At 40.7% G+C, this 144,179-nt stretch overlaps 1 protein-coding gene and 1 long non-coding RNA gene across 2 annotated transcripts; one reads left to right on the top strand and one right to left on the bottom strand.

Annotated features, from left to right (window-relative positions):
* Nucleotides 1-2,185: 2,185 nt before the first annotated feature.
* On the top strand, nucleotides 2,186-5,622 carry LOC308618900. The gene is made up of 3 exons (XR_014016099.1): nucleotides 2,186-2,951; nucleotides 4,244-4,306; nucleotides 5,472-5,622. It is a non-coding gene; the product is annotated as an uncharacterized lncRNA (long non-coding RNA).
* Nucleotides 5,623-6,620: 998 nt separating this feature from the next.
* On the bottom strand, nucleotides 6,621-78,639 carry ANXA10 (annexin A10; the record flags this gene model as incomplete). Its single annotated transcript, XM_081237234.1, has 12 exons — nucleotides 6,621-6,689; nucleotides 8,887-9,009; nucleotides 11,545-11,603; nucleotides 12,116-12,211; nucleotides 13,083-13,176; nucleotides 13,264-13,317; nucleotides 20,148-20,227; nucleotides 21,460-21,550; nucleotides 23,182-23,295; nucleotides 36,365-36,459; nucleotides 49,413-49,494; nucleotides 78,622-78,639. 12 exons carry the CDS (start codon nucleotides 78,637-78,639, stop codon nucleotides 6,621-6,623), a joined length of 975 nt encoding a protein of 324 aa, XP_081093360.1.
* Between the last annotated feature and the right edge of the window lie 65,540 nt (nucleotides 78,640-144,179).

Below are 144,179 nucleotides of genomic sequence, written 5' to 3' on the forward strand. Positions count from 1 at the left end.
CAGCATATAGATGGGTCTTGTTTTTGTATCCATTCAGCAAGCCTGTGTCTTTTGGTTGGAGCATTTAATCCATTCACGTTTAAGGTAATTATCGATATGTATGTTCCTATGACCATTTTCTGCATTGTTTTGGGTTTGTTTTTGTAGGTCCTTTTCTTCTCTTGTGTTTCCCACTTAGAGAAGTTCCTTTTGCATTTGTGGTAGAGCTGGTTTGGTGGTGTTGAATTCTCTTAGCTCTTGCTTGTCTGTAAAGCTTTTGATTTTTCCATCGAATCTGAATGAGATCCTTGTCAGGTAGAGTAATGCTGGTTGTAGGTTCTTCCCTTTCATCACTTTAAGTATGTCATTCCACTCCCTTCTGGCTTGTAGAGTTTCTGCTGAGAAATCAGCTGTTAACCTTATGGGAGTTCCCTTGTATGTTATTTGTCATTTTTCCCTAGCTGCTTTCAATAATTTTTCTTTGTCTTTAATTTTTGCCAATTTGATTACTATGTGTTTCGGCATGTTTTTCCTTGGGTTTATTCTGTATAGGACCTGCTGCACTTCCAGGACTTGGGTGGCTCTTTCCTTTCCCATGTTAGGGAAGTTTTTGACTATAATCTCTTCAAATATTTTCTCTGGTCCTTTCTCTCTCTCTTCTTCTTTGGGACCCCTATAATGTGAATGTTTTTGCATTTAATGTTTTCCCAGAGGTCTCTTAGGCTGTCTTCATTTCCCTTCATTCTTTTTTCTTTATTCTGTTCCACAGCAGTGAATTCCACCATTCTGTCTTCCAGGTCACTTATCCGTTCTTCTGCCTCAGTTATTCTGCTATTGATTCCTTCTAGTGTAGTTTTCATTTCAGTTATTGTATTGTTCATCTCTGTTTGTTTGTTCTTTAATTCTTCTAGGTCTTTGTTAAACATTTCTTGCATCTTCTTGATCTTTGCCTCCATTCTTTTTCCGAGGTCCTGGATCATCTTCACTATCATTATTCTGAATTCTTTTTCCTGGAAGGTTTCCTATCTCCACTTCATTTAGTTGTTTTTCTGAGGTTTTATCTTGTTCCTTCATCTGGTACATAGCCCTCTGCCTTTTCATCTTGTCTATCTTTCTGTGAATGTGGTTTTTGTTCCACAGGCTGCAGGATTGTAGTTCTTCTTGCTTCTGCTGTCTGCCCTCTGGTGGATGAGGCTATCTAAGAGGGTTGAGCGAGTTTCCTGATATCTTAGATTAATTTTTAAACGTATTTTCTGCCAAACTGTAGATGGCTACTGATGACCCAGTTTCAGTATTGAATAGCTGCCATTTAGACTCTAGTTATTTTTGGAAAATCACTCTCTTCAGAATGCAGCAATTCAGTGAGCACTGAGTTTTCCATGTGCCAGGCATACCTCCTATATACCAGCCACTCCTCTAAGGACTAGTCTAGAGGCACAGAGGTGAAAAGAGCCTTTGCTGTCAGGGAGCTGGCATTCCAGTGAGGGAGACAATACATGAGGTGAAATTTTCTCAGACAAGTGAATGATGAGCAGGCATCTTCTGTGTGACTGCTGGAGCCACTGGACTTGTTTAGTAGGATTCCCTGCTAGTGTTGGAGGGTCTCCTGCAGAGGCAGGGGGTGGCTGTGGCTCACTGTGGGGACAAGGACAGTGGCAGCAGAGGTTCTGGGAAGTACTCCTTGGCATGAACCCTCCCAGAGTCCCCTTCAACTACTATTTTAGAACTGTCACTTTCTCTCTTCAATTCTGTCAGTGTTTTGCCTCATGTATTTGGGGGATCTGTTATTTGGGGTCTATATGTTCATTGTATCTTCTAGATAAGTGTTATATCTTCTACATGAATCAACCCTTTTATCCACATATAATGTCTTTTTTGTCTCTTGTAACAGTTTGTACTTAAAGTCTATTTTTTTCTGATATTAGTACAGCCACCCCAGCTCTCTTCTATTTACTATTTGCATGGAGTATCTTTCTCTGTTCTTTCACTTTTCAACATCTTTGTATCCAAAATTCATCTCTTATAGACAGTAAAGTGTTGGATTATGTATTTTTTAATTCATTCTGCCAATCTTTTGATTGGAGAACTTAATCCACTTACATTTAAAGTAATTACTGATAAGGAAGGACTTAGTTTTGCCATTTTGATATTTTTTTAAATAAGTCTTATGCTCTTTTTTGTCTCTCAGAGATAGTTTCTGGCAATTTTATCTGTCAATGGGTATACTTTCTAGTTTCTCTTATAGGTCATAAACTTTTTTTGAGCACTATACATTTTGAATACAATAATGTGGTAATTCTGGAATTGTCTCCTTTCTCAGGGTTTATGTTTCTAGGGATCTGCTGTGGCGTTGTTTGGTTTAGTGACTTTTCTAAACTATTTTTATAAAACTCTGTGTATATTTTTCACCATGTATGGCCTCTGAAGTCCTTGTTTCTTTATTTTTTTAATTAAATTTTTTTTTTGTTTATTTATTTTGGCTGTGCTAGGTCTTAGTTGTGGCATGCAGACTTCTTAGTCGTGGCATGCGGACTTCTTAGTTGTGGCATGCATGCGGGATCTAGTTCCCCAACCAGGGATCAAACCCTGGCCCCCTTCATTAGGAGCACAGAGTCTTACCCACTGGACCACCAGGGAAGTCCCTGAAGTCCTTGTTTCCTTAGATTGTATTCAGCTAGTGTTTGGACAGAGATTTTTTTGAACACAAGGGGGAGTGGGAGAGACAGAGAGAGGTAGAAGAGAAAGAAGAAGAAGGAGGAAGAGCAGGAGAAGGAGAAATGGGAAGAAAATGAGAAGAAGGAGGAGAAGGAGAAGAAGAAAAGGAAAGAAAAATCTTCCTTCTGTTCTTTGCAGATTGGCTCTGTGCTGGGATCTCCTGCAACACTGAAGCCTTTTATGACTCACCCTACCCCCAGGTCCTGCCTGCACTCATCCTGGAGACCAGCAGTAATGAAGGCTTGGGGTCTTCTCAGGTATTTTCTAAGTATGTGTCCTGCCCTAGGCATCTGCATGGCTGTCTGAATTCCCCGACGCATGTGGGTTTGTGTAGAGTTTCCTCAGAGGTTTTCGTTACTCAGTTGTTTTGTCTTGTCACCTACAAATTGGCACTTGCCATCTACCTCTGCAAGGATCAAATCCTGACCCGCTGCAGCTGCTGACCGTCAGCACCCCCTGAGAGGAGTTCAGGGTGGAGAGCAGGAATGAGGCAGGTGCTCTGGGCTCTGGGGAAAACGGGCAGAACAGGTCTTCAGATAGTTAGATATTTTCAGGAGCCAATTTTGTGAGCCCAATTCTTGCATCTCCTCGTATCTAGAAAAGCAATAAAATCTTTCTTGGTGATGTCTGCTCCTCGTGACCGGCAGAAACCTTCTGCAAAAAATATGTGCTTGACTGCATGTACTCCCTCTTCGCCAAAATCACATGTGTACTGACCTTGACCCCAGCCGCTTTGGAGCACTTTCTCAGAGCTCTCTGAAATGCTGTCTCCAGGCTCTAGTCCTCATTTTGCCCCAGATAAAGCTTAACTCACAACTCTCACGCTGTGCGTTTTTTTCAGTCGACAGTCTCGACTGTCATCTTTCACCCTCGGCAGCTGCCTTGCTGTCTCCCTCCCTGACTGAGCTGTGAGCTCAGCCAAACAAAGGCAAGCCGCTCACCTGAGTCCTTTCGGCAGCTCCCAGACAGGACAGACAGATGGACAAGGCCGGCTCTGCTCCCTGGGGACTCGGGGACTGGGAAACAAGGCTGACGCTAAGCTGGAAGGAGGGTGGGGAAAGGGTGAACAAAAGTGTCTCGGTGCTTTCCTACTTTTCTAACCTGTTCTTGACTCTGAGTTAAACCTTGGCTTATTTTCCACCCTTCTGGCCGCTTTTGCTTGAGTTTCTGATGTTTCTGTGCAGGGATGGGCCCTCCTGCCTGCTCTGCTGTCTTTGGTGACATCACTCACATTTGGCACTGTTTTAACATGTAAAATAACAACTTTGGTCATAGTAATGGGCTTCTCTATAAGAGCACTAAAAGCCATGCTTTTTTAGCCAAACGATTAGTCTCTTTACTAGTTTGGTCAATTTAGGGCTACATGGAGCAGCGTAAGGCTCTGGCTGCAAAGCACAGGGGTATGTCCTGAGGTATCTCCACGTCTGGCTTTATTTTGTCTCTGGAAGGGCCAGCAATTCAGTGGTACTTTATCTTCTCCTTGGCTGTAGATTGAGAACCCATCAAAACAAAATGTATTCCTACAATGTTACTCTCTTTTTTTCTATAGGTTAAACATGGGCGATGTGTTTAAGTTAATCACAGATTTTGTGCTTGTCACTCAGACCATCAGGTAGAGTAAATGCCCCTGCATGTGAAGTTCCTATAAGCAGCTGAATGTCTTTAAGTACAAAAAACCATGATAATAATTGAAACACTTCATCTCGTACGGGATCTCACTAAGTGAATTATACGATGACAAAGGTGACAACGTTGTGTTGGCATTTAAACAACTAAGTGAAGCATTCGACAGAAAGCTTGGGGGAAAAGAATGACCCTGACCGTGTCCAATTTTCCTGAGTCCTGTGCGCCTAGGAGACAGAGATAGCCAGAACGCCACCCTTTGTGTTTCAGGACATGGGTCGCTGCCCGTTCCTGCGTGACTAAGAGGAGGCTTGCAAACAACCCCTGGTTCCCTGTGACCATCCTCAACACACCCTCCAAATTCTCATGCTTTGTCTCAAAAAGGATTAGCTGAACTGATTTCTCCTGCTGACCAACTGGACAAAATACCTGCTAACTTGACCAAATATTAGTCAGGCTTCTCCCATCTGCCCCACAAGTCCCTGAACTTTAATCCACCCTTAGGCTCCTCCTGAAAGCTGCCCGGAGGGGTCCCCAGATCACCTGTCCCTGCCCCAACCCCAGGTCACTGTGAGGTGCAATCACACCACACACACCCCCATACCCCTCACCTGATCATTTCCAGCCTTGTTTACTAATCCCTATAAATTGAAGATCTTTTTCTGCTGACCTTTGAGACCCCTGCACATCCCACGGTCATAGTGTTTTCCCTTTGCAGTAGGCTTTTCCACTTACTGCAATGGTCTTTTCCAATAAATCTCTTCTTACCTAAGTCCAGATTTGTTTTTGATTCGATTTTCATGCTGCGCTAAAGACGTAAAAGATATTACTTAACTAAGGTATAGATTTCACAATTTATTGAATAGCGTATATAAAGATATCTTAGGGTGGAAAGTTTTTCGTTAGATATCTAAGTTCTCATCAGGAATTCTAACATTTTTCTTCTAAGAGTTTTAGCTTGTGTAATAGCTATGCTAAATGTCTCAAATAATTACTACTTTGCTTGAAATGCTAATGATTTTTTTAAAGGCAGAAATAAAACCCAAGTTAAAATTGTACAACATCATACACTGTAGCAGTGAGCTGAACTCTTAAAAGTAGTTTCAGATGACTAATTATTACACGTTTCTAAATGTCCTGCATTCTTCCCCCAGGCAGACCCCAGGTTCTGAGCACATTCTCCATGTCCCTGAGGCCAGTGGGGACACATCTACAGAGACTAGGCTGTGAGCCATTGAGAGCGCTCCACGTGGAATAAAGCACATCCGCCAGCGTCACTAGTACGTCTAGATTTATTGCCTGCATGTCCACATTTGCCTTGCTCGCCTTCCTCAACTGCTGCTTTCTGTGGCCGCATTTGTGTGTCCTCCCCTGCGTATCCTGGGAGCTTATCCCTCCATCTTGAGCTCACCCATCTCTGTCCCTGCTTTTGCTCTTGGCTAGACAGTGGCGTCAAACTCGATTCTCCCCCCAAATCTGACTCAGTGAGTACTTTTTCTTTGCTGCTCCTAATTTACCAGATCTACAGACACAGAAGGGAACGGCCTTGACCAATGGCACAGATCGTAGTTACTTCCCAGATAGGCTTTGATGCTGATGTTGAGGAGTGAAGACAAACAAGCAGCAGGGACTCTGCTGCCGTTGCCGGGGTGAGTGGCTGGCTAGGCACTAACGCCAAGGACAGCAATAGCCAGAGATGTTGCCTTTACCAGAGGGGTTGTCAAATACACAGCACTCACGCACACACATGCGCACACACATGCCTATTTTTCCATCTAAGTCTCTTACACAGCTAAGCTTGACAAGCATATATCTGGCTGTATTCTGCTGTTTTATACCTTTATTTTCATTTAAAGGGGACTGAGATGTTCACTTTGGCTTTACTGCGTTTGTCCAGAGTCTCGAGTAGGGAAGGGGATGGCCATGCACCCCGTTTCCCTCATCTCCCACAGCATGCTGGGACAGCTGTAAGCAGACCCACTCCTTGTAGGGAATTGACGGTTCACATTAAATAACATATGTCAATGCAATAATGTCTTTTATTATTCTGTTACACACAATCTAACAAATTCCTGATTTAGATATGTGCAAATCCAATCTCATACACTTTTGTCAATAGGTTTTTTTGAATAACCTATTGATAATAATTATTCCTGGAATAATTTTAAAGAGAGAAAAGAGAAAAGAGAGAAATATGATTCTATAGTTTTGTAATAATGCTACTAACAATGCATATTAATCACATAATCTGTATTTTGACGTGTCTCTGAAGATGAGTGCATCCTCCAAATCCTTCTTGTTATTTAGTAATCGTCAGCATCCCCGGCACAGATGGCAAGCAGAGCCTTCTCGTAATGCCCTGAAGCGAAATGCTGAAAAGAAGAAAATGTAATGTATTTGAAATACAATGTCATAGTATTTCTAAAAAGAAGCATAATTCCTCTGAACTATAGAATGAAAGACCATGGGCCGTTAGCATCACAAAAATTATTTATTTTTTTCATCTAAATATTTAATATGCCCTGAGAACTATTCCCTGGAAGTTACTGAAAAATAATACCATGGTTATAATCAATAGAACGAAGTTTATATAAAGTTGATGGAACCCTAATGTGGTTTTCTTTTTTTTTTTTTTTTTTTTTTGCGGTGCTCGGGCCTCTCACTGTTGTGGCCTCTTCCGTTGCGGAGCACAGGCTCCAGATGCGCAGGCTCAGCGGCCATGGCTCACGGGCCCAGCCTCTCTGCGGCATGTGGGATCTTCCCGGACCAGGGCACGAACCTGTGTCCCCTGCATCGGCAGGCGGACTCTCAACCACTGCGCCACCAGGGAAGCCCCCTAATGTGTTTTTATAAGAAGAATAACTTCCAGTAGAATCACATCTTCTCCTCAACTTGAAAGAGGTGTCCTCATTTATTGTTGTAAATCAGTGTAGAGTCTGGAGGGCAGATTGGGCAATATGCCTCAGATGGCTTAAAAATGTTTATAGTCATTAATGCAGAAAGTCTACTTCAAGAAATCTGTCCTAAGGAAATAATGATCAATTATTGATGACACCAAGATTTAGGCTCCAAAATATACACCATAATATTATGTATAATAGTGAAAAAGTAAAAAGCAATAAATAATAATGTGGGGCAGTTTATGTACTTTAGAACTTCTACAGTGGGATCCATGATTTAATAAAAATATTTCTCTAAGTAGTAAAACATTTTTTAAAAGAAAACGTGTACAAAAAAATTTTGTTATTGGTTATCTGTGGTGGAGAATTAGGGCCATTTTAATCCTTTTATCATGCTTCCATAGTTTCTAAGTTTTTCAAAAAAAATGATAGTAATAAATAAAAGGAATTATAAAACTTATCTTTGTTAAAAGTCAACTTTCACATGCATGTTCTCATACACAAAGTTGTGTAATTATAATTCACTGCCTTAAATGCACATAGTAAAGTTGCATTAATCATATGTGAATATTAGTAGATTTTGAGATGGCTGTCGTTAATTGCTGTATAGGTATTAGAAGTAGTTTATTCATTTAGAAAATGAGTTATGACACGCATTTCCCAATGAGAAATGTTTAGCACCACTAAAAGTTTAAGGTTTTGAAGGTGGCTGTAAGGAGAGTTTTATCAAAGACGAAGGAGGAAGATGTCTCTTAAATGCTCCATTAACCCTTCCTCTTGGAAAGCACTTCAGCTCCCTGAGGGCCTACAAGGTCTTCTGGGTTGTGTGATCTCTTGCTCCTTGGGTTGTCAAGTTTCTTCCGTATCTTTCAATAAACTAAAAAGCTATTTTATGCAATTGAAAATTTCAATGGAAACAACGTGGACAAGGTAACAGGATTTAGCTATGTGCAAAATATACATTAAGATACATTCTAGGACCCTGTGCTTGGGGTAATGCTCTGAGGGTGCCATCTTGAAGTTCTTTATACTTTTTTGAATGAGGGGTCAAACGTTTTCATTTTCCATGGGGTGCCCCAAATTACATAGATGGTCCTACATATTCTGATAATTCTTTGCTAGGTTTTATCAAAATCCAGGCTAAAGCTTAGGTGTATCAGAATGAAGAAACTACCGGCCTGTTGACTTCTGAGTCGTTGCTTCTTGGCATGAGCTTCAAGGGCTCATGGGATGGCAATGTGCAGAATTTTGCACCCACGTGATGGGATCTGACTGGCTGCCGTCTCCTATGACAACACAGGAGAGCTGATCTCAGAAAGCTCTTCACAATTTATGGGCTCTTCTTGCAAAACGTTTTCTTCCTGGTGCTGATCATTCTTGGGCATTTAGCTTGCAGATCCTCATCACATGATCGTGGGATGAATAGTTTACATGACAAACCAATGACTTTTGCTTAAAACACATCAAAGAGGAATAAGTTTTGTCACCGAGGTGAAGGGATTTTTCTCACCTGTTGCGCTAAGGCTGCCTGACCTACTAATGTAGATGATCCCAGCCAGAATATTTAACTTTTTAGATTCCACCATGAAGTTACTTAAATTACAGCTCTTGTTTCAGTTTCAAAAAGGATCAAATATGGGTGCAAAGAAATCACGTATAGGAGACTTACTTTGATATCATGGAAGAGGGATTTCCCGTATCTCTCTTTGTATCGTTTCCTTATGGTCATCAGGTCTATTTCACTTCTGGCAATTAGAATCCTGATCACGGTTTTATTATGGAAACCAAAGTCCTAAAAGACACAGCCAAGGGGAGAAAAACAATAAGGAAACAGCACCTTAAAGTCAGTCTCTCTAAAATCGACTCATCCTCTTTTCTGTGGCCGTGTGCTCCTGGTCCTGTATCCCTCAAGCCCTGGCATCCCCACCCACAGGCATCGACTCAGACTCCGCCTCCCCTCTGTGACCCGCCCCCCCGGGCCCCCACATGGTACACACACAGTCAAGTGGTCCATCTACTCTGCTTTTTAAGTGCCCTCTAATCTCTATTTCCAGAGTCATAGCCTTGATGCTGGCCCTCATCACTTCACCTGATTCTGCAATAATCCTCCCTTTTATTTAAAAAATCATTTTTTATTGGAGTGTAGTTGATTTACAATGTTGTGTTAGCTTCTGCTGTACAGCAAAGTGATTCAGTTATACATGTACATATATATATATATATATATATATATATATATATATATATATATATATATATATATCCACTCTTTTTTAGATTCTTTTCCCATATAGCCCATTACAGAGTGTTGAGTAGAGTCCCCTGAGCTATATAGTAGGGCCTTATTAGTTATCCATTTTATACATAGTAGTGTGTATATGTCAGTCCCAATCTCCTAATTTATCCCTCCTCCCCTTACCCCTTGGCAACCATAAGTTTGTTTTCTATGTCTGAGACTCTATAATTCTCCCTTTAAAACCTGGTCAACCTCCCCACTGTCTCCTGAACACTGCATTTTAAGATGCAAATCTGATCATGTGCTCTTTCTAGGTAAAAATTCTTCCTGGGTTGGGATGTGGGTCCCAACTCTGTTAGATGAACGTCAGCGTTTCTAAGACGGCAATTATATTTTTATTTTATCGTCTGCTTATTGTGGAAAACTGTAAATGTAAGAATTCCAGGTACTCAAAATATTTGCTGATTTAACCTCCAATACTGAAAAATACACAGCCATCCCTTTCTGTGTACTAGGTCCGGAGTGAATACCGCTTCACAAAGCAATTTCAACTTGTCTGTTCAAATGGAGTACTGGTGACATCCAGTGGCCAGGAAGCAGCAGCTAATTTTTGATGTCTGAATGTTTTGGGTGTAGACCTACTAACAAACTTTTCCATAATTTGAAGTGATGAAAATGAATGATCCAGCCAACTTCCCATATTTAAGTTGTGTATCATTCGCTTAGAATAAACTGGAGAAAAACAGAGATTTTCTTTGGTGAGAGCTGATGAAGACAGCTTTTGAACAATACTTGACACTGGCAGGAGGCCCTTGTATATGAACACTCTGATTACTGGAATATACACTCCTCTGCTGTACCTGCAAACTGTTCGTGAGTACACATACCTTTCTTTTTGCATTGACACACACAGCAAGGGTAGAGTTTTTATTTATTATTAGGATAATTGGCCCTCACTTTGGGCGTCATTGGAATCAGAATAATGTGATTATTTTCCCAAGGTCATTCACAAGTGAAGCTTCACTCTTTGTTGGAGAAGGAAACGGTTGATGTCATACAATATCCTTGCCCAATACACTTTTAAATATATAGTTAATCAAATCCACCTTTATTCTTGGAAATAGAATCAAAAACAAGCAGAGGACTGTGAGCACTGATCTTCATCCTGTGTTCTGAGGATACATGGGTTCTTGTACCTAATAAAAAATCCTTGTACATCAATAAAAATAACTAAATAAAATATTCTTGATCATTAGCATATTATCCAAGCTTGCTTGCTACCTCTAAGAAGTTGGTGTATAACAATTACTTTGAGGATAAAACACTCCCTTAAAATTATTGTACCACTGAATTTTTTTTAATGATTTTCTTTGAGTTTTCAGGGCTATGACATGTATAGTGATTTGTATGAGACCTTTACATTTTCTAAATATTTTTGTGCACATTGTGGATGAGATATTCATTGTCTCATGCACATAAGTGTTTGTTTCTTTGAAAATGAATGCACCAAAGATGTGCAGTTGATTATCACCCAAAACTAAAAAACATTCTCACTTAATTACAAAAATAGCGTTAGAGTTTATTGTTGTCTAGCTGTCTCATTTTAAGTGTTTTTTTAAATAATACTTTATGTTTAAAAATAACCACTCACGTTTTGTGTTTTTAAAGTTCAGGAATGCAGCCATTTCCTTCTGAGAGTTTGTAATGTTTTGACATTTTCTGCTTGATGCCATATGTTGTGTAATTGCCTGAGCATGAGGGGGTGGTCTTCATATGTGGTAAAAGCATTTGGACCTACCAGTTTCTCCAGATGCTAAGAAATGCTAAAGCACATCTCCCTGGGGGGAGAGGCCCCAAGGAATACTTCTTAGGTACCTCTGTTTGATACAGAAAGCAGAGCATTATCTTTATTTGATGGGTCTCATTTTGGTGTATATTTCTTCACTGGAGCATATTTGCTTTGAAATTAATATATTTGCATACAAATTCAAATATGGGAATCAATATTTAAATAATTGAGGTAAAACTAGTCCTTTGAGAAAGTAGACATGATTTCTGGAGAAATTTTAAAAATACGTGGCTCATACTTACATGGATTGCATTGTATAATCTGTAAGCAAAATAGGCTGGTTTGTCTCGAACACAGAGAACTAGGAAAAACCAGAGAGAAAAGAAGAAAGTTTGGGAGTGACAGTACATATTTTCTTCAAAATTTGGGAAACAATGAGAATGCTTTTTTTTTTTCCAGTTACAATCCTGGAAGACTGATATTTTGTGAGTTCTCTGTGGGATCCCTCATTGTACATTGTATTAAAATGTCAACATTTAGAATAGTGGTAAAACCATAACCTTCTTTACAAGGGAAAGGAAGTTAGTATGTACAAGATGAATTTAAAGGTGTGAGATCCCAATTACCTGAGAATTCAAGGTTTCCTAGTGTGCAAGTTGACAGCTGTTAGGAAGGGTATGGGTTCATGAAAGTTATTAGCTTGCCAGTTTAGTGCTTTGTATCAGTAGCCGATGCATGTTTCCTCTACAGAGTTAACATTCTGTCTAAATAATTAAATTCAGGGGAAAGTGACTCAATCAAGAGCTTGCTCGTGCATCTTTAATTCAATCAGAGCTAATCAGCATTCACTGTGCCAGACACATTGTTACTCACCAATTGCAAGTAGCAGCTCTTGAAAGGATCCATCATAACATTCATTAATGGCATCTACTATGTCTTGCCCAGAAATGGTTTGAAATTCCTGGAAAACTTCAACAAATTGATATAATTCAAAGGAGATTTTATGAATATTATACTTTTAAAATGCAAACATGGATTTGATTGCTTATACACAGTGAAGGTAAATAAAGTATAGGGGTGGGTGTTGGGTTGCAGTAGGCCATCTTTTAAAATTTTTTAATGGACTTTTCTGTGTTATATATAGTAGAAAAAAACCAAAAAAGTATTTTAAAAAATAAGGGAGACGGAAAGTTACAGCAGTTTGGGGAAAGTCGAGCAAAGCACCTGTAGGACCAGTAAGGCAGCTTCACACAAATCACGACTTCAGTAATAATGACCTTGGTTCATTACGGACTGTGTTCACCATATTCTTTTTTTTTTTCTTTTTTTTTTTGCAGTACGCGGGCCTCTCACTGTTGTGGCCTCTCCCGTTGCGGAACACAGGCTCAGTGGCCATGGCTCAGGGGCCCAGCCGCTCCGTGGCATGTGGGATCTTCCCAGACCGGGGCACGAACCCGTGTCCCCTGCATCGGCAGGCGGACTCTCAACCACTGCGCCACCAGGGAAGCCCACCCATATTCTTTTTAAGACAACATATGATGTACCTAACAGGAGATAGGTAATATAGGTGAGTAAGTTCTCCATCAGAAACAGAGGTGGTTTTAAAAAGTTTAGTATTGAAAGGTTATGTGATTCAATTATTGGCAAAATAAAATTCTAGGGGAGCTTCATCCTTAGCAATGTTATTAGATGAGGCACGTCTGTATAAACATAACCCCAAAGAGGTACCTTTGAGATAACTGGCTTTCCTCTCTTTATATATAACACCCCCCTTTCCCAATTACCTACTTCTTTTTATTCTCTAATCAGGGGGTAGCTGTAGAGAACAGAGGGCAGTTACCCAGCCACAGCTGCTGGTAGCTCTTGTTACACAGGATCATTTGCAAAAGTGTTTTGTGCTCCCCTGTCCTCTGCTGGCAGGCCTCCCACAGCACCTGAAACATCACAGGCCGTCAGGTAGCACCGCAGCCCCAGGCTGGCGTGCCCAAGGTCCCACGGTCGCCCCAGGGCTGGCCCGTTACCATGGCGTCCTGGGCAGCCGTGGCAGGGTCCGTGTACCCTTCTTCCCTGGTTCCCTGTGAAGTAAGCACAGGTTTCCCTCTGTAAGTGCTCTGAATTGACAACTTAGTAGGGTAACTGGGACACAAATCTTTGAGCCACGAAACACACTGGAGACGCCTAAGAAAGTTCTATCGTTAGTCGGAGTTAGTCTACATTTCTTGGGTTATGCAATGCAGGTCTTTTTAAAAATGTGGGCACTTTTCATTTTTTCTTTGTAGCCGAGGTAATCTTTCAAGGGAGTTGACAAGTTTTTCGCTTTTCCGTTTCCCTGGGCAGTACCTCTGCCGCCCACCCCTTCAAACAGCGCCCACTGCCTGGCCAGCTGGTAGAGACGGGATTTTAACATCGTCAGAAGGAAAAGGCAGAGAGAAAGCGTGAGTTAGTGCTCAGTCTCTGACTTGTAACATCTCATATAGGCAACAGGAAAATAACCATGAAATCCAGAATGTGTGCAGTGAGAGGATTTTGTAAATTTGTTTCACTCCTGCCTCTTTATCATATGAAGAAAGAACAGACATGGCCAAGCTGCCCTAAGAGAAGTGCTTTCAAACAGGAGGGAAGGAGAGCCCCCTAATGCAGGACCCTCTGGTCCCTGAGGGTTATGAGGGCAGAAAGAGGCAGGAGAGACACGTGATGAGTTAGTTTAGTTAACCTTTCCTCTCCTTTGGGTCCAGATCTGGAGGAAATGCTTTTTCTTGCTTTATTGACTTTGCTGAAAGAACACAGAGTACACTGCCTTCTGCTCCTGTTGTCTTTTCGGACTCTGGAAATGAACTCAGTGACGGAGCAAGATGGGGCAGCCGAGGCCCCAAAGACCCCTTCCTGAATTCATCTCAGTCCCGAAGCAGCACGAATGGGCCCCAAATCTCTCTTCTGCTCCTGATGGAGGAACTTGCCTGCTGGCTGACAAGCCGGCAGCGGAGCCGGACAGGTGCAGTGGTCTATGGCCGCAGCAGGGCAGACCCTTCCAGCAGGCCAGGGCTGTGGGACAGACCGCGCTGGCTGGAACCCTGTGGGGAACACAGCCGGCCACTAGTGGGAGTCTTAGGCTCCAGAGAGAGCAAGGGTGAGGCCAAACCATCATGAAAGGTTACTTGGTTCTGATCCAACTGAGACAGAAAAAGGGATATAAGTTAACCAGCTTAACTGGTCAAGTCTCGTCTTCTCAATGGGATTTGCCCTGAGCAAGCTGTGCAACATCGTAACCTACCCGCCATCCCCTCCCCTGCCCTGCCGTATCCTTCATCACCTAACATGCTGTGAAATGCACCAATTTGTTAGGTTTCTCCTTAGCTGTCTGCGTCCCCCGATAGAATGCAAGCTTCTGAAGACTGGGGTCTTTGTCTCTTTTGATAATTCCCAATTGTCCTTGGCACATTTGAGAAATATTCACTGAGTCAGTACTGAACGAAGGAAGGGAAGTTAAAGAAATACCTTTTAGATGGCAGAATTTAAACACCAGTTAGTAGAAACGGGAAGATTTTCTGGATCGTTGAAGTGTTTTTTGTGATTTCCAATCAAACGATGTAGCTAACTAAACACCTACGCATGCAAAGTCTGTGAGAAATATTCAAGAATTTTCTGCAGTTCTGAAATTTTTGTGAGAGATTTGATTTTTGGACATTTAACTTGAAATGGTGCCCATCTGTTTACTTCTTTGTGCAGTTAATTGCCAAAAGCACTTTAAGCAGACTGGTAGATTAAAAAAATGTGAATCAGTTTAATGTGTGATTTAGCTTTTCCCAGCAAGTGGATTTTGTCATATAAAAAGCCTAAGACAGTAGACTGGTAGGTGATGTAAATGCCAGAGAAACGGCATAAATGACAGTTGGGGTTAGGGACAAAATAAAAATATGAAAGGAAGAAATTAAAGGAATTAAAATCTGGCTGGAAGTATTTGGAGCAAAGTGGCTACAGATGATCCCCAGAGGCCTCAGGGCATGAGTCTGAGGAAGCATCACTTGGAGACTGCTGACAGCCAAGATGAGGACAGTTTCCATTTTTTCTGTCTGTGGAAACATTTATCATCTGCAGGGTGATTTGCACATATGGATTAATTGATCTCTAAGTGACTAACTTTTCATTATTTGACAGATACTTAGATCTCCTGTAAATCTGGTTTAATAAAAGCACAGGAAGTGCTGTGAGTCAGTTCAGTGATTGGCATTAGTTTTCAAGAAGAACGTGTTCTGGTTGAGTGGTTTTCTTATTAGAAACAGCCCTGTTGGAAAATTCTTTATAGATTAAAAGCTCTTTTTTTCCCAGAAAATGTGACAGTAATTTAAACACTTCACGTTTCATGCATACCTTAAAGCTTCCAATTCCCTCAATCTCTATTAATTGACAAAAAAGAGGTGTATCTGAATGTTCATCATGTCAAAAAGATGAAAGCCATGGGTGGTGTTTCCCCTGATTCTGGAAGTGACGCTGCAGAGGGAGGGAGGAGGATGTGATTGTAATTGCTGAAGAAGTTTGGAATATGGGTACTGGGAGGGAATGGAGCAGAATGGGTTCACTTCCTTTGATTTTCAGGGTAGATATCTGGAATCTCAAGAAAGCAAAATGATAAACCCAAGGACACACAGCTGACTTAGAGCCAAGAGCAAAAGATACACAGACATATACCTGGTTGTTTTACACAGAGTATCTATCTATCTGCCTGTCTATCTATTATCTGTCCGTCATCTATCTACCAGTCTGCCTATCTATATCTCTATCTATCTATCTATGTATCTATGTATCTATCATCTATCTATGTATATATGTATGTATGTATCTACCATCTACCATCTATCAAACATCTATCTATAGAGAGAGATGGGGGCAGAGAGAATAAAGATCCCAACTGGAGGGTAGAAGGAACTTGGTCACGTGACAGTGCCCCTCAGTTATTTGGCTGGAACTCATCACCTCTTTTTGTAAGATGTCTAGACAGAGTCTCTGAAATGGTGTACCCCACAGATAGTGGTCAGAAGTGTTGGACTTCTTCAATTCTCTAGTTAACGTTACATCATTTTCACTCTTGGAAATTTACTGATCCAAAGCCTAAACCAGGAGGTCCAAAATGCAGAGCCATTAATGTAGAAGTCAGAAGTCACTGGTCGGACTTCAAAATATTTAAACATCTATGAGAAATTATACATTTTACTAAGCATTACATGGGACTCCTGATCTTGAAATATAAGTTTTTCACTTCCATTTTCAATTAGGAGTTAAGTGCTTTCTTTGAAATATGTATTATCTTATACTCATAAATTGTGTTTTACATTTTAAGGGGAATATACTATGAAACCTTATAAATACATAATATTTAAGTAAACCTCATTAATTTCCCTTGGCTTCTTATAAAATCTAGGTCTTCCTTCACCATAAATTTTTATATTCTATGTTGAAAGGACAATTTTACTGCTCTGAAGAGCTATTTCAAGGTTAAACACACACACACACACTTAAGTTCCAACTCTAGAAATTGAACTTAAGAAGTAATACTTTATCCTGTAAAGTCATAATCCAAATTAGGTGAAACCCAGTGATAAAATAAATTGTCTATTATTTTAAAATATGTGTCTATACAAATAATATTATGTATACAAATACACATTCTCAATTTATACTCTATCAAAAATAAAGCATTGTTTAATTTCAGGGAAAAGGAACTGCAATTGTGCATAAGATAGCTAGCCCTATTACATCAAGGGAAAATATCATTCACTGATTTTTTCCCCTTGTGATTTATTTTTTCTCAAGTTTAGTTTTCAGAACTGTGTGTTTTTTCCTGAAATATAAGAGCTTTGCTTTATAAAAACACACTGCGATCCTGATTCTTGGCTGTCAGTTACTTTTAGGGGGTTTGTAGCATAACCTTTGATGAGGTGCAGAGATTCTGAGAGGTTATTTGAGTACTTGATCATTGGAATTTTACCAGATAGAAGTAGAACTGGAGTTCAATCAGATGGGGTTGGAGGTGGGAGCCATCACATTTAACAGTGGAGGAGGAGGTATGGTGTCTTGAGGCTGTTTTCAGGTTAGTCTCTCACTCAGCAGACGTGAGATGTCAGGCCAGCCACGGAGCCCATCTGAGCTCCCAGGGACAGGGTGCAGCCAGTCAGCTCCCTGGGGAGCTGACTCTGAGATGGAGACCTGCAGGTATCTTGTTATATTTTTTTGCCTTTTTAAAAAAAAATTATTGAAGTGTAGTTGATTTACAATGTTGGGTTAGTTTCAGGTGTATAGCAAAGTGATTCAGTTATACACATACACATATTGAAAAAATACCTGCACCCCTTTGTTCATAGCAGCACTGTTTACAATAGCCAGGACATGGAAGCAACCTAAATGTCCATCAGCAGATGAATGGATAAAGATGTGGTACATATATACAATGGAATACTCCTCAGCCATAAAAAAGAATGAAATAATGCCATTTGCAGCAACATGGATGGACCTAGAGATGATCATACTAAGTGAAGTAAGTCAGACAGAGAAAGAGAAATACCATATAGCACTTATATGTAGAATCTAAAACATGATACAAATGAACTTATTTACAAAACAGATTCTTGTTATTATGGGATGTGCTGGGGATCAACCATGGATGGGAGAGAAAAGAAGCCAAATTTGGAAGGAGAGGCTGGACTGTGATATAGGCCTAGTGGAATGCAAAATAATCCTAATGAAATATTTTTTGTCTTACTAGAGAGCTTATATATTTCTTTAATAAATTGAAATAAATTTCTTTTTGGATACTAAGAAAATAAAAAGGTGTTTGCTATTAAGATGCAACTCATGGATTTATAATAGGACTTTTGGTTTTATTAGGGGCAGTACTAATGCCAACACGAATTTTTGACTGGAAACTGTTGTTTTAATTTACATTATGGAGCATCAGTCCTAGAAAACCAAAAGATGAAGACCCTTCTAAATTGAGAGAATGTTTTAGTTAATCTTACAACGTTGAAAAGTTAGAAAATATTCAATTGACATGTTGCCAATTAAGATTATTTTTAATATTAATAATGATTATTAAAAACTTTTTTCCTATAATGACTCAACTTCTGTCACAAATTTAAATAAGCTTATTTCTACAACACCTTACACAGAAGTCTCAAGTTGGACAATATCTATTCTCTATTGATGTTCTCATCCCAGAGATTAGACTCTTCAGAATAGGACTTGATGAATTGATACAGGCAGTTTTATGAACTATGCAGCCATGCCATACACATCCAAATTAAACCACAGGAAACCAAATTAAACAAGAAAGCAAATGCTTGATTTTGTTTTTACAAATAGAATTTTTACTTTAATTGAAAGGTCAATAGATTTGCTCAGCACTCGGCCATTGTTTTCAGTTGAACAATTTGAAGAAATCCAACCAGCCCTAGGCACCAAGCTCCCCTCCGTCTGGGGCAGCTAATACTTGCTTCCTCTGGAATCTTTCCTTTTGGATTTCTTTATTCCTAATTCAAAACTGACAATAACTTGGGCACAAAAAAAAGAGTAAAAAAATGTAAAATTCTTGTTGCCTGGCAATGCATGGAATTGTTAGTTTGTGTTCTAATCTGGCTGATATATTTATTCATTCTTAAACTATAGAGACTATTATGAAGTAAAGTATAAAGTTTTTAATCACAATAAACACACATTGAAGAAACCACAGCTGTGTTTGATTGGCTGTGTTAATCCACCCCGAATGAGGAAGATAGCAAAATTGCCCAATCAGAAAAGAAGGAAAATGAAGTAGTCACTTAAATTTGCACACTGCCATTGATATTTTAAAGGAAAAAAAAATCATTATCAATAGTCATTTTAATTATTTTCTATATATAGACTAGTTCTAGACAGGGTAGAAAGAATTCTTAATTTTTATCTTTCTTGTGTAAAGTATACAATACTTTAACTTGAGAAATAAAGTTGTTTTTGTAAAAAAAACTTTGTAGAATTTAAAAAAAAAGAACTCTCTCTAGGTAAAAGTTTGAACCTGCAATTTCAGAAAGAAAAATTAGCATATGGCTCTGGGTCTGTTTTCTGGAGTGGTTGGGAGATTTTCTGTGTTTTTTTCCTGACCTGATGTTCCCTTGTTTTCTTTCATTCTATAAGTTCTATAACCTGGGCTGGAGCATCAGGAGTTCCATCCACTGCTCTCCCTGCTAGAAGATGGCTAGTCAACAATCTGAGTGATAACACAGAGAAACCGAAATAGCTTTTCTTGCCTAAATTCAAGCCCCTTGTTTCCTGCTGAATCCTCTCCCGTTTCCTGCATCACTTCATCAAGTACTGAGGGTGTGTCTGATTGATTTGGTCAACACAAACTCAAGGAGAAGATGGAATTACAGAAATAAAGAGATGGTAAGAAGGGAAAACTAGTTTTTATTTTCAGTAATCCAGATTCTCCTAATTTAAAGTCATGAGTGAGGCTCCTGGATCCCCATGTATATTGTACTCTCATCTGGTGGTTCTGACTATTCACCTGTTGGTGTGGTCCTGGGTCCCTGGGGCCTTAGGCCATGTTCTCATTCTACTAATTGTAACTGTAGTATTTTAAACCTGTTAACACCCTTGTAATTTATAATTATTTATGCATTTATTGATAATTATAACCATTTTACTTATAGTAGATTGTTTTGAGAACAGAGATGGTGTCTTATTCATATTTGTTTGTTTCTATATCCAACCCAAGTTTCTATCATAGTGCCTTGAATTTAGCTGGCATTCAGTACTTGTTATTATACAGAATTCACTGTTAAGCTGGGGTAAACTGGAGTTTTCTGTCCTATTTTTTGAAAACGAAACATACCTATTTTTTTTAATAGTGCAAAATGGTGTGAATTTTGGAGTTTCATACCTGGACCAAGTTCACCAGCGTATCTCTGAAGTGTCCCGAGGTCTCTGAGTAAATGTCCTCCTGCAGGTCACGGCTGTATTCTGGGTACGAGAACGCCCACGTTGGAGGGTTGGTTTATTATAGAACCACGTATCACTGTGCTTGCCTAGGTCAGCGCTACTTCCCCCATATGAGTGGAAAGTGAGGAGACATCTAATCTGCTGACATTTCTTTGTCTTTTACCACATTCTACTCACATGAAGCCAATAAACAGTCCACCCAAGTAATTTGACAGCAGTGGTAACATAGGCCCAGGTCGGTTTTCTTAAAAAAAATACTATGTCTATTCCAAAACTGAAAAACAACATTGAGAATCATTTCGCATTCTGCAATCTTTAAAATTCAGAATTCTGCCTTCTCTTTCCTTAGCACACTGCCCAGCCCGGCTCTCCCCAAGTCTTTGTCCTGTCTTGATATTTTCAGTGAAGGGTCTTACTTCACTCCCCTTGGGAAAGTCTTGTTTTTGTTTGAATGCAATAGAGCTGATTGTCTGGGACATTTTCTTGACAGTTCAATGTCACGTAATACATGACGCAATGGAACTTAAGGCATTAAGCCTTTAAAAAAATGTAAAGAGTTAACCTTTCCACTTTTAAGATGCGTAAAAACCTGATTCTGAGGTGGATCGCAGTGATTATGAGGTTTACGTAAATTGAAGTAGTTGCCCATATTTGTAGAATTCGCCGAGTGATCATCGTGCTTTGCTTTGTTCTGTCTTTATACCTGGTCCCTCCTAGGTAAGAGATACGATGCTCCCTGAGCCACTGTGCCAGGTACTTGCTGTCCTAATGTAAACACCCACCTCATAGAAACTAGTAATTATTTTCCTGGAAAGTCCGCTTCACTTGATTGTCTAGGGAATTGTTTCATTTTTAGTACCCTAATCATCGATTCTACTTAGTGAATTAATTAGTCTTGAGTGAGTGATATTTCACATATGAGTGTCTTAGAAAATTCTTTAAAATACATAAACTGGAATTTTTTTTTTTTTTTTTTGGCGGTACGCAGGCCTCTCGCTGCTGTGGCCTCTCCTGTTGCGGAGCACAGGCTCCGGACGCACAGGCTCAGTGGCCATGGCTCACGGGCCCAGCCGCTCCGTGGCATGTGGGATCTTCCCGGACCGGGGCACGAACCCGTGTCCCCTGCCTCAGCAGGCGGACTCCCAAACACTGCGCCACCAGGGAAGCCCTAAACTGGAATATTTTACACATTATTTGAAACATATATAGTTTATATGAGTGTAAAACATATGTACAAATGTGTATTTCCTTACGCAAATAGTAGGCTTCTCGCATCTGGAAAATTTCTCCGTTTGTTCTTGAAGCTAATATATCAATGAGGCAATTCTCATCAGTGCCTGCTCCCTGGAAGGACAGAGCAAGAGAAATATAAAGGCATCTGTGCTGGAAATAACAGTGCACTCTGTGCAGTAAAGGGATCCAGCCTCCCTGGTGTTCTGAGAGGTGGCAGGGGGCAAGGAAGTATGCTTGGGGTAAAGACAGGCCCAGTTCAGTCTGCCTCTGCTACTTACTAGCTGTTTGGTCCCCAAAAGATAATATTATCTAAAACTCTGTTCCTTCATAGTGTGAAACAGCATGGGCATTTCTAAATAATGTGGGAAACGATGTTTAAACAATGCTCATGACACTGATTTTTTTCCTGCTAGAATATCAATTCTTGGGCAAGCTCGAATTTGATCCTGGGTCTCTAATTTTGCAAAGATGTTTCAGAGACGTCTCCCTGCCTCTCCCCGGATGTGGACTTCTGCACCGTTTGCCTAAACATTTGGACTGGGTACTTTCTGTAGTCTCTTTCAGCCATAGGCATAAACTCTTCTCTGATGGTGATTTTAAAGACAACACATCTGTTTCAGAAAGCTTCAGAAATCCTTTCCATTCTGTGAGACATTGATACAATGTAACAGTTTCATCTAAACAGTAACATAGGACTTACTTCATATCATTTTGCAAGAGGTAGGGATTGACATTATGCAACACTCAATACTCTGTAATGGGCTATATGGGAAACGAGTCTAAAAAAACAGATAAGAGTGGAGTGGATGTATGCACATGGATAACTGATTCACTTTGCTGTACACCTGAAACTAACACAACAGTGTAAATCAACTATACTCCAATAAAATTTTTTTAAATATTAAAAAAATCAGTACTTTTGGGATTCATATCTACTCACTGAATTTTAATTGAGTAAATTCCACATATGGAATTGTAAAAAATATTAGTTGAAATTAATATTTTACATAAGGCTTATTCTGATCTACAAATATGATGGCCAAGATCCAGATTCTGTAATTTTTTTCCCTCTCCCTTTTCGAGTCACACATTGTTCCCAGACCAGGCTAATCAGGTCATTGGCAGGCATTGTATTGGAATGATTGTAGCAGGTCTGCAGGTGTTTCATGTCAGCGTTTGGAAAGATGTGAAAAGCCGTTTGTCTCCCATCCCTAGCCAACAAACCTCTGACAAATCTGTAGTTAATTTCTTTACTGTAAGAAAGAATTGTTCTAATTCTTCAGAAGTAACATTTTGCTACATTTGAGCAATAGTTTTTGTAAAGGATTAATTTAGGGTCACAAAAGTATAGATGTCATCTATATTTTGTCTCTGACTCAGTATTACCGCTGACTCATTACTTTATGAGCCCAATTTATACCACAGTGTAAAGAGATTCACATGAATTATAATATTTCCTCTTAATGTGTGAAGATATACTGGGGAGAGACAAATCCAAACAGCCCCAGAAGCTTTCCTTTTGGCAGACTGGCACAGAGCGGGGTTGGTGGGTCTGAGTTTGCACAACAGGAGAATCGACTGATTCTGCTGCTGGGCTCTGGAGGTCCCCCCTTTCCTGACACCCCCCCAGCATTTCTTTCATTTCTTCTTTGAGCAGAAGTTCCCTCCCCTCCCTGATCACACATAGCAGCATCATAGGGCAGGTCCCGCACTATGGAAATACTTTCTCTTCCGACCTCTACCTTCATGGCATGCCAGAGCTCGTGGGCATCGTAGGAGGGTGGTGGGTACATGAGGCCCACCATGACTTCCTTGAAGTGATCGGAAAGCTTCTCCTTCAGCTCACTAACCAGGTCCTGTGGAGGAAAAACAAATACCTTCATTATATCGCTTACCAGTTTTATGAGAGAAATGGGATAATTGCAGAAAGTCTTCTAGTATGATTTCCTTTTCCACGTCACTTCACATAATAACTAGTCTGGTTTTAGTTCACATGTGTGTACATGGATTACATGAGATCGTGGACTTGAGGGTTTGAAAATGACTGATGTGATGACATCTCTGCATGAGACATCATCTGTATGGATATTCTAGTCACGTAAACACAGAAGGATACTCCTTCCCTAATCCCAACCCGACCCCTCTTCTCATCTCATTATGAAAATAAATAAAATTTGAAACCTGAAAGCATTTTAGTTGGGAGTGCTTAGTTTTCTTGTGTGGAATTAATGAAAGAAAGTCCTTAAAGAAAATATGCATTTTATTTTATCATTATAGCAATGTCTTTTAGCAAAGAGTTTCTGGTTATACTATTGCCAAAAAGCTTGTATAAATGAATTAAGTAGTCTTAGAACTTTCTTCAGATAGTCACATGAATATACTTACTGAAAATATTGAAAATTAAATGCTTAGAAGGAAAAATAAGGTGCTGGATTTTTGGCCTTGAAATACAGGTACAAGAGCATGAAATTGATCGTTTTAATGTGACTTTCCTTTCACTCATGTAGAGTGGATGTTTAAAAACATATATGCTCAATTTATTTTTTGTAGGGTTACAAAGATATCTGAAAGATATTTAGAATTTACCATTTCTTGCTAAAATGTAGAGTGTATATTCAGTTTTATGTTGAAATACACAACATTTTAGTTCTGACTTGGTTCAATAATATAATTCAATAAGGCATAATAAATAAGCTTTGTTACAATAAAAACGAAATAGTCATAATTTTCATTTTATTTAGTATAATCGGCAGCACGTTTCCTATACTGTGGGTTTTCTTTTTTAACAAATAAAAGCATCATCCACAAGGTGGTAATTGGTAACAGAGACTCTATTGAATTTTCGCCCAGGTCAGTGCAATTTGTTTAATGAGCAGTTAATAGGTGTCTGGAGTTGTGGCAGGTGCTTGGAGTAGATATAAGACTTATAAGGTCGCTTCCTCATGGAGCTGGTAGTCTAGTTAATTCCCTCATTGTTCACCATCGACTGTTTCTAATCCCTTTACCAAATAGTCCTGACGGTGCTATTAGGAGACAGGTGATAGCAATGGATAAATCTGACATGAACATCTGAGCTTGTGAAGGCTTTGTTCTCATGCTCACACGAGCTCAATACATCTTTTTTGAAGGAAAGATGGCAGTGTATTCAATGGGTGTTTATTTCTACTCTTTCCCAGACATGGTGGTAGGAGCTGGAGAAAAATAACACAGGGTTTCTGTTTTCAAGAGGACCAACATCCCATAAACCCAGACGTAGCGTAAGTAAAAATGTGAGCTAATGCTTTCAAAGGCTCTGATCTTCATTTTTCACTTTATAAGATCCTAAAGCAGTAGTTCAAGAGAGTTCTAAGAATTTAGATAAGATATCAGAATGGCCTTACAGGATCAGAGGACACAAGACACAGTTACACAAGGAAGGACAAGTGGCATGGAGATAAGAGTTCAGATGCCATTTGTGATGGTTAATTTTATGTCAGCTTGGATGGGCCACAGCACCCGAATATTTGGTCAAACATTCTTCTAGATGTTTCTGTGACGGTATTAAAAAAATTTTTTTTAATTGAAGTATAGCTGATTTACAATGTTGTGTTAGTTACTGCTGTGCAGCAAAGTGACTCAGTTATACATGTATATGCATTCTTTTTTCCTGTTTTTTTCCATTATGGTTTATCCCAGGATATTGAATATAGTTCCCTGTGCTCTATAGTAGGACTTGTTGTTTATCCATCATATGTAATAGTTTGCACCTGCTAATCCCAAACTGCCAATCCGTCCCTCCTCCACCCCCCTCCCACTTGGCAACCACAAGTCTGTTCTCTATGTCTGTGTGTCTGTTTCTGTTTAATAGATAATGCCATTTGTGTTGTATTTTAGATTCTACATATAAATGATATCATATGGTGTTTGTCTTTCTCTTTCTGACTCACTTCACTTAGTATGACAATCTCTATCATATCATTTTGCTGCAAATAGCATGATTTCATTCTTTTTTATGGCTGAGCAGTATTCCATTGTATATATGGACCACATCCTGTGAAGGTATTTTTTAGATGATTAGCATTTACATCAGTGGGCTTCGAGTAAAGCAGATTACTCTCCACAATGTGGGTGGGTCTCATTCAGTCAGTGGAAGACTTTGTAAGAAAAGATTGATTTTCCCTCAAGAATTCTACCAGCAGATGGCCTTTGGAACTGAGCGGCTACCTTCTCCCCAGCAAACCCATTCCTCAGCATATATCTGCAGAAAACCATAATTCAAAGATACACCACTATATTTTAAAATTTAGTTGAAATGGATCAGTTCCTTGACAGACACAAATTACCAGAATAAACTCAAGGAGAATTTCAAACTCAGTCAAAATTTCCTTATATTTATTTTGAAAAACTGGATTCACAATTAACCCACACGCTTAATCTCTAGACCCAGGTGAAATCATTTGAAAAAAAATCTATGAAACGTTTAAGGTGGAAGTAAAATCAACTCTACACAAAATCTTGTAGAAAGCAGCAGATGAAAGACTTCTCTATTTTATGTGACTAGTGCTGTCCTAATACCAAAAAAACCCAAAAAACAAAAAACAAAAAATTAAATCCAGCGCAGTGCCTTGAAGGTTTAAATGCAAACAGACCAATGGAATAGACTTTTATGTAGAGAGTAAAGGGTCCTGGCAGCTGATGGAAAGGTAGAAACGTTAGAATTATCATCACTTTTGCGAGCCTTCCTCTGACCCTCGGGGAAGCTGATTATTTCTTTGCCACGGTTGCTCCACTCTCGCACTTATTACACTAGATTTAATGACCATATTATATGCATTTATGTGCCCCCAACGTCTATCAGACATGGACTTTCTCACAAATGTCCCCAAATCCATCATCTCACTCTGGCACAGTGCTGAGTACTCAAATGTGCAGAGTACGTGGTATATAATGTATAAATGAACGTGTGAACAAGTGCGAGAATAAAGGAATAAATGTGGGAGGAGAAAGCCCTGAATTTACTGATTAAACGTAAAAGATAAAGGCAATGGCTTGGGCACTGCAAAGTCTTCCAATTGATCTTCAGTCACTTTTTGGGTCCGTATCCCTCCCAAACATTCATAACAGCATCTTCCCTTACTTCACCTGTGATCGCTTTGGGCGCTGACCCTGAACACCTGTGCGGTTTCCACTGCTGATAGGGATCAGCGCGGCCGCTAGATGGCGCGGGGGAGCTTTGCTTTGGAGCGCCCGTGGGCGTGCGTGCGTCTGTGCGTGCGCGTGCGTGCGTGCGTGCGTGCGTGCGTACATGGCTCTAGCAGACTGCTTTCATAAGGTACCTCGAGGAAGTCAGGGAAGTTTGGTGGAACAGGCAGTGCCAGGCGTCATACCAACCGGTCGTGCCCAGGCCTGGGGGTGGCGTGTGGTTCTGGTCCTGGCCGAGCATCAGCTGTGAGGTGACAGGTAGGTGCCCTTACTTCTGTGTCTGCTTCCCGTCTGTACAGTGAGAATTCTAACAGCACCCACGTCATAGCATTGGCCTTAACAGATTATATTTAACTCAGGTGGAATTCTTTTTTTTTTTTTTTTGCGGTACGCGGGCCTCTCACCGTCGTGGCCTCTCCCGCCGCGGAGCACAGGCTCCGGACGCGCAGGCTCAGCGGCCATGGCTCACAGGCCCAGCCGCTGCGCGGCATGTGGGATCCTCCCGGACCGGGGCACAAACCCGTGTTCCCTGCATTGGCAGGCGGACTCTCAACCACTGCGCCACCAGGGAAGCCCTCAGGTGGAATTCTTAAAATATTTTCTGGGAGGTACGAGGCACTCAAAATGTCTCCCCCCCCCCAAATATTAGGTAATTTGCTGCGGATTAAACATGGCTGATACTAGCTGTTTCCTCTCTCCCCTCTTTCTGTCTCGTTCGCTCTCTGCACCCCAGAAGTTTGCCTTTTACACTGCATTTCTCACACGTTACCAATATCCATTGTCAGTAAATTCTATGGTCTCTAACTTACATCCAGAAACTGACGATTTTGTCCCACTTTTACCGCCGTAACCCTGGCTTCGGCACCGTCATGGCTCCTTACGTCAATGCAGCAGCCTCTGATTTAGTCCCCTTCTGCCCTTACACCTGTCCTCCCCACACACACCTGACTGGAAAACACCTCCTGGAAAAATGCCCGTCAGTTAGTCACTCCCCTGCAGAAACACCCTTTCCCACTCCAAACTCCAGGATGAGTTACAGCTACTTTTGTGCAGCTGAGCTCGGGATAAGCAAACATGCAGGTGTTTTATGCGATGGTCACCAAGGCACACGATGTCCCCTTGGCCAATCTGTGCCCTCACCTCCTGCCCCTCCTCTCCCTGCTCCCGACCCCCCTCCACTCCCTGGGCTTCCGGTGGCTCCTGGCACAGCAGACCTGCCCCCTCAGGGCCATTGCTTTCTCCTCCCTGTAGCTTGAATGTTCCTTCTCTAGCCCAGCACGTGGCTCGCCTGCCATCGTCAGGCCATTTACAATTACAGTAAGTCTACGTACGAACGTTCACGTTGTGAACTTGCAGAGATGCGACTGTGCCCAGAGAAAGGAAAAAGAGAGAGAAGAAGTAACTGAAGAACCGAAGAGGTTCACGCCGCAGGAAACGGCAAGGGGATTTTCTCCGTTTGAGGAGGCGCTGTTAGTTTCTGAAGCACAGAACCCGAACGCAGAACGGTACGTGAAGGTTGCAGCAGCCGATCAGAATGCAATTCCGTGCTACCGTGTCATCTATGACGAGAAAACAAAGAGCTACTACCCAGACATCACTGGGTCGTTCTTTCAAGAGAGTAGATAGAAGTGAATCCAGCAAGGACCCAGAACCTGTGCCTTCAGCGTCAGGCGGGAGTGAAACTGCAGCCTGCCCTCCGTCTCCTGTTGCTGAGGACCCTTCAGCTCTACCATCTCCCACCTCCTCTCCCCCCTCCAGTCAGTAACTCTTCCTGCCTGTTCCCTCGATGCCAGCCCCTGTGTGCCAGCTGTTGTACTGGACTAGTGTACTTTTCAAGGGACTGTACTGTAAGATTAAAAAGCGTTTCTCTATTTTTTGTGTTTCTTTGTTTTGTATGTATTCTTTGTGTGAAGAGTATTAGAAACCTATGACAGTACATACTATATAGCCGACTGTGTCAGTGGGATTCCTAGGCTAACTTTGCTGGACTTATGAACAAATTGGATTTGCGAACGTGCTCTGGGAACGGAACTCGTTCGCATGTGGGGGACTTACTGTGCACTTGGTCCGCCAACACTCCCTGTCCTTCTCACCAGGCTTCATCGTTTCTCCAGAGCAGTAGTCCCTTCTAACAGGACATGTTTTACTAATTTTTCACTGTCTCACCGGGTAAAGACCCTGGCAGGGCTTTTGGTCTGTTTTATTCATGGCAGTTTCCCCAGCCATAGCACGGTACCGGCTACACAGCATTGGTATAAAATAATGAACGAATAAGTCCACTCGTATTTCCTCAGTTGTTTGTTTGGAGGCATTGGCTGCTCAAGGAAAAACAAGCAACAGTCCCCATCTGCACGCACTTTGATTTCACGGAGGGGCTGGAACTCAGGAATTACAGTGCCCTTGCACTGCAAATGGGCAAAGAGTGCTACAGTGGTTTTTCAGGACATCAGAAGAACATTATCACTTTCATTTGCGAAGATACATATTGAATAATATGTTTAAGTAGCTAAACTTTGAAAGTTCAGAGAGGAGCCTTCAAACACATTCTCTAGATAGAGTCTTAAATTCTCTCTGGGAGGGATAGACATAGCTTTGCCAATGCACCCTTTGGAGTGTGCCTTTCCCCAGCTGGACTGCCTCTGCTTTCTTGTTTGCCCTAAAGGGACGCTATGGACCTCACAGCTTGGCCCTGCATTAGGCTAAGGAGTACATGCTGTTCAAACCGAGCTGCTCTGAGCTCCTGGGGGCTGCAGGTGGGCCACGCCGCAGCAGTTCCGACAGCTCCATTTAAACTGAAAGTAGCATGGTGGTTCCTTTTCCTTTCTTCTTTTTGCCTTTATCTAATTGTGTGCACTCAGGGGCAAGACACAGAAGGGTGACTAGCAGTATGTCTGACTATGCTCAGGGGAATAGTGTTACATGCTTTTAGCTTCTATGCCTTTTCTATTATCATAAAAAAATACTTGCTGTTGAAACACTCTGTGATGTAGGCCTGTACAAAGTGTAACTTAGAGGTTGTCTTCATTTTACCCTCACTGATATTCATTGTGGAAATAGGCCTGTACAAAGTGTAACTTAGAGGTTGTCTTCATTTTACCCTCACTGATATTCATTGTGGAAATACTTGGGCAATTTTATAATCTATTATAAAAACACTTGTGCAAGCTGCTTTGTCACTGTGCAGTGGTAAGTAAATTTTTTAAAAAATTATTTATATTGAAGTATAGTTGATTTATGATATTGTGTTAGTTTCAAGTATACAGCAAAGTGATTCAGTTATAGGTTACTACAGGATGTTGAATATAGTTCCCTGTGCTATACAGTAAACCCTTGTTGTCTATCTTATATATTCAGTGTGTATTTGTTAATCCCAAACTCCTAATTTATCCCTTTCCCCCACTCCCTTTCCCCTTTGGTAACCATAAGTTTGTTTTCTATTCTGTGAGTCTGTTTCTATTTTCTATATAGGTTCATTTGTATTATTTTTTAGATTCCACATGTAAGTGATATCATATGACATTTGTCTTTCTCTGTCTGACTTACTTCACTTAGTATGATCATCTCTAGGTCCATCCATGTTGCTGCAAATGACATTATTTCATTCTTTTTTATGGCTGAGTAATATTCCATTGTATATATATACCACATCTTCTTTATCCATTCATCTGTTATTGGACATTTAGGTTATTTCCATGTCCTAGCTATTGTAAACAGTGCTGCAGTGAACATTGGGTGCATGTATCTTTTCAAATTAAAGTTTTCAATCCCAGGAATGGGATTGCAGGATTGTATGGTAACTCTATGTTTAGTATTTTGAGGAACCTCCATACTGTTTTCCATAGTGGCTGCAACAATTTACGTTCCCTTTTCTCCACACTCTCTCCAGCATTTGTTATTTGTAAATTTTTATTGATGGCTATTCTGACTGGTGTGTGGTGATACCTCATTGTGGTTTTTATTTGCATTTCTCTAATAATTAGTGATGTTGAGCATCTTTTCATATACATATTGTCCATGTGTATGTCTTCTTTTGAGAAATGTTTATTTAGGTATTCTGCCTATTTTTTGATTGGGTTTCTTTTTTTTTTGATATTGAGCTCTATGAGCTGTTTGTATATTTTGGAAATTAAGCCCTTGTCTGTTGCATCATTTACAAATATTTTCTCCCAGTCCATAGGTTGTCTTTTTGTTTTGTTTGTGATTTCCTTTGCTGCACAAAAGCTTTTAAGTTTGATTAGGTGCCATTTGTTTATTTTTGCTTTTATTTCTTTGCCTTGGGAGACTGATCTAAGAAAATATTGCTAGGATTTATGTCAGAGAATATTTTGCCTATGTTCTCTTCTAGGAGTTTTATGGTACCATGTCTTATATATAAAGTTTACGCCATTTGGAGTTTATTTTTATGTATGGTGTGAGGGAGTGTTCTAACTTCATTGATTTACATGTGGCTGTCATGTAAATGAGGTATCACCACACACCAGTCAGAATAGCCATCAATAAAAATTTACAAATAACAAATGCTGGAGAGAGTGTGGAGAAAAGGGAACGTAAATTGCGGATTCTATTTCACTTCTAGTATCAGTCTGTTCAATTTATCTGTTTTTTATTGGCTCAATTTTGGCAGGTTGTATGTTTTTAGAAACTTGCCTATTTCTTCTAGGTTGTCCAATTTGTTGGTATATAACTGTTCAAAGTATTTTCTTACAATTTTTTTTTTTGTATTTCTGTGGTATCAGTTGATATTTCTCCTCTTTCATTTCTTTTTTTTTTTTTTTTTTTTGGCAGTATGCAGGCCTCTCACTGTTGTGGCCTCTCCCATTGCAGAGCACAGGCTCTGGACACACAGGCTCAGTGGCCATGGCTCACAGGCCTAGCCGCTCTGCGGCATGTGGGATCTTCCCGGACCGGGGCACAAACCTGTGTCCCCTGCATTGGCAGGTGGACTCTCAAACACTGGGCCACCAGGGAAGCCCTCTCCTCTTTCATTTCTTATTTTGTTTATTTGGGTTCTCTCTCTTTTCTTCTTGGTGAGCCTGACTAGAGGTTTGTTGATTTTTTTTTATCCTTTCAGAAAACCAGGTCTTGGTTTTACTGATTTTTTTTTCTCTTGATTATCTCTATTTATTTCCTCTCTGATCTTTAATATTTCATTCCTTTTGCTAACTTTGGGTTTTGTTTTTTCTTCTTTTTCTAGTTCTTTTAGGTGGTAGGTTAAGTTGTTAATTTAAGATTTTTCTTGTTTCTTGAGGAAGGCCTGTATCACTGTGAACTTCTCTCTTGTAACTGCCTTTGCTGCATCCCATAGATTTTGTAAGGCTGTGTTTTCATTACCATTTGTCTCAAGGTATTTTCTGATTTCCTCTTTGATTTCCTCATTGACCCATCGGTTTTTCAGTAGCATGTTGTTTAGTCTCCATGTGATATCTTCCCCATCTTTCTGTGGTTGATTTCTAGTTTTATGCCGTTGTGGTCAGAAAAGAGGCTTGAAATAATTTCTCTCCTCTTAAATTTTTTGAGGCTTGTTTTGTTCCTAGTATGTGATGTATACTAGAGAATGTGTATTCTGGTATTTTTTTGGATGTAGTGTCCTGTAGATGTCAATTAAGTTAAACTGTTCCATTGTGTCATTTAGGGTCTCTGTTGCTTTATTGATTTTCTGTCTGGAAGATCTGTCCATTGATGTCAGTGGGGTGTTAAAGTCTCCTACTGTATTGTATTTTTGTCAGCTTCTCCCTTCATATCTGTTAGCATTTGTTTTATGTACTTAGGTGTTCCTATATTGGGTGCATATATGTTAATGAGTGGAATATCCTTTTGTATTGATCCTCTTATTGTTATATAGTGTCCTTCTTTGTCTTTCTTTATGGCCTTTGTTTTAAAGTCTATTTTGTCTGACATGAGTATAACTACCGCTGCTTTCTTGTCATTTCCATTTGCATGAAATATCTTTTCCGTCCCCTCACTTGTAATCTCTGTGACTTGTGCCCTAAAGTGAGTCCTTGTAGGCAGCATATTGTAGGTTCTTGTTTTTATCCAATCTGCTACTCCGTGTCTTTTTAACAGAGCATTTAGTCTATAGACATTTAAAGTAATTTTTGATAAGTATGTATTTATTGCCATTTCAAACTTTGTTTTCCAGTTGATTTTGTATTTCTTTTTTGTTCCTTTCTTCTCTTTGTTTTTTCTTTTGCGATTTGATTATTTTCTTTTGTATTATGCTTGAGCTCCTTTCTTTTTGGTTTTTGTGAATCTCTTGTATGTTTTTGATTTGTAATTACCCTGATTTTCAAGTACTTTAACCCTTAACCATATCTACTTGCTTTAGACCGATAGTCATATAAGCTCAAACACGTTCTAAAAGATCTACATTTTCTTACTCGCCTTCCCACATTTTGTAATTTTGACATCCTATTTTTATCTTCATGTTTATTCTTTTGCTGTTAATTGTAGTTACAATCACTTTTACAAAAATTTTTGATTTTTTTAATCTATGTATTGGCCTATTTAAGTGATTTTCAGTCCTTTTATATATTTGCCTTTCCTGTTATGTTTTTCCCTTTCTTATAGATTGTTGTTTCTTTTCTATTTTGAGAAAACCTTGCAATATTTCTTTTAGGATGGATTTAACATTGCTATATTCTTTTAGCTTTTTCTTGTCTGAGAAATTCTTTATCTTTCCTTCTATTCTAAATGATAATCATGCTGGGTAGAGTATCCAAGTTTGCAGATTTTTCCCTTTCAGGACTTTGAATACATATTGCCACTCCCTCTGGCATGCAAACTTTCTGCAGAGAAATCAGCTGATAGCCTTATGGGAGTTCCCTTGTATACGACTCTTTGTTTTTCTTTTGCTGCCTTTAAAATCCTCTTTTTGTCTTTCACTTTTGCCATTTCAATTATGATATTCCTTGGTGTGAATCTTTTTGCATTCATCTTGTTTGGGACCCTCTGTGCTTCCTGTTCCTGGATATCTATTTCCTTCTTTAGGTTTGGGAAGTTTTTAGCCATAATTTCTTCAAATACATTTTCAATCCCCTTTCTTCTTTTTTCTCCTTCTGGGATCCCTATTTAGCATAGGTTGGCACACTTTATCCCATAGACCTCGTATGTTGCTTTTTTTTTTATTTGTCTTTTTGTCTGCTGTTCTGATTGGATGATTTCCATTATTCTATCTTCCAGATCACTTATTTGTTCTTCTGCATTATTTAGTCTGCTATTCATTGCTTTTAGCTCAGTTTTTGTCTCAGCAATTGAGCTGTCTAATTTTGATTGGCTTCTCTTTGTAGTTTCTAGTTGCTTGTTACAGTGATCTGCATTTCTATCGAAATTTTTCTTAATTCCTTTAGCATTTCTATTACCTCCTTTTTGAACTTGGGAGCTGTTAGACAGGAGTCAATTATATAATAATAGGTATTTATGGAACATGCCTAGAATTGTACCTTACTCAGTAGCTAAGAAAATAATTCCCTCTAATCTTGATTATTCACATTAATAAAAATATAAGAATATCAATGATTAACATACAAGAAATCTATAAACTCTCCCGCAGAAAGGGAAGGCTAGCAGAAGACAAACCTTGTCCAGGTGGAAGAAATCATTCTGAACGTGAGCAGTAGGGGAGGTCAAGGAGCCCTCACCAAGGTCACGCAGGGTGACCCGGGGAAGCCAGAGCAGGGAATGAGGGAAAAGGGAAATTTAGGCAATTTGTGAATGTTCTTTTTAACTATTGGATTCTAAAGTGATGTTTTTCTTTTTCTCCTTTTTTTTTTTTTTTAGAGGCAGAGTGGAATTCTATAAATGCAGTGCCTGTTCTGTGTCAGACCCAGGCAGGACTCTGGAGGGAAGGATGGCGGCCAGTAACCCGGTCCCTGATTTCCAGGAGGTGATGGTCGAGGGGTCAGGAGGTAAGTAAAACCGAACACCTGGTGGGGAAGAGGACAGCATGACCACCTGACCTGGGCGCCTGCAGGAGAGGATGGGGCAGCAGCTGGAGAGAATGTGGTGCAATGGTGTCAGGGATGCATGTCTAGGGTGGCCTGCCTGTGCAGGTCCGGGCCCTGGAGTACACGGAGCACCAGGCGGGCCAGGCAGCCCGCTGTCAGTTTGCAGACTGCAGGGCCTGCCTTTGACGCGGTAGATGAAGCAGGAGGTGGTGAGCTGGCTTGAGGTGCGGAGCAGAGAGGGGCTGGGGGACTCGGTGAGCCTGTGGGCAGGTGGGTTGAATTCGGTGCCCAGATGGGTATTTGTGAGGGGAATTGAGATTAACGCTCAGGGATGAAAGCAGGAAAGTGGAGTTTTAGATTTGGACTCTTTCTGGCTTCAATTTGGGGGGTACCCAGGGGAAGGGCTGGGGGGCAGCAGCTCTGGGGGTGAGGGGCATTTCCACATCCATCTGGGTACCACATGGCGAAGGCCCAAATCAGGACAGTGTGAGCCAGGGACACGCGACAAGAAAAGTGACTATGAGACCCGGTAACTGATGTCTGACGGGGCATTTCAGAGCAGAGAGGCCCTATCAGCTCGTCCAAGGGTCCCTAAGTTCCTCGGTGCCCAGGGGCCTCAGCACAGGGGCTCTGGCCACTCTGAGACCTTGGGCGTGTGGCGCGTGCTCTACCCTGGAGGGTCTGTTGTGTGATGTGTTGTAAGCACCTCATTTCTTAATTATTTTAATCTGTTTGGGAGTAATTTTGTAGAGAGTGATAATGCTGTTACCTAAGTTAACCTGATCTATGAAAAGCACAGCTGTATGCAAAGTTTTGGGTTAAAAATTTACTGAAAAATGACCTCTCTTATGGCAGTATGCATATTAAAACAATATTGGATTACTAATGCTGCAACTTGTATAGCTTTTACATTCTCTTTCAAAAGAAAACTAGCACTGGTGTCATAGGAACATAAGAAAAGTAACAGTTTTACCCGGAAAAAAAGCAAAACTGGTTTCCAACTACGGCTTAATTCAGCCAATTTCATGAGTAGTGGTGGCTTTTTGGACTCGTCATTCATTCTAAAGCAGAGGTATACCTTTGTTTTGCGTACTGTAGTTGTTGAGACTGAGGTTTGGAGATTAAGTTTTTAAGGACTAACGTTACAGAAAAAGATTTATGATGGTGTTTCATCGATAAAGCTCAGTTGACAAAGAAATTGCTATTCCAGGTCCTTTTGGCCTGAAGAGTTTTTGTTCTGAGTCTGTGCTTTAAATGCGTAACAAAAGAAAGCTTTAATGGCACTCGCTTTGAAATTGGGTGTGATTACTTTAAAGCACTGTGGGTAGTTTTATTGCCTGAAACTATTTTTAAGTGCCATTCTTTTCTAATGGGCTCTAACTGCACCTGTGGGAAGAAAAGCTAGTGGGGAATTTGCTTGGGTTGAGAGAGGTGGGTGAGGACCTCTGGAGAAATGCAGGAAAAGCTCTTATTTGGGGGCCTTGGATTATCAGCCCCTTGTGCACCTTCCCTAGAGCTTGACGCAGGGGTGTTTTTAGCCTAACTGGACTAACTGGTGGTGTCGGGCTGTCAGAACTTTTACTTCATGAAGCTGAACAATTTTGAGAAAGGGCTGGTGGGATCACAGGCACATTTGATGTGTCTCTTTCCGACATTCTGTGCAACACATTTGGGGCAGAACTGTTTCTGCTGTTTGGTGAAGTCAGAAGCCTTTGTAATCGGAGGCTGAAAAGGGTAACGGTACCAGTTCTGAGCCTTCTCAGGAACTTCCTTGGAAAGGGGTGGGGAAGGAGGGACTCACCCTGCCGAAGGTGCTCAGGTAGGCCTCCGCAATCACCAGCCTCTGGGCGTTGCAGCGCTGGGTCAGGATGTCGATCAGCAGGTCCTTGTCACAGCCTGGAAAAGAGGCGTATTTGGAGAGTCGTGAGACTGCTACCCTGTAGGTAGGAAGAACTCAGTGTCCAGGCATCAAAGCCAGCGTGCAGGCTTGTCCCTGTGATGCTTCCAGCAGGCAGGGAACAGTTCTAACTCAAATGGAAGTCACAGGGAAGCCCCTGACATGGCGAGGTACCTCCTGTCTCTCCTCTTGATGCTACAACTACAGATTTTTCTTCAAAAGGACTCAATAAAAATACAGAGGTGTGGGCTTCCCTGGTGGCGCAGTGGTTGAGAGTCCGCCTGCCGATGCAGGGGACACGGGTTCGTGCCCCGGTCTGGGAAGATCCCACATGCCGCGGAGCGGCTAGGCCCGTGAGCCATGGCTGCTGAGCCTGCGCGTCCGGAGCCTGTGCTCTGCAAGGGGAGAGGCCACAGCAGTGAGAGGCCCGCCTACCGCAAAAAAAAAAAAAAAAAAAAAAAAAAAAAAAAATACAGAGGTGTGAAGAATGTGGTCTTTCTTCCACCACCCCTCCTACCCCACCAACCAAAGGCTTTCCTGAACGCCAAGCTGATTCCTGTTTGAATTGGCCATGTGTCTTTCTTACTGTACGGTTTGATATGACTTACAACAAATGTACATTAAGACAAAAGTAACTGCTGTGGTCCTGATGTCAGCAGGTGAGAGGGTCCCAGTCCTTGTCTTCTTTGGAGAAAGCATTCCACAAAGAGACATTGTAAAGCAGGCACAGAGTTTATTGGAAGCACAGTATGTGCAAAGAGAAAAAAAGAAGCGATTTATTTAGAGCAGAAGCAAAGCACAAATACACATCCAGAGAAGAGTGCAGGAGTCCTGAATGAGGAGAGCTGATTTAAATCACTTCCATGGGACAGGTCTCCCAGGTCTCTGTTCTCCTCTGGCCAATCACCTCCCTTCTTTTCCCACATCTGACCTGTCTCAGGGCCCTCCCGGGATGTGTGCATGTCTTTTTGCCAAGATGGATTCCAGCGCGGAGGCTAACAGGCGATTTGACAACACATATTATGGGGTAGCGCCCCCTCCCTTTTGTGACCCCCTGAGGAGCCTCTCTGTGCATGTGCGCGTGGAGAGGTTTCCCTGACCTCAGGAGATGTCATAGATGTGGTCCTCTCACCTCTTCAGCAGAGCTCAGCTCCTGCCGCTAGCTGTGTCCCCGGAGCGTCAGGGGAAAGCAGACTCCACTTTAGTCCACTTGACAGACCCCAGCTGCTCAGCCCAGGGGTGCATCTGCCTCATACCTCAGTCCAGACCCCAGCAGAAGGAAGAGTCCTGGGGAAGGGGCTGTGAGGGGGGGGCCATGCCCCTGCCCAGGGGTGGGCGGCCCCTCCCCATAGCAGAGGCTCTGCTCCTGGGCTCTGAGGCCCCCGCTTCCTCCTGCACCAACCCATGAGCCTGAAAACACGCCTGAATGCACAGCTGCTTCAGGGAACGTTAGCTGCAGTGTTAGTGGTGGTAGAGTAACCAAGAAGGTGTTAGCATCCTCTCAGCTTGACCAAAACTCAGACAAACTTCTGATTAGAAGCCCTTGACCTCTTTCCTTTCTTCTTTCTTTCTTTCTTTCTTTCTTTCTTTCTTTCTTTCTTTCTTTCTTTCTTTCTTTCTTTCTTTCTTTCTTTCTTTCTTTCTTCTTTCTTTCTTTCTTTCTTCTTTTCTTCCTTCCTTCCTGCTTTCTTTCTTTTTTTCTGAGAGCATTTACTTCAGAAAACTTGGAGTTGTAAATTCTTTCTTTTCCCCTCAAGACATAAATCTTCTCCCAACCACCTGCCAGTTTTAATGTCCAGAAATGCCTTTCTCAAGGACTTGGGATGCATCCCTTTGAAATATAATCGCCAGGAAAGATAGAGCCACTGTCTCCCAGCCTCTGTGGCAGGCAGGACCCTAAGTACCAATGAGCAGTCTCAGAAGTCCTCATGGTGTTGACCAAGGCCCCCACCCCTGTGACCTCTAGAACATCCCAGGGCTCAGACCTCGCCCGCCTTTTGTTTCAGAGGAGCTGAGTTCAGTCTCTCTCCTCTTTCATAAAGGCTTCCCTGCCTGTTGAATTCTGTGTGGTGTACTTTTTCTTTGACAAATTATGGAGATGAGGAGAAAAACGAGTTGAAGTGCTAGGATGTTAAGCAGATCATCTTTCTGGAAGTTAAAGCCATCCTGGATGTGTTCGGATCCTGGGAGGGTGATGAGCTGCATGTGAAAACATCCAGTGAATGAGGGCGAGGGACTGGACGTACACGGATGGCCGTGCCTGGAAGAACCCAGAGCGGGAGCGAGGTGTTTATGCAGGTGAGAGAAATGGTCCGGCAGCTGCAGAATGGAGGGAGGGAGGCAGAGGATCAGCTCCAGAGTCTGGGATTTCGGGTTTGGGAGCAAAGGCAGCCTGTAGAGAAAGGCACAGAGCATCAGGTTCACGGGGCCCAGGTTAAGCGCCGGAGCCAAGGGACATTAGGTGGTTCTGAAGGGATCTGCTGACTGCGTGATGGGCGGTCCAGATGAACGTATTTATAATAATAAGTAGAAGGTTTTTCAATTGGATCCGCTGTTGATTTTGCTATCGTCACACTTTTGTAACTTTTGTGGCCTTCTGGTTTTCGTTGTTGTTCTGTTGGGATTATCCACAACCTACCTCTCTGAATTACTCTCCATTTTTCAAAGTTCATAGCAATTCTGGCTCATTTATCCTTCTAGAGATATTTCAGAGTAATATCATATGGATCTCAAAAATATTATTAAATTTTCAATTAAAATAACTAAACTTAGGAATCAATTTAGAGAAATTGTCTTTCTGTCACTAACATGATGTATCTGTTGAATTAATTATGTGTTTTTCTTTTCTAAAAGACTTAGTAAAGATTTGTAGGGTTTTTGCAAATAACAAGAAACTTGATTTTGTTGAAATTATTCATATTTGCATTTCTATTGATATTTCAAGCTAATTATTTTTGTTTCTTAACACATAATTGCTTAATGAAGTAAATGATGTTGAATTTTTTTTTTTATTTTTTTTTATTTTTTTTTATTTTTTTTAATTAGTTTCTGCTTTATAACAAAGTGAATCAGTCATACATATACATCTGTTCCCACATCCCTTCCCTCATGCATCTCCCTCCCTCCCACCCTCCCCATCCCACCCCTCCAGGCGGTCACAAAGCACTGAGCTGATCTCCCTGTGCTCTGTGGCTGCTTCCCACTATCTATCTACCTTACGTTTGGTAGTGTATATATGTCCATGCCTCTCTTTCGCTTTGTCACAGCTTACCCTTCCCCCTCCCCATATCCTCAAGTCCATTCTTTAGTAGGTCTGTGTCTTTATTCCCGTTTTGCCCCTAGGTCCTTCATGACTTTTTTTTTTTTTTTAATTCCGTATATATGTGTTAGCATACGGTATTTGTCTTTCTCTTTCTGACTTACTTCACTCTGTATGACAGACTCTAGGTCTATCCACCTCATTACAAATAGCTCAGTTTCGTTTCTTTTTATGGCTGAGTAATATTCCATTGTATATATGTGCCACATCTTCTTTATCCATTCATCCGATGATGGACACTTAGGTTGTTTCCAGCTCCGGGCTATTGTGAATAGAGCTGCAATGAACATTTTGGTACATGTCTCTTTTGGAATTATGGTTTTCTCAGGGTATATGCCTAGTAGTGGGATTGCTGGGTCATATGGTAGTTCTATTTTTAGTTTTTTAAGGAACCTCCATACTGTTCTCCATAGTGGCTGTACCAATTCACATTCCCACCAGCAGTGCAAGAGTGTTCCCTTTTTTCCACACCCTCTCCAGCATTTATTGTTTCTAGATTTCTTGATGATGGCCATTCTGACTGGTGTGAGATGATATCTCATTGTAGTTTTGATTTGCATTTCTCTAATGATTAATGATGTTGAGCATTCTTTCATGTGTTTGTTGGCAGTCTGTATATCTTCTTTGGAGAAATGCCTATTTAAGTCTTCTGCCCATTTTTGGATTGGGTTGTTTGTTTTTTTGCTATTGAGCTGCACGAGCTGTTTATAAATTTTGGAGATTAATCCTTTGTCAGTTGCTTCATTTGCAAATATTTTCTCCCATTCTGAGGGTTGTCTTTTGGTCTTGTTTATGGTTTCCTTTGCTGTGCAAAAGCTTTGAAGTTTCATTAGGTCCCATTTGTTTATCTTTGTTTTTATTTCCATTTCTCTAGGAGGTGGGTCCAAAAGGATCTTGCTGTGATTTATGTCATAGAGTGTTCTACCTATGTTTTCCTCTAAGAGTTTGATAGTTTCTGGCCTTACATTTAAGTCTTTAATCCATTTTGAGCTTATTTTTGTGTATGGTGTTAGGGAATGATCTAATCTCAAACTTTTACATGTCCCTGTCCAGTTTTCCCAGCACCACTTATTCAAGAGGCTGTCCTTTCTCCACTGTACATTCCTGCCTCCTTTATCAAAGATAAGTTGGCCATATGTGCGTGGGTTTATCTCTGGGCTTTCTATCCTGATCCACTGATCTATCTTTCTGTTTTTATGCCAGTACCAGACTGTCTTAATTACTGTAGCTTTGTAGTATAGTCTGAAGTCAGGGAGCCTGATTCCTCCAGCTCCGTTTTTCGTTCTCAAGATTGCTTTGGCTATTCGGGGTCTTTTGTTTTTCCAAACAAATTTTGAAATTTTTTGTTCTAGTTCTGTGAAAAATGCCAGTGGTAGTTTGATAGGGATTGCATTGAACCTGTAGATTGCTTTGGGTAGTAGAGTCATTTTCACAATATTGATTCTTCCAATCCAGGAGCATGGTATATCTCTCCATCTATTTGTATCATCTTTAATTTCTTTCATCAGTGTCTTATAATTTTCTGCATACAGGTCTTTTGTCTCCTTAGGTAGGTTTATTCCTAGATATTTTATTCTTTTTGTTGCAATGGTAAATGGGAGTGTTTTCTTGATTTCATTTTCAGATTTTTCATCATTAGTGTACAGGAATGCCAGAGATTTCTGTACATTAATTTTGTATCCTGCTACTTTACCAAATTCATTGATTAGTTCTAGTAGTTTTTCGGTAGCATCTTTAGGATTCTCTATGTATAGTATCATGTCATCTGCAAACAGTGACAGCTTTACTTCTTCTTTTCCAATTTGGATTCCTTTTATTTCCTTTTCTTCTCTGATTGCTGTGGCTAAAACTTCCAAAACTATGTTGAATAAGAGTGGTGAGAGTGGGCAGCCTTGTCTTGTTCCTGATCTTAGTGGAAATGGTTTCAGTTTTTCACCATTGAGGACAATGTTGGCTGTGGGTTTGTCATATATGGCCTTTATGATGTTGAGGAAAGTTCCCTCTATGCCTACTTTCTGCAGGGTTTTTATCATAAATGGGTGTTGAATTTTGTCGAAAGCTTTCTCTGCATCTATTGAGATGATCATATGGTTTTTCTCCTTCAACTTGTTAATATGGTGTATCACATTGATTGATTTGCGTATATTGAAGAATCCTTGCATTCCTGGAATAAACCCCACTTGATCATGGTGTATGATCCTTTTAATGTGCTGTTGGATTCTGTTTGCTAGTATTTTGTTGAGGATTTTTGCATCTATGTTCATCAGTGATATTGGCCTGTAGTTTTCTTTCTTTGTGACATCCTTGCCTGGTTTTGGTATCAAGGTGATGGTGGCCTCGTAGAATGAGTTTGGGAGTGTTCCTTCCTCTGATATTGTTTGGAAGAGTTTGAGAAGGATGGGTGTTAGCTCTTCTCTAAATGTTTGATAGAATTCGCCTGTGAAGCCATCTGGTCCTGGGCTTTTGTTTGATGGAAGATTTTTAATCACAGTTTCAATTTCAGTGCTTGTGATTGGTCTGTTCATATTTTCTATTTCTTCCTGAGTCAGTCTTGGCAGGTTGTGCATTTCTAAGAATTTGTCCATCTCTTCCAGGTTGTCCATTTTATGGGCATAGAGTTGCTTGTAGTAATCTCTCATGATCTTTTGTATTTCTGCAGTGTCAGTTGTTACTTCTCCTTTTTCATTTCTAATTCTATTGATTTGAGTCTTCTCCCTTCTTTTCTTGATGAGTCTGGCTAATGGTTTATCAATTTTGTTTATCTTCTCAAAGAACCAGCTTTTAGTTTTATTGATCTTTGCTATCGTTTCCTTCATTTCTTTTTCATTTATTTCTGATCTGATTTTTATGATTTCTTTCCTTCTGCTAACTTTGGGGTGTTTTTGTTCTTCTTTCTCTAATTGCTTTAGGTGCAAGGTTAGGTTGTTTATTCGAGATGTTTCCTGTTTCTTAAGGTGGGATTGTATTGCTATAAACTTCCCTCTTAGAACTGCTTTTGCTGCATCCCATAGGTTTTGGGTCGTCGTGTCTCCATTGTCATTTGTTTCTAGGTATTTTTTAATTTCCTCTTTGATTTCTTCAGTGATCACTTCGTTATTAAGTAGTGTATTGTTTAGCCTCCATGTGTTTGTATTTTTTACAGCTCTTTTCCTGTAATTGATATCTAGTCTCATAGCATTGTGGTCGGAAAAGATACTTGATACAATTTCAATTTTCTTAAATTTACCAAGGCTTGATTTGTGACCCAAGATATGATCTATCCTGGAGAATGTTCCATGAGCACTTGAGAAAAATGTGTATTCTGTTGTTTTTGGATGGAATGTCCTATAAATATCAATTAAGTCCATCTTGTTTAATGTATCATTTAAAGCTTGTGTTTCCTTATTTATTTTCATTTTGGAAGATCTGTCCATTGGTGAAAGTGGGGTGTTAAAGTCCCCTACTATGATTGTGTTGCTGTCGATTTCTCCTTTTATGGCTGTTAGTATTTGCCTTATGTATTGAGGTGCTCCTATGTTGGGTGCATAAATATTTACAATTGTTATATCTTCTTCTTGGATCGATCCCTTGATCATTATGTAGTGTCCTTCTTTGTCTCTTCTAGTAGTCTTTATTTTAAAGTCTATTTTGTCTGATATGAGAATTGCTACTCCAGCTTTCTTTTGGTTTCCATTTGCATGGAATATCTTTTTCCATCCCCTTACTTTCAGTCTGTATGCATCTCTAGGTCTGAAGTGGGTCTCTTGTAGACAGCATATATATGGGTCTTGTTTTTGTATCCATTCAGCCAATCTGTGTCTTTTGGTGGGAGCATTTAGTCCATTTACATTTAAGGTAATTATCGATATGTATGTTCCTATTCCCATTTTCTTAATTGTTTTGGGTTCGTTATTGTAGTTCTTTTCCTTCTGTTGTGTTTCTTGCCTAGAGAAGTTCCTTTAGCATTTGTTGTAAAGCTGGTTTGGTGGTGCTGAACTCTCTCAGCTTTTGCTTGTCTGTAAAGTTTTTAATTTCTCCATCAAATCTGAATGAGATCCTTGCTGGGTAGAGTAATCTTGGTTGCAGGTTTTTCTCCTTCATCACTTTAATTATGTCCTGCCACTCCCTTCTGGCTTGTAGAGTTTCTGCTGAGAGATCAGCTGTTATCCTGATGGGGATTCCCTTGTGTGTTATTTGTTGTTTTTGCCTTGCTGCTTTTAATATGATTTCTTTGTGTTTAATTTTTGACAGTTTGATTAATATGTGTCTTGGCGTATTTCTCCTTGGATTTATTCTGTATGGGACTCTCTGTGCCTCCTGGACTTGATTAACTATTTCCTTTCCCATATTAGGGAAGTTTTCAACTATAATCTCTTCAAATATTTTCTCAGTCCCTTTCTTTTTCTCTTCTTCTTCTGGAACCCCTATAATTCGAATGTTGGTGCGTTTAATGTTGTCCCAGAGGTCTCTGAGACTGTCCTCTGTTCTTTTCATTCTTTTTTCTTTATTTTGCTCTGCAGCAGTTATTTCCACTATTTTATCTTCCACCTCACTTATCCGTTCTTCTGCCTCAGTTATTCTGCTATTGATCCCATCTAGAGTATTTTTTATTTCATGTATTGTGTTTTTAATCGATGCTTGATTCATCTTTAGTTCTAGGTCCTTGTTAACTGTTTCTTGCATTTTGTCTATTCTATTTCCAAGATTTTGGATCTGGGAAATAGAATCTTGGATCATCTTTACCATCATTATTCTGAATTCTTTTTCAGGTAGACTGCCTATTACCTCTTCATTTGTTAGGTCTGGTGGGTTTTTATCTTGTTCCTTCTCCTGCTGTGTGTTTTTCTGTCTTCTCATTTTGCTTATGTTACTGTGTTTGGGGTCTCCTTTTTGCAGGCTGCCGGTTCGTAGTTCCCGTTGTTTTTGGTGTCTGTCCCCAGTGGCTAAGGTTGGTTTAGTGGGTTGTGTAGGCTTCCTGGTGGAAGGTACTAGTGCCTGTGTTGTGATGGATGAAGCTGGATCTTGTCTTTCTGGTGGGCAGGTCCACGTCTGGTGGTGTGTTTTGGGGTGTCTGCAGACTTTTTATGATTTTAGGCCACCTCTCTGCTAATGGGTGGCGTTGTGTTCCTGTCTTGCTAGTTGTTTGGCATAGGGTGTCCAGCACTGTAGCTTGCTGGTCGTTGAGTGAAGCTGGGTGCTGGTGTTGAGATGGAGATCTCTGGAAGATTTTCGCCGCTTGATATTATGTGGAGCTGGGAGGTCTCTTGTGGACCAGTGTCCTGAAGTTGGCTCTCCCACCTCAGAGGCACAGCACTGACTCCTGGCTCCTCAATTTGGGATGATTTGTTGTCTATTCATGTATTCCACAGATGCAGGGTACATCAAGTTGATTGTGGAGCTTTAATCCGCTGCTTCTGAGGCTGCTGGGAGAGGTTTCCCTTTCTCTTCTTTGTTCTCACAGCTCCTGGGTCTCAGCTTTGGATTTGGCCCCGCCTCTGCGTGTAGGTCACCGGAGGGCGTCTGTTCTTCGCTCAGACAGGACAGGGTTAAAGGAGCAGCCTCTTCGGGGACTCTGGCTCACTCAGGCCGGGCGGGAGGGAGGGGCACGGAGTGCGGGGCGAGCCTGCAGCGGCAGAGTTCGGCGTGACGTTGCACCAGCCCGAGGCGCGCCGTGCGTTCTCCCAGGGAAGCCGCCCCTGGATCCCGGGACCCCGGCAGTGGCGGGCTGCACAGGCTCCCGGAAGGGCGGTGTGGACAGTGACCTGCGCTCGCACACAGGCTTCTTGGCGGCGGCAGCAGCAGCCCCAGCGTCCCACGCCCGTCACTGGGCTCCGCGCTTTCAGTCGTGACTCGCGCCCGTCTGTGGAGCCCCTTTAAGCAGCGCTCTTAATCCCCTCTCCTCGCGCACCAGGAAACCAAGAGGGAAGAAAAAGTCTCTTGCCTCTTCGGCAGCTCCAGAGTTTTCCCTGACTCCCTGCCGGCTAGCTGTGGCACATTAGCCCCCTTCAGGCTGAGTTCTCGCCGCCAGCCCCAGTCCTTTCCCTGCGCTCTGACCGAAGCCCGAGCCTCAGCTTCCAGTGCCGCCCGCCCTGGCGGGCGAGCAGACAAGCCTCTCGGGCGGGTGAGTGCCGCTCGGCACCGATCCTCTGTGCGGGAATCTCTCCGCTTTGCCCTACCCAGGTATGTGGGGAGTTTCTTGCCTTTTGGGAGGTCTGGGGTCTTCTGCCAGCATTCAGTAGGTGTTCTGTAGGAGCTGTTCCACGTGTAGCTGTATTTCTGGTGTATCCGTGGGGAGGAAGGTGATCTCCGCGTCTTACTCTTCCGCCGTCTTACCCGGAAGTGATGTTGAATTTTATGTTGACGTTGTATCCAGAAAAATTATTGAACTCTCATAATTTTTAATAATGCTTTTGCTTGATTACCTTGGATTTTGAGATATATTAATAATGTCCTCTGCAAATTCGGAGAATTTTGATTTGTTTTTTAGAATCATCATATCTATTTCTCTTTCTTGTCCTATTAGGGGCAGGAATTTCTAGATAATTCCTATCCTATGGTTTAACAGAAAAATCTGACATGATGAACCATAGCAGTCTTATAGGTTTTTATGATGTACAATTGATTCTTGTTATTAGTGAAAGGTTTCTACAAAGTCACCATGAGCATGAATTAGTAAATGCTCAATGACTGCTTCTAGGGGAAATAAAGGAAAACTCAGCCGCTAGGAATAGAGGGAAACTCCCTCCACTTCTGTAAAGAAGGTCTACACACACCCTACAGCTCACATCATATTGGTGGTGAGTAAGGCCTGGGACAGGTGAGGAGGCCTAGTCTAAATAGCACCCAGTGTTTCACAAAGATTCATTTTGTCTTGTATGCAGCTTTACCATGAGTTAGGCATATAGGTTAAAAATAGTTCCCCTTGCCCAGGATCTCACAGGCATGATCTGGAAATTATATATGTTAACTGAGATAAAATAAACACAGTTGTTCTAAGAGTGTGTGGGTAGGGAAGTAGCTTGTTGCAGTTAGGACTTGGCAAGTGGACTGCACTGTTAGAGATTGTTACCTGGGAGGCACTGCTTTTCCTTGGTGAATTCTTACACAACTTAAGACAATTTTTGTTAAAACTACTCATTTCCATTTGCGTCAGAGAATATTTTTGCTTTCTGATTTTTCTATGTAAAACACAGTAGCCAAGTCAAACACCAACAAGTGAGACTACATTAAACTCAAAAGCTTCTGAAGAGCAAGGGAAACAATCAACACAGTGAAAAGGCAACCTATAGCATGGGAGAAAATATTTGCAAGCCGTAAACCTGATGAGGAGTTGATACCTGCAATGTATCAGGAACTCACACAACTGAACAGTAAACCAGGTAATAATCTGGTTGAGAAAATGGGCCAAGGACCTGAACAGACATTTGTCCCAGGAAGATGTACAGATGGCCAAGAAGCACACGAAAAGATGCTCCACATCACTAATCATCAGGGAAACGCACATCAAAACCACAGTGAGATATTACACCTGTCAAAATGCTATCATCAAAAAAAACAGATGCTGGAGAGGGAGTGGAGAAAAGGGAGCCCTCCTGCACTGTTGGTGGGGATGTAAACTGGTGCAGCCACTGTGGAGAACGTTACGGAGGTTCCTCAAAAAATTAAAAATAGAGCTGCCATATGATCCAGTAGTTCCACTCCTGGGTATTTATCCACAGGAAATGAAATTGCTATCTTGGAGAGTTATCTCCACCCCCATGCTCATTACAGCATTATTCACAATCGCTGAGACAGGGAAACCACTTAGGTGTCCATCAACAAAGGAATGAGTAAAGAAAATATGATACACACACAGTGGAATATTACTCAGCCACAAAAAGCAGGAAATCCTGCCATTTGTGACACTATGGATGGATCTTGAAGGCATTATGCTGAGTGAAATAAGACAGAGAAATGCAGATACGGTAAGATCTCACATACATGGAATCCAAACTAGCTGAATTCGTAGAAACAACCGGGGGCGGGGGATGGAGGAAAGGGGGAGATGACAGTCAAAGTGCACAGACCTCCAGTTGCAAGAGGAATAAGTCCTGGGGACCTAACATCCGTCATGGTGACTACAGTGAACAGTACTGTATGGCGCACTTGAAAGTGGCTAAGGGAGTAGAGAGTAGGTGTTCTCCCCATAACGATAAGGACAAAAATGGTGATTCTGTGAGAAGGAGGATGTGTAAACTAACCTTATTGTGTTGACCATTTAGCAAAATAGACGTCTATGAAATCATCACATGCTACGCTTTAAACTTACACAATGTTGTCTCAGCAAAGCTGGAAAAAACCCACAGTAGCCAAGGAAAACATTTGCAATTGTCGTTTTTGATTGCCCTTTGCCAGGGGCATCAGGATGCATAGACTTTCACAGCATCTTGAGCTGTGTTCTTGCTCTGTCATACTAGGGCGGAGGTGTGCCATCAAACGCAAAACCCCCTGAAATTCTTCAGCTAAAACACTGACAAGCAAAAACCTACAAGGGTCAAAATGAATCCGAATTCTGACCCTAAAATTGCAATGACAGGAAAATTGAAACTGGCACAAAGAAAATTTTTGAGTGAATAGATTGCTTTGATTTATAGTTTTAAAGCAAAAATTATTCTCCTGAAGAAAAAGTTAATCTATAACTGTTTGTTACTCTGTGTCCAGATTTTTCTTGCCATGATTCATATTTTAAAAGGCATAAGCATTGCGGACTCTTAATGTTGACTTTAGAGCATATTCAAAGTCCTTTTTTGTTTTCCTCCAGGGTCCTGCTAGTGGCGCACACACACACACACACGCACACACACGCACACACACACACACACAGTATAGCTCGTGTAAAGATGACCTTGTCTTCAAAGCTGAGAGCTTGCTTTCTCATGAAAGCCTTGTTATGTTTCATCCAAACGTTTCCTTTCTGTTGTCAGTGTTCATCTCCATGCTCACCAGAAGTCTCCTGAGGACAGGTTGGATGTTTAACAGCTCCATATCATATCTTAAAGATTAAATCTTTTTAAAAAGAACTCAACAATTTCCCACTTCTCTCTACATTTCTTTCCTAAACTCTAGTTCATTGACTGGACATGCACTTACAACCACCTGACCCAGCCTCCCGCCCTGGGAGCTCAGAGGCCAGTCAGCAGGTGACGGGTGTGGGCGGGGACAGGCCTGGTGGAGGTGGGGTCAGAGGCAGGACAGTGCAGAAGCAGGTGCTGGGCTTGGGATGACTGATGAGTTTGGAGGGCAAAGAAGAGTTCAAAGAGGAAGGCTCAATTGAAGGGATTCCTGAAGGAACAGAATTTGAATTCCAAGTAGATGGGAGAAGAATATAGCCTTCCAGGCAGGGGGATTACTGGGCCAGTTTGCAGGGATGTGGAAAAGCAGATCCCCTGGGGAAGCAGCAGGAAGTCTGATTTGGCTGGACATGGAATTCTCAAAGGAAACAGGCTAGAAAACAAACAAGGGCGAAAAAAGGATGTTTATCCCAGATTAAGTTTTTTGGTTTGGAATTTCATTTAGTTGTTAGGCATTTAAGAATCTAAGGCAAAAACATGTCAAGATCAGATCTGCAATTGCGAGAAAATGACCAAGAAAGGTGCTAGAAATCACCAGCCTTACCAAATCCCTGGAGTGCTCCCCCTAGCATTTGGGCGTCCATCATGGGGTTGAAACTGGGAGCTGGGAAGATGGTTCCCTGCACCTGATGGGGAGAGTCAGAGAGAAAGGGATTACACTAATGCACACCAAAGGTTTCAACATTGTTTTAGATAAATAAAAACAAAAGTACATTCTATATGTTTGAATTACTGTAAGACATACACACAGGTCTATTAAACAGATGTGTTAATTGTATGTCAATTGCAGAGATTTAATTGTGTTCCTTATAGTCTATTGGCTTCTCCTGCATTGGCATCTATTGTTCATCTAGGAAACTGAGAAACTAGAACTAATAGTAGAAAAGTGTAAGAATCAAATAAATACATGTCTTCTTAGTTAACAGTAAGCATTTTCTTAGGAATTGGAGACAATTTTATAGAAACTGAAAAGAGATGAATTGTGTGGATTCATCCCATTTAAATGAGTTATAAGTGGCAGTTAACCACCACAGCTTTTTTTTTTTTTTTTAACAATTCAGGGGCCCTGAAATCATATTAGAGGAAATTGACACATTTGAATTTGGATTAGGGATTCATGATGCAGATGGGGCAGAGATTTTTGGCAAAGCCCGCAGCTACAGAGGAAGACATGAACTCCTGATGATTCTCTGTTTAAGTTCTCCCTCGTGCTAGTAATAAAATGGCAGAAGACATAGGTGAGGCTTCCAGTCTCTTATTTGAGAGAGAGCCAGCGGGACTGGGCTCTGTAGGATGGCACTCAGACCACCAACGTGTATTAAGAAGGGGGGCTCTCCCCTGTGTGTCGTGAGTTTGCCCAGACACATTGGGAAAAATGTCTTCCTGTAGAAAACGGGTCTCCAGGCCTTCAGCAGGCAGGTTCACCGAGCTCTTCTCCAGAAGGTGAAGTTTTCCAGGGCCCATCGTCTAACAGCAGAAAATTAATTAATTGATGAGCAAAAGACTGGACCTAACTTCTAGTCCAAGAAATATGCATATACCAGTGCCAAAATATCTATGAAAAGATTTTTGGGGGATTAAGAAAACTGTTCACTTGAGTTAAAACTAAGAATTCAATTCCATTCGTATTCCACTTGACTGATGTTAATAAGCAGGAAGCTGCCTGTTTGAAGTAGACTGGAAACCGTAGAGTAGTTGTAATATGGACATACTTTCGTACGTAGAAGTACAACCAAGTTAGTGAAACATTCTTCTTAAATCCTAGACGGACAGACATATGTAATTAAAATACAAACACAGTTTGCATCTTATGATGCCCGTGCCTGTGTTCACAAACCAATGTCCAATTTGCTTCTAATATTTCAAGCTTATTGGCAATGATCCGGAGACTAAGTTCTCTTGAGTCAACCCTTGATTCTAGAAGGTATTTATTAGGAGACATCATGAATTTTATCTCCTTTATTCACTAGCCAGTCTCATTGGCTGAGATTCTATTAGGAAAATAGACTATGATTCTTCTTATATTTACTAAATTAAGTTAAGAGATCAGATTCTAAAATAAATTTCCTGATTGAGTTCTCCTCACCTCAGTCATTTTGTTTTGAATCTTATAACCCTAGAGAAATTTAAGATTTAAACTTTTGAAAGAAGAGCCATGCCTTTAAATGTAAAATTTCTTTTCTGCTATTCATCACTGCCTTTTACTAAATCCTTTTTGTCTGTGTAGCTTTTTCTGTTTTTTTTTTTTTTTCATTGGAAATATTAAAGGTTTTTTGAGGCATGGGAAAGAGATACTTTAGTTCCCTGTTTCAGGAGTTAGAAGGCTTGTTTGGACAAGTCTGGAGGGGCAGTACATTCAATGCCTGGTGACCTTAGTCTTGCTGTGTGCTCTCAACCAAAGGACTGTTTTAAAGTATAAAAGAGAAAATGTATTTGAAAACAATGGGACATATTGTTAAATATGTGTAAGTTATCTAGGCAATTTCAGCACCGAGTGTGGAAATGTCCATCACAAAACAGAACATTTAATTCCTGGCCGGGCTAGGATCCCCCAATTTTCTACTGGAGTATGTGCTACAAAATGAAACTGTTTACCTTTTGCACAAAAAAACAAATGAAAGATAGAAAAAAAAAAAGAAGCTCTGAAAGTTATACATAAAGTTAGAACTGTCTATAGTGATTTATCAGGCACAATTTGTATGTGAAATAAGAGTCCGCAGTTTTTTTCTTCACAGTTTTTTTAATCCTTATATAGACTACAATGTATTTTTACAGTATAATGCAAAAGTTATTTATTTATTTATTTATTACAGTTCCAATATCCTTTGCCACTTAAAATGATCTCCTTATCAATTGGCCTTAAACGAATACACTAAAAATGTTTTTTTTAAAAAACATTGTGAATGTTCAGTAATTCAGGAAATAGTTTTATAGTATTTGTCATTCATGCCCATTTATATAGCGTATTAAATCATTATATTCATTCATTCATTATGTCAATTATACTTCAGTTAAGCTCAAGTGAGCAACATTATTCCATGTAAGACATGTATTTAGTGTTCCTTTTACTTATTTTCTCATTGGGATGCTGACTTTGTCTTTTAATGGTCATATTTTTCCAGTTTCATTGGGATATAATTGACATGTAACATTGTGCAAGTTTAAGGTGCACAATGTGACTTGATCCACGTGTACACTGTGAAGTGATCCCCACAGTAAGGTGAGGTAACACACCCCTCACCTTGCATGTCCCTTTTTCCTGATGAGGACATTTGAGACCTATGCTCCTAGCAGCTTTCCTGTATATAAGACAGTGTTGAAAACTGCATGTGATAAATTGGGAGATTGGGATTGACATATATACACTAATATGTATAAAATGGATACCTAATAAGAACATGCTATATAAAAAAATAAATAAAATTCAAAAAAAAAAAGAAAAAAAAAGAAAACTGGAGCCACCGTGCTGTACTTGACATCCCAGGACTTGGTCACCTCAAAACCGGGAGTTTGTACCTCTGACCAACATTGTCCCTGACAATCACAGTCCGTCAGGGACCATTTTGACTGAACTGACCAGTTAAGCTATGGAAACAGTTCAGTTACCAGTTTTAACTTTGTCCCCTGAATTAAACAATTATTTGAAAAAATTAATTGATTGATTAATTGCTTTGGGTCATAAAACTTTTTTCAAGTGATTACAATGTACCTGTAGGTATGTATTCCTCTATTTTCTTTGGACTGTTTTCCAATTTTGTGCTTGGCCGCATTCTGTGTATCCTCACACTCAACACCAGGCTCCCTGATGACGTCAGTCTACACTGAGAGCTTCTTAAACTTCCCTACCACTCGTTGCCCTTTTATTTTTCATCAGTATCTTACATTTTTCTATTTGATACAGTTCTTTTTTTTTTTTTTTGCGGTACACGGGCCTCTCACTGTTGTGGCCTCTCCTGTTGCGGAGCACAGTCTCTGGACACGCAGGCCCAGCGGCCATGGCTCACGGGCCCAGCCGCTCTGCGGCATGTGGGATCCTCCCAGACCGGGGCATGAACCCGCGTCCCCTGCATCGGCAGGCGGACCCCCAACCACTGTGCCACCAGGGAAGCCCCTCTTTTTTTTTTTTTTTATTATTGAAGTACCATTGATTTACAATGTTGTGTTGATTTCTGCTGTACATTAAAGTGACTCAGTTATACATATATATACATTCTTTTTTATATTCTTTTCCATTATGGTTCATCTCAGGATATTGAATAGAGTTCCCTGTGCTCTACAGTAGGACCTTGTTGTTTATCCATCCTGTGTGTACTAGTTTGCGTCTGCTAATCCCAAACCCCGAGTCCATCCCTCCCCCACCTCACCTCCCCCTTGGCAACCACAAGTCTGTTCTCTATGTCTATGAGTCCGGTTTTATTTCATAGATAAGTTCATTTGTTCATACAGTTCTTAAAGTTGGGGCTTTGCCTGTGTCAAGTACAATATTGTTTTATAATCTGCTGCCGTACAAGTAGTTGTTCTGTGGCTTCATTCCTTATCCTTCTAGTTATATTTTATGTCCCTTGTCTGCAGAGGGTACATGAAAACTATGTGTGATTTTCTATGCAGTGAGACATCTTTTAAAAATGTTCTCATTCACTGGTGATGTCACTTAAGTTAAATGATTGCTTTAAAGAAATTCATTAATGAGAGTTTTTGGTCAAATGACCTGGCTTTACATATAATTAATACGATAAACTTTCTTTTTGTTTTTGTTTTACAAATACAGAATGTACACGAACTAAGCAGATTCTTGAAGTCATTATACTGATCATATTTATTGTTTGTATTAGGAAGAGTGAAGAGAGACAAACGAATCAGACAGATGAGAATTGTCCTGGAGAAGAGGGTGTGGGGTGCAAGATGGGCCTAGTTAATGGGGCACGTCTGGCTTGACAGTGACTCGGGCGAGAAGGAAAGACAGAGGTGAGCTGTCACGTGATTACCAAGGGACATCGAGTGTTGTTTTAAGCAAGAGCGTGCAATAATCTGATTTTTGGAGTTCCACTCTACAGCCACACAAAGAAGGAAACCAAGAGAAGCGATAGAGGCTGCAGGCGTGGCTGATGCAGAACCTCTAGCAGGCATCGCGCACACCGGCACTGAAGCAAACTCTGTGTCCTGGATGAATGCGGTTTGCTTGTCGACCGAGTGAAATGCAACTTACGAAGTTCTGAGGTAACCCAGTCACGTTAGTGTAACCGTTGGAAAGAGTAAGAGACTGTTGTGTCAGGTATCTCTCAGTGTGTGCACCTTGGAAAGCAAAGTCCTTTTTAATGTACGTGTTCCCAATTTGTTCACATCTTAGAGCAGAATGGAAATTTCGAAAAAGGGGACACTTTCCAATGTGACATGAAAATAGTATGTATTTGATAGAATTATTTTTTTACCTTGAAAATGGTCAGATTTAGAAATAGTGTCACTTGTCGCAGGCAAAATAAGTTCCAGTGTCTGTCATTTCCATTTGAATTCTCACCACAAGGGAATCAAAATATAATCTTTGCTTCTAGTCATTTGTGAATTTAGGTCTTGACAGAGGAATAAAAAACACTCCCTTTTTTTTTTTTTTTTTTTTTCTTTTTGCGGTATGCGGGCCTCTCACTGTTGTGGCCTCTCCTGTTGCGGAGCACAGGCTCCGGATGCGCAGGCCCAGCGGCCATGGCTCACGGGCCCAGCCGCTCCGCGGCATATGGGATCCTCCCAGACCGGGGCACGAACCCGTATCCCCTGCATCGGCAGGCGGACTCTCAACCACTGCGCCACCAGGGAGGCCCAACACTCCCTTTTTAAATGACAGAATAAACTGCGTCATGAACTCACTTTGCAGGAGGTCACGAGTGATTTGTAGATTTAGAATTGGTTCCAGAATCTACCCCCTGAGTAAATAATGAACGGATTTCTTTAACTGACAGAAGAATTTCAAAATTATTGTCTGGAACTGAATACAGACTGGAAAAGTCACGTATAGATGGCTCATGAAGTTGATAAAAACAAGTTCCTCATCTCATATCAGCAGGTACATGGATAATGCATATTTCATTTATTCATAGTGACCCAGGGGCCCGGGGTCCATAAACCTATGTTGCTTCTTATTCAACACCCACATTGTAGTCCTTTCTCTCATCTGGCTTTTAAGTCACCCTCATCCCGACAACCTGAGAACCTAAACACTTTGGACTTTGAAATATCAGCTGCACTGACTGGGCACCTGCCAGCATGTGGGTTTCAGCGAATAATTCAGCTTTGTTTCGGTGTAATGGAGATTCTTAGATTTCTAGTGAACTGAGGGTTTTTGGAGCCCTGTGAGGAAACCCTACAGAAGTCCTGGGCCTCCGTTTCCGTAGGGCACATTCTCACCTTTGGGGCACTGGTCCCTGGATCTCCAAACGCCCTGAACCCCACTCTCCTTTGACTTCTGTCTGACAAGAGCTTCCTGAACGGTTTCAGTGGCTTCAGCGTGACCAGCCCTAGGGGTTGAGTAACCAGTGTGTTAACCGCCCCTCTCTCATCTTCCACGAGTGTGTCCTGCAGTCCAGCCCCGTCCGTCCTCTCCCCACAGTACCTTCCCCAGGGCCCCCTTGTCTTAACCTCTGCTACTGCCCCCTGTACCCCTTCCCCCGGGTCGCACCCAACGAGCTGTTCCCTCAGCCAGAATGGTCCTTCCCAAGATCAGACACGTCCTGTGTCCTTCTCTGCCTAAGTCCATCCTGCCCAGAGCAGTGCTTCTCTGTTTTCTGCTCTGGCCCACGGGGTGGTTGATTTTCACATGAAAGAAACATCCCCGGGAGCACCTAGGTTTACAAGCACATCCCAGTGTGCTAGCCTCGAGGACACTGCAGTGGCGTCCAGTCAACAGAGTAGAGTATATGGTCGTGGGTCGGGATGAGAATATCATATATTGGGCAAAACGTGAGTGTATAGAATAGAAAAAGACGTTCGAGCTTTGGCTCGTTGGTTTTGACGGGAGTATTTTCAGTGTTCGCGGCACCTCGTTCCCGTGACTGAGAATAGATGACTGTGGGCCTCAATCGGATATTTTAACAGTGTGCACAGTGCCCTTCAGGACTGGTCCCTGACTGACTGCGTGGGTTCGTGTCTTACTTTCTCGCCCTGAGCCTCTCGGCTCCTATACACGACACGCAGCCCACACCCCAGCCCTGGGTGACTCTGTGGCCTTGTCCCTTCCGTCCCTTCTGTTTGGATTGTTCTCCACCAGTGCCCATCTCCACACACGCTCGCATCCTCTGACTCCACTGTGAACATCTGTTCAGGATTTAACTGATGGCTCCAGGGCCCTCTGTGCAGGGAGTCCTTCCTGACACCACCCCCCCTACCTGCCGCCCCAGGAATTGTCTACCCTCTTCCTGGTGCCAGAGCTGCAGGACATCCTGCTCGAGTGCCAGGAGCACAGCAGAAAATATCCATTCCTAGTTGTACCAGGTTTCCAAGAGTAGTAAGTCTCATTAACTGGGCGTCCTTTGTTTTATGGAAAACGGACCTGAACGTGAGTGGTTGTGCAAATTTAGAGATTGGACTGTTCTCGTGAATAAAGGAAGAATGTTTGGATTTCCAGGAAACAGTTTGGGAGAGGTATGGTATGACAAGTCACACGAATGGGTAGTGATGCAGAATTACTCTCATTCCAGCCAAACTCTGGACTCAACTCAAATTCCACCTGTTATGTGGGGTCTTTCCAGGTTTTATCGAGTATTACCTGTGGTTTACTTTGCACCTCTGTTGACCACGGCCTTGCATTGTTTGCATTTGCCTTTTCCCCTAAATTTTCAGTTTCTGAAGGGCAGGGACACTGCTTCTCTTGCTTTTCAGAGCGTTTAGGGCAGCGCCTTAGGCAGACAGTGGGCTCTAGGAATGTTTATAAAATACTAAACAGAAAAATACATGGATCCAGAGACGTCTGCTCTCATCCAGCAGCTTAAAAATTCATTATTCATACAAGCAGGCTGTGCTCTGGGCATTTTCACCTGCATTTCCTGGGTAATCACCTCAGCGGTCTTGTGAAGCTGGTGATACTAAGCTTATTTCACAGATGAGGAGATTCTGAGGCTAAGTTGTCTGAAGCCATGCGGGTCGTGTGTCGTGAAGCTGACACTCAAATCCAGATCTAATTCCCTGGCTGGAGCCTTTTCCCTTAGAGCTGAAACTGATGTAAAATAACATGTACGATTGAGGCCCTTTATTCATCTTTGCAATTGAAAAATACCTCTATTTGCAAAGGACCTTGTGGGTAAAACCAAAACCCTAAAAGCATAAGTTCTTCTTCTTATACCAATTCTAAGAGAACAAGAAAGGGGCGTGTGTGTGTGTGTGTGTGTGTGTGTGTGTGTGTGTGTGTGTGAAGGAGGGATTGAGGAAATTAGAGAAAGACAGCCAAAAATAGATTCCCATTAGCTGGGTCACCAAAGTGCATTTAAGAACAGAATGTCTAATATTGAACTTCAGTAGAACCCCGGTGTAGACCCCCCCCGTTATCATGATCCCCCGTTGTTTTCTGTCTCTTTTGGTGACCGCTATGGACAAGAACGGTGCCAGGCAGAGCAGACACCCTGGCCCGGCACCTGGCAGGGCAGTTGGCACGTCCAGCTCCAGCCCCAGATCCAGGACACCCAGACCATGTCCTCGAGCGGGCAGGAGGCCAGCTATCCAGCTCGTGTGTGTGGGCCAGTCCCTCTGAGTGTCTGAGCTGCTGCCTGCACGTCCCCACCCCTCCCTCGTGGTGGGGCTTTTGGGTACACAGAGTGGCAGCCCCCGGGGTTCTGCCAGTCTGCTGCCGGCCACGGGGAGTGGGGCTGGCATGGGACGTGGCGGGGGCCAGGCACAGTGTTGGTGGGGATGGCTTTCTATTGATGGTGTTTTGCAGGAGGGAAGGAGTTAGGGTTGTCCCATGATGGGCCACCAGCCACTGAGACGGGACAGCACACATGGGCTGGCTGGATGTCTCCCACATGAACAGAAAGGAACGGAAACATCGCTTACAGTGAGTGAGAGAACCACTGATCTTTGTTCCCTGTGTTCCTCTGGCCTCAGATAAGAATCTTTAGGGAGAAGGAGTAACCGGGAGAAGAATTTTTGTGAACTTAATTTGAGTCGTAAAGGACAGGAGGACTGCAGCTTACATCTGGGTTACACTTGCAAAGGAAATATGTATCTATCATATAATCAAAATAAACCTTAATGATCTGATGTCTACCACAGCTACTGATATTAAGATAGGCTGAGTTATATTTTCAGATTGATGCAGAAGCGTTTATGACTACAAACCAATTACTAAATTAGTTGCTGTAAAATCTTTACAGCTTAGTAGGTGGATGTCAAGGAGTTGAAGAAAAGCATGGAGGAGCCTGGATTCACCCACACAGCCTCTTATGATTACCATCCAAGAGTGTCTTCCCTCACGTGACCGTATGTTTTGAGGAAACAGTTGTGTAGGAAGACGCAATTGATGATAACTTTATCCTAATAACAGGTACTGTAAACTTTATCTTAGTAATATGTAGTAGAAGACTACAAAACTCAACCTCATTGGAGTAAAACCGATGGCGTCAAATGACTGCTTCCTCTTGAAGGCTCAAGATATTCGATTCCTAAACCCTGGAATCTGCGAATGTTACCTCACCTGCCAAAGGGGACTTTGCAGGTGTGATTAAGTGAAGGATTTGGAGATGGAGAGATTATCCTGGATTAACCTGGGAGGCTGTAAATATAATCCCACCTGCCCTTATGAGAGGGGGCCAGAGGGAGATTTGACTACAGGAGAAGAAGGTGACGGGAAGCCGAAAGCAAGATGCCACAATGCTGGCTGTGAAGATCAAGGAGGGACACATGGTCCAGGGATGTGGGTGACTTCTGGCAGCTCGAAAAGCCGAAGAGGCCATCCTTCCCAGAGCCTCCGGGGGGAGCCAGCCCTGCTGACAGCCCCACTTTTGCCTGGTAAAACTGTTTTCAGATTCCTGACCTCCAGAACTGTAAGAGAATACATTTGTTTTAAGCCACTACCTTGTGGTAATTTGTTATAGCAGCAACAGAAAATTAACAGTCACCATGGAATCCTTGTTTCCACGTGTCCTCCCATCCTAAACTCTTACATCACAAACTTGCTCATTCCCAGTCAGGCCCACACCCCCTCATCAAAAGATACACTTAAACCAAGCCCCCCAAACCTCATAAATATCCTGCTGTTCCCCCTCCTCTCTGAGATGCTATGAAGATCATCAAGGTAGACCTTCCCCTTAGATGTGCTTCATCCTCGCAGTGTTTTTGGTGCTGTTTTGGGGAAGTTAGCATTTGATAAGATATAATGAGGAAATTTGAAGTAACATTCGGTCTGGATAAATAAAAGGCAATGGGTTATTACTGTTCTATAAGTAAATCAAGAAAGTCACTGAAGTTACCAGAAAGAATATGTTTCATAGTGTAAAAGATCATAGAAGAATTTCATGTGACTGATGCTACCTAAGGAGGGTTGTAAGGAGATTATCGCTACTTGATAATTCTGTCCAGGGTCTTTCAGAATACATGGAAAAAAGACATGGCGATGAGATTATAAATTATGGAAGAAACAATAAAATATGGAGACATAATTTAGGACATTATATTTAATGTGTATACAGCTGGGAGAGAGCAGAACAATGGAAGAAAAACAATAATAAAAGAAAAAGTAGAAAAAATTCAGGCAATGAAAGAATCACATTCTTGTGATGAAAAGGGACCATCCGTATGGGGGAATATTAATGAAAAAATCAACACTTAAGAGACAACATATTCAAGTTTGTTTACAAGGGAAATAATCAAACTGGGATCAGAATTCTCTTCCACAAAATTAAATGTTAGAAGGCATTTGATCAGTCTTTCCAGAATTCAGAGGAAACAATTTAGGAGTCAAAAGTTTTAAACCCAGCAAACTGTGATTTAAAAGAAAGGGCAAAAGAAAAAGATGCCACCTAGATACCCCTTTCAGATCATGATAAGAATGATTCAGCCCAATGAAGCTGAATCAGTGCAAGGAAGTCAAGTGAAGAACAGAAGTAGTTCAATACTATTAGTACCTCAGTCCAATAGTCAGCACCCATTGAGTTTCCAGTATGTCCCCCAAATCGTGATAATTTACACTACTGAACTCCAAGGAATTAAACAATCAAAAATACACACAAGCCAGGTTGGTACTATTGCTACGAGGTTTAGAGAGGTCAATTTCTGTTCGTAGATCACATACTTAGTGAGCGATGGTGCCCAGATTCAGACCCAGCTCGGTCTGATTCCAGCCCCCGTGTTCTTTTCTTTATTTTTAATTTAATTTTTTAGTTTATATTGGGGTATAGTTGATATACAGTGTTGTGTTACTTTCAGGTGTACAGCAAAGTGAATAAGTTATACATATACATGTATCCATTCTTTTTTACATTCTTTCCCCATATAGATTATTACAGGATATTGAGTATAGTTCCCTGTGCTATACAGTACATCCTTGTTGATTATCTTTTTTTTTTTTTTTTTTGTGGTACGCGGGCCTCTCACTGTTGTGGCCTCTCCCACTCTGGAGCACAGGCTCCAGACGCACAGGCTCAGGGGCCATGGCTCATGGGCGCAGCCACTCCGCGGCATGTGGGATCTTCCCGGACTGGGGCACGAACCTGTGTCCCCTGCATCGGCAGGTGGACTCTCAACCACTGCGCCACCAGGGAAGCCCTGATTATCTATTTTATATATAGTATGTATATGTTAATCCCAAACTCCTAGTTTATCCCTCCCCCCAATGTTTCCCTTTTGGTAACCATAAGTTTGTTTTTGAAGATGTGGCACACATATACAGTGGAATATTACTCAGCCAAAAAAAGAATGAAATAATGCCATTTGCAGCAACATGGACGGTCCTAGAGATTATCATACGAAGTGAAGTAAGCCAGACAGAGAGAGACAAATATCACATGACATCACTTACATGCTGAATCTAAAAAAAAAAAAAAAGTTACAAATGAACTTATTTACAAAACAGACTCACAGCCTTCAAAAACCAACCCCTATGTTCCTAACTGCTAGACTCCCTTCTGAACATTGAAGGAATTCAAGTGGGAATTTTTAATCATTAAATAATAAACCTACACTCAATATAATCGAGTTAGCAAATAAGAACATCTCTGACAAAAAGTTAAAACATCATTTATGATCTCATTGTCTACAGATTATATTTAATGTCTATAACAAAAGGAAATACCTGCCACATCCTCTTCTTGTGCTTTTCCTATCTTTACATATAATTGTATTTTTCCAAATGGAATCATGTGTTACATATTTGGTAGTCTGTCTTTTCCTCGTGTACCACTCTATAGGAGATACCTTAGAGTCTCTTCTGCTCTTGTCTTATCTTTGAAGATAAAAATATCGTGCAGCAGATATAAAAATACTGCTCAACCTTACGTATGAATAGTCTAATTAATAATGTGTCCTAACATTCTGTTAATTTTCATCCATAATATATTATTTAAAAAGACCTGAAATCACATTTAAATCTAATAAACATATCCACGTCCCCAATAAGACAATGTGTAAGGGTATTTTGCAAACCTGGTTTTCTGAGGTGAGGGAGGCTCTATACTTCTTGCTTGCTGTATAGCTACTTTGCAGTTTAAACGGAGCCTTTACGTTCTTTGTTTGATTTGAAGTTATCAACAGAGCTGTATCAGGCAAGGCAAGTGTTCTTATTTCTACATTACATATAAAAACTGATGACTCAATATTTATATAACACCATTGGCTTAATGATTGGTGGACCAGAATAATAGTGTTTTGACTTTAGACCCAGTGCTTTCCCTGTACATCCTACCTCTCATGCTGCTTCTTTTTTACTCTTTGTTGATTATTATTGTTATATTTCAAAAACCTAATGCTACTTTCATATTTGTTTATGTCCCTTATAAAAAGTTAAAATATCTTAATGCCCATAACATAATCTAGAGGAATAAAGCATAGCATAACTTCAACTTTTTAAAGGTTAACTAGGAAGCAAATTCAGCATAGGATCTATAGCTCAAACTCAAGGAACACATGCAGTCCTGAATTTCACTTTTAAGATAGAGATTATGTTGACATTTAATGTGTGAAGAATTGCATCTCATGGGTTTATTAGAACAATTTCTGTGGAATGGGGTTGCAGCTCTTAGATGACTGGGGATCTCAGCCACTTGCCTCTAATTTGATAGTTTTAGAGGTTAGTAACCAGCACTCTCAAAGCCCAATAATCTGTTTCACAAATAGAAACAGCCTCCTGGTGATAAGAATTCTTTAGCTTTCGTTAACAGAAATCAGTGATAATGTTATCTAGTGAACTGCATGTTCTTGAGATGTTAATGAGAAAAAGAATGGCTTCTTTGGCCTACCATTTACTTCCTTTTAAAACGCTGAAAGGCTACTGTGAAAAAAATCATGATGTTCTTTCCCCAACAGATTTTACCTTTATAATAATTCTTGGTTCTAGCTGGTATGAGATTTTTTCTTTTCTCTGAGTTAATATAAACTAAAGCAAGAGAATATGTTTTTCTTTTTTTTAATCTCCAAACAAGCTTTATTTACATTTACTTTTAATAAGAGCTATAAAACAAGTATCAACAAGCAGAAATTTAATTACATCCATGCATTTGATCTGATGAACATACTGTTCACAGTAAAGCTTTACCTATAAATATATGTTGAAAATACAAATTAAGCATCCGTGTTAAGCAGTGTGACCTGTTTTCTAGATATCGTAAATTTTGTTCTGGAATTATCTGTATAGTCTCAGGAAGGGCCTATGTTTTTATTTTTATTTTTTTAATGTCTTTATTGGAGTATAATTGCTTTACAATGTTGTATTAGTTTCTGCTTTATAACAAAGTGAATCACCTATACATATACATATATCCCCATATCTCCTCCCTCTTGCATCTCCCTCCTACCCTCCCTATCCCACCCCTTTAGGTGGTCACAAGGCACCGAGCTGATCTCCCTGTGCTAGGCATGGACTTATAAATACTACCAAATGTAAAATAGATAGCTAGTGGAAAGCAGCCTTATAGCACAGATAATATGGTTTTTTTAAAAAAACAATTCTCAGCTAAATAAAATTTTGGCTGGATAATCCGTATATTAAGTTGTTTAGCTATAAAATGAAGAAAATTTATATTTCTCTATTGAGGGAAAGTTAACCCAAACAAAAGTTTTAGAATTTTGCAATTAATTTTGATAGACATATGACTAATACATTTTACAGAGTTAGACTAATGGCCAGTTTGTTTAGGGCAATTTTTGCTCTGAACTGTTTTAAATAAGTATCCTGCAAAGCATTTCTATTTCATTCAGTGAGTGAAGATGTATAAATCTAAAACAAAGCAAAACCAAACACCAAAACCCAAAAACACACACAAAAAACAAAAGCGAAGAATTATATTGAAGAAAAAATATGGCATCACAATAAACATGGAAAAAATATGGAATCATAATAAAGGTAGAAATATGGAATCACATCCATTACTAGAAGATTCCTTTATAGACATTAGTTGTGCCTCAGGCCATCATGTGCTCTGGGGATGAAGGAGGCAGAGGACCACATTGTACCTTGACTGGTTTTACATCAGTTGGTTCACAGCTTTCTACTTCCTTAATGAAATACATTGATGTCATCATAGTAAGGAATCCAAGATCAGGGAGACATTAATTAACTTTACTAATAGATAAAATGCTTTTAAATTGTTTAAAGTATTTAAAGGTAATTTTAAATTTCTCAAGAGTACCTGGGTTCTTGGATTTACATTTTGTTATGCTTTTACTTGTAAAAGTTGATGAAGGTTCTGATAAATAGCAATTAAGAAGTGGCCTCATTGTGAAGAATAGATCTCAGAAGTCATCTAATGTTTAGGAAGGGAAAAATTCAGAAAATATTAATGGCCATCTGATTATATGGTAAAGGTGTCCCCCTTTTTTTAATCTTCAAAGTAATCTGTCAGCTATTTGTCAAACCCCACAATGATACCAGGATACATTCAGGAAATGATAACCACCTACTCAAGGGGGGAATCCAATCCTTTTATTTTTTAAAGTAATACTCACTTGGTTACTTTTACACTTTGAAGCATTGGTAACGCACCTGTAATTTTCCTAGTATGCACTTAAGTACAGTGCCATAATCTGCTCTAAATTGCATTTGATATGCTTTTATGTTACTTTTCTTCATTTAAAAAATGTAATAGCTACAGAAATGTAAGCGTAAGAGGTAAAGCAGTACTAGTATTCAGATACTTTACAAAACCTGAGAACACGTGCTGAGGAGACCAAAATCTATCAACATTCATATGGTGTCTTATATTAAAGGGAAAATTTCTACCAAATAAAATATGGGTGTGTTAGATGCGAATCAGTTATGGGTTGTACCACATGAGACATATATTAATCTTCTTTCTGGAAAGTGAAGATTGGTAGAGAGATTCATTTGATAGACAAACAATAGGGAAAAAGTGGCAAACAGTCAAGATGTTTATATAACACTGTTGTAGGATTTTAACTTTGGTCCCTTCATAGTTCCATTTCCCTGAGGCTCTAATTTTCTGGCAAAACAGTGGCTGCCAGCAGCATCCACACTCCAAAGTGAAGGGTGGACCACCTGGGCGGAGGTTGCAAAGAAGGTTCTAGAAACCAGTTTTGTAAATCTTAGCCACTCAGCAACCTGGAGGAGATGAAGCAGCTCTGAAATTATAGGTGGGAGTATTTGGGTCGAGGTGAGGGTGTTCTGAGACCTTCTTGTGCTGCCATGGGAACCGGGGTGAAGGGTACAGGGTGGGGGTGTCTTCAACAAGGGGGCTGCCTGGAGAACTTGAATATGTCCACAGAGTTCTGGGCACCCAGTGACACACACTGCAAATAAGGCTAAAGCCGAGACTCTGGCTAAGCAGCTGCCCAATGTGAGGAGGACGGCTTTACTGGGGATGCCTCAGCTCCAAGTGTTTATTCCATCCCAGAGCTAGTGGGGATGTAGGGTGTGCGCGTGTGTACTGGGGACCCAGTGGGAGCCCCAAAGTAGGACACGTTCGTCACAAGTCATTTTGAAGGGATCTGGCTCCACATCTTTCTTCAGGGGGAGTAATAGGAACTCCGAGAACAGGCGGATAAATAAACTTTTGCCAGCGAGAGGTGTCCTGTACACCACAGTGGTCCCAGAGAGACGTCTTCTACGGCCACAGAGCATCAGTGACTAAAATACCTGTTAAGTAAGACCCAAGGCGTTCCTGAACTTTTCCCCCACGTACACACTCTTCCCCAATCCGGGGGGTGTTGGGTGCCTCAGTCAGGGGACTCACAGGTGGAGGGGGCCACCCCCAGAAGGATAAAAAACTCAGTCTCATCCTCTTTACTAATGCAGGGTTTTGACCTGAAGCTGGCAGGAGTAGGTGAGGGAGAGATGCTTTAATTAAGAAGAAATGTTGCTTTTATATATAGAATGGATAAACAAGGTCCTACTGTAGAGCACAGGGAACTATATTCAATATCCTATGATAAACCATAATGGAAAAGAATATAAAACAAAGAATTTGTATATATATATATATATATGTATAACTGAATCACTTTGTTGTATAGCAGTAATTAACACAACATTGTAAATCAACTATACTTCAATAAAAAAGTAAATAGGGCTTCCCTGGTGGCACAGCGGTTGAGAGTCCACCTGCCGATGCAGGGGACACGGGTTCGTGCCCCGGTCCGGGAAGATCCCACATGCTGTGGAGCGGCTGGGCCCGTGAGCCATGGCCGCTGAGCCTGTGCGTCCGGAGCCTGTGCTCCGCAGCGGGAGAGGCCACAACAGTGAGAGGCCCGTGTACCGCAAAAGAAAAACAAAAAGTAAATAAATAAAATTAAAAAACATCTTCAAAATTTTTACCTTGCACAGATCTAGATATTTTTAATTTCTATACATTTTTGTGAGTGGAAGTGATTTATGAATATTTAAGTACCAAAGAGCAAAAGCCAAGTCATGAGATCTCTTATGTGCAGAATGTTTGTGTCCCCCAAATTCATACGATGAAGCCCTAATCCCCAGTGTGAAGGTGTTTGAAGGAGCCTTTGGGAGGTGACTAGATTTGGATGAGGTCCTGAGGGCGGGGGCCCCACGATGGGATTCATATCCTGATAAGAAGAGGAGGCCGGAGCTGAGTGTCTGTCGCGTGAGGACATGGTGGGAAGGAGGCCTGTGAGCCAGGAAGACGGTCCTCAGCAGGGCCAGGATCTGCTGGCACCTTGATCGTGGCATTGTAGGCCTTCGAACTCTGAGAAACAAATGTTGGTTTAGGTACCTCAGCCTATGAAATTTTCTTACAGCAGCCAGAGCTGACTAAGACAGGACCCAGGGGAAACTAGCCCTGTAGAGTTTAAACGGACAAAGTAGGAATCAAGTAAAGGTATATATTGTTTTCTCTCTGAGAAGTAGTCCAAGTTTAATTTAACTACCTGAAAAAAATTGTGTTTTTTTCCAAAAGTACCTGTTAAATAAAGTATAAATAACAGTGCATTCATTTATCTAATCAGAAAAGTTAAATTAACAGTGTGTCAGAGATTCACTTAAAAAACCTCTTAGGACTTGCTTCCCATCTTTCACTGAAAGTCTTCATTCTGCTTTGCTCTGTTACCCGCTTTGTCGATTTTCTCAGTCCGTACTTATTTCATTCCCAAAGAACTATCTAACCATGGAAACTGCAACCAACTACGAGCCATTTTGACTACAAATTATAAAGGTTTGTCTTTATTTTACATTAAACTCAATTATTCAATCTTTGATTTGTAATCAAGTAAATCCATACTTTTTCCCTTTGATTGATCTGCTTATACCATCGCCAGTGGGGTCCATGTGAAAGGGATACTCATATGGCGATGATTTCATGGTAAACTTTGTTTTTCTGAGGACCCCTCAGGGGAGAGTTAAGAGGCCCCCCCACCTAATGTGGGCTAACTCTTCCTAGAAACTCCATGAAATTGTCCGTGTTCTGTGCCGCTGACTAAAACCCCTCCATCTCTCTATGTGAAGCATCTTTATTCTCCATGGTTTACCATGTTCCTCATTAAAAGAGGAGGGGCATGAAAGGAAACGTCTATCAAGTTGGTGAAAAACTGTGACAAATACCATGTAGCCTGTACCCAGGAAACATCTGATAGTGACCTTCTCTGGACATTGTGAAGAATAAAGGGTAGCCAGTAAAAGTTAGGAACTCCTCTCACCTCCCTTATTGGTGAACTTTTCTATCTTGCTAGAGTCAGGCTGGCTGGGTCTCAAATCATCTTTGTTCCTTGCTGTATACAATGTAGCAAGTTACTTAAGCACTCCTGATTCACGCATTGTGGAGTTACAAAGGTACTTTGTTTACTTGAGTTATTTATGAAGAATGGTGAGGTATCATGTCAATCAGTAGTAGTTATTAATCCTATTCCTCTTCTTCCTCATTATCACCATTAACTTCAACCTGTAACCCCACTTAGGTCTTGATTCTTCTTCTGAGAGTTTCAGGGGATGCTACCATTTTCAAGAATCAATTTTCTATAAAATTAGAAATGCTAATTTCATTGAGTTGTAAAATTAAAATTTTTAGTCTTTTAAATTTTCACAGTTGTATTTATTTTATGTTTCTCATATATATTAGAAATTCATAATAAATGCTTTAAAAATTGTTGATCTATAATTGTTTCTACCGTGCAACATTAACAAGTTGATCACAGAGTATAACAGTTTTCAAGACTTCACGGACTTTTTCTTATCAAAACCAGGCAGGAGAAACAGTCAACCATCTACATTCATTATGAAAGTCCGGCATTTATGATACTCAATTTCTTTCAGTGCTTAAAGGAACAATTATAACATCAAATGCATATATTAGAGAAAAAGTTCTCAAATTAAAAATTTAACCTTTCACCATAAGAAATTAGAAAAATAATGGAAAATTACACTCAAAGCAAGCAGAAGGTAGGAGGTGATAAAGACAAGAGTAGAAATCAATAAAATTAAAAAGAGAAAAATAAAATCAAGGCAATCATAAGCTTGCTTTTTGAACAACAAAACTGATAAAACTCCAGCCAGACTGACAAAGAAAAACAGAGAAGATACAAACTGTAAATATGAAAATAGCTGACACATCACTACCAAAAGGAATGCTAAGAACAATTCTGTGTCCATAAATATGACAATTTAAATTCCTTGGCAGACGGAAACTATCAAGATTCACTCAAGAAAAACAACCCGAACAGCCTCATGTGTCTTGAGGAAATCGAATTCATAGTTAGCATCACATCAACAAGAAGTACTTCAGGTACTTAGTTTCACTGGATATTTTTACCAACTATTCAAGGAATAAATAATAACCAATTTTAAAAAGTCTCATAAGAAATAGAAGAGAACACTTTCTAACTCATTTCATGGAGCCAAAATTGCACTAATACCAAAGCAAAACTGTTACGAGAAAAGAAAATTACAGAACGGTAACACTTATTAACATAGATGCAAAAATGCCCAATCTAGGGCTTCCTAGTGGCACAGTGGTTGAGAGTCCGCCTGCCGATGCAGGGGACACGGGTTCGTGCCCCGGTCCGGGAGGATCCCGCGTGCCGTGGAGCGGCTGGGCCCGTGAGCCATGGCCGCTGAGCCTGCGCATCCGGAGCCTGTGCTCCGCAGCGGGAGAGGCCACAGCAGTGAGAGAGAGAAAAAAAAAAGCCCAATCTAATATAAGAAATTCCAATGCAGCAACATATAAAAAGAACACGTAGCATGACCAAGTGAGGTTTATTCCAAGAATGCAAGGCTGATTTGACATTCAAAAATCAATCTATTTATTTCATCATACTGAAAGTCAAAGGAATCAGAACAGCTGAAACAGATTTGAAAAAGAAAAACAAAATTAAAGGAATAATGCTAGTTGATTTTAAGAATTATTATGAAGTCACAGTAATAATGAGATTGTGGTATTGGCTAATGTTATAGAAAATAAGATCAGTGGGACGGAATAGAGAATCTAGCAATAAATCCATATAAATACATAATTTTTGACAAAGTTGTAAAAGCAATTCAATGGAGAAAGAATAGTTTTTCCAAGAAATGGTGCTATAAAAACTGAACATCCATATGAAAAAAAAAATTAAGCTTGACCTATACCTCACACCTTATACAAAAATTAACCCCAAATTGATCATAGACCTAAATAGAAACGTTAACTCTGTGAAATATCTGGAAGAAAATATAGGAGAAAATCTCATGACTTTGGGTTAGTCAAAATTTTTTAGACATGACAACAAAAATACAATCTCTAAAGAAAAAAAGATAAATTGAACTTCACAACTGGAAACTTTGGCTCTGTGAAAAATGTTGTTACAAAATGAAAAGGCAAGTCACAGAATGGGAGAAAATACTTGTAAATCGCATTTTTTATGAAGCCCTTTTATCTAAAATACATAAAGGCCAATAAAAAATAAACAAACCAACTTAGAAAATAGGTAAGCATTATAAACAGACACATTTCCAATGAAGGTATAATAAATAAGCATATGAAAAACTATGGATATCATTTACATTAAAAAATGCAAAATAAAACTACAGTGAGATACTGCTACATACACTGCTGGTCGGAATGCAAAATTGTGGGCCACTTTGGAATAACAATTGGGCAATTTCTTATAAAGTTTAAACACAGTCTTAGCATATAACCTGGCAATCCGACCCCTAGATATTTATCTAAAGCAATGGGAACTTTACTCGAAAACCTTAACTTGAATGTTCCTAGAAGCTTTGCTTGTCATTATCAAAAGTTGGAAACAAGCCATTTGTCCTTCAAGCTGAATGGATAAACAGACAGCGGTATACTCATTCAAGACTGCTTCTCAGCCATAAAAAGACAGCTAGTGATCCATGCAGCAACTTGGATAACTGTTAAATGCACCCCACCAAGTGAAAGAAGCCATTTCCAGATGGGTTTATAGTCTGTGATTCCATTTCTATGACAATCTGGAAAAGGTCGAAGTAGAGAAAAGGTAAACAGATCAGTGTTTGCCAGGTTTGAGGGCTGGGGTGTTGGTTGACTACAAACCGGGAGGGTGGAGGATGTTTGGGGTGATGGAAGTCTCTATAAGGAAATGGATTGGATACGTGACTCAAAACGCGTACGAGTGTATATACCACAAAGAACACATTTTACCACACATAAATTTAAACTTAACAAAATCAGCTACGAAGTAAGGGGACCCGACAGGGAATGCAGATTGTAGCCAACAAATCTGTCTAAATTACACACGAACCTGGTAGCCACAGTTAAGTGGGCTGGGAGAAGGGACGTGCCCTAAGTAACTTCATAAAATAGTGTTGGGAGACTGTAGAGCTAAGGATGGAAAGAACCCAAACAACGTCCTCTCCTTTCTCACGGGGCTATGGCTTAGCACACTCTAAACTACATGTACGTGTATGATGGAGTTAAACACATGGGCACATGTATTTTAGATATTGATAGTTACCGTTTTTATTGTGTGAGAAAGAATTTGTAAATAATGGTGAAGGTTAAAATGTGGGGCTGAATTAAGATTGGATGTATCAATATGAAGGTAGATGATAGGTAGCTAGAGAGAGAGGGTGAGAGAGAGAACCATCAGCATAGGTCACTTTAATATGAACCAGGTGTGTAGACAGGGAGGGACCTGCAAAGTCTGTTAAAATCCCTTCTGTGCCCCTTGTCTCTGCTGGCCCAGCAGACACGTGTTTATCAAACGTGTGCTTTTCTTTCTCCATGTGAATTGCCTTCCTCCCCTTTGAGGTCCCAACCCCTACCCCCCCAACATTCTCTTTTATCTTTGAAGATGTTGTTTAAGCTGAGGGTTTCAGCCATTTTGGCAAGTGACTCAGTTTTCCTGGGTCTCTCCCATGTATACATGCTTTTCAACTTTTGTGTGATTTTCTCCTGTTCATCTGTCTCACTCATGTCCGTTTAATTCTTAGACCAGCCAGAAGAACCTAGATGGATAGAGGAAAATTTCTTCCTTCCTGACAGGGTTACTATTTGTACTTATTTCACTCTGCTAAATAACTAAAGTAACATTTTCCAAAACCATTTCCATCTTTGAAGCATTCAAATTACTCCAAATCAGTATTATTATACATAAGAAAAAGACCAAGTCCACTAACTCAAGAAGTCAGCTCCTTGAAGGAAGACTTGGCATGTCTGTACATGGCCACCCTATCAGGCAGTGTCTGGAGTAACACAGAATAAGGGCTGCAGGGGCCTGAGATCTCCAGGAGCTTCTGCTGGCAGTTAAGTTGCTGTATGTTCAGTTGTGACCACGGTTGCACCAAAAGTTCCCATTTCAAAACCAGTAATTGACATGTCATTGAGGGTTCACAAATCCGACTCTTTTTTGCTTTGAAAGGACTACTGTATTCACTATGAATATTTGCTTTTTTTTTATGAGTTAAATGCTTGATTAAACACACAGTAGTCGGTAAACAGGTGAAGAAAGGTACACAGAAGGTGTGTGGCCCCAGGTACCAGTGTCTCTACCTTTCAGCACCCTTGTCTATTTTTTCATTTACCCTTTAAAACAACATTTTGAGACTGGCAACTAAATGAAAGCTTAGCAGAATGTGTACATATATTCAGTATCTCTAAAGAATTGGACAGTGATTCAGGCAGATTAATATTGTAGCGATGACAGGAACACAAGAGTCACCCAACTATAAAATACAGTAGGATTCGTATATTTTTTAAACCGTTACTGATACACATTTCTAAGAACAGTGTGTTTGCTGGGGTTAACGTGCTTTTTGTCAGGAACTTGAAAACATATTTCTGCCACGCTATCAATTCTCACTCATTTAGAAATAAAACAGTACAAACATTGCAGTTGAGAGATAGGATGATAAAACACATTGATATTCCGTCGCTTTGTTACAGACTGCCACGAAAGAAGGATGAAAAGACAGTCCAAAGTAGCCTGTGAGTGAAATTGATTCCCCCTTTCTCCATAACAGGACAAGGTAAAACACGGTATCTTATGCACAAATAGCTTAGAATTACTTTTGTGTTTTGTACATGATACATGTCACAGTCTGTTAACATTTTATTTTCCTGGTTCCATTGAGCATAATTACCAGAATGTCTGAAGGTTATACATCAAAGTATAACTGAGAAAGAATATAGTCACAACTCCGTGTTGTGATAAGATGGGATGCTGGAGAAGAAGATGGGTCTTAAGAAGCAGTCTTTTCTACTCCCTGGATGAGAAAGGCATGTCCGCAAACTCTAAGCAGAGTTTTAGGAATTCCTGGAGGCAATTCGAAAGAGGCTGAGGCAGGGAGATTGACAGTGTGAACTCTGAAAGACTAAAAATATTCCCATAATCCTTTCTTTTTTGGTGAATGATTAAAAGGAATTTGTGCTGATAGCAGAAATCTGTGGTCGATAGAGGGCTGGGTGTTGGTCTAGAGGTGGTGCTCCAGCAGTGAAAAATCAGCAAGTAACGCCCTCTTAATGCCGTCTCTCTGTCTGCTTTCCCCAGTTCCCCTCATCCCAGGAGGATGTGACTCATTTAAATCACTCTGAGCCTAATTGCTCCAACATCATTTCTTCAGTCTTTAACCTCGTGACTTAACAAAAGAAGTACAGTTTTTGAGAGTGATTTGTCATAATCCAATGACATTCTTCTTCTACTGTTTAAGTGGGTTGATTAATTTGAAAAAATTAAACTGTCATCAACCATATTTTTTCTGTTCCTTGGGTGTTACAGCCCCTAGTGCTGTTTACATTTGCAGCAGGTTCTGGCTTTGCCATAATGCTTATTGAAATGAGCACGGTGTATTAATGTGACATTAATACATTGTATAACGTCAAAATCTGGAAACCTCTAGCATTTAAAAGAAGTCAGCATATCCAGAGAGGTATGTTAGAAAGGTGTCTTATCTTCCATAGACCCTGTGATCCGTATACTGTAAGCACTTTGGAGAATGGAAATGACCCTACACATTGAAGCCTTATTATCCTTCTTCCTACGGTAAAGACTCTAAGAACTGGTAAACCAGGACCAAAAGCTCGTTCACAAGCTCCTCTTTAATGCTTTTCCTCCTACGCTGTAGCTCACTCCAGGAAGATGCTGGCTCCTACACCATCAGCAATGTGTGAAAAGAATGCATGTTTCTGACAATCATTCTCACTGTTGTGTCCCCAAGACATAGAAGCTAGAGCAAAGATAGAAGCAGGGGACCAGGTAGGAGGCTACTGCATGAAGTCGGCAAATGATGATGTTGCTGGCATGGACCAGGGCAGTTGGAGAGGGAGTGATGAGAGGTGGTCATATAATGAATACTGTGAATGTGTAGTGCCAGAAGGTTTTGCTGATGGATTATTTGTAAGGTATGAGAGAGACAGAGGAATCAGGGCTAACTCCGATTAGCCCAAGTTTTTACTTTTTTCCCCCCCTTTGACCTAAAAGGGGGATAGAGTTTTCGCTTCCTGTATAGACACCTGGTTACGAATCTGGGGTTTGGGCATAGATGCTGGGTTGAGGTACATATTCAAAGAAGACTCTGTGTGTACGTTGTCATTAAAACCGTCAGATTGGGCGCAGTGACCAAAGGAGTGGCTATAAGTTGGAAAGAGAAAAGTTTCCGGAATTTAGCCCCAGGGCTTTCCTGGCAAAAGGAGACTGTGTCAGGCCACACTCATATCTAGCAAGAAAAGGCATGAGAGTCGGGTATGGTGTCAGGAACGTGGAGGTCGCTGCTTACCTCTGTCGGACCCTTCAGGCGAGGGGCTTTGGGTGAAAGCCCAGTTAGGATGGAGCCAGAGATTTGGAGGAAAGGAACTGGATACAAAGGAATTGGATACAATTCCTACAATGAGGCCTTTTGCCATAAAAAATAGAATTTGGCCATAACTGATGCAGGAAGTAGGACTGTGAAATGTTTTAGCATGGTAGAAACTATTTATAGGTAAATGTTACGCTGAGTTTAAGAGAATATATTTCCACCCATGAAACTTTTGATGTTATTCAAATTTATGCATAAATGTTATGAATAATCACACACATATATGAACATACATATATATATGTCTCTATGAATATGTGTAGGAACAATCACACACATATATGAATATACATATATATGTATCTATGAATATGTGTAATGGGTGCAAACTCAACCTCTCTTCCAGAAGCAGTGTATCGGGCTGTTGAAAGCCAGGGCTTTTGCATTAGTTGGGTTCAAGCTTTGGCACAACTACTTAATAAAGCTGTTAATAATAGTTCACCTTTCCAGGTGCTATTTATGCTCCTGGTCTTCTTGGTGTTTTACCTGCCACTTAATTCTCAAGAGACTCTTCTAATACAGGTGCTATGATAACACCCGTTTTACAGGTAGGAAAGTTGAGATGCAGAAAGATTAAGTACATTGTCCTCAGTCATGGATCCTCAGGGTAAAGCTGGCCTGAGTGCTTGTTAAATTATTATTCTACAGTCATGTTTGCCCAGCCCTTACCACAAAAGCAATCTATAGCTGTTAAAAGGGAGTTTTAAAATTTTAACAAACATGCTTACATATCACAACTAGGAAAAAGTGACTGCAATTAATTTTCCAATCAAATAACGTATTAGTTCAACAGAAGCTTCAGTTAAAGTGGAGGCCCTAACCAGTATGATTCATAACTTTTGTTGAATCCTAGTGTGTAAAGTTCAGACAGTGCAGTCTTGTGATAGTAAAAAGCAATCTACAGTATGAATAACCTTTTATTAATATTTGTTCAGTGAGTCGTATTGCAGATAAGCAATCAAAATCAGATTTCTTGGTTGGAATGTTTCTCCCAGGAATCCCTTTCAATAGGAGAAACCTGCTTTAAAAATGATCTTGCTTTTAAATCAGCTATACTCCAATAAAAATTTAAAAAGTAAAGATCTTTCCCCTCAACAGCTTCTGCCCCCACGGGAGGCCTGCTCAGCCTGCAGTCCCTCCTGGATTGAAAGCCCGGAATTTGCTTCTGATTTACTGAGTGTCTGCCTTCATCACCTGCCATTCACACCTAAGCAGCAGCGCAGTTACTTCATATTAGTTGGGCTAAAATGCAGGATGTCTTGCTGCCCATGCTAGATGTTGCCTCAGTTGCTGATGTTGGGCTGTTCTTGAGTCATTCTGGGAGCACATTTATGAGAAAGAGCATGCATCTTTGTGAAGATACTGGTGCTCATCCTCTCTTAACTGGGCTCACAAAGGATCTGCTCTTTCCTTCATAACATAAACTCTGTATTATGTGGGATAATCACACTTAGGCGTGTTTGCCCTCTTTCTGCTGGGAAAATTATTTAACTTCTCTAAGCCTCAGTATATTCATATGGAAAATGGGGATGATAATACTTTCCTTGAAGATTCCGTGAAACCTAAAAATAATACATGTAAAACCACTGAGCACAGTATCTGGAGCCTCCAAGAAGAATGGCAAAACCCTTGCATGTTCAATGGTATTTTTGTAAAAAGATTTTCTGTGACTCTTAAATTAGACAAGGCACACAAAGCTCCTGAAGTTTAGTAGAGACTCAGGAAAGTTTAATAGTAATAGTTTCTCTCTATGTAATAGACAATGTTAATTCACGTTCTGAATATGCATTCCATATGTTATATTGCTTGTGATACGCCTCTGCTTAACTTTTTTCTGTTAGTCAATAAATATGGTAGAAATAGGAAAGCTGTCAAAAGGAAAGGAAAAGGAATAGGACTAAAGTTTCCTTAGAGGCAAAAAGGAAGGGTGTAACCCAATAAAGAAATCTATAGTAAATATAATGCTTCTGTACAAAAAAAGGGGGGGATCAGTTGATGACAAAACAGGACAACAGCAGCCAACAATTTCACTAGAAGAATCAGGGCAATATATTTGGAAGAGGCAGTATATTTTAGTGGATAAGAGCTTGAGTAACAATGACCGAGAGATACCTGGTTTAGATGCTGGCTTGGGCAAGTTTTTTTTTTAACACTGCAGTGAAATTTCCTCTGCTCCAAGAAGTAAATTATAATAACGTCTTCCTGAAGGGGGCTTTATATCTGGCTAATAAATAAATCAAAACAATTCCAGGGCTTCCCTGGTAGTGCAGTGGTTGAGAATCTGCCTGCTAATGGAGGGGACACGGGTTCGAGCCCTGTTCTGGGAGGATCCCACATGCCGCGGAGCAACTAGGCCCGTGAGCCACAACTACAGAGCCTGCGTGTCTGGAGCCTGTGCTCCGCAACAAGAGAGGCCGCGATAGTGAGAGGCCCATGCACTGCGATGAAGAGTGGCCCCCACTCGCCACAACTAGAGAAAGCCCTCGCACAGAAATGAAGACCCAACACAGCAAAAATAAATTAATTAATTAATAAACTCCTACCCCCAACATCTTCTTAAAAACAACAACAACAAAAAAAAATTCCAAGCTTGCCAAAATCCTTTAATTAAGTCTTGCTTTCAATAGACAGTTTTACAGCTAAGCACATAGTAAAATACTTGCGTGCGTCAAGGGTAAATTTACCATCCCAGTGTAACTAACTTACTTAAATTACCTTAATCATTGAGGATCATCTAACTCCATAATTCTAGAAAGTAATTTTAAAGGAGTGCATATGCTTATTTCTTATAGAAATATAACTACCTTTCTATAATTCTTGCCTCTTGCTTGATTTATATTTAAATTTTCTATATTTTGTAACTGACATAACACATTACTTTGGTGTTCTCAAAAATAGTCATGCATTTATACGAAGGGGGTAAATTCAGATGTCATGTATATTGAATTAGAACTGCTGAGCAGAGGGGCTGGGAGTCTGTTTTTAAGAAGCCACCCAGTCAATAATTATCTGCACTGTGATATGAGGACTTTTGCTTTCCTGCCCATGGAAGAGCTTTTCTTTTGCTTAAGGACGCCAGACCCAGAATGGAGATTAAACAGACAAACTTAACCTCAAATATTGGTCTCTTTAATACCAAATTTTTACAAATTGGACCATATATCTTAAGAATATAAATGATTGCTCTAAAATATAATAATATTGATTATGTAAAACCATTTTATCATCAAAACTTGCTGAGATAATACATAAAACCTAACATCTGTCCCTGAAATAGCTGATCAAAATACTTAAAGTGGGGGCTTCCCTGGTGGCGCAGTGGTTGAGAGTCCGCCTGCCGATGCAGGGGACACGGGTTCGTGCCCCGGTCCGGGAGGATCCCACATGCCGCAGAACGGCTGGGCCCTTGAGCCATGGCCGCTGGACCTGCGCGTCCGGAGCCTGTGCTCCGCAACGGAGAGGCCACAACGGTGAGAGGCCCGCGTACCACACACACAAAAAATACTTAAAGTGAATTTTCAGGTTTGCTCCAATCCAGCTTTTTAATCTCTGATTTTTTTTTCTTTTTAAATCTCTGGTATTCTTTATCTGTTCCAGAATCATGGCAAATCACTGCATTTCTTTAAAAGCTTGTTATCATTGGTAACTTTTAATAATCCCTGAAATATAATTTAAATATTCTATAAATGTTTATTTTGATACATTGGCATATAAATGTTAATATAAAAACCATACATGGCACACAGAATATAGTATTAATTACTTCCAAATAATTGCACTAGAATGAATAAAAAGGGAGAAAATTTCTATTCATTCAAGTACAATTATTTGGAAGTAATAATTGGGAGAAAGCAACCTGATTTTTACAAACTAAATCATTTACTGTACTGGCCTAAATTACCTAATGACTTTTATTTCTGTGGTGAAATGTAACTGCCTCACAATTAATAAGACAAAAAAGTAAGTTTCAACTGCAAATGAGATCCTGAAATCTCAAGATAAAATTAAGATTCTTGAGCCAACAGTGATGGAAAGTAGCCGCATTTTAGGTCCTCATTCAATATTTGAAAAACAATATAAGTAAATAAAATTTTCTAGGAATTAATACTTCGTAAATGAGTAAATAACATTATTTTGTGCCAAAGTTTAACCAAATAGTTATGCTGTATTTTTTGCATAAAAATTTTGCATTAAAAATTAAAGGCTTCCTGAAAGCATATTTCATAATACAGATTTCCAGACCATCATCATCAACACACAGCACATTTATGTGTAATTTCCAAGACCATGTGAAATGGATATCTTTTCAAACAATGTATATTTAGATAACTCAGTGTCTATGTAGGCTCTTCCAAAGTTCCTGGACTATTAGGTCAAAATGATTCGTACAAGGAAGAAAAATAAAATGACTAAACTGAGTTTTGCATTTGCTTAAATTCAACAGATAATTAGTCAAAAATGAGCTGTACTTTATGAAGATATCATAGATTTAAAATAAAAATTAACAATCAGGTTTATTTTTAGTTCCTTATAGAAAATAAATATGGAGACAAAAACATCTTGTTATAACTTCAGTTAGAATTCTGAGTCAGGTTACTTAAGAAAGTAGGCGTCACTAAATTGCCTCTAGAGAACAATACATTACTTCAAAATTAGCAAGAATTTGACATTTAAGAGTATTAACTTTGTTTAAGGGTTACACTGAGCATCTACTAATTAAAACTTTAATGAAGATAAATTAGAACACCAATATTTCCTGTTGGAAATGTCAAGTCCTTCAAATGAAATTCTATAAACAAGGTTCAGATCTCAAAGGACTGGAAAGTTCTACAGAAATAGCCATTATACTTACATAGTCTCCACAGAACATTTTGCTGATAGTGGTTAAGTTCAGAGCAGTTCAGAAGGTCTTTGGTGTGTGGTCAGATGAATAGACTTGTTTCACTGTGTCGCTAGAACAAAGTGAATTTCACTGTTCAATCCAATTTAAATATGTCCACTGTCCACCTCAGTTTCTCAGGCAAGAAAATGAAGGGTCAGTTCTGGACACAGCAGGTCTCGAGACACAGCATTTATACTTAGCTACCAGTCACAGGTGAGTAGGCAGAATTTATGAGTAGGCACAAAACATTTATACTTAGCTACCAGTCACAGGTGAGTAGGCACAAAACAAATAGAACCAGTAGCCTAGCCCCTGGCCCCATGTTGATATAAGAAACATAAATGAGCTAACCAATGAAAGAAGTGTAACCTTTTGAGAAAGCTGGTGACTTACGGAAAGTAGGTTGATTAACCACGAAGTTAATGATTTATTTTCTGCTGCGTGAAGTTGGTAGATTTTATGTGCATCTATACCATTCTCTAAATATTTTGAACTATTATGTATCCCGTCATATGTTAAAAAATAATTGATTTAGGACAGAATTGATTACCCAGCAGGAAAAGTCTTTGGAGAAGTCATATATGCACCATCATTTTCACACTTTCATATATATATTATTTTAATATTTAACTTTATTACTTTTTAAGGAAACAAAATTTAAAAATACCTTCAACACCCAATATATTGTTAGGAAATATCTATAATCATAAGTTTCATACATTATTCCAAAAATCACACAATAAATGTGTATTATATCATTTTACTGCCACTTGCCATTTAGGGAACAATACAGTGTTCATTTAGTCTATAAAATTTTTAAAAGATTTTGAAGACAAATTAGGCATAAATAATTCTTGGTTGAAAGAACAGAAAATTTTAAGTATTAACTGGTCATCCATAACTCTAGGACCACTTTCCCCCAAATAAATCTGATGTTAAAATATGAAAAAATCATTAAGCAGGATGTTTTAATTTAATATATATATTATGAACAGAAAAATGTCTGATTTCTGCAGAGTTCAATTTATAATAGAATATGATTAACTTAATAATATACTTAGTACTGTGAAAGATGTAAAGAAGCATGCCTGCTTTCAAGGAAGTTAAAATCTAGTAAGTCATACTATGTACATGTATGTGTGTGTATGCACATCTGTATTTGTGTCTGGATTTGATTCTTGTGTTTTTTCTGTGTAGATTTAGAGAGCATATGGTAATTACTAAATAATAGTTATATGTATAGGATTCAGAATTTTAAAACAAATTTATGATTATTTTCTTTTTATGATTATTTTCAAAGGTTATGTGATTTATGGCTTTAATTATAGACTCAGTGTGACAATGTGAAATAAAAATTGTCAAAAAATTTGAAGCAAACATATGTTCTTTAAATATCAGATAATTGAGAGAAAAGAGATTTGATAATATTCCCTAATTTCCTGCCAAACAATTATTACTTACTGTTTATTTTTATTCATCATTATTTTATGATTTAGCTTTTTTTTAAAAAAATGTACCCAGTTTAAACTATAATGTCTGGGATTTGTTTTATAATAGTTTTGTAAATAAAGGTTTGGGAGATATTAATCAAGTATGGAAAAATCTTGAAAACTGTTCAGAAGATAGAAGTCCATTAGATAATTCTGTTTTTTATGCATTTGAACATTTTCATAGTAAAATTTTAAACATTTTGCATTTAACTTATTTACTCATATTTAACTATGCTTTGAGTGTCTGCTGTATGAAAAGTAATAAATGCTAACTATACTTGAGCTTTCACTCTCTATGAGACACTGTTTCACTTGAATTTACCTGTATAAATAAATTTAATCCTCACAACAACACTACGGGCTAGGTACTATTATCGCCCATATTTTAGAGGGGAGAACACTGAGGTACTGTGTAGTCAGAAAAGGTGCCGAAGATCACACTCTAAAAAGGAGTAGACATTTCAGCCTTGACAGTCCAGTGTCAGGACTTCTAACCTCAGTCTCTATGCTGTTCAGGTGCTCTGTGAACCTCAGTCTCTGTGCTGTGTAGGTACTCTGTGAATAAAGCAAGACAACTGTTAAAAAATTTAAAAAGCACATTTCTTGATTCAAAGGATTTATATTTTGATAGGTGGATAAAATTAATAGAATACAAGATGAGAAGCAGTAGGTGCCGTGAGCAAGTTACAAAAGACGTTATGGACAATTCCATGAGAGGCAAGTTCTTTTAGGCTGCGAGTAAATCCAGAAGCCTTCCCAGATGAAGCAGCATTTGAAATGTAGCTTAGAGATGGAAGAAGAGCCTTCCAGGTAGGGAAACCCAGAAACTAGCGCTCACACGGATAGGGTAGGGAGGTGGAGGTCATGCAATGTGTACTGTAATTGTATCAGTTCTAAATCTGACCCTGAATAGTTAGTTATATATGGCCAACAATAAAATGCATTTTTTTCTGCTTCATTTTTTGGAGTTAAAATTCAATGTGATAGACTCAAAGGAGAAGTATTAGCAGCATCCAATATCTTGGAATGAATATGTCCCCTGGTCATAAATCAATACATCCTGGATCAGAGAGGATCACATCTTTTTAGCCAAATCAGTCTAAAAATACAGAATGACTTGTAGGCCAAGAAGACATGATCCTAACCAATCAAAGTTAATAATTTGTTTAAAAAAATAATGTGGGGCTTCCCTGGTGGCTCAGTGGTTAAGAATCCGCCTGCCAATGCAGGGGACAGGGGTTCGAGCCCTGGTCCAGGAAGATCCCACATGCCGTGGAGCAACTGGGCCCGTGTGCCACAACTACTGAGCCTGTGCTTTAGAGCCCACGTGCCACGACTACTGCAGCCGTGAAAAAAAAATAAGAAAAAAAATAATGTGGATGAATTCAAAGGCAGGTGGGTCAGTTAGTAAAGCATAGACAAGTGGGGCAAGGATTGGTGGCACCCATGTGATAATTACATACTTAGATGGCACATCGGCCCAAGTACCAGGCATGTGGGGTCTTTTGCTAAGTGCACATGCACTTATGCTTGTGGTAGGTTGTACTATTGTTCACAATGACTCACTCTCTTCACTTCTGCTATATGGTGTGTATTACTTTTATGCCCCTTCGATTTGGGGTTTGGTCATGTGCCCTGCTTCAGCCAGTGGAATATGAGCAGGCAATTTGATAGTACACCTGAGCACAAACTTTTAGACACATTGTAACTTTCTGTCCCTCTTTGCAAAAACAGGGCATGCCAGAATAGAAGAAGCTTAAATGAGAGGCCAGGGGAGCAGCCTCTTAGATCTGCCTTAGCTAACTAACGCAGTCTCAGTTTTGGCAATAGTCGTCCTAGTCTCAACATTAACTTTACGATTTTTATCTTCTGATAACTATTCAGCAACGATCTTCTAGCTAAAATTTGAATGCCTGTGTAGTGCGCCATACCAAACAAGCATTCAATCCTCCTGAGTGTCTAGTTTCATATTATTTATTCAATTTATTAGCAAATATTTATTAGGCAGCTAACATGTGCCTGGAGATGCACTGGGTGCTTGGGGTACTTCATTGAACAAGACAAAGATCCCTGCCTTGTGGTGCTTTTATTTATTAATGAATAATTTGGAATTTTTATTTTATATGTGATTCAAAAAAGTGTAATTAATGTATGTTGTTTGATGCAGGCTTATGCATACTCAAGTATAATGATACTCCCCCTTGAGCAGTACTCACTGCCTGCAACATCATAAGAAGGCAGCTCTAAATAGCACAAATTTCCTTCCCGTTAGGCAGTGGTCTTCAAACCATTTGGCATCAGTGAAGTTTGAAAAACTATGTACCTCTTTATCCTTTTAAAAATGTGGCATATAAACACTTTAATTCAAGATGAGATAGTTGCAGTTTGGTTTTTAGTCTTCCAAAAGCATTCAGTGAGATCCAAAACCCAGAGCAATTCAACGCCCACAATCATTCACATAAAAATGTGCGACAAGACCGTGTTTCACAGTTGAATATTTAGCATCTTCCCTCTCTCTCTCTGAACCCCTATTTCCATTTTGTTTCCCTTATGTTTATCACGAGGTGATTTATGTTTGAATATCTTTTGAGGTCACCTTATCATTTATTTACAAATTATGTATATACATTTTTTTCTCTAATCTTGCCTGTAATGATTTCTATTTTTATTTACATCTGGAAGCCACTGGCTCTTTTCCATGAATCTTTGCCAATTTTCATAAGTAACTGTAATATAAATTATCTGCAAGTAACTATATCCGTTTAAAGTGTATAATTTGGTGGGTTTTGAAGGTGTACGCATCTGTGAAGCTAAATCCACAATCAAGGTTCAGGTCATTTCCACCAGCCATGATGTTTTCCCACTGCCCTCCTGTAGTTTCTCCCCCAATCCAGGAAACCTCTTGCCCCAGGAAACCACTGGTCTGTCTTCTGCTACTGTAGATTAGTTTGCTTTACCTAGAATTTCATATAAATAGAATCATATGATATGTACTCATTTTTTCAGCATAATATTTTTGAGATTCATTTATACTGTGTATATATCAAGAGCTCCTTTCTATTTATTTATTGCTGAGTAATATTCCATTGTATGGATATACTACCTATTATCTACCCACTTACCTGATAATTATAAATAAAATAAAATAAATAAAAATGCCTTCATGCCAACACTTGATATTATCATCTTTTAAAATTTTAGTCATCTAATTGTGTAGCTGTATCACGTTGTGATTCTAACGTACAAATTCTTTTTGACTAAGAATATAGCGTATCTTTTATTATGCTAAATGGCCATTTTTACATCTTCTTATATAAATTGTTCAGATCTTGTATCCATTTTCCAACTGAGTTGATGGTTTTAGTGTTGAGTTTCAAGAGATCTTTGTACATTGTAAATACACATTCCTTATCAGCTGTGATTTACAAATTCTTGCTCTCAGTGTATGCCTTGTCTTTTCATTTGTGACATGGTGTCTTACGATAGGAAAGACTTTTTTGTTTATTTTTAATCATTGGAAAAAGTCCAATTAATAATTTTTAACTCATATTTTTTTTACTCTAAAAGATTTTTGCCTACTCCATTGTCACAATGTTTCTTTTAGAAGTTTATAGTTATATCTCATATGATATACATGATCAGTACTCACATTTGTATGGTATAAAGTAGAAGTCATGTCTCATCTTTCTCCCCATAGGGAAACTCAGTTGTTACAGCACCATTTGTTTAAAAGATTTTCTCTTCCTCCATGGATCTATCCTGGCACTTTGGTCAAACATTATTTTACCATATATGTGTGGGTCTAGTACTGACTCTATATTATGCTCCATTGCTCTAAATCAGTGATCTTTCACCAGTACCACACCGACTTAATGAATAACTGTACTCTATAATAAGTGTGGAAATGAAGTAACGTGAGTTCTCCAACTTTACTGGTGTCCCCCTCCGCCATCCCTTCCTTCTCCTCCTCATCCTCTTCATCTTCCTTTAATTGCTTTGGCTTCTGTAAGTTATTGCCATTATTTTATGAGTTTTAAAACAGCTTGTCAGTTTCTTCAAAAAAGCCTACTGGAAGCTTGATTGAGATTGCATTGAACTTACATTGGGCGGGCCAAAAGGTTTTTTCCAGTAGAATGGCTCTAGTAGCACTTGGTTGTCTTTAACTTCATTTGAAATAATTTCATGAGATTGTATGTGACAGCTGTCATCTCAGCGTGCGTTTAGAAAAAGACTTATCAAAACTGGTGAATTTTTGTGTAGCCATTTTAATATTGAAGATGAAAGAAAAAAAGTAACATTTTCGGCATATTGTGCTTGATTATTTCAAGAAAGGTGAAAACGCACCTGAAACACACACAAAAAAGATTTATGCAGTGTATGGAGAAGGTGCTGTGATGGGTCGAACATGTCAGAAGTGGTTTGTGAAGTTTTGTGCTGGAGATTTCTCGCTGGACAATGCTCCACGGTTGGGTAGACCTGTTGAAGTTGATAGAGATCAAATCAAGACATTAATTGAGAACAATCAACGTTACAGCATGCGGGAGAGAGCCGACATACTCAAAATATCCAAATCAACAGTTGAAAATCATTTGCACCTGCTTGGTTATGTGAATTGCTTTGATGTTTGGGTTCCACATAAGTTCAGTGAAAAAAACCTTCTTGGCAGTATTTCCGCATGATATTCTCTACTTAAATGTAATGAAAACATTATGATGTAAAAAAAATTGTGACGGGCAATGAAAAGTGGATACTGTACAACGATGTGGAATGGAAGAGATCGTCGGGCAAGTGAAATGAATCACCACCAACCACACCAAAGGCTGGTCTTCATCCAAAGAAGGTGATGTTGTGTATATGGTGGGATTGGAAGGGAGTCCTCTATTATGAGCTCCTTCCGGAAAACCAAACAATTAATTCCAAAAAGTACTGCTCCCAGTTAGACCAACTGAAAGCAGCACTAGATGAAAAGCGTCCAGAATCAGTCAAGAGAAAATGCATAATCTTCCATCAGATTAACACAAGACCCCATGGTTCTTTCATGACCAGGCAAAAGCTGTTACAGCTTGTCTGAGAAGTTCTGATTCATCTGCAGTATTCACAAGACATTGCACCTTCAGATTTTCATTTATGTTGGTCTTTACAAAATTCTCTTTTTGTTTTTAGTTTATTTTTATTTATTTATTTAATTTTTGAATTTTATTTTATTTACTTTTTTATACAGCAGGTTCTTATTAGTCATCAATTTTATACACATCAGTGTATACATGTCAATCCCAATCTCCCAATTCAGCACACTACCATCCCCACCCCCCTGCGGCTTTCCGCCTTGGTATCCATATGTTTGTTCTCTACATCTGTGTATCAACTTCTACCCTGCAGACCGGTTCATCTGTACCATTTTTCTAGGTTCCACATACATGTGTTAATATACGATATTTGTTTTCCTCTTTCTGACTTCCTTCACTCTGTATGACAGTCTCTGGATCCATCCACGTCTCAACAAATTACTCAGTTTCATTCCTTTTTATGGCTAATATTCCATTGTATATATGTACCACAACTTCTTTATCCATTCGTATGTCAATGGGCATTTAGTTTGCTTCCATGACCTGGCTATTGTAAATAGTGCTGCAATGAACATTGGGGTGCATGTGTCTTTTTGAATTATGGTTTTCTCTGGGTATATGCCCAGTAGTGGGATTGCTGGGTCATATGGTAATTCTATTTTTAGTTTTTTAAGGAACCTCCATACTGTTCTCCATAGTGGCTGTATCAATTTACATTCCCACCAACAGTGCAAGAGTGTTCCCTTTTCTCCACACCTGTTCCAGCATTTATTGTTTGTAGATGTTTTGATGATGGCCATTCTGACTGGTGGGTGGTACCTCATTGTAGTTTTTATTTGCATTTCTCTAATAGTTAGTGATGTTGAGCATCTTTTCATGTGCCTACTGGCCATGTGTATGTCTTCTTTGGAGAAATGTCTATTTAGGTCTTCTGCCCAGTTTTCAGTTGGGTTGTTTGTTTTTTTGTTGTTGAGTTATATGAGCTGTTTGTATATTTTGGAGATAAGCCCTTTTCAGTCACATCATTTCCAAGTACTTTCTCCTGTTCCGTAGGTTGTCTTTTAGGTTTTTTTGTTTATTTGTTTGTTTTATGGTTTCCTTTGCTGTACAAAAGCTTGTAAGTTTGATTAGGTCCCATTTGTTTATTTTTGTTTTTATTTATATTGCCTTGGCAGACTGACCTAAGAAAATATTGGTATGATTTATGTCAGAGAATGTGTTGCCTACCCTCTCTTCTAGGAGTTTTATGGATTGTTTCTTTTATCTTATTAGTTTGGTGAGTTATATTAGTTTATTTTGAATGCTAAATTAACATGTATTCCTGGAAGAACCTCCATTTGGCCATTATACTTTATATTTTTTAATATACTGTTGAATTTAATTTGCTAATATTTTCTTTAAAAATTATATCTAATATTCATAAAGGGTATGATATTTGTATCTTCTTTTTTATAATGCTTTGTCTAACTTTGTTATGAGAGTAATAGTGGCCTCATAAAATGTGATGGGAAGGATTTCTTTTTCATCTATTTTCAACAGAATTTTAATACCATTTGTGTAATATTAACATTATTTCTTTAATATTTGATTGATTTCATCTGTGAAGCCCAACTTGTCTGGAATTCTTAGTAAAGTTTATTTTTTTATAGATATAATGTTAATAGCTATTCAAATTTCAATTTCTTCTTATGTTCAAATGTTTATAATAGGGGATTTAGAGTCTTTTCCCCTAAATTCATGTGTGGGTCCACTTAGAGTCAGTTTCTATCGACTCTCTTCCTGGATTTGTGTCATACTTTGCTCTTTCTTGGAATGGCTAAAACATTTTTAAAAATTTCCAGCTGCTATTACAATCCTAAATTCTCATTTCTGGTACTTTGCCCATGTAAAACTATATTTTGTTTGTTTGTGGTTTTTTTGAACTATAGTTGATTTACAATGTTGTGTTAGTTTTACGTATGCAGTACAGTGATTTGGTTGTGTGTGTGTGTGTGTATTCTTTTTCATATTCTTTTCCATTATGGTTTATTGCAGGATACTGAATATAGTTCCTTGTGCTATACAGTAGGTCCTTGTTGTTAATCTATTTTATATGCAGTTGGGTGTATCTGTTAATCTCAAACTCTTAATTTACCCCTTCCCCACCCCCTTTCCCCTTTGGTAACCATAAGTTTGTTTTCTATGTCTGTGAGTCTGTTTCTATTTTGTAAATAAGTTCATTTGTATCATATTTTAGATTCCACATATAAGTGATATCATATAATTTTCTTCTGCTGATTTGCATCATTGAAGGGGGTTTGAGAAGATTTGTAATCCAAACGCCTCAAATTCAGGACCGAAAGCCTCAAGCTCACACGTTTCTTACTGTTTTAAGAGCTGTTTTTTTCAGAGCAAAATGTCCTGCAGCCTCTGTCTGATTTTGGGTACTTTCTATTGCCTTTACATAGTTGAACTTTTATTTCATCTGATTCTATAATTGTTATCTATTATAATTTTCATCTAACGTGTTTGGGTCTACACAACCCTTTTACTGGGACACCATTCCTGGAGTTTCTCTCTTTATGCATTGAAATTTAATTATTAAAAATCCTATGAATGTAATCCTCTAAGTAAAATTGTTTCTTCTCTAAGGAGATTTCCTTAGAGTAATAGTGCACAATTTGTCAAAAACATAAATATTTTCAGGTATATTGTAATGTAATGAGATAAATTATCTTCTCAAGTCCCCATGGGTGAATGTTACTGGTGGCTGGAATGAGAGAGTAATAGCATACATTCTGTTTTTTTTAAAATGGGTGTAAGCTTTGCAAAGCATATTCAGATAATATTTTGGTAGGAATGGGAGAAGTTTTCTTTACAAGAATATAATTGAATTCTGTGAAGCTCTGATTAACATGAACATTGTGATGTATTACCAAAATATTTATCAGTTTATTAGTTGACAAATTTGGTTCAGAAGGATTTGCTCTTCAATCATTATAATCATTCATCTCAATTTCTAGTAAATACACCAAAAAGCAAGACCTCTCTAATGACTATTAATTTTGCTCTTAGTACTTTCGTAGATATATCTTGTTGTCAGGGTTAAAATTAAACATAACTGGGGAAAGGCAACTCTATAAACAGGAAAATTTTTAGTCAAATTGTTTCTGTCACCTGGTATCAAAGACCTATATATTTATACCAATGTTCAATTTTCTTGGTTATCTTTAAGTCCCTTGAAAAGACTAGACAAATTGACAGAAGTCAGACACTGTAGAAGCTAATATTAGATGTATTAGTCACTAAATATCATGTTTGAAAATAATTAAATTTATAATTCAGACTTTCACAGAATTAGAACAGCAGTGAACATCTGCAAGAAAGTAATTAATCTTAATCTGATGAAGCTGGTTTTCCAAATTCCTAGGCATTAGTTCCAGACTGCCATGAGGGATATTTTGCCCTCTATCTGTACATAAGTTGATATTCTTAAAATGAAGGTCTCTGTACTTTGCAGACATTGATAATAAGGATGTAAGTAACTATTGGGTCATTAAAAGGTTCAGGGCTTACAAGTCATGGTAATAATTATTGCTAAGTGAATTTGTTTCCTATAAAATTCCCATGTTTCTGATATGTTGATCTAAACCTAATAAGTATGTGGTTGTAACTTGTATGTGAAGAGTCACAATGAATAAGGAGACAGACACAGAACAGAAGCACTGTATTGATGGGGTACAACACAGACATGTGACAGGGAACCTCAGGAGTGTGGGGACCAGCTCTGAAAAGCCACTCTTTTTAAGGCCTGTTTCATATCTTCATTCCATCCAGCCCCTGCCCCACACCGTCCAACCTTCTTCCAGTTTTAGCTGAAACTGCTCTTGGTATTTCATTGAGGAAACACCCATTAATGCAAATAGATAAGAACTTTTTCACCCATTCGCCATGTGCTACCCTACCCTGTGTCTTCCTCACCCCCTTAGTGATGCTCACCGCTCCTAACCTAGGACCTTTCCACGCCTGTATCCAAGCACTTGGCTTGTACCTTCTTTCTCACTTACACGATGTCTTTAATCTGGAAATTATCCCATTTCTGCTCAACATCATCATTTTATTCTCTTAATATTTCCATCAACTCCAAAACACGTTACAGCAGCTCTCATTTTAGAAAGCAAGCGACCAACCAAACAGAAAACAGCTTCCCTTGACTCCCCGTTCCCCTCCAGCCACACCTCCGTTTTCCTTCCCCCAAGGTTGGGAAGCTCCTTCACAGGGTCCTCCATCCCCCTCTTTCCTCTCTCCTCTCATCTCAGTCAGCCCCTCCCCCCAACACTGAAGCTGCTCTTGTCGTGAACAGTGGTCCTCTTTGCAAACCTAGTGGCCTGGTCTCTGTTCTCATCTGTTCGGAATGGTTGCCTTACCCCCTTTCGGAGGCCCGTTCTTCTCTTGCTTTTGGAGGGCCACCGTCTCCTGGTTTTACTCTGACTCTGCACTGATTGCACTTTCTCAGTCTCCTGTTCTGGAAATTCCTCCTCTTCCCAACTTCTGTATTTAGAAATGTCCCCGGGATTAGTCTTTGCTCCTTGTCTGTTTCTAGGTAAACACTTGTTCTAGATGATCACATTAAATCCCTGAGCTTGAAAGCCATCCTCCTCCACTTAGGAATCCCAATTTTACATCTTGTCCCTGAGCTCCAAAATGTTTATTCAGCACCCTCATTTGACCATCTAAAATGTACCAAGTAGGACCGTACCTTTTCTTCACATCACTGCAGACCTGCCCTTCCACGCGAGTCAGGGCCACCACGATCCACCCACAACCCACCAAGCTGCTCAAGCCGAGAATCTCTGTCTCACCCTTCAAAGCCTTTGTCTACCTCGAGTCACCCGCAGGTCCTGTTGGCTCAGCCTTTACGATGCATCCTTAGTAGGATCACTGTATCCTCATCCACCATGGCCACCTAATCCCAGCTAGACTTCTGCACACACCACCTCCCAGAGCTGCTTTGATGACGTGCTTTACTGTACAGGGTCCATCCTCCACACAGGACCCAGAGTGAGTCAGATCCATCGCTCATCCCTTCGAAATCCTTCACTGAATTCTGTCATTTCAAATAGAACCTGGACTTCTTCCCCAGTCGTGCAAGGCTGTACGTGGCCTGGCCCTGACTGCCTTTCTGCCCTCTTGTCCACCTCTTCTCCCACAGTTCATTCTTCCCAGACTAAAGGCCATCTCCCTGAGGTCTTGCAGACACCAGGCTCACCACTTACTTAAAACCTTAACGCAGGACATTTAAACTTGCTCTTCATTTATGCAGACCCTTCCCTGTCTGCATGTTTGGACCAGGGTGGTCTTTCTTCTTATCTAGAACTCTGCTTAAATATTGCTTCCTTAGAAATATCTTACCTGGCCAACCTGTCTTTAAAAAAAAATTTTTTTTATTGAACTATAGTTGATTTACAGTGTTGTGTTAAATACTGCTGTACAGCAAAGTTATTCAGGTGTACATGTGTATATATATATATATATATATATATATATATATATATATATATATACACACATTCTTTTTTAAAATATTCTTTTCCATTATGGTTTATCACAGGATATTGGATACAGTTCCCTGTGCTCTACAGTAGGACCTTGTTGTTTATCCATTCTATATATAATAGTTTGCATCTGCTAACCCCAGACTCCCACTCCATCCCTCCCCCACCCTCTCCCCTTTAGGCCAACCTGTTTTTAATAGACCTTTCCTCTTGCATCACTATGTCTACCTTTATTCTGTTTTCTTCTTCACATCTTCTGTAGTGGGAATGATAGTTTTTCCTTTATTTTTTAAAATGTGTCTGTACCACTAAAATAAACTCTGTGAGGCTAGAACATTTCTTGGTCTTGTTCACACCATACTCACAGAACATAACATAGTGTATAAAATATATACAGCATCCAAAATAATTTTTGAACGAATGCATTTGATTTTCTAAGAATTTGGAGCTGAGAGCAAGGCTGTCAGTCATGTTGGTGGGGCCGTGGCAGTGCGCTCACCCTGAAACATACATACAGATTATCTGCTAATTTAAAGACCAACGTTATACGTCATCCGAATTCATCTACTTTTCACAAATACTCTTTTCCAGGACCTTAGAAATGTTATTATTGGTCATCCTAGCTAGCAATCTGCGTAACCTCTCTCTTTGTAAATCTCAAGATTCTTTCCGAAGCAAAATAGGAAAGGTAACCTTTCCTGAATTGTATGGCTTATCAATTACAACAATAAATTTTTATTGCATATACCACACTCGTCCTGCTCAAAATGCCATTGTCAATTTCATAGATCGACGAAGAGAATTGCTGTTGAAATCTAAAGCAATTTTTCCTGTAAATTCACATAGAATACGCAATAGGTATCCATGTCATGTATAAATGAACAAAAACGTGATTGTAAAAATTCTCTGTATCTCTGCACTTTGGACATAGACTGATATTTGAAAGCCCATTTAAGGCTCACTCTAATTGGAAATTTGCACTGACCCTTTCCATTTTGTAGCAATAGAATTCACGAATAACAATAACCCATTTTAAATTATTTTTCAAATCAGATCTCCAAATCCTTATAGGAAGAAATTTAATTAAAAGTCAAAGAAAAAAGTAACATACTATAAAATTATTTTCATCACTTTGAAAATTAGTTTCTAGCACATTAGTTATGTATATTAATTTGAAACAAAGTTCACATTTCTGGTATAATAATTTTCATATATTTCACAGAGCTTAGGGGTCAGAGAACATTATCATTGAAGAAGAAGAAATATTTATGATGCTAAATTGGCCTCATCTGAAATTAATACTAAAAGCAAGGCATATTAAAAAGTGGTATCACATGTTTCTGGATCATATTTACCTTTTAGTTTATCAATACCTCTTCATTTGTTTTGAAATGAAAACACATGATGCGTCTTATTCCTGTATGACATGTGTAACCTGGTAATACGGAGGAGTGTGAGCTCTCGTGGAGCAAATGTGGCCAAAGTAGAGCCATAAACTTGATTTAACTTTTCTTGAAATCAGTAAATAAAGCTCATACCGTCGGATGAAAATACTCTGTTTTTAACATACATATGGTAATCTTATCCATTGAAGTAAGAAATATATTTTTGGTAAAATAAGAGATTTTGTTTTGATGTGCGATTATGAAGTATTTAAAAAATAGACATGCTAGACTGTATATATCCAAGTGTGTATGGTCCTTGACCTTGGGTGATTATACGTATATGGTGGCAGTGATGCCATTGTTTCAGTGATAAAAGAGAATACTTTTGAGCACCTAATGTGCCAGCTTTTTTCTAAACTCTTCAAATAGTTTAATTTACTCCTAAAAGCAATGCTATGAAGTAGGCATTATTATTAGTCCATAATATAGTTGGGGTTGAATAGACTGAAAACTAGATTCAGATAATCGACTCACAAGAGTGCACAGAGCATCCTCGTGTGAGGCTTTTAGTGAAGACAAGGGCCCAGAGTGGCAGGGGAGGGGGTTCAGGGAAGCAACAGGCCTACTCATCAAGGGCCTCCTTTGTGAGGATGTGGCATCTCCAGGTGGAACCGTCGTTTGTGCAGTGTATCTTGCTTTGGGAGATTTTGCTAAAAGTTCCTGGTGAGATCTGTATGTCTCTCTGGTTATGTAGCCAAGCCAGGCTGACTAACCAGTACCAGCAGTTCTGGGGTTATTGTGGGTTATTTGAGGGTTATTTTGGAAATGCTGCATTTTGATACCCACCCACGATTCTGAAAGGACTTTCATAATACAGCGCTTTGCATTGGGGTTCTTTACCTTCCAGGTATGTCAAGCCTGTTTTCTGGACTTTATTGCAACCTCGTTGGCTAGTACCCAAGAACTGGCAAAAGTCACTTTTGCTGTTGTCTGTGTCCCCTGATGTTGTGAGGACCACCACTTAATTCTGCCCACTGGGAAGGTTTTCTTGTACCTCTTGAGTTAATGTAACATCATGAGTGCGTCAACAGAACCCCTCTTCTCTAGGTGGAATGTAGGTTGGTCATCTAGATCGTTGATGAGCATCTACAGTCCGTGCTGCTTGGACCCTTTGATAATGTGTTACAGGGAGGGGGTCACTCTGTCACACCCTTCTGTAAGTCCACAGGGAGATGGAGGACCCAAAGGGATGCCAGCCTCCTGTTCATACACGTGCTGAGGACCCCAGTGGTCCCCCCCATTGGATGTTCTTGAATGCACTATTTCTTTTAAAGATAATGAATTTCATTAAATTCTTCCCTCCATTTCCCTCCGTGTAGTTTGATGATACGACATAACCCACAATGATAGGGATCTCAAGTCTCCAATTTATGTCCTTTATAATGGGAACAATTTCAATTAAGCCCCGAGTAGCAATAACAAGCCCAGTCGTTTTCACATGGTGTCCGGGAACTTGCGTCAGGTTACTTTCCAGTCTGAATACCAGCAGGTGCCACTGGGTGGCAGCAACAGGCTTTTGCCAAATGCTCCAGCCAGCTTTTAAGGGACAATGGGAGAGGGGGGTACAAAGGCTTGATTGTGCTATGGTTCTTTCTTTCTTATTTATTTATTTGTTTATTTATTTTTGGCTGTGTCGGGTCTGCATTGCTGCACGCGGGCTTTCTCTAGTTGCGGCGAGCGGGGGCTACTCTTCATTGCAGTGCGTGGGCTTCTCACTGCAGTGGCTTCTCTTGCTGTGGAGTATGGGCTCTAGGTGCCCGGGCTTCAGTAGTTGTGGCTCTCGGGCTCTAGAGCGCAGGCTCAGTAGTCTTGGCTCATGGGCTTAGCTGCTCTGCGGCATGTGGGATCTTCCCGGACCAGGGCTCGAACCTGTGTCGCCGGCATTGGCAGGCAGATTCTCAACCACTGCGCCACCAGGGAAGTCCCTGTGCTATGGTTTTTTGAGGGCCTGAAAAAGGACAAAACTGCTGTTTCTCAAAGCCCTACTCAAATTTAGAATTTTTTTCCTTGGTAATTTTATGAATAGGGGCTAATAAATTTCTTCGATGTTACATGTGGTTTCTCTAGAAACCAACCAACCTAATCAATTTTAGTGCTCCTTGCTCTGATTTTGGAAATGGCAGGACCAATAACTCAGTTTTGGTTGTCAGAAGGATGCCCTACTCACCCCTGTCCAAGAGATGTCAGGGCATTTCACGTTTTTTGCTGAGCCCTGAACTTTAGTTGGTTTAATCAGTGTCTTCTGGTGTCATGTGGCTAACATTTTTTTAGCTTAGGGACCAGATTGAGAAATACACATATCAATAATGTAATAAATAACTGTGCTTTCCAACCAAATCTTTATCTCTGATGGCAAAAATATGTAAAGAACTCATACAACTCAGTAGAAAAAAAAGCAAACAAGGTGATTAAAAAATGGAAAGAGGAACTGAATAGACATTTCCCCAAAGACTTAATTATACAGATGGCCAAGAGGTACATGAAAAAGTGCTCAACATCACTAATCATCAGGGAAATGCAAATCAAAACCACAGTGAGGTATCACCTCACACCTGTCAGAATGGCCATCATCAAAAAGTCTATAAACAATAAATGCTGCAGAGGGTGTGGAGAAAAGGGAACCCTCCTACATTGTTGGTGGGAATGTAAACTGGTGCAGCCACCATGGAGAACAGAATGGAGGCTCCTTAAAAAACTAAGAGTTGCCATATGATCCAGCAATTCCTCTCCTGGGTGTGTATAGAAAGGAAATAAAAATGGGATATTGAAGAGGTATCTTCTCCCCCGTGTTCACTGTAGCATTATTCACAATAGTCAGAGTGTGGAAACAACCTGAGTGTCTGTCAGTGGATGAATGTATAAAGAAGATGTGATATGGAATATTATTATTCAGCCACAAGAAAGAAGGAAACCCTGTCATTGTTGGCAACGTGGATGGACCTTGAGGGCATTATGCTAAGTGAAATATGACAGAGAAAGTCAAATACTGCATGATCTCATGTGTGGAATCTAAAAAAGCTGAGCTTATTGAAACAGAGAGTAGGATGGGGATTACCAGGGCTGCGGGTGGGGAAAGGGGGAGATGTTGGTCAAAGATACAGACTTCAGACTTCCAGCTGTAAGGTGAATTATTTCTGGCAAAAGCAGGAAAATTTAAATATCTTCATGAAAACACAGTAAAAGTGTATTTTTCCATCTATCTCACATGAATGCAAATTGGCTTTGAATTTCTTCTTAAGTAGAAATGGAGGGAAAGCATTAGCCAAATTGATCCCAGACCTGCGGTCTCCCTTAGCTTGTTCCCCTGTCTGAATATTTAATGTCACACTGTGCATTACTTGTATCCTGGAGGCCATTGTTTTTTAAGATTTTCCTCATCTCCAGCGAGTCTCCAGGATTCTTCAGCTTTTCTCACAGACCATTAAACAGGAATTTGTCGGTATTGATGCACTACTTGTGTCCTGGAGGCCATTGTTTTTTAAGATTTTCCTCATCTCCAGCGAGTCTCCAGGATCCTTCAGCTTTTCTCACAGACCATTAAACAAGGAATTTGTGGGTATTGATGTCCCTGCCTCTAAAAGAACTTTAATCAAAATTTCTCTTTGCACCTCAGGTGTCCAACCCTGGTCTCTCCTAATTGTTTTAAATTAGCCACTTGAGTGGGCTTAGATAATTGTCAAAGTTCTCATTACCATGCTCCATTAAAAGAGAACAAAGAACATATTTGCAGGACAGCCTCTTCCCCAATGATTGGGGTGAGATAAGACCTTCCATTCGAACATCAAGTCCATCCCAGTAATGCAGTCTGGTGGGGTGAGAGAGCACACAGACCACACACACCTTTTGTTCATAAGTCCCTACATTTTAAGCCACACTTTTACCTGTATCGGAAACCAAGCAGGACCCTGTGGGGCTCCTGGGCATGGAAGCCTTTCTGTCCCCTGTATCTTGTTTGTAGGGAACAGACCCCAGCCTCCATGACCTTCCCCGAGTTCCAAAGGGCAGATTGAAACAGCTGCTAATCAGGGAAGGGAGGGGATGCAGAGACAAGGGAGGAGCAGCCAAGAAGCAACAGTGCAGCCTTGGGGCAGGGTCCTGGTTACCCTCGAGGGATACACAGAACCATATCTTTGAGCTCTTCTGCAGAACTAAAGCCCCCACCAAATGGAAGATGTTAGAATTCTTCATTCCAGAGAGGGTCACAGTTTGATAACCTTGAGAAGTTCATCAGGAGACCACCTGAGGCCAGATTAAAAGAACGCATGCCCTGCCCACACCCTGATCCTTACTGGGAACCCTGCCCTTGACATTGCTAGAAAACTCCTCCCCAAATCCCCCCAGGTTGGGGCACACAGTTTTTCAGGGCAGGAGCCCGCTGTGGCCCCCTTTGCCTCACAAAGCAATAAAGCTCTTCTTTTCTACTTCGCCCAGCACTCTGTCTCTGAGATTTGATTTGGCGCTGGTGCACAGAGGCCGAGTTTTCAGCCTCAAATTCTTTACACTGGCTCACCATCTTTCCTGATTTCATTATAGTGCCTGTGAACTTTTCATCAGGTTCTACTGTGGCATCGTGTCGGGCACCGGTGTCTGGCCATCTAACCAAAGCCTCTTTGTGTCCTCAGGCTGCTCTACCCACATCGCTGTCCACAGCCTCGGGCCCCTCACTGGTGGCTGAGCCTAGCGACCTTGGCCCTTCCGTCCTTCAGATTCTTTCTTTACCTTTTTTCCACACAATTCTAATTGGCCTTTACTCCAGGAATTACAAATTCCTTTTTGTATTATAATCAGATTTTAGAAAATTCATTAAGGCTAGGGTAACGTGAGCAAATCTGCCCCAGTCTTTTCAGAGCTGGAAGAGTTGGTGATGCAGTAAGATCATCTCATCATTAAAATGAGATGTATAGTGAGTCATTAAAAATTTAGTACTTACACCATGTATTGTGTCCTTTTGATGCTATTTAAAAATTTTGAAATTAATTAAAATTCATTTTTAGTTAAAATATAGTTGATTTATAATGTTGTGTTAGTTTCCGGTATACAGCAAAGTGGTTCAGTTTTATATATATATATGTATAGACATATATTTATTTATGTATATATATTTTTTCTTTTTTAGATTCTTTACCCGTATAGGTTATTAAAGGATACTGAGTAGAGTTCCCTGTGCTGTACAGTAAGTCCTTGTTGGTTATCCATTTTACATATGTAGTTGGTATCTGCGAATCCCAAACTCCTAGTTTATCCCTCCCCCCCTTGCCCCTAACCATAAATTTGTTTTCTGTGCCTGGGATCAAACTACTGAATACTTAAGATTCAGTTTAAATGTTCTGAGGTGCTTTTTACCCCTTTTATCCTTACTTCCTTTCTTTAGAATAACCCCAATCTTCTCTCATCATTAGCCCCCCACCCCCCTTGCAGTAACTGGGCAAAGAGCCTCCCAGTTTCCCACACCCGAGCTCGTCCCTGCAGCAGTAAAGCCTTACACGGAGCCGGAGCAGCAGGGTCCTCTTACAGCACAACACTGCCCATATCTTGATCAAAAGTATGGAGTTAGGAGAAGGTTTAGGACTATTAAAACTAATCAGAATGAAACTAATCAAACTAATCAAAAGTGACTTGTATTCAGCACACTTCAGTGGCCTCAGGAAGAAGTATTCCACTGAATATCTGAGGGTGGGTTTGGACAATTCTCCTTTCTGGTTTGTGTTATTTACCTTTCCCCTTGCAGACGTTAACAGATTGGGGATTGGTCCCTGTATCTACATTATGGCCAAAGCTGCCGGAAGTGAGGGTCCTGAGTACAAACTAACATGCTTGTCCGTTTGACAGTACCCCACGCAGGGGAAGCGGCTCTTTGATTTCCACACAAAACATTTGATCTCAGTAGAGGTTCAGAAATGAGTTTGTGACTATCTCCAGTGTGGCTTAACCTGTGCAGCTGAATATCCTACTGTTTCTGTAGTCTCTTGATCCCCTCCCCCCTTGTAAACAGTTAGTGACTTTTGTTCATACAGGAGACATATTTTGACAAAACAGTTATCTCCCCAGTTCCCTTGGGCATTACAGGCTGAGCCACGTGCCACGGTCTATGGCCTTGGAACCCACCCGCTGCTTCTCTTCACCGTCATTTTCTTCCCAAGAGACAGAGGCAGCCAAGGTGCAGAGCTGGGTGCACGCAAGTTCCTTTAGCTGTTTGCCCCTGGGTTGGGATCTTCCTCTCCCACATCACTGATAGGCACGCACCCTCCCACAGTGGGCGCAGCATTTGTGCAAGTTCCTGCCAGGGATGGGGGGAGGCGTCGGGTTCCTGAACCCCCCAATCCTTCTTCATTGCTTATTCTCCCAAACAGAGGCGTCGCCATTACTTAAATTATACAGTCTGCCGCCTGCACAGATTGCAACAAGCTATGTAATTGAAAGGACTCACAAGAGTGCATGGAACACACACCCAAAAGGTTTTTTAAATTTTATTTATTTATTTTATTTTTTAATTGAAGTATAGCCGATTCACAATGCTGTGTTAATTACTGCTGTACAGCAAAGTGATTCAGTTATACATATATATACAATGTATTCCTTTTTTAATATTCTTTTTCTTTTTTAAAACATTATTTTATTTATTTATTTATTTATTTATTTATTTACATCTTTATTGGAGTATAATTGCTTTACAATGGTGTGTTAGTTTCTGCTGTATAACAAAGTAAATCAGCTATGCGTATACATATGTTCCCATATCTCCTCCCTCTTGCGTCTCCCTCCCTCCCACCCTCCCTATCCCACCCCTCTAGCTGGTCACAAAGCACCCAGCTGATCTCCCTGTGCTACGCGGCTGCTTCCCACTAGCTATCTCTTTTACGTTTGGTAGTGTATATATGCCCATGCCACTCTCTCACTTTGTCCCAGCTTACCCTTCCCCCTCCCCATATCCTCAAGTCCATTCTCTAGTAGGTCTGTGTCTTTATTCCCGTCTTACCCCTAGGTTCTTCATGACATTTTTTCCTTAAATTCCATATATATGTGTCAGCATACAGTATTTGTCTTTCTCTTTCTGACTTACTTCACTCTGTATGACAGACTCTAGGTCCATCCACCTCACTACAAAAACTCCATTTCTTTTTATGGCTGAGTAATACTCCATTGTATATATGTGCCACATCTTCTTTATCCATTCATCCGATGATGGACACTTAGGTTGTTTCCATCTCCTGGCTATTGTAAATAGAGCTGCAATGAACATTTTGGTACATGACTCTTTTTGATATATTCTTTTTCATTATAGTTTATCAGAGGATTTTGAATATAGCTCCCTGTGCTATACAGTAGGACCTTGTTGTTTATCCATTCCATATATAAAAGCTTACATCTGCTGACCCTAAGCTCCCAGTCCATCCCTCCCCCCCACCGCCCCTCTTGGCAACCACCAGTCTGTTCTCTACGTCTGTGAGTCTGTTTCTGTTTGTGAAACCATCTATGAAACAGAAAGAAAAGGGTTTATTCAAGGCACGAGCAGCGCAGTGGAGAACGTATGGGAAGGTGTGAGGTCCTGGTCCAGGTGCAGCCTCGCAAAACCTTCTCGTTTGCCCAGGACACACTTCATCAGCAGGTTGAACCCTCACGGTTGTGTGATGAACTTTAGTTTTGGAAGATGTCCCTAAAGTCTCCAGGGGGATGTTTTACACCCCTGATCACATAATCAACAAGGCTGTGTAACAGGAAATACCAGGTGTAAGCCAGAAAGAACTTGAACAGTTTGTCGCCACCAGGGAAGTTTTCAGCTTTAAATAGCACATTACAAAGTATTAGTTATAACACTGCCTCCCCTTACCTTGATCAAGAGTCAGTTCCAGACTTGCAGGTGACCCCGAGATAAGCATAGAGGGGGTAAGCCTAAAATAACTATTTTACACAGGCAGCCTGAGCATGGGCGGTCTGGCCACAGTACAGGCAGACCTCAGAGAATTAAACGGTCATGGAAGGTCCTCATGAACAAATATTTGTTTATTTTTGTTTACTTGTGGATTTTAAAGGAATAAAATAACATTTATTCATTATCTTTCTTCCTAATCAAATCATAATATATTTGGCCCCTGTTTTGTTCTTGTTAAATATATATTATTCTGTATGTATAGTTGTAATTAGTGAAAAGTTTATATTTTATATTTTTATTTAACATATGACACACACTTTACATGCTCCAAAGGAAGTTTTGTATTTATTATTTTAATGGCTGAATAATATTCTATCAAATGACTGTACCTTAATTTAATGTCTAGACTATTGTCTTTTTCCCAATTTGCTTTCTATTATAAATATTATTTTAATAAACTAAACTTATTTCCTTTTATATTACTTTTAATAAACATTATTTCCTTTTATATTAGTTCCTTGGGTTAAATTCTTAGAAGTATGATATTAAGTCAAAGAGTACACTTTTTATTTGTATAAGATAAAACATTTTTATATTATTTTTGAAGTTTTTGCCATCTTATGACTAATAAACTGAATCTATATTCTTTCAAGACACTCTTGCTAGTAGGGGTTAGTTTCTTTCTAATTAAATATGCATTGAACTGTATCTCATTACACTTTTAATTTGCATTTTGAAATTATATTGTGCATGTCAATTTTCCACTTTCACATTAATTGATTTTTACCCTTGTATGAATAGTTCAGATGCTTAGCCCATTTTTCTTCACATATTTCTTGCAAATCTGAAGGGGTTCTTTATGTAATACACACCAATAGTGTAATTTATGCCACTGCACCGAATAAATCTGTTGTAAGAGAGTTGCTAGTGAATAAGATGCTCATTTTTGCCATTAGGTCACCTAGAGTGCGTTTGAGGTCTTTCTTGTCCTTCCGTTCTGCAGAGGTGGGCTTGGGATTGCGGGCAGGAGAGAGTCCTGTTTAGAATATTTGTAATCATCTTATTTAACCCTATTAGATGGCAAGGAAAGCCTCTCTTTTCCATTTATGACAACAAATGCAACACCTTGGTGGTATTTTCCATTGATCCACACATGGATTTGAGATCATGACAAGGTGTATTAAATCATGATTAAAATATGATGACACTGACTGGAGGAGGTTAAAGACCAGTTTTCCTAACCAGGCTATGGGGAGAGGAGGGAAGGTGAGGGAAGAGAAGGGGAGGGGAGGGGGAGGGGAGGGGGGAGGGGAGGGGGAGGGGAGGGGCAGAAAGGGGGAGGGGAGGGGAGAGGGGGAGGGGAGACACGGGAAGGGGGAGGGGAGGGAATGGGGGAGGGGAGGGGGAGGGAGGGGAGGGGAGGAGTTCTTGGCTCCCACCGAGTCAGTCACAGTGACCATGGTGTATACAATTGGCTAATATCCATATGTGAGAATCATGACCAGCATGGGTGTTTTCAGCTCCATACAGAGAGACAGAGATTTAAATATTCTGCTAATCTTCATGCAACCCAATGAGATGGGTATGATTATTTCTTCCATTTCACAGAGGAGGAAACTAAGGCACCAAGGAATTGATCAAAGTCAAGAGGTTTATTAATGATGGTACTGGAATATGTCTGGGCAGTTCATTTCAGTCTGTTCACTAAACCACTACACTGACCTTCTCTAATGGAATTATTATTTATTATAATGCATGGAACAAAGTTATTAAAAATAATATTAATAAAATATTAAATTGTTCTATATGACTATCAAATTATTACAAGTGTACTAATGAGCTTTAGTATCTTATATAGACTCCGGAATATTTCCCAACCTTACGTTTGTGGTTGTAACTCTTATTCTTTAGTGACAATAAAATATTTGTGGGCTTCCCTGGTGGCGCAGTGGTTGGGAGTCCGCCTGCCGATGCAGGGGACGCGGGTTCGTGTCCCGGTCCGGTAGGATCCCACGTGCCGTGGAGCAGCTGGGCCCGTGAGCCATGGTCGCTGAGCCTGCGCGTCCGGAGCCTGTGCTCCGCAGCGGGAGAGGACACAGCAGTGAGAGGCCCACGTACCGCAAAAAAAAAAAAAAAAGAAAAAAATTTGTGATGACAAGTTAATGATATGCAATTTCTATACTTGGCAAGCTGAAAGTGAGATTCTTGCTGTTCTGTTGATCACTGACTATTCTAAAATAAATAGAAAAGGGACAAATAATGAAGGGAGAAATTTTCTTCATACCTAATTTGTACTCAATTTTTTCTTATAGATATATAGACTGCTAGATTTTTTTCTGAACTACTGTAGGTCTGAAATATTTAAATATATGTAGTAAATATTACACATTGCAATATATGTTTATATAATACACATATCACTGACACAACAATTTGATTATGATGCCTTAATGTTTTCTTAGTATTTATTTTGCTTGGAGTTTGTTGAGCTTTTCGAATCTGTGGGTCTATAGTTTTTGTTTATTTGGAAAAATTTGACCACTTTTCTTCAAATATGTTTTCTAGTTCTTGGCTTCTCTCTTCTCTTTTCTGGGACTCAACTATATGTCTGTTAAACAGGGTGATATAATCCCTTAAATGACTCAGACTCTATTTGTTAGCTGCCGTTTTTTCTTCCTGTGTTTCAGTTTGTATAGTTGATATTATTTTGTCCTCAAGTGCACTGGTCTTTCTTTCTATACAGTTTAATTTGCTTTTAACCTCAACCAGCACATTTTTTCATTTCATATTATACTTCTCAAGTTCATTTGTCTGCCTACTAATGTATATATGTCTGTATATTTTTCCTCTTTATTTCCTATCTTTTTCCTCTTTATTTTCATTATTGCTTTCAATTTCCTGAGTATTTTTGCAATACCTGTTTTAAGGAACTTGTCTGCTCCTTTCAAGATTTCTACCATTTTTTGTCTGTTTTTATTAACTAATTTTTATCCAGTTTATAGATCAGATTTTGTTTGTATTTTTTTTTGGATGGGTGTTTACAGTGCTATTTTTCATCAGATGCTGGTATTGCATTTATTATATTGTTGAATATCTGTATTTTCTTGTCTTTCTCTATAGAATTTTGGGCTTTGATTTGGCAGGTAGTTAAATTGCCTGTTTCTGGCTTGTTCTTAAGCTTTTGTAGGATGGGTTTGAAGAGGTGGCATATTAAAATTTAGAAAGTCCAATTACATTTGTAATTCAGACAAACAACAAAACATTTATTTCAGGAAAAGTATGTCCTGTGCAATACTAGAAATAGAAAATGGGACATTAAAGTGAAACTTGAATTGCAATATTTGAGACATACTTATAAAAAATGTTATTTATCTAAAATTTATCTAAAATTCAAGTAGACTATCCTGTATTTTTTTTTTTTTTTTTTTTTGCGGTACGCGGGCCTCTCACTGCTGTGGCCTCCCCCGCTGCACAGCACAGGCTCCGGACGCGCAGGCCCAGCGGCCATGGCTCACGGGCCCAGCAGCTCCGCGGCATGTGGGATCCTCCCAGACCGGGGCACGAACCCGTATCCCCTGCATCGGCAGGCGGACTCTCAACCACTGCGCCACCAGGGAGGCCCTTATCCTGTATTTTTATTTGCCTGATTTGTCAATCCTAGTAGTTGTCATTTTGGAGTCTCTACCAAATGGCCCAGGTATTCAACCAGATCTCTCTACTTTGGCAGGTTAGACATCCATCCCCTGCCATCCCTCTCTGACCTCTAGGAATTTCTCAGCTTACAACTTGCTGGCAGTTATCCTTTGCCCACCCTTGGGCATTTTCATCCTGTGCTTGTGCAGATCAGTCTTCAGACAAGGACTTTAGGAGGATCCTAGGTACATTTCTTGGACTCTGTTTAGTTTCCTTTGGCTGTAACAAATCACTGCACACTTAATGGCTGTAAACAATAGAAATGTATTCTCTCACAGTTCTGGATGCCAGAAGTCTAAAACCAGCACAGGCAACTATACTCAGTATTTTGTCACGACTTGTATGGGAAAGAAATCTGGATAAGAATATATATATATATGTGTATATATATATATATATGTATAACTGAATCACTTTGCTGTACACCTGAAACTAACACAACTTTGTAAATGAACTATATGGAAGGAAAGGAAGGAAGGAAAGGAGGTAGGGAGGAAGGAAGGAAGAGAACGAGAAAGAAAGAAGAAAGAAATCAGTACCACTGGACTGAGGTCACACCCCTGGCAGTTACATTACATCCATGTAAACTGGGCGGGCTCCTACCGCATGTGACACACTGCTGTCCAATCTCGAAGCACACGCAGGCTGTCCCCTTTGTGCCACCGCCTGTGTGCATCCCACCCCGTATGCTAGAAAGGACCCTCCTTCCATTGTTCCCCATACAGCGTCCCCACTAGCCCCGCTGTCTTCTGGGAAGCGCTGACTCTCTTAGGTAACTAGTGCATCCTCACCCTGCGCCTACCTGTTGCATTCTTCCTCTTTTGTAAATGCCACTTAAATTACTTTATTTCCTTTACATCATAGTGAAATCAGAGAGAACAGCGGCCAGGAGACCACTCTGCCTGGATAATCAGCCGGGACCGGAGTTCCTGGAAAGCTGTTCCACTCCCAGTTAAGGCTGATTAGAGCTAAAGGCACAGACTGAAACCAGCCGAGGGAAAAGCTGCACAGGGCGGAGTGCAGGGAGGGCCACACCTGGAGCGTCCACCTGTCGGGTGTCCGTGGCGTCAGGACGGCGTGACTCCTCTCCTGTTGGCTGTGACAGCGTGCACGGGGCGTCGCCAGCAGAGACACTCACCTGCGCCTTGCTGTCTGGAGGCTTCGCTAGAGTCTGTTGACTGCATCACCGATCTGTGGTCTCAGCCCGTCCCGTGGTCGAGCAGCTACCATGGGATGTGAAGCTCCATCCACAGATCATCCTGGCAGACCGTCCCATGGCTGCTGCAGGTGAACCAGGACACCCACACCAGGCAGGACCCTCCGAGGGCAGAGTCCCTACCAGCAGCTGCGCAAAGTCCAGACCCATCTTTCGGTGAGTTTATGTCTTTGTTATAAGTTTTACTTTTACTACGTTTTCACCTGTTTTATCCTTCCTAGCACACTGCTAAACAAAGTTGGCGTTCCATGGATATTTTTCTATGAATGAGTACATATTTTCAAATGAGTGAATATTTTAACATGATGTATGTTAATTTAATTTTCAGCGTGTGAGCTCTTATCTCAGCACATGTGTTACTATTTTAGGGTAAAAGAGCAAGAACGATAAATCGAAGTCTAAGTAGTGAATTCAAGTTACGTATGTGCGTGTTCGAGAATCGACATGATGCTCATTTGGAGCAAAGCTCATTTCTCATGATGGATGAGAGAGAAAGTCCCGGATGGAGCCGAGGGAGCGGGGCTGAGAGATGAGTTTAGGCCAAGGGCACGGAGTCTGAAGGCCGTTTAAAAATTCTGGCTTATTGCCGAGTGTCCATTCTGAGGAAGGTAGTGGAATGTGTAAGGGGTCCTAACCAGCATCTTTATAATGACCTGCAAACAAGAGAGGATTCAGGCTGCTTCTCATATAATTCGTGCACTTTCTTCACGAAGGCTAAGGGTCTCTCTCTGGCTGCTGTGAATGCATGTCTGTTGTTTTAAGGAAAAACGTGTGAAAGTTACAGGCAAATCGTCCTCAGGATTGTGATGGGCTGAATTGTGTCTTCCTCAGGTTCCCCTGTGGAAGCCCTGACCCCCAGTACCTCAGAATGTGACTGTATTGGGAGACAGGGTCTTGACACAGATGGTTGAATTAAAATGAGGCCGGTAGGTGGGCCCCAACCTGACAGCATGGTGCCCTTAGGGGGAGAGGAGGTTAGGACCCCCAGAGACACCGCGGGCCTGTGCGCAGGGGAAGACCCGGTGAGGACACAGTGAGGAGGTGGCTGCCTGAGGCTTCATCAGGAGTGACACCCGCCTGCGCCTCGGTCTTGAGCTCCTGGCTTCCAGACTGAGAAAATTCATTCCTCCTGTTTAAGTTACCCAGTCCGAGGGCTTTGGTTATGGCGGCCTGAGCAAACTAATACCAGGATCCTTCTGCAGACTCCGCAGGGATCTCTTCATTATGCTTCCAAGACCAGTCCATGAAGAATCAGTTGAAAAATGGGTACATCTTAAAGCTCTAAATCGTGACATCTGCTGGAAATGTTCATCCTGTATACCTGGCACTCCTCATAGATTAAAGCAGTGGTGGTCCATGCGGGTGAGACTTCAAGGGTTCTCACTCATAGATCCCTGACCAGCTGATGCCCTTTGAGACTTTGTGGAGGATTACACATGGGGGTGTGCTTCTGTCTCAGAGATCAGCCTCTTTACAGTAGCATAAAACAGGAAGCCCCACAGCAAGAATCACCGCAACATAGTCATGATTAAGAGCAGTTAGGGATGAGGGATGCCCTGGTGCATGTGGGAAGGTTCATTGAAAAGATACATTTTTCTGTGTGTCTAGACTTAGTGCAACGTTACAGAAGCTCCTGAGGAAGGAAGGAAGGAAGGAGGGAGGGAAGGAAGGAGGGAGGGAAGGAAGGAGGTGAGAGACAAAAGGAGGGAGGAAGAGAGACAGGCAGGAAAAATGGTGAGTGTATATTGTATGTAGCATATTCAAAGCAGGCAGTAGACACATTGTCATTGACCAACCCTTATGGAAACAAACTAAAATGATGTTCATGTATAAGAGGTTAATGCCGTGAAAGGATGTGAAATGAATTTTGCACAGGACGAGGAATTCTGATAGTGTTACTAAAAATATCCCTATTGCTGGCACAGTAGGAAGTACAGGGGACTCTAAGCCTTGCAGTCCAGCTGCACAAAGATGTCCCCTTCCTCGCTCTTTCTAAGGCAAATCGTTGCAGAATTTTCTTTTACAAAAACATCTTGATAATTTATTCAATAGTTAATTCGAGTGTTTTCTGCTTCCTAGGTGCCACGCACTGTTTTGGGTGCTAAACTTACAGGTGTGAACGAACAAAGCAGACAGAAATCACCACTGTCACAAGGTTAAATTCTAGAAGAGGAAGACTGACAAAAGTTAAAATTTAAAATGTAAAGAGTGTTAGATGGTGTACGTGCCATAGAGAGAAACACAGCAGGAAAGAGGAATAGGGAGTGCCATGGTTGAGGAAGTTTCCATACAGCAGAGACTAACACATCATGGTAAAGCAAGTATACTCCAATGAAGATGTTAAGATAGATAGATAGATAGATAGATAGATAGGGTGGGATTTTGAGAAAGTGGCAGAAACTGACTTCTGGGCAAAGCCTCACAGGAGATGAGGGAGCATGACTTGAAGGTATTCGGGGGAAATGTGTTCCAGGCGCAGGGCAGGCTAAGGCCGAAGGCTCTGAATGTAAAGTGTTGCAGGTGTGTTTGACAACATGAGGGCTGGCATGTGTGTTGCAGGGAGGTGTAGGGTGGCGGTGGGGAGGCAGGGGGCAGACCCCCCCGGGGACTCACAAGCAGGAGGGGGCCTTTGGCTCTTGTTCTTGGAGGAATGGGAAGACAATGCAGGTTTTGTCCAGAGCAGTGACACGATCTGACCTACGTTCTAACTCATGACGCTGACTGTTGGGTTCATGAAGGACCAGAGGGGAGGGGCGCGAGCACGTGGAGCGCTTGGGAGGCTAAAATTAGAACCTGGTCACGACATGAACCAGGGGCGCAGTAGTGAATATGCTGAGAGACACTCAGCCTTTGTACGTAGAGCCAGATTGATTTCCTGCAGCTCAGGTGAAACTTTGTATGCTCGCTGCTAAGGGTGAAAAAAAAGGCACTTCCTGTGAACTGTATGGTCTTTATTCCACAGTGTGAGGAGAGGGGCCACGTGTGAGGAGGGCACGCTGCGGTGTGAAGGGAAGGTGGGAGCCGGGGGTGTGAAGGGAAGGTGGGAGCCGGGGTATGCGGGGTGTCCGCGCGGTGGTACTGCATCCCCCTCCAGTCCACCAGCCTCATTTGCCAGCACGGCCCTGCCTGGTCCGTGAGGACTTGCTAACCTGTCACCCTTCCTTCTGTTTCTCACTGTATACATTATTCATCACTTCTACTTGTTTGTGTTTCTAGCACCTGCCAAATGATATGCCTGTAAATTTGGTCCTGCCCTCTGTGCTCCTAGAGAGCCCAGTGATACGGTGGCGCTGGGTTCAGGGTGCAGAGGTCGGGGGTTCTGTCCAGCTCTGCATGGACTTGGTGTGTGACGTAGCGCAGCTCCTTCGTCACGCTGGTTCTGCATCTGTGAATAAAAACACTTGACAGTGACTGTACTTTACTCACCACAGACCCAGTAGTGGCCCCTCCTCCAGCAGGAAAGAGATGTTAGGAATGAATACAGAGTTCCTGGTTTTTAATTTTGCTACAAAGAGACCTTTAAAAGAGACTTGCTGTCACCATTGTTTTAATCAAGAGAATGCATTCTTATAACCAGAAAATTCCACTCAGATATCATCTTAAAGTTTAATATTTTCTAAGGAGTTGCTCCTGGCTGTAATCCTTTTCTGTGATGCTAGCTGGTATGATTTGTCCACGAGTCAGTGTTACTCAGTGGACAGGTGTCTGGAAGCACTAGTCTAGTTCACTAGTTCTTACACTTAAACACGCCTCAGCATGACCAGAGGACTAGTTCAAGGGGATTGCTGGGTCCCACCAACAGAAGGTGTGATGCCAGAGTTCTGGATGGGGGCCTGCAGTTTGCATTTCTGACCTGTTACCTGGTGATGCTACTCGCCCAGGGACCACTCTTAGAGAACCACCCTACATAATTTCTAATATCCATACTCTACAAATGTGTATATTGCCCTGATTCTTTGATAACTAATCATGAGCACATCATAGAGACATAGCCAACATTGTTATGAATAAATATAATATATTTTCTACCTACTAAAGATTTTCAAACATCAAGATTTTAAAAGCCTATTTATATAATGTATTCAACTTGTATAGTTACTATAAGAAAATCTGAGCCTAAATGTTACTCGTTGGTAAACAAGTGCTACAAAGTGTGCCGTATTTACACAATTAAAATTTAAGATTCTAACGGTACAGATAACTGGTTTGCAGGGCAGAAATAGAGACACAGATGTAGAGAACAAACGTATGGGCACCAAGCGGGGAAAGTGGCAGGGGTGGTGGTGGTGGTGGGATGAATTAGGCGATTGGGATTGACATGTATACAGTGATGTGTATAAAATGGATGACTAATAAGAACCTGCTGTATTAAAAAAAAAAGAAAAAAATTATTCAAGTCAAACAAACAAACAAACAAAAACCAGAAGTACTTTTTTCATAGCATGAGAATGTCAGTGTATTCCAGACTTTAAGTTTACACAAAATGGCTCCATCTTCATCAGTGTAACTCTTTACCTGCATGTTCAGGAAGCACTATGTACAGGTGGACATCTAATAATTACCAGTTAGTGATAATGAGAGCTAAGGCTGGACAGACAGGAATCTAGAATGTCAGTTAGTTGAGAAATAAGCAGCCAGCTCTACTGTGCAGAATTGGAGTTGATTAGGCTCACATTTAAATTTTAGTTCCACATCTTCCCAACTGCACGACTGGGGTCATATTACTTTATCTGAGTCTCAGTTTTTCCAGTTGAAAAATGGAGATAATAACTCAAGCCTTGTAGTTTTGTTATGAGGATCAGGATAATACCTGTGAAGTACAAAGCCTAGCGTCTGGTGCACAGTTGGTGCACAGTAAATATTTTCTCCTTCCCTTTAAAAAAAAAGAAAATAAATAAAAATAAAATTTAAGATTCTACAGATGGGGCTTCCCTGGTGGCGCAGTGGTTGAGAGTCCGCCTGCCGATGCAGGGGACACGGGTTCGTGCCCCGGTCTGGGAAGATCCCACGTGCCGCGGAGTGGCTGGGCCCGTGAGCCATGGCCGCTGGGCCTGTGCGTCCGGAGCCTGTGCTCCGCAAAGGGAGAGGCCACAACAGTGAGAGGGCCGCGTACTGCAAAAAAAAAAAAAAAAAAAAAAGATTCTACAGATGAAATAACACCAGAGAAAAGTAGGTTACACAAAAATTCTTCTGTAAATGTATTTTTAAAGTTTAGAAAATCATAAATCAGAAAAAGCACCATAAAGTGGTTCTTTTTAGGTCTTATATATAACATTAGTGTTGATTTTTTAAATTTTATATGTGATTTATAGGGAAGTGAAATGGATGTAGAAAACTTTTCAAATTTTTAAACGAAGTGACTTTTGAAAGGAGAAGTCTTGCTATATTGGAAGGCATACTTTTCTAACTAGCAGTATAAGAATGTTTCAAGATATAAATGCTATGTAATTATTTGCTTTAAAAACTAGACAAGGAGACAATCCAGCATAATTAATAGTGTTGCAGTATAACTGTAGTGGTGGTGTGTAAATGCCAAAGGAAGCATAACTGACCTCAGCCTTGTAACCTCATAGACGTTTGACTTTGTACCCTGTGCCCCAATCCAGGAAGCAGATTGTAGAAGCCAGATGAGCAAAATACCCTCTGTTTAGTATTCAGCTGTTACCTTGACAACTGGTAATTGGTATTAACTGTTGTTTTCATTTGTAAAGTGAGCTGATTTTTTTTTAACAGGCATGTTTATTAACAGCAGTTAGTTTAAATCTATAGCTCAGTGCTATTGGCATTGTACATGCAGATGGCTGAAAATGTCACCATAACTGCCTTTTATGATTTTAACTACAATATCCATTTATCAAACAAATGTATTACACTTGGCTTTCTGAGGGTTATGGGTGTGAAAATAATTTCCTTATTTGCCATGTTTCTCTTTTTCCTCCATATATATATATTATATATATTATATATATATAATATATATATAATAAATATATAATATATATAATATATATATATATATTTGTATTTGGCTCTTCAATTTTTCTTTTAAAATTATTTGTTTCTACAGATTAGATTTTAGGAAAATGGTATGAGCACACATTCAAATGAACAAATTAAAGAAACTTACCTTGCAATAAGGTTATTTACAGTTATGAATCTGACATTAATATATACCTGATAACTTTCCTGTGGATCTAAGGGTTTGGATGAAAAGCCTTAAATTTTGTGCCACAGTTGCAGGAAGTAACTAAGGAGAGAATACGTTCTTAATGGAAAAAAGGTCAGTATTAACCTTAGGCAGGCAAGGGATGAGGTGAAAAGGGGTAAATACCAGTAGGATACCTGCTGTTACTCTTTATGAATATGACATTGGGGGCTGTAAAAGCCATGTTGCTTTGGAGGACAATGCCTTTCTGTTGATTCAAGATTTCATCTAGAAATTAAGGGAAATTCTAGTTACATCCTCTAATATTCCAAATGATGCCTCCTGGCTAAAACACGTATTGAAAGTGGTCCAAAAACAGGAACAAAGAAAGCAGTTGAGGGAATAGTTTAATCCAAATGAGAAATAGTGACTGTGCCAGAGGAGGGAAATAGAAGAAAAGTTCAAGAGATATTTTGGAAGTAGTGGTGTGCTCACTGACTATGTGGTGGTGAGTAAGTCTATGGCTCTGTGTACAAATAGGTGGCTTTTATTCCATTAACAAAGGGCAGTTGGGTATTTGAATTGCCAGTGAACATTTAGATGCAAATAACCTGTCGGCAGCTGGGAAGAGACATAGAGAACCTGAGAGCAAAATTTGAATTGGAGAAACAGATTTGGAAGTCCTCAGCCTACAAATTGCAAGCTGATAGTATGGGTGTGGGTTAGATTATTGAAGGAGGGCATATAAAACAGTAGGAGAACAGAACTGGAGCAGATCCCTGGGGAACAGCAATATTTGAGAAGAATTAAAAAAGAAGCACGAAACAGGGAGAAACCACTCTCAACTTATTTTATGAGGCCAGTAATTCCAAAGCCAGACAGAGGTATCATAAGAGAACTATGGACCAACATCATTCATGAATATAGATGAAAAATTTCTTAACAAAGTATTAGCAAACCAAATTCAGCAACATATAAAAAAGATTATATGCCACGACCAAGCAGGATTCATTTTGGAAATTCAAGATTGGTTTATCATCAGAACATCACTTAATGTAATATATCATATTAGTAGAATAAAGTACAAAACTACAGGATCACATCAGTAGAAATGGAAAAATAATTTGACAATATTCAACATCTATTCGTGATAAAGAACTGTTAACAAACTGGGGATACAGAGGACCCTTCTCAACCTGATAATAGGCATCTATGGAAAAACTACAATTAAAATCATATTCAGTGGTGAGAGAGTGAATGTTTCCCCTTAAGATTGGGAACAAGGGAGAGATACTCTTATCCGTCCTATTCAGCATTGAAATTGGGGTTCTCCTTGAACAAGATTGGGAGAAAAAGGGACCAAAGGCATCTAGAGTGGGAAGGAAATAATAAAATTGTCTTCACTTGCAGATGACATGACTGTATATGTAGAAAGTCCTAAGGAATCCACAAAACCACCTGTAGAGCTAATAAACAAATTCTGCAAGGTCCCAGTATGTACAAAAATCAGTTACGTTTCCATGCTATCAATGAACAATACTGAAATAACACCAAGAATTCCATTCACATTAGCATCAAAAAGAGTAAATTGCATAGGAATAAATTTCAGAAAAAGGTGCAAGACTTGTACACTGAAAACTATAAAACATTGTTAAGAGAAATTGGAGACCTGAGTAAATTGAGACATATTCCATGTTCATGAATTGGAAGATTCAATATTGTTAAGAATGTCTATCTCCATAAAAAATCCCAACAGGCATTTTGCAGAAATTGATGTGCTAATCGTAAAATGTATGTGTAAATGAAAAATATCCAGACAGCCACATTTATTATGAAGCTACAGTAACGGAAACAGTGTGGTACTACCGTCAATATAAACATTTAGATCTATGGAATAGAACTGTATAGAAAAATTGTTATCTTTATGGCCAATTGATTGCCAACCAAGGAACCAAGGGAATTCAATACAAAAGATAGTGCTTTCCAGAAATAGTGCTGGGACAATTAGATATCCACATGCACAAAGCTGAATTTAGACCTAATTCCATAAAATACACACTCACCTAAAAGTAACTCACAGTGGATTCTTGGCCTAAAGGTAAGAGGTAAAATTATTAACTTTTAGGAAAAATGTAAGAGAAAATCTTTAAAACCTGAGTTCGAAGATCGGACACTAAAACCATAAACAAAAATTGGGAAAATGATGATGGAAGCTTTATCAAAATTACGAACTCTTGACCTTAATATGATCATCTCAATTGATGCAGAAAAAGCATTTGACAAAATTCAACATTTCTTTATGATAAAAACTCTCAACAAAGCTGGAGTAGAGGGAACCTACCTCAACATAATAAAACAAATAATGACAAGCCCACAGCTAACATCTTACTCAATGGTGAAGAGCTAAGATCAGGAAGGAGGCAAGGATGTCCACTCACCCCACCTTTATTGAACATAGTATTTGAAGTTCTAGCCAGAGAAATTAGTCAAGAAAAATAAATAAAAGGCATCCAGATCGGAAAAGAAGTAAAGCTGTCATTACTTGCAGATAACATGGTAGTATATATAGAAAACTTTAAATGCTTCATCAAAAAACCATTAGAACTAATAAATGAATTCAGTGAAGTTGCAGGATACAAAGTCAAACAAAACTCTGTTGCATTTCTACATACTACTAAAGAGCTGTCAGGAAGAGAATTTAAGAAAAGAATCCCATTTACAATTGCACAGCCATGTTAGAATGGCTATTATCAAAAAGATAAGAAATAACAAGTGTTGGCCAGGATGTGGAGAAAAGGGAACCCTTCTACACTGCTGGTGGGAATGTAAATTGGAGGAACCACTATGGAGAACAGTATGGAGGTTCCTCAAAAAATTAAAAATAGGACTACCATATGATCCAGCAATCTTACTTTGGGTGTTTATCCAAGGCAAATGAAAACACTAACTAGAAGAGATACATACACCCCCAATGTTCATAGCAGCATTACTTACAGTAGCCAAGATGTGAAAGCCACCTAAGTGTCCATCCATACATGAATGGATAAAGAAGACGTGGTGTATATATATATATATAATGAAATATTAGTCATAAAAAATGAAATACTGCCATTTGCGACACCATGGATGGACCTAGAGGGTATTAAGCTAAATAAAATAAGTCAGCCGAGAAAAACAAGTACCGTACGGTATCTCTTATATGTGTATCAAAAAAACCGAGAAGCAAATGAACAAAAACCCAAGCTCATAGACACAGAGAACAGTTTGGTGATTGCCAAAAGCAGGGAATGAGGGTGGGAGAAACGGGTGAACTGTTCTTTAATTTTTTTAGTTTAAATAAATTTAATAATTTATAATAAAAATACATTCACATAGTTTCTTTCAATAATAATTATACAATGTAAGTTGATGCTGAGTTTCTGATGTAAAAAATAAATTTGAAATAAAAATTTCACAAAGCTGTAGGGTTGAAATCATGTTGTGGTTTAACCTCCAAATTTGTGGACACAAAAAAATCATCTCCTATTATAATGATTAAAAACATCACGAAGTACAAAAACGCATACATAGAAGGATAGTGAAGCCACATGTAACACATTTTAAGCATGGCTTTATGCTTATTGCCAATCACGATGAAGTGCTGAAAACACACTTAGGGAGCACTTGCATCTTCCAAAGAAAGAATAGCAAATTCCATCTAAAATGTATGAAGGAAAGTTTCCTTCTCAGCAGGACCATTACAAAGAATGACTGCGTGTTAATGACATTAGCTCTACTGTCCTAAGACTACTGAGAGAGATACAGTGTAATAAAAGATACATGCTCATTCATTGATGTGCATATGTATCCCAAAGAAGAAAAACTGTTAATTATGAACCTTTATAGAATGGAGATTTTAAAGTATTTCAAGTAATTCATATTTACCAATGATTATCTCCAAAAGAACATTTTACATCCAAAATAACATGACTAATGCAAGTGTAATGAATACTAGATTAATTAATAATATCTGACAATTTATCTCAAATTGATATTACAGGTTTTAATGATGCATTAATTATCATTAATCAAAAAATCATTGAAGAACACATGACAGTCTTGTGCCAATTTATTTCATTAGGATAATACTTGTTGGGTAAAGCAGAAAATTAATAATAAATATCGAGGTTTTTAACTGTTTAACACAACATTTTTTATTAGAGTATATCTAATTTTTATTGTATTTTCAGATTTCAGAGGAGGAAGTATTTTTCAGTTCATTGATATATTAACTAGCATATAATTAAATATTACATGAGTTGATCAGCAGAAGGGTGAGCATCGTTTTCAGAATTCAGTCCCACAATTCTCACTTTTTCCCAAATGTAAATTGAGTTACATCTTAGGGAAGCATGGATACTCACTTGGTCAAAGCATTTTAAAAAGATAAGCTGATGCATGTGCGCTAAGCAATAAAGTGTCATTTTGGGGGGGAGTATGTGTCCCTTTGGGGGGAGTATGTGACGGGACTGGGAGAATGAAAAGGGTTACATCTGCCAAAGGAAAATGCCCTTTTACATGGATTTCCCCTTTTAACCAGTTATTTTTACCTTTTACAAAGCAACCTGGATGGTAGCCACCGGCTTTGCCTTAGCATCCAGATTCTGTCCCTTTTAAGAAGGTCGTGCTGTCAGGAAAACGTGACATGTGCTAAATATAACATCGATACCTGCTAATACTTATGAGAACTTGCTATTTATATCTTAAACATCCAGTATCGCACAGCCTGGTATGACAACTGGGACGTGAGTGCAGGTAGACCCGTCCTAGAGTCTTGGTTTTTCATCTAGGAGCAAAACGTGGCTTTATGTTAAATGCTAAGAGAGATTCTGGCCTCTTCTCTCTCCAAGACCATTTAGTTCGTTGCCGCATTAATAATGAGGAGAGAATGCCTTCGGCTTAAGTCCTGATAACATAACATCCATTTTCTTCGTCAGGAAACAGAAATCCTGGAGGAAATAAACTGGTCTCAGATCTGCAAATCCTCCCAGTGTTCGCTCTGTGGGTGGCAGTCACGTGGCCAAAGAAACCCACCAGTGGGAAGGGGGCCCCTCAGACCGGAGGGCTCGTTCCCAAGGTGGAAACCTGGGCTCTGGAGCAGAAACATACATTTTCTATTTGGTGGAGCTCCTCCGCTCACTGCTTTCCTGAATTGGGGGAAAATAATTAATCTTTGGATTCACTCTCAGTTTCCTCACCTGAAAAATGGGGATGGCTAGACTACCTCGCAGGATTATGGGTTGGTTAAAGGAAAACATCTAAAACGCACTTCGTTATTCATGCCAAATATGTTTCTTCCTGCAAACGTCTCCGTCCTTTTGTTTTGTAAGTAAAGTTAGCTTCCTGAGGTTGCAGTGAAAGCAGTGTAGTGGCCTCCCTGCTATGAGTGGACCCTTCTAATGCCACTCCTCTGTAGCGCAGGCTTTTTGTTTGACAGGCAGTGTTCTAAGTGCTTTACTTGTGATGATTTAATCTTTGCAACAGCCTTCTGTGTTCGGTGCTATTATTACCACCCCTGTAGTGATGCTGTAGTCTTCAATCGTTATCAGCTATTATAAATATCTTATGCTACCAGAGATATTTGCAGAAAAGGAAGGAGGCCTGTTTTACCTTCTAGCACTTAAATACCTGTGATTTTCCTACCTAGATTCTTCGTTTTTTCTAATGCTTGTATGGTTGGCCTGCTCTTGCCAGCTTTATCGAGAGGATAGTTACTAGTTTAGCTTCGGCTCTTTGCCTACACATTGGTGGGCCCTTTTGAAACCAGTCTTATTTCTCAAGTTGATGGGTACACACATATGTACTGAATTTAAAGAGTATATTTTTATTAATTAATTCATTGGATATTAACTGCAAACATACTGGGAGCCGGGCAACTCTGCTTTAAGCAAGGTAAACATATCAAATGCTATATGTACCCTTTTCGGATGGATTCTAATGGTGAAAAGAACATTAATCAGATAATCATAAATGAGTCATTAGCAAGTCTGAGAAAAAGTACAGGATGCATGTTTTAAAGAGAGAGTTTATTTGTTCAAGTGTATGTTTTTAAAAGACTAGTTTGTGAAGTGTGAAGGTTGGGGTTAGAATTCCTAAAGACCTGTTAGGAAGCTACGGCGTAAAAGCCAGAGAAAAATGGGGGCGTTCCCTGGGATTAGGGTGACAGGGGAGGGGCTTCACAGGAGCAGTGGGTGGGAGGGTGGGTAAGAAGCACAGAGCCCTGGACAGGGCCACGGGGGGAGGTATGGAGCACGACTCCCAGTGTTCTGGGTTTCACTTATGCAACTCGAGAAACGGTGGGAGCATTTGCTGAAGGAGGAGTCCCTGGAGAAGAACCACGTGTAGAGGTGAAGTTCATTAGAATTTCTTTGCACGTCTTGGGTTTGAGGGGCCTGGAGGGGTATTTGGATGCCGCGGACAGAGCTATTGTAAGAAAAGCTATGAACGTGTGCAAGATGACTTACGTGAAAGGATACAGTGAGATGGTGAGGGTAAGGGAGCTTATCACAAAGCTCTGAGTATTTTCAACAGTCAAAGGCTGAACACAGGAGGGTTGGTAAAGGATGCGGAGAAAGAGCTGCTCCGGAGCTGGGAGGAAAATCAGGGCAAACAGAGGGCTAGAGCACGGGAGGAGAAACCGGTCACTGAAGCTAGAAGGAGACTTTCTCATTCAGCATAGGAGGGTCGATGCTGATTCCGGTCCTTCTTTCAAAGGAGGGCTGGTGAGGAAGACAGCTGCGGGTTCCGTCGTGAGCGTAGTCTGGGGAGTGGAGAGCCCGGGTGATAATTTTCCTTCACTTGAGTGGGTTTAGATGCACACAGGGGAGACGCTCTTTGGAAGGCAGTTTAAGGGGACCTTAAGCCGTCCAGTCCAGCCTCTCCTAAAATGTGCCGTGCAGCTTGTTGATAGATATTATTGTTAGAAAGTGGAGTTCAATAATAAAAAGCCAGGGAACATGGGACTCAAACATGTTTCTTCCCTTCAGGTCTTCCCAGTGTTTAATATACTGATGCGCCTTTAATCTCTCAGAGGGGACCATGGCACCGGGGCCCTCCCAGGTCCTTTCACGGAGATTTAAAATACCATTTATATTGTAGGGACTTCCCTGGTGGTGCAGTGGTTAAGAATCTGCCTGCCAATGCAGGGGACATGGGTTCGAGCCCTGGTCCGGGAAGATCCCACATGCCACAGAGCAACTAAACCCGTGCGCCACAGCTACTGAGCCTGCGCTCTAGAGCCCACGAGTCACAACTACTGAGCCCGTGCGCCTAGAGCCCGTGCTCCGCAACAAGAGAAGCCACCGCAATGAGAAGCCCCTGCACTGCAATGAAGAGTAGCCCCTGTTTTGGAGGGGTGGGGGTCGATAGCTTATTCCGTTTTTTTTTTTTTTTTTTTTTTTTTTTGCAGTACGCGGGCCTCTCACTGTTGTGGCCTCTCCTGTTGCGGAGCACAGGCTCCGGACGCGCAGGCCCAGCGGCCATGGCTCACGGGCCCAGCCGCTCCGCGGCACGTGGGATCCTCCCGGACCGGGGCACGAACCCGTGTCCCCTGCATCGGCAGGCGGACTCACAACCACTGCGCCACAAGGGAAGCCCTATTGTTAGTTTTTTAAGGCAGCTTCATAGTGTTCTGCATAGTGGCTGCACCAGTTTACATTCCCACCAACACTGTAGGAGGATTCCCTTTTCTCCACACCCTCTCCAGGATTTATTGTTTGTAGATTTTTTGATGATGGCCATTCTGACTGGTGTGAGGTGTGTGAGGTTTTACATAATTAAATATAATTAAAAGCTTTTAATACCCTGCATTTACTTAATGTTTTTAACTGGGCATAATCTATATACTCATATACATTTGGCTTCAGTGAACCCTTCTGACCCTGCTTCCCAGTGAAGTGTATTTAGTGTTTTGTACTCACTCTTTCCCCTCACCTCCAAATGGGAACCCAGAGGGATGAATGCCTTTGCTGTTTCAGGCAGCTTGGTGACACTAAAGGCTACCATTTACTGTTGTGTATCACAGGTGCTATATCAGGATATATTACAAATTTAGTTATTTAACCTAAATAAATAACTGAGAATTTAAGAGATAATATCTCTGTTTCAAAAAGGTGTGAAATTGGTGCTGAAAATTTAACTTATTTCCTCAGAATTTAAAAATTGGTAATTGGTGTATCTGGGATTTTAGACCACTCTGCCTGGCTTTACTGACCATGTTTTTCTAACTATACTGGATGACGCAGACCAATTTCTCCCAGTATTCATTTGAGAACTATTTTTGAGGGGAAGATCAATCCAGTTGGCCCATATATGGAAGTATTTGCCATTAGTTGTCAGCTCCAGGGATCACAGTAAGTCCCTGCTTATGTATCTAATGCTTTGTTTATTTATTTAAATCACTGTTTCCCACTGTCATTTTAGGATTAAATAGACAATGTGTGTGAAGACGTGATACATCCTGGTCTCATAGAAAACTCTAAATTGGAGACATTCATGCAACTACTAACAGTATTGCCATTGTTATTGCTTTTATTTTTAATAAAAGATATTAGTCTTTGTTATTTGCAGAATGTGAGACCTTCAGCAAATCAATTACCATGTCAGAACCTCTGATTCTTCAGATGTAAAATGGGAAATTTTTCTTTATTGAGGTATAGTTGATTTACAATGTGTTAATTTCTGCTGTACAACAAAGTGACTCAGTTATACATATATGTACATTCTTTTTTTAATATTCTTTTCCATTATGGTTTATCCCAGGGTAATGAATAAGTTCCCTGTGCTCTACAGTAGGACCTTGTTGTTTATATCCATTCTAAATGTAATAGTTTGCATCTACCAACCCCGAACTCCCACTCCATCCCTCTCTCCGCTCCCCCAACCCACCCTTGGAACCATAAGTCTGATCTCTATGTGAGTCTGTTTCTGTCTTGTAGATAGGTTCATTTGTGCCATATGTTAGATTCTACATATAAGTGATATCATATGGTATTTGTCTTTCTCTTTCTGACTTCACTTAGTATGATAATCTCTAGCTGCATCCTTGTTGCTGCAAATGGCATTATTTCATTCTATTTTATGGCTGAGTAGTATTCCATTGTGTATATGTACCACATCTTCTTTTTTTTTTTTTTTTTAATTATTTATTTATTTATTTATTTATTCATTTATTTATGGCTGTGTTGGGTCTTCGTTTCTGTGTGAGGGCTTTCTCTAGTTGCGGCAAGTGGGGGCCACTCCTCATCACGGTGCGCGGGCCTCTCACTATCGTGGCCTCTCATTGCGGAGCACAGGCTCCAGGCGCGCAGGCTCAGTATTTGTGGCTCACGGGGCTAGTTGCTCCACGGCATGTGGGATCTTCCCAGACCAGGGCTCGAACCCGTGTCCCCTGCATTGGCAGGCAGATTCTCAACCACTGCGCCACCAGGGAAGCCCTGTACCACATCTTCTTTATCTATTCCTCTGTTGATGGACACTTATGTTGTTTCCATGTTTTGGCTATTGTAAATAGTGCTGCAGTGAACATTGGGGTGCATGTGTCTTTTTGAATTATAGTTTTGTCAGGGTATATGCTCAGGAGTGGGACTGCTGTGTCGTATGGTAGTTCTTTTTTTTTAAAAATTAGTTTCTGCTTTATAACAAAGTGAATCAGTCATACATATACATCTGTTCCCACATCCCTTCCCTCTTGCATCTCCCTCCCTCCCACCCTCCCCATCCCGGTAGTTCTATTTGTAGTTTTTTAAGGAACCTCCATACTGTTTTCCATAGTGGCTGCACCAACTTACATTCCCACCAACAGTGTAGGAGGGTTCCCTTTTCTCCACACCCTCTCTAGCACTTATTGTTTGTGGATTTTTTTGATGATGGCCATTTTGACTGGTGTGAGGTGACACCTCATTGTGGTTTTGACTTGCATTTCTCTGATAATTACAGATGTGGAGCATCTTTTCATGTGCCTGCTGGCCATCTGTATGTCTTCTTTGGAGAAATGTCTATTAAGGCCTTCTGCCCATTTTTCAACTGGGTTGTTTGTTTATTTTTGTTGTTGTTGAGTTGTATGAGCTGTTTGTATATTTTGGAGATTATTCCCTTGTCTGTTGTGTCATTTGCAAATATTTTCTCCTTTAAATGGGAAATTTGGTACAAATTCCCTCACAGGGCTGTTGTCATGTTTAAAATGGATAATCCATGAAATTACTCGGTGGAATGACAGACACAAAGTCTCTGCTCAGTGAAGGTGGTTCATCAGTGCTGCCCCTCCCCCTGGAAGGGTGTTTACCTGGCTGCCAGATGTGTGATGGTCTGATTACTGGTGCTGAAGAGTTCTCTTCTCTTTTCCCTCTTTCTGGAACATTATAGATTTTTTTGACATTTCATGCTGGTAAATGATCCTTGTCCTGATGAGGTAAAACATATTTGTTAATTATCCCCAGGAGCCAGGGTAAATCTTGGGTAAAAAATAAACATTAATAGTAAAATGTTTGCATGCCATCGGTGTATATTGAGAAGACAACACTCTAGCAGTTTCTGTACCTATTTTGGTGAACATCCCATAGAAGTAACTAAAAAATAATCCACAAAATAACGGCATTAATGGAACGAGAAAGACTTGATAACATGAAATGGGACACCATCCGGTACTTCTAAAATGTAGTTTACAGACCAAAGTGGAAATCTCCTCTGCAAATAACTCTCATGAGTAACAGTTTATTTGCTCAAATCTTCCCAGTCTTGCTCTGACCCCACAGCCTGCAGATTTTTATTACTTCCAGGATTGGATGATGGGTCCACGCAAAAGTGTCCTCCTTGGATTCTGGGATGATTCATCTTTTTAAGGTTAAGCTCATTTCTTTTTCTTCTATTCCCCATACCGCTCTGTAGCATATGCTTAAATACAAGGTCATCGGTCTCACTTTCATTATCTTTCCTCATCTCTCGAGGATCAAAAGTGTAAAAGAAAGGTCAGTGAGAAGCAAATAAGAGGAAATTGAACTCTTTGGTCTTGTATAAGATGTTGGAAAAAAGGACCTACTGGTTAACGGGGGCAGACTCAAGATGTCTCAGGTAAAACAGTGAATCAAACTTTATGTCAAAATTATATATATTTACTGATGTCTACGTACTAGCCAGTAACTGTTACATACACTCCTTTCCGTTCCAACAGTTCAGGTAATTCATTCATTCAAGGAACATTCGTTGGAACCTGCTTTGTGCCCGTATTTGAACCCAGGAAGCATGGTTCAGAGCTCGTTCTCTTAACCATATTTTTCACTGCCTTTCTTGATGTACACATGTCTCTCTAGCACATAAGTGAGCCCTTGTTCGGCAGGTTACAGCAGTTTACTTATTTCTATACACTTCACGTGGTGCATAATGATATTTTGGTCAAAGAAAGCAACCTGAAACGTCTAATTGAACTGGAGAGAGATTTTCTCTTTGGTCCTCCATTCAGTTTATTACATTAAATAATTCAAGTACTAAAGTGGATATCTAATCTCACATTTCTAGTTGATTATTTTACATATTTCATGTAAGCAGAAAATTATAATTAGTTTCTTCTGTTCAGTTACATGAACTCAGCCTCTAGAAATATATCTGATAATTTAGTTGCCTTGGATAAAGAAATATTTGTACTTATGAGATACTTCAGAATATTTTGGATCATGCAATAGTAAACATAATTTGCTTGCCTAACTTATAATGCACTGGAACCCCCTCCTCAGTATACATTGTAAGATATTACGTTATTGTTACCTTAAAAAGTAATAGCTAATTACTCAGGCGGTAATAAAAATTAAAAAGATACTTTCGTACTAGGTTATCATCACTCAATGATGGTTAGTTGAAGCTCAAGACATGGATTTCTTTCAGGGAAAACAGTTCTGTTGAGAAACTTACTTTAAATGTGCTTTGCAGCACCTTAGGTGATACAGAACCTCCTTTATCTTGCTCTTTTTACTATCTAGGAAAGATAAGTTTCTATTTTCTGGTACCAAGGGTGCTCCAGGATAAAGTTTGTCATTTTCACATGTACTTTACTGGTGCACAAATGCAGAATTAATTTATAAGAGCTTTAACTGCATTGGAAAAAAATGACCTAGTAGATACTTCCACCAATAGGAAATCAGAACCGAAGTATGAAGTCCCTCTGGGTCTCTGCTGCGTTTTCTCCTCTCGCTGTTCTTATTTCCCGTGGCGTCAGCCCCTCAAGCCAGTGGTCCCCTCGTTTCCTGTCCCTCAGCTTTCCTCTGCGAGGTAAAACCAGGGCCAGTGAGCTGCTGTCTCTGCTGCAGGAATTGTGTGTGGTTGGCATCTCTGCTTCTGGGCCAGGGGCAGATATTGCCCATCTGCCAAGTATTTTCCCTAACCTTCACTGCCTTTTTTTCTCAGGCTTTAAAAAATATCGAAGATCATTAACCTAGAAACGATTTTTCAATGTCCAAACAATAATGATCGATTCTCAAGGCAATTTCTTGCTTTTGATGATTTCCTGAGTAAGTTTATAGCCCGTGGTAATTGCCAGTTAACCCCAGACAATCATCAGTTCTTACCAATTTAGTAAAAACTCAATCTAGGGATTTCAGTGTCATGTTTGAAAGCTTCTTTCAGTGTGGAGGTGGCTGTGACAGGAGGGACACAGTTTCTCAACCATTGTCTTGAAAAATAACAATGTTCGACATCAGAGAAATTGTATTTTCATCAGCCCTGATTTTCCTAGAAGGTTCATATATGAAAGTTGAGTAGAAATTCTGATATAATTTATTCTTTGTTTTAAGAAAAATGTTTAATGGAGGGTATTAATTATCTGGAGTCACAGCTTGTGTTTGTATGATTTAAATTCTCAGTGACAGTGCTAAACGCAAAGTCGCAAACTTTAGTCCTTGCTTTCTACCAATTACTTTCTCAGTTTTTCCAGTGTTTCACGATGGAGAGTCAGGCAATACACAGTAAACCATTCTAGCCTGTCCATTTTTTGTCCTCCAGGGAAAGGTTAATTTGGGGGTTCCCCTGGATCTTATGCCATCAATTATTGATACTTTTAATTTTAATCTTTTATTTCTGTCTGTAAAAATATGTAAAACTTCTTCCAAAAATGAAGTTTTCCTATAATTCTACTGAGTTTTATAGATACTTTTCTAATTATTTCCTTCTCTTTATTATTAAATTTCTCAAAAAGATACTCTATACTCTATATCATTTGTCTTTTATTCACTCCTGACACCTTGCCTTTTCTTTTTTAATCTTAGCCCTTCTCCCCAAACTGCATTTTTTTTTTTTTTTTTTTTTGCGGTACGCGGGCCTCTCACTGTTGTGGCCCCTCCCATTGCGGAGCACAGGCTCCGGACGCGCAGGCTCAGCGGCCATGGCTCACGGGCCCAGCCGCTCGGCGGCACGTGGGATCTTCCCGGACCGGGGCACGAACCTGTGTCCCCTGCATTGGCAGGCGGACTCTCAACCACTGTGCCACCAGGGAAGCCCCCCAAACTGCATTTTTAACAGCTGTAAATATTTTCCTAGTTTTTAGATCCTTTTGTCAGTCTTATTTTTACATTCTTAATTCAGCTTCACCAGCCCCTCTGTATTGACAGGTCTTCCTCTGCCTTGTCAGGATCAAAATGGCCCCATATTTGCTCCCTACTTCTAAGGATTCTTCCTGGACCCTTTTCTGTTTTGGGTCCCTTCTCTCACACTATTTGCAGGGCATAATGTAAGCACTGCCATACCCTCCCCTCTCCCCTCCCCCATCCTCCCCCCTTCCTCTCCCCTCCCCCCTGCCCCCCCAGTATCTTTGGGAAAATCTCACCATCTCTGGTCATTAACCCTCCGTTCTCTGGATATCACACCTCTAGCAGTGAATCCTAACTTCTGGTCCCACATTTCTCAAGGCCTGCTGACTGTTTGAACCTGAGGAATTTACTTGTCATTTTTCATTTTAAAAATCATTTTTTTTAATCTTCACCATAAACGAGTTTTTCCTTTGTATCTCCTTTTAAAAAACTCAGTCCTTCTGTTTTCCTCTAGTCCCTCAATTATCAGAAACCTCGGCTGTATCATCTTCCTTCGCTTCCTCTTCTGGATCCATTCCCGGGTCCACTTGACACTCAGTCCTCTTATTTGTGCCTGTCGTGCTCCCTCCATCCGAGTCTTCTTCTCACACGCTGACTGAGTCTGTTTCCTAGAATAGTTTAATCCTCCACCCATAGCTTTCCTTTTCCCATACGTCCCAGTTTATGTGGTCAACTTAGTTTTCTTAAAAGTAGAACGGGAATCTCATATTTTAGCTTTAAAAAGTAGAAATATAAATTGTAAATATATTGATTTTTCCAGATTTGTCTAGCAGAATGGACATTTATTCCAAATTATGTATTTCCCCAATATTTACATAAATCAGAAAGTCCCATTTCATAGTTTTTAGAAGCATAATGCGCACTGAAGAATACTTCAGTCCTTTGGAGAAATATTTCCTCTAAAATATCAAACTCTAAATACTTTGATTTACTATTATTTTTTATTTATTCCAAGGAACTTTTAAAAAGTCCCAGTGAAGTACTTGTCATTATACTACTTTTACAGGAAGAGGAAGGTGGATATAGACCTTTAGTTAATATTAAATATGGAGGAATAAATGATAAGCCTCTACATTTACCCATATGCTTAATATCCCATTCATCTGGGAGACTATTTTTAAAATACTATTATTACATAATTACTGAAAAAGACAGCTAAATATAGTCCCTTGTAGTGTATCCCTGTGACTGTTTAAGAAACTGTCCAGTTTGCAATATTCCCAACATTTACTGTAGATGTCTATGTCTGTCTGTACCCAGCTTCCAAAAATAAGTGTTTTGGGGTTCACAGTCAAGGGAGAAATGATTCAGTGTGTCCTCTCTACAAATGATGGTTGGTCAAAATGGAAAATTTCACACACATTGTAATCTTCGCCGTGGTGCTTTTTCCTCCAACAAATTTTAACTTTATCCCACTTTTGTGTGCCATTTAATAGGGTTTTTTCACGATTATAACTTTTGGTACAGTTAGAAATAGGAGTGGGGCTTCCCTGGTGGTGCAGTGGTTGAGAGTCCGCCTGCTGATGCAGGGGACACGGGTTCGTGCCCCGGTCCAGGAAGATCCCACATGCCGTGGAGCAGCTAGGCCCGTGAGCCATGGCCTCTGAGCCTGCGAGTCCAGAGCCTGTGCTCTGCAACGGGAGAGGCCACAGCAGTGAGAGGCCTGCGTACCGCAAAAGAAAAAAAAAAAAAAAGAAATAAGAGTGAATTTGGGGCCTCATGTCAGAACTAGAAAATAATTCTCTAATATAACATGATTACTTCTGTTGCTGTTTCCATCTCCATTTCCATGTGTAGACAGAATTAGTGGAAAATATTCTTACTAAATTAGTCTAGAGAAGAAAGTTGTTAAGAAGTGTTGCTTCTATAGTTACGGTTTCCTGGTGATTATGAGAGGCGTTTATTTCTACGTGGTAGCTTATATATTTTGTATTTGATATATGTTCTTATAGCTGGAGACTGTCCTCTCTCTCGTTCTTTCTGTATCTCTCTGTATTCTAGACAGTGCATTGCTGATGGTCACTTGATAAACGTTTACTGAATGAAAAAAGTTGGAATTTAAATACAATAATCTTCTATTATTTTTTCTTTATTGATATTGTTTATGGCAGTAAAGGACCTTTGCTTCAGTTCAGGAATAAAGTGATAAAGCTCAAATACTTAAACTTCTTCCGTACAAGAAGTAAGTAGCTCCTACTTACCAGATCACACACACACACACACACACACACACACACACACACACACACACACACACACACACACACACACACACACCCTACATATATATACACACTCCACATGCCTACCAAAGATATATGCAAAGAAACAGAGAATTACTAATTTGTTAATCTTAACAACCTGTTTTTATTTTGTTTGAAAGAATAGACATTTATTTCTCACTCGTGCCCATATGGCAGGTGGGGCCTGACTCCAAGCAGACACTCAGGGCTCCAGGATGGTGGAGGTTTCACCATCTCAAAGTGAAACCACTTAGGGGCCAACATAGCTGGGGAGATGCTTTTATATCTCTGCCGAAAAGCTTCACCTGTCTGCTTTACTGCCAGACCTTTGGACAGACTCATCCCAAGACCCTACCCACACAAAAGGGTTAGTGAATACGATGGAGAATGAAGCTATTTGGGGTGCAGTGTGTTTTCATTCAATTTATCACCTGTGTTTAGTGTGAGATGGTTTAGCATAAGAGGAGACTCATTCACACAACTTGGATAGCTAGTGGAAATGTGTAGACGCCACCTGGGACATTTTCAAGGTCACCTGGTGAAAATAATAAGTGTTCGGGGTAGGTGATACCTTAGTGAAGCTGCTTGGTTCAAATTTGTCACATAAGGCAGATGGCACCTGAGCTATGCTTTGTCAATGACAGGTTTCAAATGAAAGACATTACATGAAGCCTTAAGCATGACAAGTGGAATTGTGATAGACAGGACACTGGAGAAGGAAGGAACGGCAGGAAGGTGTTTAAAGTGAAAAAAGGAGACTCATAAACACCATAGAAAGTGAATTCATTGAGGTGGGTTTTATTATCAATATTGTCTTAAAGCCTATTCAGCTTCTAAGTGTAGGAACAGAGCCAGGCAATAAAAAGTCTAGGGTAAAACAAAAGCAGACTATTTAGGACAATGTACAAGTTGCATTGTTATTTTCAATTAACAAAATATATGTGTGGAAAATGAATTCAGAGAGCATATATGTCAAGCATTTGGTGATAATATGCTTTATTATGGTGTTTTCTAATTATTTAAACTTGTCCTGTCATAAAGCATCATTTCCTTTGATGATTTCATTTGTGCTTAAACACATGCAGGAAAATTCTTCTTGTGTACTTTATTGTATAAAGAGAGCACATAAACTGAGAACACGGAAGCTGTAATTGATGAAAGAAATGCCAGTGTGTCAGGAAAAATTTATGGCAATGCACACTGTTTCTAGGATGAGCTGTGTCTGCTCTGAAGCACTTCCTTGAAACAGACATGAGAGCAGCTGCAAGCTGAGCTTTCACTACAGGGAGATGTTTACAGTAGATCCATGATCAAGGTCGATGCAGTTGAACAAGGGACTAACGAGATGTTCGCCTTTACTTGTACAGTTTGCTCCACTCTACGGCTCATTGGGGACTTTCAGTCACTGTAGAAGCAGATCTGTATGGTAAAGCTGGGCTGGAGTGCAGTCTCCCATCAACCTGGAACTACGGTTTCTCCTCTGGAACAGTGTGGTGTCAGGCATTATGTCATGAGAAAGGCACTGTCATTGATCTCCACGTGATAATCATCTGTAGAAATGGTTTATGGAATTTTCCAGAAAGTCAGCTTTTATAAATGAATATGATGCAGCCTGTACACAGTTTGGATTCCCCCTGCCTCCAAAAAAAGACCTTTAGTGGTGAAGAGAAAAGATACTAAAGGACCAAATAAGCTTGGAAATACACACATATACATAAAATCACAGTAATTCCCACAATAAAAGAAATGTGAGTGTTTTTCTCCTCAGTTTAATTTGTACTGCTTAAATAATAATAGTAATAAAAATCTACACAGGAAATGAACTCCCTTTGAAGTGAAAACATTTGTTCAGGAGTCAAAGTTTGCACAAGGACACACACACACACACGCACGCACACACACACACACACACACACACACGGTGGGCAGATGCAGTGAAGGATTTTACTCCCAGCAGTTTAACTCCTTTGAATGTTTGCTCCGTAGGTTGGCAGCTGGAGACCCACAGTGGCCCAGCATCAAAATCATTTACCGCCTTGATGTGAGAGCCAGCGCCCCAGGGCTCTGCCACGGACAGTAGAATCCAGACCCCTGCAGGCAATCCAATAGGACCTGGGTGGCTTTATTCTCCCCTCCATCCCTCAGAGGCTGTGTCCATGTACCAGGCCCGCCCTCACTTTCCTACAGCGTTCTTTTACTGCTTGGATCTTGAATCTGACCCTCGTTCTCTGGGGATCTGAGTGCACCTGCTGGAAGTCACTTTCTTGTCACCTTGAGCAGCCCCGGGAAAGACAGAGGAACTCCATCTGTCCGGGATGGGGGAGCTTTCACCCGACGGCACACCAGGCGTTGAGGGAAGCTCACTTTCCACTGACAAGTGTATTGACCAAAACCCTGTTGCAACCATTTGTGAGCACAGCCTGGGGCATATTTTCCTTCTTGAAATGATCCTGGGTTGTTTTGACCACTAGTCATCCACATGGAGACACTAGTAAGGTAAAATCGAGCAGTGGGGGCAGAACGGAACCCTTCTGTGTCGCTGGAACACGTCTACCAACTTGAATGTATTTTCACTTGAGTTCCTTTCCTTATGATTCTGTAATTGGCATGTTGCGATATTTAAAATACTTGCACTCCCAAATTCATGATTTACAATGATATTAGCTACAATTTATTGAGTGCTTACTTGATAACAGGATTCTCACCGCTTTCTATGTAGTGACACTTCTTTAATCCTTGCAGCTACCCCACAAAGAAGCCTGACTATTATTCCCAGGTGACATACTCAAAACCAGCAACAACTGGAAAAAAGTTACCCCTCTGCCTACACTGGTACTCTAATATCAGCTCACAGCCTTCTTTTCTGGGATCTGAGCAGGGTGAAGAAATAGGCTTCACCCGAGGGAACGAGAAAGAGGAGTGGCCTCACAGTGAAATGAGCTGCTTCAACAGAGCGACTCTTCTCCGCAGGAAGTCTGCTTTAACAAACTGTTTATCTGTAAAACCCCTGGAATTAGCATCTGAGCCACAACTCACATCTACCGAGTACACGTATCGTTTCTGAAATGCTGATTTACGGGCAGGGGTCAGTCCTGACCTTGGCACAGCTTGCCCAGGAGGCAAACACGCTCCCTCGGAGACTCATATAGATAATAGAGGTACATTCAGCATCGTCCAGTGGTCTTTGTTTCGACAATAGAATCACACTCGGATCAGGACTGTCATGGAGACCTGGACTACGTAAGAAGGACGAGGAAGATGTAAAGGTCCCCTGGACCCGGGATGCATGTGGCGGATTCACGTCTGGGTGAGCCCTGGGGTCACCCTTTTGGAAATGAGATCTTAGCAGACGCACGATGGAACACCTCCAGGGATGTTGAAAGAGTCAGAAGAGGGCCAGAGCATCTGGAGTATTATTTATTGTCTGTTCATTAGATTTTATTTATTGGAAATGCTCTTTCAATGTTTTATAAAAGTGGGATACTTAAAATTCGGGATATACCTTCAAGGATATGAGTTTGTGAAGGCTGTGTTTTAAATAAGATACATAAAGCATTTGCTATAATTAACCTTTTTTGTGGTGAAGAAAATAACAAAAATCATAGTCACATTCTTCCAAAGGAGATAAAGGGAGAAATCAGCAATTTAAGGAAGCACAATAATCTCACATATTGTGATTTCAGTAGAATAGCGCTTTTCTGATTTGCACTTAGATGACTTAGAATAGGTCATCCTTTAAAAAAAAATTTTTTTTAAACACATAGCATACTTCCTAGGTGTTAGGCAGTGTTTTACTAAATATCTGTGGTGTGGCAGACAGATCCTAGGGCAAATCTATCCAGAGGACCCATCCTCCTGGTGTATAATCCACCCCCTGGTGTGTAATCCATACCTTGAGTGCAGTGGAACCTGAGACTGGCTCTTAACAGTGGAATTCAGCAAGGGGATGAGAAGTCTCTTGGTGATGAGTTACGTTACAGGACAGAGATCTGGGGAGGTCACTCCTGTGATAACGTGAAATTCCATCTCAGCCAAGAGACTGCTGCTGGCCTTGGAGCTGCAAGGCCGTGTGGGGGAGTGCCCACAGGGAGGCCGCGAGGCAGGTGCCCGAGGGTGACCCCTAAGACCTGAAGGCCGAGGCCCTCGCCTGTCAGCTGTGAGGGTGTGAATTATGGCGACCGTGTACATGAGCATGGAACTGGGTCCCCCAGCTGGGCCTCCAGATGAAAGCACAGCCTTGCGAGGCCCTGGCCTGGACTTGGACAGAAACTGTGAGGCAATAAATGCACGTCGTCTTAAACCACTGAAATTGTGGTGGTTTGTCACATAAAAACAGGAAACTAATGCGTGTGTGTTTTAGGAAACTTTTCCGTGTGACTGTGAGCCGACGTGTATGTGTGTCTGTGCTTCACCCAAACCGGTTTTCCTTTCTCCTCCTTTCAAGAGAGCATTTTAATCAAGGGCCCGACAGACCCCAGCATAGGAGGGAACCCTGCTTCGTGCTGGGGTGACTTTTATCTCGGGTGACCACTTGTGAGTGTCACCCACCTCCATGCTGATGACTCTGCCAGAACAGGGGGCGGGCGGAGAAAGGACACCCAGGACGCAGGGGGTCAGGTCAGCCGCTCTGATACAAGCCACACAGCGCTCCCAAGAAAGCCACAGACGGGAAGAAAACAGCACCTGGCATCATTCCAGAAAGCAAACACAAGCCAAACAACAAATGGAGCTTAATCACCTGAACATGAAAGATCCTGTGTGCCCTGACGTTGCTCTGAGGTGCGGTGCAAGCAGGAAGCTTTCAGGGGACAGGAAAAAACCAGGAATCCCAGGGGAAATGCATTAGATTCCCTGACAGAGCCCACGCCCCACTGGGAGGTATGGATGGGAACCCCAGGACCTGGAATAACCAGGGGGTGTGGCACTGTCCATTTTCTTCTGAGCAGCAAGGTCATGGGATGGGAAACTCTCTGTCACTTGTCCACATGGGCTGTGGAAGGACTGGGGTCTGTCTCCACAGGAGGGGAACCCCTCAGAGCACAGTGCTCTGAAGCAGCTCCTGTCATCATCTGTTTCTGTGGCGCGTTTTTGCTTTTCAAATTCCATTAAAAGCACATGTAGCAATATCTATTTAACTTCATGATTTCTGTTGGGTAATATTAATTCTTATATATTTGGTCATTTAAAAAAAAGTTTTGTAAATTTTTTAAATTTATTCAGTTTTGACTGCATTGGGTCTTTGCTGCTGCATGCAGGCTTTCTCTAGGTGCGGCGAGCGGGGGCTACTCTTCGTTGTGGTGCGCGGGCTTCTCATTGCGGTGGCTTCTCTTGTTGTGGAGCACGGGCTCTCGGTGCACGGGATTCAGTAGCTGTGGTGCACGGGATTCAGTAGCTGTGGTGCACGGGCTTCAGTAGCTGTGGCGCACGGGCTTCAGTAGTTGTGGCTCACGGGCTTCAGTAGTTGTGGCTCACGGGCTCTAGAGTGCAGGCTCAGTAGTTGTGGCACACGGGCTTAGTTGCTCCGCGGCATGTGGGATCTTCCCGGACCAGGGCTCGAACCCATGTCCCCTGCATTGGCAGGAGGATTCTTCACCGCGGTGCCACCAGGGAAGCCCTATTTTTGGTCATTTTAACTTATTATTTAATACAGAAATATTTAACATGAATGTTTGAGTTGTGAAAGAAACATCCTAATAAAACCTTCTCGAGGTTACGGAGGTTACGGCCGACTGTAAAGCTCCCAGCACCACTGACCCTGCTTCCTCCACAGAGGAAAACACTCTTCTGTACATCCTGGTTATCTTTCCTCTGCTTTCACAGCTTTATGCTTTTTACACAGTATGTTATTTCCTGTTCTTGGGTCTGAGTTTCATAAAAATGATACCCCACAGTCTGTAATTTTCCGAAATTTGCAGAAGTTTCTGAGAATATTTGAGATTGATATTCATATTCATTTCTTTTTTTTTTTTTTTTTTTTTTTTTTTTTTTGCTGTACGCGGGCCTCTCACTGTTGTGGCCTCTCTCGTTGCGGAGCACAGGCTCCGGACACACAGGCTCCGCGGCCATGGCTCACGGGCCCAGCCGCTCTGTGGCATGTGGGATCTTCCCGGACCGGGGCACGAACCCGTGTCCCCTGCATCGGCAGGCGGACTCTCAACCACTGCGCCACCAGGGAAGCCCTCATATTCATTTCTACTGTTATATATTCAACTTTTGATTTATTCAAAGGTGTGTTTTCAGATTTGCAGATTAATGATATTTTAAATGATTATTTAATATCTTAATTGCAGAAAATATATTTTGCTTTGACTTTTTGATATTTGTTTCACCTTGCTTTATGACCCTATACATGTGCAGTTTTTATAAATGTGCTCTCAAGAACAGTGTTTAGTTTCAAAATTATTTGGTCCAGGGATCTGCTTCTCACTTCAAGCCTTATATTTGTTACTTTTTATGTGTTTTAACTATCACTTACTAAGAAAGTTGTCTTGAAGTCTTTTACTGTTAGATCTGTCAGTTTCTCCCTTGATTTAACACTTTTTTTCCTTTGTAAAATATGAGATTATGTTGTTAGTATATATACATTTATAATTGCTGCCTTGTCCTGGTGAATGAAGGCTTTTATCATTATCCCAAAAGACGATTTTAGTTTAGCCTGAAATTTCTTTTTCTGTCTTTTACTTTCAAATTTTCTGTATCCTTAGGTCTTAGGCTTATCTCTTGAAAATAATATATATCCACATTGTTCTTTTTATTCACCCGACAGTTTCTTTTAATTGGTGAGTCTGCGATTGTGACCTATTTCTAAAATCTTATTTTGTACTTTACAAATGCCCTCATTTTTTTGCTCTCTTTTTACTTTTTAAAAGGTAGACTTGATTTTTGTTTGGTTCTTTTCCCTCTTTTTTACTGCTTTTATTGTTTACCTTTGAAATCTCATTCCATATATTTAATACTGCAGGTAATCGAGTTTAAAGTTAACTAATAACTGACCACTGCCATAACTGCATAGCACCTAGAGTTTTAAGTCTTGTAAACTCTCCAGCCTACACGTGTCACTGTCCAGTCGTTCAGTTCTTTATTTCTAAAACCCTGTAATAGGCAGCCTGTCGGCCCCCATACCTTCGAACCCTGGTGTTGTCCCCATGAGATGATGATGTCCCAGGGTAAAGGGGGCTTTGCAGGTTTAATTAGCATTCTAATCATCTGACCTTGAAATAGGGAGATCAGGCCTAATCCGGTCATATACACCCATGGCTGGGTGGTAGGGGGTACCCGTTATACCCAGCTTTATTAGAAGCTATTAAGGAGGTTTTTCACATGGTTGTGTTAACCTGTATCGCATGAGAAGTGTAGCTGCTCCCATCCTTTCCAGATATTTCTTTTTGGGTGAGAGGGCAGTGGAGTGCACCTGTGGTTTGCATCTGCATCTGCTGATGACTAGTGATGACTTTCTTTTCTATATTTTCTTACTGCACATTTTGATAAAATCTGTGAAGCACCTGGTCCAATCTTTTGTTCACCTTCTTAAACTGGGTTGCTTGTCTTTTAAAAATTGATTCCTAGGGTTTCCTTAGATATTTTGGAAATAGTATTTTATGAGATTCTGTTTGAAAGAGAAACTTGGTGAAGGAAAGAAGCTGTGAGTCAGATGGAAAATGTTTCGCTTCATGGTCTGTATCCACGAAGGCTCAGGCCACATGTGAAGCAGCGTTGCCTGCAGTGACTGGTCGCCCATTCCTTCTGTCAGACTAGACAGCCGATCCTGAGAGCCAGAGCCTATGACAGTGTAGGTGATGGGACCAAGTGATATCCCAGAACTGAAGGGTGAGTGGGCACAGTGTCGGTGTTAAAACTGCTGCAGTTATACATTGCCTACTTATATTGCCCAGTTATTTTCCATTTGTGAATGGTATTTCCTGAAGGTTTTTTATGTGCCTGTTAAATTTAGGAGAGTCCTGAAAATTCATGCCCCTAATGAACAGGATTCAATCAGTGCATGTTTTCAACTTGATAATTAAAAGACTTCTAAAAGTAGAGGCTAACTGAATTTCAATTACTTCTCTTTCTGTATCAACAGCAAGATTTTAGAAAGTTAAAAAAAATAGCTATAATATGCTCAAATATTTCACCCTAGCATGACATTAATGATCTTGTAAGTAGGTTAATTGTAGATTCCATTGCAGGCCTCCTGTGGAGATATACTTCTGTTTGATGTTTGGAGCTGGTAGAATAGAGGTAGTTCAAAGATCCACCGTGGTATTTGAGAGATTTTTGACTCTCTTAAATTCACAGGAGTTTGAAATAAAACTTTGTCTATAAGGATAGATTCCTTGAAAACACAAGAGATATTTTTTTATCTTTATATTATATTACCTGGGAAATTATTTTGGGGGTTCTTGTCTGTTTTGTATCAAGCAAAGCATGTACCATTTCCCTGTCTGCGTTCTCCATCTAAATATGTAATTTATCCCAAATATAATGCCACATACAAGGTTAGGGGGTCACAGGCAGACATCCCCCACTGTAAAGTCTCCACGGGCCCCTGGATCCATGAACTCGAAGGCCCTGGTCCGGAGGACGGGCCTGGGTCAGGTAGCCTGCTGAGAGCAGCAGCAGTGGGCATCCTCTTCTCCCACGTGCTTCACCTGAAGGTGGCCCAGCCAGGAGGGTGTGTGTGTGGAGTGTTGACAGGACACCCCGGTGACTTTTCTAAAGCCCTATGTCCATTATCACAGTGGAAACCATGCACACTTAATGACTGGTTATGTCATAATCACAGGTGTGAGCCCTGAAGGGTGTGACTAATGCTCAAATGGATTTATTACAATTATACATTTTATGATGTTCTTTATGATGGACCATTTGGCTGGCAAGAATCCTAAATGTTGGCAAGTCACCTTCAGTACCAGAGACAAATACCGTGTTGCCAAAGGCCTTGGTCATGGTTCCATCTCATCCTTGTTCTAGCTTTGGAAAGAGTGGCAGCCTCCTGAGTCTCAGTTTCCTCATCAGTAAAATCAAGATAATTCACTCAGCACTAGAGTGGGTGCTACATAATGTGCTATTTTATACCTTAGTATAAAACTAACGTATCCAACATTTTTCTTGGTAATGGTGGTAAATTCATCTTTTTAACTGTGACAAAATAGTAGGAAATTAAATACCTTGTGTGCCATTTGGCCAACACCACAAAACAAGTGTTTCGTAGAAAACCAGCCCTAGGGCTTCCCTGGTGGCACAGTGGTTGGGAATCCGCCTGCCAGTGCAGGGCCCCCGGGTTTGAGCCCTGGTCCAGGAAGATCCCACATGCCGCGGAGCAACTAAACCCATGTGCCACAACTACTGAGCCTGTGCTCTAGAGCCCGTGAGCCACAACTACTGAGCCCGTGTGCCACAACTACTGAGCCTGTGTGCCACAACTACTGAAGCCTGCACTCTAGAGTCCACGAGCCACAGTTACTGAATCCCATGCACCTAGAGCCTGTGCTCCACAATGAAGAGTAGCCCCTGCTTGCCACAACTAGAGAAAGCCCGCATGCAGCAACGAAGACCCGATGCAGCCAAAAAAATAAAGATATAAATTTATTTTAAAAAAGAAAAGAAAACCAACCCCAAACTCAGTGGCTTAAGACAAAAATCATCTTTTAGTCATCAATCTGAGGGTTGTCTGGAGTCTGGCTGATCTAGTTTGGGCTCAGGGAGAGATGCAGGGGTCCCCTACCTGTCTCTCATCTCCCATGGTCAGTGAACACGTTCTTGTGGGGATGGCAGTGGTGCCAGAGATGGAAGCCAGATCGAGCCAGAGTTTTTCAAATTTCTGCTCACGTTACATCTGCTCACATCCTTTTGGCTGAAACAGGTCCCAGGGCTAAAGCACAGCGTGGGGAAACGTGTGCCTGTTGGGGAGTAGGGCTGGGCAGTGAAAGGGCTTCCTAAATTGAGTCATTAATGCAATTTACCAGGGCCACCCATTTCACATTGTTTATCATCGAATTGAACGAGGGCAAGAGACATTTTTAATAACAAAAGATATTAGATAAAGAAGTCACCAGGTGAGGTTTGGTGCGAGGCCCACAAACCAGCGTGAGATTGTGGGGAGAACCAGGGGCCCCGTCGGGTCGTAGCTCCACCCTGTCAGCTCCGTCTCCAGCCTCAGCCGCGGGGCCCTGCCTTGTACCACTGTGGACCCTGGGAAGGACAGTGCGTCCTAGCGTAGACTGTGGACTCAGGCGTCAAGCAGCCCCACTGGCTGTGAGCATCACCTGCGTCTGCTCGCAGGACCGCCCTGTTCCTCTACTAAAAGTGTACGGAACTCCAAAACAGGATCCTGCTCCTACCTCTATAAATATAACTCTAGGACCCACAGGCAAATAATCAGCCAGTTATCAAAGACATCTCAAAAAATGTTTCCTAAAGCAGAAGGGAGCTTAATCACGTAACATTTCCCCAAGGGCTAACCCCTTGAAGTTATCAAGAAGATAAGGATCCTCCCATCCTTACAATGTCCCACCTGCGGTCACCGCCCTCCCTTATTTTTATTTATTTATTTATTTATTTTTTGCGGTACGCAGGCCTCTCACTGCTGTGGCCTCTCCCGTTGCGGAGCACAGGCTCCGGACGCGCAGGCTCAGCGGCCATGGCTCACGGGCCCAGCCGCTCCACGGCATGTGGGATCTTCCCGGACCGGGGCACGAACCCGTGTCCCCTGCATCGGCAGGCAGACTCTCAACCACTGCGCCACCAGGGAAGCCCTCACCGCCCTTATTAAATTGGAGGGAGGGCTCTGGATTCAGAACGTCTGGGTGGCCTGGTGGTGTCAGGCATAGAAATAAGTAATCACTGAGGCTCTGAAATGTAAGAACTCATGGATCAGAAAAAAAAAATTAAATAAATAAATAAATTACCTGATAGGTTTGCTACAATAATTAAAGCCAGTTAAAGTCTAAAAAAAAAAAAAAAAAGAATCCACTGCTATTTCTAATGGATATGATGACAAGTACAAGGTGTCTTAGAAGAACCAGACAAGGAAAGGGCAGGACCGCCTCTCAAAGGAAGTGGCATCATCACTTGCAGTGGGGACAGCAGTGGAGAGAGGACACTTGTGTGGTTGGAATCAGGTGGCCTGAGTTTCTGTCATGATGCCACCAGCTTATCATGTGACTGTTATAAACTTGTGGGTTTTTTAACCTTTGTGATCCCATTTCCACAGTTGTGAAATAGTATTGTAATCTCTTACGAGGCTGTTAAGAAAATCAATTGAAGTAATTTTCTGAAAGGGTTACCCTAAGTGTGAATGATTAACCGTGATGTTGGTTGCCGTTTTAGGCCAACAGGCTGATATCCTGGCTCTGAAATCCTGTTCACTACTTCACAGAAAGAGCAATACAAGGTGAAAGCACGCTGGGCTTGAACACAGACTGCCCCAGAGGGCACTACAGACTTCATCTTCATCTAAAAGCAAGAAGAGCTTCACTCCTAGTTCTCTCTTTATGTCTTGACCACAGAATGCATTGCTGAGGCCAAAGGGTGGCCCAACACACGTGGCTCTTGTTCCAGGAAGATGAGGAGGTGGGTTAGAGTGGATGCTCTCCCGTCTCTTCATCTCTCACAGGCATTCATTTGTTTGAAGATCTTCTTTTGCATTTTCTGAAATAGTAATAGCCTCTACTGTAGGAGAGACCTCAAGAGTTAGACAGTGATGCTTAATTTTAGGCGTCAACTTGTCTGGGCAAAGGGGCGCCCAGCTAGCTGGGGAAACATTACCTCTGAGGATGTTTGTGTGGCGTTTCTGGAAGGGATGAGCTTTTGTGTAGGTAGGTGAGTATCAGCCATTCCAGGGCCTGAAGAGCGCAAAGGCAGAGGAGGGGTAAAGCTGCTTGGGCTGGGACGCGCATCTTCTCTTGCCCTCAGACACTGGGGTTCCTGGTTCTCAGAATTTCAGACTCAGACTGAACTACACCCCCCCCGCCATCACTTTCCAGGGCGTGCAGCTTGCAGACGGCAGACTGTGGGACATCTCAGCCTTCGTAATCACCTGAGCCAAATCCTGTACTAAATCTGCTCTCAAGAAGGAATTTGGTTCTGCTTCTCTGGGGAAGGCTGGCTGATACGTGGACATAACTGTGGGGCAACTCAGGCACTGGTGAGTTGTTGTTGTAGATGTGCCTTCAGTTCTTCTATTCCTGTCTTCTTGTCTCTCACATTCGCTTGTGACCAGTGGCAAACAACACAGGCAAAAGTCACTTTTGAATTGAAGCAGTGACCTCCATACACTTTCTTGGAAAATAGGAGAAAGGATGATTTTTATATGTAAGCATTCTGTGAATATAATAAGTACACAAATAGGATGTCAAGTGGGGAAAAGGGGTGAGTTTGAAGGTTATGAAGTCTTAATTTATAAGAAAGTCCAGAATCAGGTACTTGATGAAAAAAACTGTACATTGTGCAATTGGGTTTCACATCTGTCATAAACTAAAGCTTATCCTTGGCATGAAAACAACTACGCAAGAACATCTCATATTCCCTAGAATCAAAGTGTGAAGCAAGGCTGCTATTCATTTCTCAGATAAATGTTTGTTTCACCCGTGGTGAGGATAAAACCTGCTGATACATCACCCAAAAATGGCAGAGTTTTTTTAAGCAAGCAAAGCAAAAAGCAGCAGGAAGGAAACTCAGAGCTGCAGAATCAGATCAAGTAAGAATCTTACTGAAAAGTAACTGATTTTGTGAACACAGGGCAAGCAGCTCAATGGAAAGCACATGGTATGCTGAAGTGCTGACATGTGAGCTTGTCTTATGAAAATGATAGAAAAACAATCTTGAAATATGAACTCGTGGAGATCATTGCCCTTTGTGATGTCTTGCATAGGGATCTGCATTTTATATTCATTTGTTGACAAGGGTCTGAGACAAGTTCTAACATACTCCGCACCCTCTTAAAAAGGGATATTTGAGTATGTTAAGTGGAAGACAGCACGCCAAGGGGGAAATGAATTCTTTTCTTAGAATTGTTAATAAGTTAGAGTGCTTTAAAATGTGATGGCCAAATTCAAACTAAAATAATGCAAAGGTCTCGGTTAATAAGATACATTTGGTATTGTCACCATAACTGCAACCTAAGTAAGACATCCTTAAATAAATAGCTTTTGTGTGGAAGGGGATGGAGCCCTCCAGCAGTACAGCTGGGGCTCGTCTGTGCTACCCCAGCGATGCTCAGTGGCTAAGATTTATGTGCTTATGTATAGTGCTGGTCTCTGCTTCACACCTGCCTCTCCATGGGCCAGTCCTTCCATGGTGCGCCATTCCACAAAATGTGTGCAATTCCCTAAATGTGCATTGAGAGGTGCTGATTCTGGGTAGGTTTTTAGTTCAATGTAGGTTTTTTTCTTTTTTTTCTTTTTCAAAAATTTTACTGGAGTATAGCTGATTTACACTGTTGTGTTAGTTTCTGGTGTACAGCAAAGTGACTCAGATACACATACATATATACAAACATGCATATGTATATATATGTATGTATGTATTCTTTTTCAGATTCTTTTCCCTTATAGGTTATTACAAGATATTGACTAGAGTTCCCTGTGCTATATAGTAGGTCCTTGTTGGTTATCTATTTCATACATAATAGTGTGTATATGTCAGTCCCAAGCTCCTAATTTATCCTTCCACCCTGCATTTCCCCTTTGGTAACCATAAGTTTGCTTTCGAGATCTGTGGGTCTGTGAATGTAAATTGATACAGCCACCATGGAGAACAGTATGGAGGTTCCTTAAAAAACTAAAATTAGAACTACCATATAATCCAGCAATTTCACTCCAGGCATATATCCACAGAAAAGTATAATTCAAAAAGAGTCATGTACCACAGTGTTCACAGCAGCACTGTTCACAATTGCCAAGACATGGAAGCAACCTAAATGTCCATTGACAGATAAATGGATAAAGAAGATGTGATATATATATATATATATATATATATACACACACGATGGACTACTACTCAGCCATTAAAAAGAGTGAGATAATGCCATTTGCAGCAACATGGATGGACCTAGAGATCATCTTACTGAGTGAAGTAAGTCAGACAGAGAAAAATATCATATAATATTTCAATGTAGTTTTGATTACATAGCAACTGCCCTACAATGATGCTCTTCCTTGTGTTCACAGCTGAAGGTAGGGTTATCGTGGTAGAAAGAGGATCTGGACTCTATCACACCTGGGGGCTGCGAGTGTCAGGGGCATCAGAAGGAGAAAGTCCTGCCACATTCTGGCCATGCAACTAACTCAGCACGTCCTGTGTAACCATATTGTGGGTTTGTTGTCTCTTTAATTAGGGCAGCTCCAGGGTGTTGGAGACCATAGCACTTGAACACTGATCTCCTTCGTTACTAATCATTGTGCACAGGTGAAATGTTTTCTTTTTTTTTTTTTTTTTTGCGGTACGCGGGCCTCTCACTGCTGTGGCCTCTCCCGGTGCGGAGCACAGGCTCCGGATGCGCAGGCTCAGCGGCCATGGCTCACGGGCCCAGCCGCTCCGCGGCATATGGGATCCTCCCGGACCGGGGCACAAACCCGTATCCCCTGCATCGGCAGGCGGACTCTCAACCACTGCGCCACCAGGGAGGCCCCAGGTGAAATGTTTTTAAAGGTGCTACATGGATGAGATCAGCGTAAAGTGAACATCAAACAGCCTTAAAAAGGAGAAAGAGGTCCATGTACGAATGCCCAAACACTGAGAAGATGTGGAAGGAAGTGTCTGATTTTTGGATACTCTTGCTTTGCTGGTGGAATTTATAGTCAAGTAGATATGTGAGTGGCTCAACATCACCTCTGTTATTTTATTACTTATTTATTAATTTATAAGAAGGTGACAGTGATGGAAACAGGTGGTTTGGTCTTGCGGGAGTGTGCATTTTGAGGCAGGATAGGTGACGTGAGGTGAGCAGGGGACAGTGACACAGGCTGCGTGCTGTGTGTAGCAGCTGGAAATGTCCCACGGACATGGGACATAGACGTGAGTGGGTGGCCAGGGAAGGCTCTTGGGCATAGAGAGGTGTGTCCAGGTGTCCGTCTGAGGAAGACGGCTCTGTCTACAGAATGGAGGTCAGGTGTGTGGGTGCGAGAGGTGGGGCATCAGAGCCGATGAGCAGGAACAATTGGCTGGTGGTGCAGGAGTCCTGGGAGGAGACCAGGAGGGACCCACAAGCACCTGATTCCGTTTGTCGGTGTCATAGCCCCTCCCTCGCTTGTGATAACCGGGGAGACTCCTCAGACTTTTCTAGACTTTGGAAAATGGTCCCCTGATGCCATTACTCAAATTAGAAAAAATCTTACATTTAAGCCATTTTTAGCTCCTTACAGCAGTATAATCCATTTAGGCAGATTGTTGACTGAATTCCCGTTATGTGCTGGGTACAAACCTGTATCCTAAGATATATCCTGAGCAAGATTCACTTGGTCCCCGTGGCCACGAGGTGTACAGAGAGGGACTCGTGGAGGTGGAATTATCAGAGGCATCACCGCAGGGGCAGGACCCAGGTGAGCATCTAGGTGGTGGCTGGAGGTGAGGGAGATGCACATCTTATCTTGACTAAAGGGGTCATGAAAAGATTCTGGAGGAATTAAGATCTAAAAATGGAGGAGCAGCAGGGATTAGCTGGGAACAGTGGGGAGAAGGGGAAGTTCAGGCAGAGGAAGGAACAGGGACAGAGAGCCTGGCTCAGGTGGGAACCTGGAGATGGTCCAGCCCGGTGGCCCCGAGAGCAGCTCAAGAGGGAGGATACAGGGGTGAGGTTCAGAGAGAGAGAGAGAGAGAGAGAGAGAGAGTGTGTGTGTGTGTGTGTGTGTGTGTGTGTGTTTTGTCAGAACACAGATTCCTTTGGGGCGGGAGGCTGTGTAATTGTTATAGTTTGTCCTGTCCCGGCCTCTTTGATATTCTACGTACATCAGTTCGGGAAGGCAGCCCAGGTCCTCCAGGCGCCAACACTCAGCTACTTGTTGTGCATGTCCTGCTCTGGTCAGGGAGGCTGATGGTGGCAGAGTGTTTTCCTGCCGGAAACTGGAGAGCTCAGCGCATCTGTGCATCTCTAACCCTGCGGACTGTGATCTCAGCAGGCACTTGACTGGTCCCTCTGTGAGCCTGGCTTGGGACTTCCCAGACTGCAGCCACAGAACATTGAAGGCATCATCTTTAGATAGACAGATGGCATATATAGGATTGGCCAAAAAGTTTGCTTGGGTTTTTCTGTAACATTTTACGCAAAAACCCGAGCAGACATTTTGGCCAACCCAGTATATGCACGGATGGCATCTGTATGGACAGACATGGAATATAGGACATATACATGTATGGATGGCATCTATATGGATAGGTACACTATATAGGGCATATATATGTGTGCATGACATTTATATGGACAGATATAGCATACAGGAATCAGGTAGGATGCCAAGTCTCTTCTCAAAATGTGTGTGAAAGGGGGTAGATGTCCTGGGAGGATAACCATTCTTAAACTCAGGGGAAGATGACTCTTTGCAGGTCCCTCATCTTAGATTTCTATAAAGAATAACACACTCCGTGTCCATACAAAACCTGCTACCTGGGCCTGTTTTCTCCCACGATGATTAAACTGTAAGCTGTGGCAGTGGCTGCTAGCCTTTGTTAGGAATCTGAGGAAGAACTCAGGGGGCTCTTTGATTTCTACACGACAGTACCTTTGACTCTTCAGATTTTCCTCTAGGGGTAAATTTTGCTCCTACCGACAGCAAGAGTAATTGCTGCACACAACCGTATCCTGCTCTGGGCTGAGCAAAGCAAGCTGTGTTCTGATGTCCACCTGTACCACAGCATATGGTGTCAGAACTGAAAGGGTGCTCCCTTTGAGTTGATCTTGGTGTTTCAGATAATAGCAATCTATAGATTAATGTTTTTAAATTATACATGCTAACTGTTTTACTAAATAAATACAACTGCATACAGTCAAATTTTCATATTTTAACCTTTCTCAGCTGTCAGCAATCCCACTACTGGGCATATACCCTGAGAAAACCATAATCCAAAAAGAGTCACGTACCACAATGTTCACTGAAGCTCTATTTACAATATCCAGGACAGGGAAGCAAACTATGTGTCCATCGACAGTTGAATGGATAAAGATATGGCACATGTATACAATGGAATATTACTCAGCCATAAAAAGAAACGAAATTGAG

Source organism: Mesoplodon bidens (assembly GCF_964165515.1).
Source record: "Mesoplodon bidens genome assembly, chromosome: 6".
Classification (NCBI taxonomy): Eukaryota; Metazoa; Chordata; class Mammalia; order Artiodactyla; family Ziphiidae; genus Mesoplodon; species Mesoplodon bidens.